Source organism: Anolis sagrei, chromosome 6 (genome assembly GCF_037176765.1).
Source record: "Anolis sagrei isolate rAnoSag1 chromosome 6, rAnoSag1.mat, whole genome shotgun sequence".
Taxonomy (NCBI): domain Eukaryota; kingdom Metazoa; phylum Chordata; class Lepidosauria; order Squamata; family Dactyloidae; genus Anolis; species Anolis sagrei.
The window spans coordinates 18,779,319-18,923,497 of record NC_090026.1 but is presented as its reverse complement, the minus strand read 5'-3'; the positions used below and the strand labels follow the sequence as shown (position 1 = coordinate 18,923,497).

Sequence of the window (144,179 nt, the reverse complement as noted above, 5' to 3'; positions counted from 1 at the left end):
AGACTGACTGCTACTAAGTTATAGGCACACCTGCATATTATATAGAACTGCAGCTTTTGCTGAGTTATTGCATTCATTTAACCCTTTCAGTGCTTAACTCACATTTTTGTAATTAAATATACCTAGTTAATTTTTAATATTTCTGACATAATGGTGCGGTAAAACAGTATCCCTTATATAAAATGGCAAACAGCCCAAATAAATGTTGGCGAGAGCCCTGAAAAACTGTGAAATGAGGCAAGGCAACAGCAGCGCAAGCCTACAAATTAGCATAGTGCTCAGCGCATGGCAAAACCAAAACCAGTGTAACATAGGTCTCAAAGCTCAAATACTGTTTAACATATTTGTGATAATGTGGACTATAATCTTTTCTTTGGAAAGAAAAAAAAACAACACAATATGGACATTTGTGAACTACTCCTAAGCTGCGATTTTTTAGATTTGTTCCTCAACAGTTCTGCTCTTGTCTTTTCCAGATGCAGGCAAAGTCCCCAACTACCTGGAAGTATTGGTGGATTCTGCAGGAAGATATCGAGTGAACTGCTCGGTGCCCTCCAGTCTTGGTGGCTGGTTCTATCTTTACCAGGGCAAGCAGTTCATTGCTGAAACTAAGGTTCGGCAAGATAGGACACTGACAAGCTTCAATCTCACAGAAGAGGCACTCAATACCACCCAAGGAGAGCTAACATGCCAATATGGACCATACCCACTCAACCACACCGAAGTGTGGACAGAAGGTGAGCCCAAAGAGAACGTGAGAAATGTAAAATGGAAATAGTAAAATTATATTATGCCATCTATGTACAATACTGGCAAGGGGAGGTTGTCTTCCCAAGTAGTTTAACCCTGTTTTATTACTGTTGCATAATGTGATTTATTGGCTTTCATTATGATTTATTTTTTATGTTTGATTGCTTATATTGTTTATTTGTTTGGCTTAATTTATTGTTTATTATTTCATGTTGTATGCCCCCCTGAGTCCCCATGGGGTGATGAGGAGGGATAAAAATAAAGTTTGATTTATTGATTGAACATGGAAAACCAGAGGAGTAAAACAAGGATGGAATATGGAAGGTGCATTTCGCTGGAGTAATAGGTTAATGGTCAGAATCATAGGGTCTTCTATGTTGGTTTTTGTCAGCATCGTGCCCTTCATCCCTATTTATTTTGGCCAAAGAAGGAGAATTGTGCCTGTAGAATCCTCAAGGAGGCATACTTCTCCTGCAAAACACATTCCCCAAAACGTTGCTAGAGGGAACGCCTGCATTTGAGGAACAAAATATATTCAGTAGCAGCTGTGTTGGATTTACAACAAAATACAAAACACACAAATAGCAATACTTGTTTTGGGCCAACTCCAAACATAATATAGATTTTGTAAGCTTTTGAAGCAAATGATTGGTAGTGTCAGGAACTTTGTGTCTGAAAGCACCTTTAGTGATGAATAAAACATTAAAAATATTTTTTGCATAGTATTTAGAATTGTTGATAAGAGCAGTCTTCTCATGCTGATATTTATGTTCTCATTTCTCCAAAGCTTCACATACGGAAAGCACTGATTTCACTGCAACTAATTCAGTGAGACTTGGGCTTGGAGTCAGCGTCCTTTTATTGGCTTTGTTCTTCATAGCTGATGCATGTTGGACTGAGGTGCATGAGGAGAACTAAACCATAGTCCTTGAACAGCAAGATCCCACAAAGCCAACAGAGACTATGGCCTAATGGGCCTTCCTGTTCTGGAAGCTGTCTTTGAGGAGAAAAGACATATTGGTGGATCAGAAGCCAGCCTCTCACAGTTGCTTGACTGCAGCCTTTGGTCCATTAACTACAAAGTAGTGATCTAAAAATGAACAGAAATAGCAGTTTTGTGTTACAGTCACTCACGGATACACATGCTTTCTGTTATCAACCTATGTGTACTTGCCTTATTTTATACAGAACTAGCTGTCCTCTGCCACACGTTGCTGTGGCCCACTCTGGTGGTCCACATGGGGGTTCTGTGTTGGAATTTTGGCCCAATTCGATCATTGGTGGGGTTCAGAATGCTCTCTGATTGTAGGTGAACTATAAATTCCCAGCAACTACAACTCCCAAATGTCAAGATGCTATTTTCTCCAAACTCCACCAATGTTCACATTTGGGCATATTGAGTATTCATGTACAGTTTGGTCCAGATCCATCATTTTTTGAGTCCACAGTGCTCTCTAGGATGTAGGTGAACTACAACTCTAAAACCAAAGGACACTGCCCACCAAACCCTTCCAGCATTTTCTGTTGGTCATGGGAGAACTGTGTGCCAAGTTTGGTTCAATTCCATCACTGGTGGGGTTCAGAATGCTCTTTGATTGTAGGTGAACTATAAATCCCAGCAACTACAACTCCCAAATGACAAAATCAGGGTTTTTTGAGTGGACATACATTGGGTTGTTAGGTGTTTTGTGTCCGAATTTGGTGTCAATTCGTCCAGTGGTTTTTGAGTTCTGTTAATCCCACAAACGAACATTACATTTTTATTACATTTTATGAGATATCTGTCTCAGGAAAGAGCCATGCCTCAGTGGTAAAGCATTTGCTTTGTCTGCTAAAAGTCCTAGGTTGAATCTTGAACATCTTTCTGTTGGGCTCAGAAAGATGCCTTTCTGAAATGCTTCTGCCAGTCAATGTCAACTGATATGTGTACTAAGGAACTGTACTAAGCCACTAATTGGGGGCAAAGTATACTGTTTATGCCTCACTCTGCACAGCAGTGTCTGGTTTGAGTACATGGCACACTCCTCCATCCATTGTTCAGACATATGTTCTTAAATATTCTGCATTTTCTTCCAATCCTCATCAATTATTCTATGTTGTAATTGCAGTTTCTGAGCATTAACAATATGTATTACATTAGCAATGTATACTGGTGGCAATAAGTTCAAAGTTACAGAAGTTGTTTTGCAGGTTTCCCACTCATCACTTAATTCAGGCAGGAAATTTGCTTGCTTTTCTCCATTTTTGCTCACTTGAAGACCACAAGTCCACCATGATGGTGTTTTTCCCTTATTAAAAACATTAATTCCTATACAAAAATGTATGCATTTCTCAGATTTGAACTTGAATTGGCATCTGGAGCTCTCTCCAAATTGCTTCTTGGATACCCGAGTAGACCTACCAGCCAAGGCTCTGAAGAATTTCCAACTGGAGTCCTTAGGATTTTTCCCACGAAAGTTGTAGGTCTGTTTCTCCAACCCCAACAAGGGTTGTGCTGTAAAGCTGTTTCTCTTAAAAGCCTTTCTTTAGAGACTGTTCTTAAAGCTGTGAGGCTGTAAATTCCCCAGCCAGAGCTTTTGGGACTGTTTCCCCCCCGGACTTTGTAAGAAACGAAGCTTCTCTACAGGTAGAAAACTTTCATGTCCTGTAGTTGAGCTTCCAACTGTAAGACTGAACTAAAATGGTTCCCTTTCCCTCCTGAACCTGGAAAAAAGGGCAGAACTAAAACTTAATGATGATAGACAGGTGGCTAGCCCCATGACTGCAGCCTAGCAGGAACCATCCAACTGTAAAATGCATGGCCAGAACAAGTACATGCAAATGCTCAAAGAACGAAAGGGAGTTTGGAGCTCCTGGTACAACCGTACCAGCACAGGCTCCTTCCACAATGCTCTATATCCCAAGATTTGATCCCAGATTATCTGGCAGTGTAGATTTATATAATCCAAAGCAGATAATATGGGATCAGATCTTGGGACACAGAGCAGTGTAGATCAGCCTCTGAAACAAGCAGCAGTTTAGGCCCTGCTAAACTTAACTACTTTCCAAACTTTGAAATGAAGTAAGCAAGTGCCCCAGATGACTTTATTTCTCCTCCCTCACTGTCCCTTTTTTTTGTATTTTGTCATTTAAAAAGCATAAGTCTACGGGCACCTTCTGTCTCATTGATGGTATTTGTAAGCTGGTATTTTGGGTGAAGAACAGAATAAAAATGTTGTGTACAGAAAATAAATGTGATTGTACTATAAACGCAAATGATAATCTGAGTATGATCTTTCAGACTCCAACTGTTTTTCCTGCAATTATGTTGTTAATTTGTTCAGTCGTTTCCGATTCTTCATGACTTCATAGACCAGTCCACACCAGAGCTCCCTGTCGGTTGTCACCACCCCCAGCTCCTTCAATCTCCTGCAATTATAAGGCTGTACATTGTGTATGACGTCTGATAACTGAACTTGTAATCACCTGCATATGAGTCAAAGCATTTTGTCACTGAGCTCCATTGTCTTTCTTACACAACTATCACTATGCCTGACACACAAAGCAGGGGATATATTTCCAGGCACTGAGTTAAATGGTGATGACTTTTTCCTCCTTCTTCACCTTCTCTTTTGTCTTTTATTCCATAAAGTGCCCTTTATGCCAAACTACAACTACCATGGTTCTATAACACTGAACCATGATAGCTAAAATGGTATCAAACTGCATTAATTCTACAGTGTAGATTAGAATTGTGCATGGGACCGTTTTTCTTCATTTCATCCATTCTTTTGTTACTTTAGTTACCTCTGGGAGCATGTAACAGGAAGGCTCCTCCCAGTACGAAAATCAGCTCAAAACAAAAGCAAGCGGGAGCTGATCCTGGCTCCTCACCTGCTTTTCGTGAGCAGCCTCCTTGCCTTGGAAAGAGTGCAAGTATGGAGTGCAGGCCCAGAAATCGCACATGCCTGCCTACAGCCAAGCTTTCCTCTAGATTAAGAAACAGAACTTGCCTCCTTGCTTTGGAAAGAGTGTGTGTGTGGTGTACAGGCCCAGAAAGTGCATGCACCTGCTTACAGCGGAGCGCCTCCTCTGAAACAAAACTTTCCTCCTTGCTTTGGAAAGAGAGTGTGTGTGGCGTGTAAGCCCAGAAAGTGCATGTACCTGTCTGCAGCCAAGCGCCTCCTCTGAAAAAAAACTTTCCTCTTTGCTTTGGAAAAAGTATATATGTAGCGTGCAGGCCCAGAAAGCATGTGCGCCTGCTTTCAGCCAAGGATCTCTTCTGGAGTAAGAAACATAACTTGCCTCCTTACCTTGGAAAGAGAGTGTGTGTGGTGTGCAGGTCCAGAAGCGTTCACGTCTGCCTGCAGCTGAGTGTTTCCTCTAGAGTAAAAAACAGAACTTGCCTCCTTGCCTTGGAGAGAGTGTGTGAATGTGTGCCATGCAGGCCGAGAAAGTGCGCACAGCTGTCTACAGCCAAGCACTTCTAGAGTAGAAACAGGTAAGAAGCCTATTTAAAGTGCGTGCCTGCCTGCAGCTGAGCACCTCTCCTCTAGAGTACAAACAGCTTAAATGGCAATGCCTAAAATGACAGGAAGGGGGGCCTGGGAAGCCCCCCCCCCCCCGGCCCCATAATGGGTTGATAGAAAATAGATCTTTCATACCCCAGAGCAAAAACAGGTATCTGCCCTTCCAATTTTGGGAGGCTCCCAAAAATGGATTGGGCCACCCACCAAAAACCGGGACATGAAACAGGTCAAGGTTTACCTGGATTGCACAAGGCTAGGGTAGATACACCCTCAGAAACTGAGTTTGGCCTTCTGGTTGAAAGATGTTTTCCGGAAGTCAGGATGTGTCGATCTGTGCAGGAGGAAATCTTTAGTGGTGCCTGTTATGGGCTTCTGGAACCACTTTGGATTGTAAATGGGATGTGAGATTTCCAAGCTCTTAGACATGGTCTAATGTGGCGGAAACAGTGGATGTGCCAGAAAAAGAAATTAGTCTCTAAAAGGGCTTCCTGTTCCTCAATGTGTTTAGCTAGAGCCCTCTCTAGAAGTTACTATATGCACTCACAATGATTAAAAAGAAATTGCACGGTTGTCTTTGAATACTAATGGAAAATCTATATTTTATACACTTCAACTCTACCTAAAAATAAGCCTTTTTGTTCTTGAGCTCCTCTGTATGGTTTCTTTTATTCTTCTGTTGTGTTCTTAAACCTTTATCCTAATACTCTATTTATCTCTGCAGAAACCATAGTTGCCATGGTGTGCACTCCAAGACTTTCTGGGAACGAGTCATGACTTAATGGTGTTTGGCTGCACCTGTACAGAAGAAAGGGGTTGTAAGGGAAGAAAAGCCAGCAGCCTGCTCGGGGGCGAGAAAAAGCGTCCATGCGGCAGAGTTTCAGCTCACAAGCAATTTTACCCCAGGGATCCCTTCTCTGCCTCTCGTTTTCCCCCAGAATGTACCTGTCCATTGTCACAGAGGATTTGTTTTGTCAGCGGAGTTGACTCAAGACACTCTGGCTGCTGGAGGCAGAGCTGCAAATGCTACTCTCCTAAACACATTTTGCCACCTATGAACAAGACATTCAGTGCTTATCCAGTGCTGATCCAAAATATTTTGCTGCCTGAGATGAAGCACAAGAGAACACAAGATGTTTTAGATGCAAAAAGAATCTTAGGCCCCTTCCACACAGCTGAATAAAATCCCACATTATCTGCTTTGAACTAGATTATAATGCAGTGTGGACTCAGATAACCCAGTTCAAAGCAGATATTGTGGGATTTTCAGCTGTCATATTCTGGGCCCTTACTTCTATGTGCTGTTTTGAAGGATTGAGGCTAGGTTCCCCAGTTCATACACAGCTGTCTTCCAAAATTTATTCGTTTCTTTCCACTTTCCCTCCTGCCTAACACAACTTTCTCATTCTGCCCAATGCTAGGACTGGCTGTAGAACTCTCTTGCACCCACACCTTCAGATGCATAGGTATTTAACACTACTGGATTAATTTTGACACCAGAGGCAGAAATTCCCAATTTCTCTTGGAGTATGAATACAACAATAATACTAATAATAAAGGCAATAACTAGAGATGCTTTCACAGTACCCAAAATTGCCTGTCTGAGGCAGCCACCTTATTTCTATGAAAAAGGGATGTGCAAAAATAATTCCGGTTCTTATTCTCCTTCTAGTTTCTTTAGCCTCTATTAGGATGGAATCACAATTATATAACAAGTAAGTAACTGTACTCAAGAAATAGTTAGATACTAACTCCTATTAAACTTATTCTTCAGCAGTCCCAGGCCTCTTCTATACTGCCATAAAAATCCAGATTATCTGCTTTGACCTGGATTATATGGCAGTTTAGACTCATATAATCCAGTTCAAAGCAGATAATCTGGGATCAGATCCTGGGGTATAGGGCAGTGTCGAAGGGGCCCCAGGACCCTTCCACACAGCTGAATAAAATCCCACATTTTCTGCTTTGAACTGGAATATATGGCAGTGGACTCAAATAACTCAGTGCCCTTCCACACACAGCCATATAACCCAAAATATCTAGGCAGAAAATCCCACAATATCTGCTTTGAACTGGGTTATCTGAGTCCACATTGCCATACATTCCAGTTTAAAGCAGAAAATGTGGGATTTTATTCAGCTGTGTGGAAGGGGCCCCAGTTCAAAGGAGATATTATGGGTTATTCTGCCTTGATATTTTGGGTTATATGGCTGTGTGGAAGGGCCCCCAGTTTGGCTGGTAAAGATCAAATTAATCCTCTGTTGTCCCACTTTTTCAATTGCTTTTAACATGTTCCAGTTTCTCCCTTCTCTTCCTGTTTATAGTCTCGCATTGTCCACAGGTTATTTCAGTTGCTGAAAACTGAGTTCAAAGTGCAAAAGTAATTTGCACTCAGCAGGGATATGAAGAGGGGTGGGATCTTACTTTCTCAGCAGATTTAAGCAAAAGCAAACTGTGGCAGCATCTCCTGGCTTGTGTGTTCTTTCACAATAATTCCCCTCTCTGCCTTTCTGAGTAAATTCAGTGCAAACGACTGCATTTGGAATTCACTTTGCAGCAAATGAAGTAGTGTGAGGACAGAAGGGGAATGCGGGAAGAAGAAAGAGAAATTTGGAAATTCAAAAAGCTGGTAAGAAAGTGGGACAGCGGAGGTTTAATTGTGAACAAATTGGAAATGTTGGAGGGTGAGTACTCCTTGGTAAGTATGTATAGGATTGTGGCCTCAAAAGCATAATGCTGAGTGGGTTCTGGCTATCAAAATGGTATTGGACTTCCCAATACAGCCAGAGATTGTATGAGTTATAGTTCAACATAATTATGAAAGAGTAAAATTTGCCTCTTCCTTTTACTTAACAGAATATGTCACTGAGTTCACTGAGACTTCTGAATAGCTTTTATTGTTTTATGAAAGCAAAATAAATAAATATAGCATAATTACTTCTAATGCCCTGTTCTGCAAAGTGGAGAACCTATGGCTAAGGGCTTCAACTCCTATCAGTATTAGCCAGCATGTTGTTGGCGCTCTTTAGCTGAAGCCTAACAACTTCTATAAGCTATCTTACATACTAGAATATTTTTAAACATTTCATTCAATTCAGAATTAAAACATTTCATACATATTTTTCTATTACCCCCACCCCATCTCCAGCCTATTAATAGAAAACTTATGGAGGAGAAAGCCCTAAAATGGGTAATGGTGAAACCAGCCCCACCTGGATCCCTCATTTTCTAAACCACACCGAGTATAATGAAATTTACTCCCAGGTGTGGGAGAAGGATTACAACTTCCATTATAGTCTTATGATGGAGAGTGGGAGTTAGCTAGTTTTGGTGTATGTAGCTGTCAGGCGATGTCTAGGACAAAGTGACATGTAATAGTCAATTTCATGTTTTTTTACAATGTATAAAATCCAGCAGTTTCTTGTTTCTGCAGCTTCAAATAACATTTGAAAATTTGTATGAGAACAATATCTTTTGTTAGACCTATCAAAATGTGAGATTTTGTTTTGAGATAACCATATTCATTTCTGGGTTGCTGTGAGTTTTCCGGGCTGTATGGCCATGTTTCAGAAGCATTCTCTCCTGACATTTCACCCACATCTATGGCAAGCAGCCTCAGAGGTTGTGAGGCTTGATGGATACAAGGCAAGTGAGGTTTATATCTACGGAACAATGTCCAGGGTGGGAGAAAGAACTCTTGTCTGTTCGAGGCAAATGTGAATGTTGCAGTTAGCCACTTTGATTAGTACTGAATGGCCTTTCCACTTCAATGCCTGGCTGAATTATTTCTCCCGCCCTGGACATTCCACAGATATACCGTATAAACTTCACTTGCCTAGTTTCCAACAGACCTCACAACCCCATAGATGTGGATGAAAAGCCAGGAGAAAATTCTTCTGGAACACGGCTATACAGCCCCGAAAACTCACAGTGACCCAATTATTCCGGCCATGAAAGCCTTCAACAACACATATTTGTTTCCTTAATCGCTTTGAGTCTCCTTGTGGAGAGAAAAAGTCAGGTATAAATAATAATAATGATTTATTTATTTATTGTGTCAGGAGCGAACCAAAACAGTTGTATTGCATTAAAAACAAACAAACACAAAGTTTGCAGACTTGGTATTCTATTAAATGTCCTTTGACCAGTAGCCGGGCACTTGGAGTGCCTCTGGTGTTGCTGCAAGAAGGTCCTCCATTGTGCATGTGGCAGGGCTCAGGTTGCATTGAAGCAGGTGGTCTGTGATTTGCTCTTTTCCACACTCACATGTCGTGGATTCCACTTTGTAGCCCCATTTCTTAAGATTGGCTCTGCATCTCGTGGTGCCAGAGCGCAGTCTGTTCAGCGCCTTCCAAGTCACCCAGTTTTCTGTGTGCCCAGGGGGGAGTCTCTCATTTGGTATCAGCCATTGATTGAGGTTCTGGGTTTGAGCCTGCCACTTTTGGACTCTTGCTTGCTGAGGCTTTCCAGTGAGTATCTCTGTAGATCTTAGAAAACTTTTTTGATTTAAGGCGTTAGCATGCTGGCTAATACCCAAATAGGTATCAAACTCCAGAAGCGACCAGAATAATGATGATGATGATGATAATAATAATAATAATAATAATAAGCAAAAGAGAGCAGAGAAAGTAGAAATTGAAGTAATGGTATCTCTGCCTATGTTTTGAATTGAAATGTGGAAGGACTGGTGTATATGTATGTCCTTAAGTCACCTGCTGACCTATAGCAAACCCATTAATTTCACAGGTGTTCTTATGCAAGGAATACTCAAGATGTGGTTTTGCCTCTGAAATACAATCTGCAAGACCTGATATTAATTGCCAGTCGCCCATTTATGAGATAGAAAAGTGAAATTGTGAGATTAAAGCTATAATCTCTACCTTAGTCTTGAATTGAAATATGGGAAGTCCATATTGTGAGTACTTCCTTCACCTTATATCAGTGGTTCCCAACCTATGGTCTGCAAGAACTAAAATATTGTCCGCGGCCTCATTGTAACTACACAGTCGCAACAAGAAAGACTGGTTTCACGAAACCCACTTATAGTGCTGAGACTTTTTAAATACGGTTTTCTGTGGGTGAGTAGATGGCAAATACTGGATGGCATATGTTCTGTATCAGAAACTAGAGCCGATGTGGTCTATCCAGTGCAATTTTCTGGATCAGCACCCCGAATAACCAAACTGAATCTAAAGTTGACCAAAAACCCTTTTGGTACTAATGTTGGAGAGTGGTCCCTGGTCAAAAAAAGGGTGGTAACCACAGTATTATATGGTGATCCAATGGATTTCTCATAGTTTTCTTAGTTAAGGAATACTCAGAAAGTGGCTTTGTCAGTTAATTTATCTAAAACAGGGGTGTCCTTTTCATGGAGGACCACATAAGGGCCTTCTCCGTGGTGGCCCCCCGACTCTGGAACTCTCCCCAAGGACATCAGACAAGCCCCAACATTGGCAGTCTTTAGGAAGAACTTGAAGACGTGGTTGTTCCAGTGTGCCTTCTCAGAATAGGAAACTCCAAGCATCATGTCCCAAATGCACTTTACTAGAGATTTAAGATTGTCTGCACACTGCACCTATCTCCAAAAACCTATCCATTTCACCTGTCGTGTCCAGCATTTAATTTTTTTTTAATAATTACATTTGGCCCAGCCTTAGTTTTAAATGCACTGTGGTGTTATTGTCTAATGTTTATTGCTATTGTTTTAATGTTTATTGCTTGTTTTTTGAGTTTATTTATTGTTGTATTTGTTATGCTGTTGTTTTATTGATGTGTTGGGCCTCGGCCTCTTGTAAGCTGCACCGAGTCCTTCGGGAGATGTTAGCGGGATATAAATAAAGGTTTATTACTATTATTATTATTATTATTAGCCTTATAGTTGCCTTCAAGGGGCTGTTGAATCTATGGATGGAGAATCTGTGGACACAGAGGGCAAACTCTTAATTATTCTCTATATAGTGGTTGGTGTTCTATAGTTTTTATCCAGTTTGATTCCCAAGATATTATACTCCCATCACATTTTATTATTCTGCCCTGTGAAATGGGGATAATGGGAATTGCAACCCAACAGTGCTTGTGGCTCTGAGTTGGGGAAATGTTAACCGATATTTTAAAGTCAGGCATCATATCCACAACCCTGGTCTCTGTGCTATGGATGAGCAAAACAAAAGGGAATTGGATGAAACATTCTAGACAAATGTTTTAACAACATGGAAATAATGTCATGTTGAAGTATGCACATCCAGAAGCAGTAGGAAGTCTGTCCCTTTTTCCTGCTTTAATTAATAATCTAAACATTGTTTTGGGAGGCCTACAAAACACCATCCAAGGTCCCTCTAACATATTCTCACAGGTTCCAGATGGCCTGAACACTGTCAGTTCAGTGTATGAGATATAAGACAATTACTGCAGGTTTATGTTTTTGTTGTGCTGGTTCAGGCACCTGGAACACTAAATGGAATGATTGCTCAAAGAGACATGGGTTTCTTCCTCAACTACAAAATTATACTGACTCTACTGATTGGTTTTACCTTTATGGTACCTATAATTCCACTTTCGCAGCCCAGAGAGGCCTTAATGAAACCACTTAGACAGACATGTACCCCGATTACCCCATATTTCATGCCAACTATAATAAATTGTCTGGAGGCAGTATTTACTCCGGATGGCAAATCAGAGACCCAGACATGTGGTTCTTTTTTGATAAATGGGCAACCAATTTTCATCCATGGTCACAACAATAGGTTCGTCTTGAATTTCTGATGTTCCCTGTGAGAGTATATGAGTCAAACAGTTCCTTGTATTCAAATCCTGCTATCCCGACGGAACAGAACAGCTTCCGAAATGTTTGGGAAACCACACAAAGATGGAAAGGTTGCACGCATTTGCTTTTGCCTGAGTCTAAGAAATGTGAAATTTTCCATCTCCCCACCCTTCTACTAGTTGAGTGTAAACTATTTCCAGCAATTGGAGTATGTGAAGGCAAAGGGGGAGGAATGAGAAACTGGAACATTTTAAAAGCAGCTTATAAAGAGGGACGGCAGGGTATTAACTGGGAATTTCCCCACCAAATTGGGACAGCTGGAGGGTATATAGTCAGCAGATATGAAATTCCAGCTGAAACGTAAAAAAATCAAAAAAAAATATCAGACCATCTGCTAGACTGAGCCTCCTTGAAGTTGTAAAGCTTTGTGCCTTTTCAGTTTGCTTACTAGACGTATTCATTCAAATATGAACGATCAGCATTTTCTTTCTGTGCAACATGGATGGCTACCCTTCGGTGTTTTTTCTTTTTGTAAGCTTCCTTAGTGACGCCCTTACAATTCTTGCTATAATATGAGGAAATGAGAGTCAGATGTGAGAAAAAGAGGCTGAAATGTCTTTTTTTCTGCTATAATAATTAACTGCCTGTCTTACTGATAGTATTAAAAAATAAACATCTTATAGCAGGCACGGGCAAACTTTGCCCCTCCAGGTGTTTTGGACTCCAACTCCCACCATTCTTTTAGGATTGTGTTTTAAATTTTTTACACTATGTATTCCAGCTTGAAAAGAATGTCTTCTTTTTGCTTGGAACGAAGTGTAGGCCTCACATAACTATGAGGAGACTTCGGTGAGGCCTTCAGCTTGAAAAGAATGTCTTCTCTTTACTTGGAACAAAGTGTAGGCCTCACATAACTATGAGGAAACTCTGGTGAGGCCTTCAGCTTGAAAAGAATATATTTTCTTTGCTAGGAATGAAGTGTAGGCCTCACATAACTATGAGGAAACTCTGGTGAGGCCTCCAGCTTGAAAAGAATGTCTTTTCTTTGCTTGGAACGAAGTGTAGGCCTCACATAACTATGAGGAGACTCTGATGAGCCCTTCAGGTTGAAAATAATGTCTTCTTTTTGCTTGGAACGAAGTGTAGGCCTCACATAACTATGAGGAAATTCTGATGAGGCCTACAGCTTGAAAAGAATGTCTTCTTTTTGCTTGGAACGAAGTGTAGGCCTCACATAACTATGAGGAGACTCTGGTGAGGCCTTCAGGTTGAAAATAATGTCTTTTGTTGTTGTTGCTCGGAACGAAGTGTAGGCTTCACGTAACTAGGAGGAAACTCTAAGTGGCCTTTTTTCCTCAGTTGTGTAGGCCGGCGTGCTAAAAGTACTTATATTTTCCATAGTGAAGAAGAGGCCCAACTTAAAGATCATCATGGAGAAACAACCCCTGGAAGTTGTCGTGGTTTCCAGTCAATCAGGGTTTCCTCAGAAAAGCTCAGCACCATCCCAAGACAAAGGCTTACATCTTTACAAGAGACCACGGAGCGATTCACCATTTTCCTCTAAGGAGTGGGAAGAATATCCATCGCCAAACAGGAGTAGGTGCTCCTAACTCATGTCTCGAGTGTGGAAACATTATTGAGAGATTATGGATGCAATCCAAAATTGCATTATTTTTGAGGAAGCTTTGAAGCATGGGATTTGGGGCACAGCCCTGTTTGGCCTCCAACATTTTGCAGATGAGAATCCAAGCATGGCAAAAACACTAAGGCAGTAGTCAAGATGGTAAAGGAGAAGGACGACATCTTGAAAAAGGGCAAGATTTCGGATCCTAATGCTTTGAAACCAGTTTATAGTACAGTAGAGTCTTGCTTATCCAACATAAATGGGTTGGCAGAATGTTGGATAAGCAAAAATGTTGGATAATAAGGAGGGATTAAAGAAAAGCCTATTTAATGTCAAATGACGTTATGATTTCACAAATTAAGCACCAAAATGTTATGTTTTACAACAAATAGACAGAAAAAAGTAGTTCAATACACGGTAATGTTATGTAGTAATGACTGTACGAGTTTAGCACCAAAACATCGCAATGTATTGTGGATCTGGGCGGGAGGCAGACTGCGTTGGATAATACAGAACGTTGGATGAGCGAAGGTTGGATAAGCGAGACTCTACTGTAATTTCAGTAAACTGAGGACAAAGGGGGGAAGTCGAACGACGAGAGAGAAACTCAGAAATTTTAAAAGCACCTAAAAAAGTAGGAGAATTAATCTGAACTCTCATTGTGAAATCAGGGCAGTTGGGTTGCATCTAGACTGCAGAATCAATGCCGTTTGACACCACATTCATGCTATGGAATCACGGGAGTTGTGGTTCTACAAGGTCTACTACTTTCTCTGCTGAAGAGTGTGGGTGCCTCAGCAAATTACAAATCCCACAATTGCATAGCACTGAGCCACAGGAATTAAAGTTGCAGTCAAACTGCATTAAGTCTACAGTCTAGATCAGCCTAGATCAATTCCTAGGCTGTTAGGAATTGTGGGAGTTGAAGTCCAAAACACCTGGAGAGCCCAAGTTTGCCCATGCCTGGTCCAAATGCATCCTTAGAGTATTGTAGAATATATTGTCGAAGGCTTTCATGGCTGGAATCACTAGGTTCTTGTGGGTTTTTTCGGGCTATAGAGCCATGTTAATGGGTTTAAACCCATTGTCCTAATTCCAACAGACCTCACACCTCTGAGGATGCTTGCCATAGATGCAGGCGAAACGTCAGGAGAAATGCCTCTAGAACATGGCTCTATAGCCCGAAAAAACCCACAAGAACCTATTGTAGAATAGCATGGCTGAAGGTAAAGTGGGAATGTAAGGAAGCATTTGCAGCACAGAATTTGGCGATTGTGCAAAGTTCAGGTCCAATTTGCTTTGTAGTTCATCATACAGTTACTACCTTTCAGGCCATTTTCTGGTGGTGTTTATATTTGGGGACTACTGACAAATCTCCTGGCTTTTGACCCCATTGCCTTGCCTTTTATTTACTAGTAACGCTGACAGTAGCGTTTACCAAAACCAAATAAATTTGGGAAGGATTTTCAAGTCTTGCAGCCCTTTATACGTTATTTCTTTCCTTGGACCTTTCCTTCATTAACCCTTTCTGTTTGCCTCAGTTCTACTGAGGATAGAAATAAGGCTTTCTATTTGGTCCAGTGGTTCTCAACCTGTGGGTCCCCAGATGTTTTGGCCTACAACTCCCAGAAATCCCAGCCAGTTTACCAGCTGTTAGGATTTCTGGGAGTTGAAGGCCGAAACATCTGGGGACCCACAGGTTGAGAATCACTGATTTAGTCTTTAGTGCAGTGGTTCTCAACCTGTGGGTCCCCAGATGTTTTGGCTTCAACTCCCAGAAATCCTAACAGCTGGCAAACTGGCTGGGGACCCTTCCACATAGCCCCCAGAATATCAAAGCATAAAATCCCACAATTTGAACTGAGTTATCTGAGTCCACACTCAGATAATTTGGGGGATTCTACCTTGATATTCTGGGATATAGGGCTTTGTGGAAAGGCCCGCAGCCAGTTTACTAGCTGTTAGGATATTCTGGGATATAGGGCTGGGATTTCTGGGAGTTGTAGGCCAAAACTCCAGGGGATCCACAGGTTGGGAACCATTGCTTTAGTGCCTAATCTTGACCCATTTCTTGGCAGTGCTATCTAAAAAAAAAGTTAGGAAAGACGAATGTGAAAAAGAGAGTTTAAGGTTCTTAGCTGTGTGTCCTTCTTCCTCAGTATCACCTTCAACTGAGCAGAAAGGAACCAAATCTTTGCACATAATTTTTGATTTTGGTGTGTCTTGGTTACTCTTGAGAAGGTCTCAAAAAGACAGCCCTCCAGATGAGCCCCAGAGGAGTAAGGAGTTAAGTTAATCAAACTTGGTTTGATTGTTTACAGCTCGTTTGGTTGTATCGGTGACTTCTGTCGAGGAGTTGGCTCATCATTCGTTGGAAACAAAACCGATACAACCAGAGACAGAAACCTTCAAGTTAAGACCTCAGGAAGATCCATCTCCACAACTTAATCCATCTTTGAGTGAGTTTTATCTGCGTTACCTATCTAAGGTTCACTTTGGCGGGGTCAATTTACACTCGGGGGCTGGTTTTTTTCCTGCTGTAGAAAGCCAGAGTTCACCAACAGTACAATATTCCTATATATGAATAATGCCATATATGATTATGAGGCAAGATTATTCTGTACAGTAGCCATTCTCCCTCTCCGGGTGGGAAGCATTTATTTTACAAAAGGAGGTCATTATTTGTTTTTCTTAAGGAAAGGAAAAAGAGCAAAGTCACATAAATCCAAGGCAAAACCATTGTAGTTGTGTTGTAATTGCAAATTGCATGCTTTGTGTAATAAATAAGGGTGGGTTTTTTTTACACATTTCTGGAAGAATTAATATCATTTTCTAAAAAGTATTATTTTCTGTTGATTATTTTAAATTTTTGACCTGTTGTAAAAGTACTTTAACAATATGTTTGCTGTGGTCCAAGATGGGCCCAAAGGGATCTTTTATGGCGTTTTGGTTGTCTCTCAGAGGGATGTGGCCTGAGACTCATTCTTTTTTCAAGTTATGCAATGCCATCAGGCTGGCTGGCGGGAAGATATGTATTATAGAGGGATCCCTCATGCCCAAAGACTTTGTATTTGTGGGTCTGGGGAAAGAGAGGATTTAATACACTATCTGTTACATTGGCCTTTGTATAATGACCTCTGAAACAATCTTGTGGGAGCCCTTTTGGAAGACAGGGCAACGTGGCAATAGCTAGCAGTTATCTGTGACTTGTTAGCAGATTATTCCAAAAATATAGCATTAAAGGTTGCCACATTTGCAGTCGCAGGGGCTAGAAATGGAAATGGAGATAGTTTGGGATTATACAAATCAGATATTTGTTATTGTTATCATGTCACTGCTACTATAATTTTAAAGACACATTATATGGAATAAGTTTAAATATTTATATTGTAAAGTGCTTACTGTAATTTTAAAGGTTGTATATTATGTGATGTCATGGCTTATGGCTGGTACAATAAACTTTTCATTCATTTCAAGTTATGGGCAGGGTTTGGTTTTTAAAATTGTCTTCTAGGTGGTTTGCATAATTGCAAGAAACAGAGAACTTTGTCTTTCACATTTCAGCATCCCATTGTTTTGAGTTGGAAAATTTTCTATCACACGAAACATTAGTCTTATGTGGGTCATTATCCAATCCTTCAGGTCCTGTGTTTTAGAAGTTACATTAAACATCTAGGGGGGCAATTGTAGTTGTAAATTTTCTTACTGTTAAACCTTTTATTTGGCAGATTAATGGAGGGGATCTGAGCGTGTGACAATGTTAATCTGTGGCCACAGTTTTATGATTTAGGCCAGCCAGGGTTACCAAAAGCAGATTGCAGAACCCAGTGGGAGCTGAATCAATTTGCTGGGTTTCAGTGCCTGGTCAAGCATGGGACACTGTGGCAGCATTGACTTTTGTTCTAAATCCATTTAGTGCCTTTCCCTCTATGAGTTTTTGCTGCTTGATTTGGACTGTAGTTATTTAGATTGCTTAAAGGCCAAGGCACTGATCTGTCAAGCTTTTTAATGGACCTCCACCATTCTGAGGTGTCACAAGCAGTTAGTGTTCAATTTGTGATCCAATATGTTGCCAGGGCACATAAAGTTGGTGAAAGGAGTATGATCCCAAGAGACAAAATGGGGCACGGAAAAAGGCCCGTTGTGCATTTGTTTGGCTTTACAGCAGGGATGGACAATGGTGAAAGGCTAGATGGCTACATTAACCCCCACCTTGAGGATCCTGGAGGGCTGCATCAACCGGGGGGGGGGGGGGAATTCCATACCAAATGCTCTCTAGGGAACATAGGATTATTTTGGGCATGTTTACAGTCTTCCCCTCCTCCCCCAGTTAAGCCTAGGATGGACATTTTTATCAAATGTAAGATACTCCACGTAGGCAGAAAAAATGAAATGCAAAGATACAGAATGGGGGATGCATGGCTCAACAGCAATACGTGTGAAAAAGATCTTGAGTCCTCATGGACAACAAGTTAAACATGAGCCAACAATGTTATGTGGCAGCTAAAAAAGCCAGTGGAATTTTGGCCTGCATAAATAGTATAGTGTCTAGATCCAGGGAAGTCATGCTACCCCTCTACTCTACCTCTCTGGTAGTCACTTTGAGGGAACTCTTTGGAAACTCTTCATCTTAAGCCTGTGGGTAAGATAAGGCCGACTTTGAGAGACAATCTGTTTCACCTGAGAAGGGGTGAGTCTGCAAAAATCCTTTCATGCAGATTTAAGGCTGGGATGAGGAAAATGTGTCTGTTTTGCCTCTTATGGCTGTTTTAATAGTAGTTTTTCCAGATTCCCCCAGGCACCTTTTTTGTTCTGAAAAAGTGAACAGTGAGCTGCTGTACTGAATACCTGCACAGTACTGGTAGTACTAGAAGCTATCTGAAAGTACTCAGCATGGTAGGGCCAATTTAGAAAAGAACTTGGTAAAATAAGTTCTAGACTTGTTCTCAGAACTTCTCAACTAACACAGTCATTGGCTAAACTGTGTGTGGGATTCTTTGGATTCTCGTCTCAAAAGCACCTCTCCAAGCCATAATGTAGAACAAGTGAATACCTTTTGCATCTTCTGGGAAGTGGAGGATGTTCCAGTTGTTTACAGCTTTTTCAGGGATATAAATTATCGTTTATTTCTGGGTTGCTTTAACCAATAGCAGAACGAGTTTCTTCATAAAACACATGGACTCGATTGCTAATTCCCATTGCTGTTGATTCTGCAGCCCAGTCGCAGTTCAAGTCCACAGTCCTGTGCAAGAAGAAAGCTGGCCAGAGTCAATGCAAAGCTGCATATAATCCTGAAGACTTTACCTCTGATGAGCTGGATCCATTGTATGAGTGGCCAAGGGAATCTTCTTCAGTCAATAAACGTAAGAAAAATCTGTTTGTCTATCTGTCTATCTATCGTACTTATATCTTGTTTCTCCCTCAATATGGGCCCAAAGGGATCTATCTCAAGCACTAAGCTGTACTCATTATCTCCTCTTTGGGAAATAGTTTGGATTTGGTTCCTGAGATCATGAAAAGGCTGAGGTGCAGAATGTTGTACTTTTATTGCCAGGATGACTGTTGTTGCAGCAGAGAAGTAATCGCTCAGAAGAAGAGAAAAAACTGAGACATCTTGAGACTTGCTTCAGTGAGAGTGATGGAATTAAACCAGAAATGACTGGATGGTCCCTTTTGTTGCCTAAGAAGAAAAGACTTGAGTTCTGAAACAATACTCCCACATTACAATCCTCTGAAGTTTCAGTTGCACCTTTTAGTTTGAGGACTGAGCCCCTGAGGGACCAATGTGTAGCCTGTGGGCCACACTTTGCATGGTTACAGCTCTTCCTTTTTGTGGTGCTTTCTCAATCTTTTACCTGCTATATTACTGTCTTTCTCTTTGCTAAGGGATCCTAGTGTATGGGAAAATGGCGGGGAACCTTTATTGTAGGAAGTGGGGACCTGTGGGCTTCAAAGCCTGTTGGGTGTGCTGAGCCATGAGGTCTCAATGGTTGACCTTGGACCAGTATCTCTTTTCCTCTCTTTCAGCCTCACATCCTACAGGGATGTTCTGAAAATAAAGTGGATAGGAGGAGATCCATGTATGACATTTGAAGCTCAGTGAAGGAAAGATGGGAAACAAGTGCAACTCAGTAGTTGAAATATTAGCTATGAAGCCTGGCATGAACACAGAATAAGGGTTAGCCAGGTCATTTCCAATCAACCTATTTTTTGGGTTGCTGTGAGTTTTCTGGGCTGTATGGCCATTTTTCAGAAGCATTCTCTCCTGACGTTTTGTCCACATCTATGGCAGGCATCCTCAGAGGTTGTGAGGTGTGTTGGAAACCAGGCAAGTGGGGTTCATATATCTTGCCTCAAGCAGAATTCTTGTCTGCTTGAGGCAAGTGTGAATGTTGCAATTTGCCACCTTGATTAACATTTAAAGGCCTTGCAGCTTCAAAACCTGGCTGATTGCTACCTGGGGGGATCCTTTGTTTGGAGATGTTAGCTAGCTCTGATTGATTCTTGTCTGGAATTCCTTTGCTTTTTAAGCGTTGCTCTTTATTTACTGTTCTGATTTTAGAGGTTTTTTATTTTTTAAAAAACTGGTAGCCAGATTTTGTTCATTTTCATGGTTTCCTCCTTTCTGCTGAAATTGCCCCATGCTTGTGGATTTCAATGCCTTCTCTGTTTAGTCTGACATGGTAGTTGTTAAGTGGTCCAGCATTTCTGTGTATTCAGATAATATGCTGTGTCCAGGTTGGTTTATCAAGTGCTCTGCTATAGCTAACTTCTCAGGTTGAATTAGTCTGCAGTGCCTTTCATGTTCCTTGACTTGTGTTTGGGCACTGTTGTGTTTGGTGATCTCTATGTAGACTTGTCCACGGCTGCATGGTATATGGTAGACTCCTGCAGAAGTGAGCGGATCCCTCTTGTCCTTTGCTCAACGTAACATTTGTTGGATTTTCTTAGTGGGTCTGTAGATAGTTTGTAGGTTGTGTTTCTTCATCAGCTTCTGTATGCGCTCAGTGGTTCCCTTAATGTAAGGTAAGAACACTTTTGCTCTAGGTGCCTCTAATTCAACCTGAGAAGTCAGCCATAGCAGAGCACCTGATGAACCAACCTGGAAAATTCACAGCAACCCATTGATTCTGGCCATGGAAGCCTTCAACAACCTGCTTTTTGTTGCTGATGACCCTTTATTGCTTTCCAGGTGATTTGGATGTGATTTCTCTCTTAAGAAGCACTTTGGGACTGTTTCCTTGGGGTTTGCGGTTGGAAAAGCTGGAGACGATGTTGTGGAAGGAGCATAAGGTCAGGCTGTGCAAGATCAGCATGGAATATGGCTACAGAGACAGCCTCGGGTTCTTACAGGCCATGCCTGGGATCAGCACTAAGCACTCGAGTAAGGGAACTCGGTGGCTTGTGCAGTTGGACCCAGGTGAGTGTGGCTTTCCCATCTTGTCTTTGTCTCCTCTTGAGATTGGTCCATGATCTCTTCTAGCTAGACATCCCACCTTGTGCCTCCGAGAGAGCTAAACATTATCTTCCTTCCACTTTTACAGCTACTTCCTGTTTACTGTGACAGACCTAGGAAGGAAGGAACAAAGGCACTGATGGACCACAGGTTTTGTTTCACTATTGTAAGATTCCTGAAGGTTGTGAAAAAGGTCAGTTCCAGCCTTGCAGGGGTCAGTCAGCTTTGCACTTAGTTGGCTTAGTCCAGACAAGCCCTTCCAAAACAAGATCACTTTGGGTAGGTGCTGGGTAGGTTGTTCTGATTCATTCAAACTTGGAGGTGATGCTGCAGAAAATGGGTGCCTTTAGGAATCCAGCCTCTAGAGGGCACAATATCCATATTTTTGTATGTTTGAACCCCCCCCCCCCCTTTTTTCCAATGCACAAAGGATTTATTTGGCATGTTAATAATCTAGCACGCCTGGTGTTAATAGCAAATGCAAGAGAGTATTTAAAAAGAGATTTACATATGGATTCTCAGCACTGGAGCATGCTAACCATTTCTTTGATGAGAGTGAAGGAATTGTAGAAGCCGACACAATTCTAGCATTTCCTTTTAAAAATATTAACCACTGCTTTGCAAATGTGACTTGGGACCAGGCCTGTGGATTTTCTTCAGGGCTCTTTGGACATCGCTAGAAGGATAATGGCACCTCACCATTGACATTGTCATTGCCACTAGACAATTCAGAGGTACCTGTGTGAGAACTGTATAATTCTGGTCTGAATTGTGCACACTCCTTACAATATATACAGTAACTGGGGGTGTCTCATTTCCCTCAGTTACTGGTATCCTGTTGTGAATGCTGAGGGAATGATTTCCTTGTAATGGATGCATTCATTTCAGAGAAAACGTCTGGAATCCTAATCATCATCTTCTGTTGCTGTTCAGATGCCTTTTCCTCCTTGAAGATACAATTAGAGTTGCCCACTTAGTTACAAAAAAAATGTTATTGGAGTCTAGGTGGTAATCAGCTCCTTACAACTTTGGTAGATATACTACGGCATCTAACAGGATGCGAGAACCTGGTCCTGAAAGGATTGCAGTGCCTTTAAATGCTGGGGAAAGGCTGAGGAGCAGATATTAGATCAGAACCTTATAAGATTTGCAGTAGTTCTGCAAGAAGGTTCTAATTCCCTATTGTTTATTTACAACACAAAGATTACTATCCACCCACATATGTTAGAACTCTGAAATGGAACAAGCTTAGGACTCAGTTAGGGATCCTGCAGTCTTCCAGATGTTGTTAGTTAGTGCACCTCCCATCAGGTCCAGCTAGCATGATGAGCAATCACAAATGATGGGAGCTGCCATCCAACAACTTTTAGAGGGCCCTAATTCACCCACTGCTTCCTTGCATAAAGAATAAGCCATAGTTTGAATGAGTAAAACCTTGTTGTCAAAAGCATTACATTCACATCAGAGGCAATTTTTAAAAAATGGTGTTTCACGGACCTGTAGTCCAGCCCTATCTGGAGAAGCACTAATTGCCTAACCCTCCAGTAAGGGAAAAGCCAGGAATGGCTTTGGAAAAAAAGAATAGAAGAGGTAGCTTGGTACTAAAAAAAAATCTGCAGTTAATACTGTGCTCAACAGTATTCAGTTCTGAATGAATTCTCATTATATGCTGACCTACCTTGAGCCAGTTCTGCACTTGGTGGGCCTCAGGTTCTAGTTTTTTTTTTAAAAAAAGAGAATATGTAGCCTAAAATTAGCCCACCCCAATTTAGAAATGATAGGAGATGCCGCATCTTGCTGGAATGTTCCCTTTGCAACAATCCAAGACAGAGGAGACCTCTTGAGTCTAGCTCCTAGCAACCGTAATGCTACCTCTTCTTATCCATGCTGAAAAATTGCTCTGTGATGCATAAGTGTTTGGCGTTTTATTTGTCAAGGTGTCTGGTCAGTGATTTTCCAATTCCCTTGAGGATGCTAGAGCCTTTGACCAGACTCTAAGGGTCATTCACTGGGCATTTCTTCTACTTAATTATCTGGGCCTTCTCACTTTTACTTTTTTAATGTATTCTGGACTCAAATACACATGAAGTTCTTTGTGGATTCAGGCAGGGCCTATATTATAGTTTCACAGTCTTGTTACATACACTTCTTGCTTCCTTTGTTGATTTCACATGATGCATGTCCTTTAATGATTAAAACAGCATTACTTCCTGGCATTATCATTACTATTCTGTGTTCATTATAAATCTGATAACTTAACTTGTGCCAATTACAACCTCTTCCTCTTGATTCAGTGAACACAGAGAGGAAAGGAAAACGTGGTGATTCATAGGGGGGGAAACAAAACTCCTCCAAAATTCAGGGTTGAGCAATAACATTTTACTAGGACAACCCCAAATAGTAAGTGGACTTTTGAGATCTCTGGAGAACCTTGGGCGGATAATGTCAGGGGAAGACAGTGCAAGAAAAAATAGGTTGAGTCGATATTGCTGCAATACAATCTGTATGCCAACTATCAGTTTCAAGATTGAGACCGCAGAATAATTGAATGAGTCTCAATTGAATACTGCATTGATTCCTATTCTGGGCAAAGAAGCAATGGCTTGATGTGTTCTTGAAAACTGTTTTGGAACATCTGGGTCCTTTAGATTTTGGAGGTAATTCCACAAGGAGCTGATACTCCCCTCCCATTTTGTAAGAGACACATTGTGTTAGTGTTCTTTATCAATTTTTCTGGATTAGGTGTGTGCGCATGTGGAGACCCCGGTGGTGCAACGGGTTAAATTGCTGAGCTGCTGAACTCGCTGACTGAAAGGCAGATGAGCTCCTGCTGTTAGCCCCAGCTTCTGCCAACCTAGCAGTTCAAAAACATGCAGATGCGAGTAGATCAATAGGTACCGCTCCAGTTGGAAGGTAACGGTGCTCCATCCAGTCATGATCTTGGAGGCGTCTATGGACAACACTGGCTCTTCGGCTTAGAAATGGGGATAAGCACCACCCCCCAGAGTTGGACCCAACTAGACTTAATCATAGAATCATAGAATCAAAGAGTTGGAAGAGACCTCATGGGCCATCCAGTCCAACCCCCTGCCAAGAAGCAGGAATATTGCATTCAAATCACCCCTGACAAATGGCCATCCAGCCTCTGCTTAAAAGCTTCCAAAGAAGGAGCCTCTACCACACTCCGGGGCAGAGAGTTCCACTGCTGAACGGCTCTCACAGTCAGGAAGTTCTTCCTAATGTTCAGATGGAATCTCCTCTCTTGTAGTTTGAAGCCATTGTTCCGCGTCCTAGTCTCCAAGGAAGCAGAAAACAAGCTTGCTCCCTCCTCCCTGTGGCTTCCTCTCACATATTTATACATGGCTATCATATCTCCTCTCAGCCTTCTCTTCTTCAGGCTAAACATGCCCAGTTCCCTAAGCCGCTCCTCATAGGGTTTGTTCTCCAGACCCTTGATCATTTTAGTCGCCCTCCTCTGGACACATTCCAGCTTGTCAATATCTCTCTTGAATTGTGGTGCCCAGAATTGGACACAATATTCCAGATGTGGTCTAACCAAAGCAGAATAGAGGGGTAGCATTACTTCCTTAGATGTAGACACTATGCTCCTAATGTCAAGGGGAAACCTTTACTTTACATGTGTACTCACTCAGATTCACAAATCTCTAACTCCCTTTAAACAGTTTTCCCTTCTAAATCCTGCCCCTTAGAAACCAATAGTGCTCAGTGTACTGTAATTTTTCTGGCCTCTTAAATGTCAAAGCATTTCCTGCAGCTGCCTTATTCCAGTGTCTCTTCAATACAGTATTTTGATAATGGATGTAATGATGAGCTATAACCTAGGAAAGATATTGTATTTGTATTCACGTCATAGATCCTGCGGTAATGACTTCTCTTTTACCATTGTTGAGATAGAATTAAACTAGCATACCATTTTTCTTTTGCTGTAATGCTTTATATTGCCTCTCAGTGCCTTATTAGCTGTACCCTGGTCTCCTTGAGCCAGCTCATCAGTATAGCTTTCCCAACTTGCTGCTTGTTTCCAGTTCAGTCTATGCAAACCAAGGCAAGCCTAATGTAGCTGCATTAGGAGAAATTTGTTCCTTAGTTTGCTGCTGCAACTAATCTCATGAACACAGGTTGGTCACAGTATATAACGGTTTCAACTCATAACGGCATTTTGAAGTTCATTGGTGTGGGGGTGGGGGGGAGTCACTTGGCAGTAACATCTCCCAATTTATAGCATAATATACTAAAACCACTCTTGTTATCATTTCCTATATACATTTTCAGCTCTAAGAGGAATGTCAGTTCCAGTTGCAGAATAATCTGTTGCAGAATAATTTCCAGACTTTTCAAGGTTACGTTCCTGTTATCTCTCCCTGCCCCCCCAAATCACTTCACAGCTTCAAAGTGATTTCAGAACCGTATCTGATGCCCATATTGAGGTTTCCCTGAATGCACCCAAGCCCGAGGTAGGCCTGTACCAGCCGTGTGATGGTACAGCTGTCCTTGTAGTCTTCCTAATGCTTGGTAGCCAGGGGAAGGGGTCATGCGTCCATGTGCTAGGTAGATGGGTGTCCTCGACTCATCTGGAGTATGGCCAGTCCCCCGTTGTTTCATCAGCTCCTTTGCTGGTGTGTCCTGGTAGCCCCACTTCTGCAGAAGATTTAAAAACAAAACAAACAAATTATATGGTTTAGGTATATAATTAAGTTGTGTCACAAAGCAATTTACTTTCCCAACCCAGTCTTCAGGAGAAATGGGGCCTAAAATATTTTATTTCCAGGATTTCAGTGGTATATAAACATGAGCCAACAATGTGAAGTGGCAGCTAAAAGAGCCAATGTAATTTTGGCCTGCATAAATAGGAGCATTGTGTCTAGATCCAGTGAAGTTATGCTACCCTTCTATTCTGCCTTGGTCAGACCACACCTGGAATACTGTGTCCAATTCTGGGCACTGCAATTTAAGGGAGATGTTGACTCTAAGTTGGAAAGTGTCCAGAGGAGGGTGACTAAAATGATCACGATTCTGGAGAAGAAGCCCTGTGAGGAACGGCTTAAAAGAGCTGGGCAGGTTTAGCCTGCAGAAGACAAAGCTGAGAGGAGACATTCTAGCCATGTATAAATGTGTGAGGGGAAGTCATAGGAAGGAGGAGCAAGCTTGTTTTCTGTGGCCCTGGAGACTAGGACACGGAGTAATGGCTTCAAACTACAGGAAAGGAGATTCCACCTGAATATTAGAAAGAACTTCCTAACTGTGAGAGCTGTTCTGCCCCGGAGTGTGGTGGAGGCTCCTTCTTTGGAGGCTTTTAAGCAGAGGCTGGATGGCCATCTGTTGGGGGTGCTTTGAATGTAATTTTCCTGCTTCAGGGCAGGGGGTTCGACTGGATGGCCTATAAGGTCTCTTCCAACTCTAGGATTCTATGACTATGGGTGGGACTGTACACAGTGAGGTCAGAGGGAAATTAAATGCAGACAATATTTACAGTAACCATTATAATACTGATGTTTTTAATACTGATCATTTAGTAATAGTGTAATTGTTATGGCCGGCCCTTTCTTCCTTTAGCTCCCCTCTGATCTTACTCTTACCCAGTCTTACATACCCCCTGTGTGTGTTTCTGTTGAGATACAAGCACATATTGTAATTCTGGATTATACTTCATGTCTAAGTAATAAATGGGACCCATAGTCTATAAAGCCTGAAGCTACATTACATTTGTTAGTCTTTGAGGTTCCACGAGTTTCTTTGGATTCCTCTACTTCCCTCCCCTGAAAGCAGATTAAAATGGTTTGCTTTAGAAACTGCAGCAAATGAAAATTGTGAAAGAACGGTAATAAGGGAGGATAAGAAAGAAAAGCCAAAGAGTGTGAAATTTAACTGGAGAAGCTGCTTCCAAGTAGGATTGCCTCCAGCTTGCTCATTTCCCTTGTACGCGTTAACAGCTGTGCTCCTGGCACTGAGAGACAGGAAGGGTGACACTTATCAGGTGGCGGCCTGCCACATAGGTGGCAATTCTATCTGATAAGTAGAAGGGATTGTCCTAGCCCAAGGCTTGTTGCTCTGGAGTTCTTCCTGCCCAGCATGGGTGTTGCCTTTATCAATATTGTCCTAAGGTGATGTCTTTTGCTGTTGGTCCAAGGTGGGAAGCTAAGAAAGGAAGCCTTCCCTACCTCTTCTGTTTGTCAGAAATCTCCAGGGTTATTGGTGAGGAAAATCTAACTATTCTGTGTCTCTTAGGCCTGTTGCCTCTGCTCTAACCTGTTTTGTAGCCAGGGACAACTGGTTGCCCTGTGACAACACAGGTGTACAGGAGCCAAGGATTAGCAACTACCAACCTGAGGTAGAAAATTAATGACACTCCACCCCATCCCATTTATTTTAGTAAATTTCATATGAGAAAAATTCTCAGGGGATTGAGCCCTTTGCATTTGGTCCGTTTTCCTGCTATCAATGTTAATGGTTCAGGCCCCGCCTATCTCCAAGATAGCATTTCCTCTAAGATCTTCCGGGGAGGCCCCCTTTCGCTCCCACCACTGTCACAAGTATGTTTGGTGGGGACGAGAGAGAGGGCCTTCTCAGTGGTGGCTCCTCGCCTCTGGGACGCCCTCCACAGGGAAATTAGACAGACCCCATCCCTCCCCTCCCTTTATAAGAGCTTGCAGACCTGGTGGTTTCAACAAGCCTTTGAGAATGACTAGTTCTAGCTCAGCCCTAGACATTGTTGAATATGGCCTTCTTCTTCGTACCAATTACTCAGGTCACTTCCTCTAATAGGCCCCGGAAATAAACAGCCATAGACCCTGCTATAGCACTGCACTTAATTCCTGGGCCCCTTAGGATTTTTGAGCTTGCACTAATCTCAGTCTAAGGTCTTTTAAATTGCCTTGAACAGGCAGGATTACTTTTAATATATATGTGTTATGGCAACAATTTTATGCTTATATTGTTTTGTTAATCTTATTGTTATGTTGTTTATTCTGTATGTATTGATAATGTTCCTTGGAAACTGGTCTGAGTCCCCCCGGGGAGATAGAGCGGTATATAAATAAAGTTTTATTATTATTATATCAAACCTGCCCTCTGACATAGCTGCATTCTGCCTTCTCTGGCCTACAGAAGATGTGACCAGCAGAGAGAAACAGAGGTAGCAGCCTTTATGCCAAAGAAAATGAGGCCAGTGCAAAATGAGTAACTAGTGGCTTTCTAAAGGGATCTTGAGACTAATGTAGAGAAAGAAGTTGTAGCATAACCATTTGCAGACTTCATCACATTTACTAAATTCCACTGAGTGCTACATTTAAAATCCGGGCGGCCACTCTTGTCATCACATTAGTTTGGCTTCAATTGTAGAATAGAGCATTCTTTGCGTATTGTAAGTGTGGGGGCCAGCATTCTTTTAAAACGTTTTATAAGGTGGTGGGGAACTGTATTTTTTGAAATCATCCGGTTTGTTTGGCTATTTCTGTAATGTAATGGCATTAGTTGTTCCCAGGTTACAATGAAATGTTTCCCCAATTTGTGGTAGGGGAAATTGAGGGAGGAGCCAAAAGTACCCTTGTTAGGAAAAGCATTACCGTTTGCTCACCGAGTTTTCACTTTGCCAGAACAAATTCATTTTTAAAAATAGCTTTTCCAGGTCCTTTTTCTTCCCTTCCCTTCCTTCTGTGATATGTCTGTGCCTTGTTTTGCTTGGGAAAATCGGGAGAGAAGGATTACTATTATTATGCCACACCTCCATGCTGCGCAGTCCTGGGAGTCATAGTTTCCCATGGTCCACACCCTTCACTATGGGGCAGCCAAGAGAATGCAGGATGGGGGGGGGGGGGGAGGGGGAGAGAGCATAGCTGCCTTCCTTCCCTCCCTCCCTGCTTCCTTGCTTCTGGAATTGAAGACACATAACAGCTGACATTTCAAAGAGAAGAGGTTTCTCTCTCTCAAAGAAGTGAGGGAGGGATGGTGGGCGGTGTCTAGTGATTAAAGTGTGATAGCAGATTTACTGAAAGAATGCTGAGTACCACGGAGTACCACAGATACATTTAACAGTGTGATAAAGGTAGGGAAATCATCCATTTCATTTAAAAACTGAAAAAAAAAGATTGAGCTCTACTCTTCCCTGCTTCAATGTGATAAAGTGGTTATTAGTCTACCTTCTGAGATACATGGAGTGAACTAGTCCCTAGGAACTGACCTTTATGAGCAGACTATGAATGGCCAACTGGAAACTGTCAGGATTATCATAGAATCATAGAATCAAAGAGTTGGAAGAGACCTCATGGGCCATCCAGTCCAACCCCCTGCCAAGAAGCAGGAATATTGCATTCAAATCACCCCTGACAAATGGCCATCCAGTCTCTGCTTAAAAGCTTCCAAAGAAGGAGCCTCCACCACACTCTTATCATTCCAGGTGGAGTCATAACACCAAGGTCTGCCACTTCATTCTCACATACAACACTTCTTTATTTTTTGGTAATAATACATATCCTTGTAATGATACTGTCATGGGTACACACGTGATACCACAATATGCCAGCATCTTCATGCCTGGCCTAGGACACTTCCTTACCTCCTATACCTAGAAATATCTCCTCTCCCAAGATACATTGATGATCTCTTCACATATTAACATATCTTTGAATTCTAGTGGCCTTCTAGATTTTGGCAGAATGAAACACCTGTCTACCCCACATAGAGTAGTCAGTGGCCTCAAATTATGGGATTTGTCATCTAGAAACATCTGAGAGGCCACAGGTTCCTCATTCTTAGGGTAGGGAGAAACATATGCGACATAAGGTTGCAGTCTTTTTTCAGTGGACTACCTTTTCTTCGGAACTGTAAACCCATTGACAAGTGGTCTGTCAGTGCAGCACAACAGACCAAAATAGGTTGGTACTATTGAAACTGGCAGAAAAGAAGCTGGACTTTGAGAAGACCCTATTCAAATGTTGTCTCACTAGGAAGCCTTGACCTTAGGAAATGAAAATGTATGTCTTTCTAACCCTGAGAGTTTTTATTTGGGGCTGAAATGAAGAGAATTTGGTTCTCACAGTTACCAAAATCCATAAGAAATCAATGTCAGTATTTCGGTTTCTGTATGAATTTAAATATAGAGTACAATATTAGAAGTATATGGCAAAATGTGTGTTTTTCCTGTTCTGAAAACATCCAGAACTCTTAGGAAAAGCCTTGGCTGTAGTCTGTCAGTAGTGTCCAACTAAAATTGCTGCTCCTTTCAGGGTGTGAATGCATTGGAATGTTAAATGTGACCTCCTGTACCAAACAGGATTAGAAAATATTGAAATTTGTGTTCCTATGGAAACCTAAATTACTACAGAAAATTCAATTCCCAAAGGAGTCAGAGTTTAAGGCACAACTCAAAGGGGAACGCATTGAAAACCAAATGTGTTTGTCTTACGGAAAGGAGCATGGGGGAGGAAATCAAATACCTCGGAGGAAAGTGTCTTGTGCACCTTTCTTTTCATGGTGACTATAAATTGAGCAGTGTGTATGAGAGAGAAAGAGGAAAGCAGGGGTGTGGGATGTTGGAGAAGAGTGCTTTCTGCAGGAAAGAAATGAGAATGGAACAGTAGCATGCCTCACAACAATCACATGCTTTCCAAGTAAGTCAAACCTGGGATGGGAGAGAATGGAGTAGGGGGACTGCTGAAGAAGGAGCTGAACCCTTCCCCCCAGAAGCCGTTTCTTCCCTCAGCAATTCCTCCCTCTCCTCCCAGTTGAATTTATTTTTGGTTTTTGAACACAGCTGGCAAAATAACAGAAAGAAAAGACTAGCAGGGGGGTTGCGTAGGAGAGGGTTAGCTTTCCCTCCCACCAACTGCTTCTCTTTACCACATGCCCCTCTCTTTTTGTTAGCTTTGCACAGTAGAAGCTGATTTAGAGAAGGAACTAGAACTGGGCATGGCAGCTGTGGCAGGAACAACCTCACATCCTTCTGCTAATGGAAGGGTATCACTTGACCAAGGGCTGGGTTTGGAAATGAGTCCAAAGGTGTCATAAAAACTGCCTATGGGAAAGGAGCAGTTTGACGTCCTAAGGATAAGGAAGCTGGGGAAATGAGGCCCACATTCCCTTGAAGCAAAGAAGCCCACAAGTTTTAGTGGACTTGGGCTGTGGCTAACTTCATTGCTGCCTTGCGTTGCATTGGCTTTTGTCCCAGTTTTGAAAGGCTGTGGGCTGACCAGCATAGGATTGGTGTATAAGCTAAGCTAAAGTTTAGTGACCCAGATTTTGAAGGGCCTGTAAGTACTATGTTTTAAAACAAAACCTCAAGTTTTCCTGTTAGAATAATAAATATTTAAAGATCAGTACTATGGGACTTTTAAAACATGTCATGGTTCATATCCCCCAACATTTTACAGATGAAAATCAGGAGATACATGGCCAAGCAATATGAGGGTATGGAAATGATGGCAAAAGTCAATAATGAGAAACTCACAGGCTAGGAAAGGCTGCAGCAGTTTGGTTTTGGCTTAGTCTAAGGCAGCATTTCTCAACCTGGGGGTCAGGACCCCTGGGAGGTGTCGCGAGGGGGGTGTCAGATAATCAGAAAACACAGTATTTTCTGTTGGTCATAGGGGTTCTGTGTGGGAAGTTTGGCCCAATTCTATTATGGGTATGGTTCAGAATGCTCTTTGATTGTAGGTTAACTATAAAACCCAGCAACTCCAACTCCAAAATGTCAAGGTCTATTTTCCCCAAAATCCCCCAGTGTTCACATTTGGGCAGATTGAGTATTGATGCCAAGTTTGTTCCAGATCCATCACAAATCCACCTACATCTAGTCCACAGTGCTGTCTAGATGTAGGTGAACTACAACTCCAAAACTCAAGGTCAATGCCCACCAAACCTTCCAGTATATTTTGTTGTTCATGGGAGTTCTGTGTGTCAAGTTTGGTTCAATTCAATCATTGGTGGAGTTCAGAATGCTCTTTGATTGTAGATGAACTATAATTCCCAGCAACTACAACTCCCCTACCCCACCAGTATTCAAATGTGGGTGTATCGGGTATTTGTGCCAAATTTGGTCCAGTGGATGAAAATACATCCTGCATATCAGATATTTACAATTCATAACAGTAGCATAATTACAGTCATGAAGTAGCAATGAAAATAATTTTATGGTTGGGGGTTACCACAACATGAGGAACTGTATTAAGGGGTCGCAGCATTAGGAAGGTTGAGAAACACTGGTCTAAGGGTAGAAATCTGTCTGTTCCTGTCCTTTTACCTTTTCTAAATCGCCAACTACTACTTTTGCATGTGGAACTCAGGCTTCTTCCACACTGCCCCTATATCCCAGGATCTGATCCCAGATTATCTGCTTTAAACTAGATTATATGAATCTCCACTGCCAGATTATCTGGGATAAGCAGATAATCTACAAGCGGATCCTGGAATATAGGGGCAGTGTGGAAGGGGTCTTAATCTCTAGCATAGTGGTTCTCAACCTGGGGTTCCCAGATGTTTTTGGCCTTCAACTCCCAGAAATCCTAACAGCTGGTAAACTGGCTGGAATTTCTGGGAGTTGTAGGCCAAAAACATCTGGGGACCCCAGGTTGAGAACCACTGCTCTAGCAACTGAAGTAAGCAAAGGATGAAACAGAAAAGTGGGAGGAAAGAGAAATTCTGAGGCATTTTAGAAGCAGTTGAAAATATGTGACAACAAGGATTAATTGAGACTTGTTTGAAACTACCCCTGGGTTCACGGCTTGCACATCAGATTCAGCGACTGTCTTGAGACCTGTTCGGTTTACAAGCGAATAAAAACTTTAGTCTAATGTGAGACACAGGCATTTCCTCAAGTCAGTCTGCTTTTGAGTAGGCATGCCAGCTTGCCTTTTCATACTGCAGACTGGAGTCCTTACTTATGAGTAAGCAAACCAGCTGTCAGATTCAAGTGCCAAACTTGCAGAGACACAAGGTTTTCCTGTGGCATTTTTTTCTGTCTGTCATTTCCCCCACTTCATAAATGACCAACAATAAAAAATATCATAGAGATGCAAGGAAATACTGTCCCACTAGAGCCCCCAACCAAAGCATTAATCTGCTGTCAGGTGCAAAGTGTGCTTCCTTCAGACATAGACTGGGATATTTCTAGGAAAAACTACAGCAGATATGCTCTTTCTGAGTTAGAGGCTAAATTCTAAGCAATCTGCATTATTTTGTTTTTTTTTAAAAAGTGTATGAGGTAGTAAACAAGCTTGCTACTTTTATCAAGGTTTTTAGAAAATTAGGGTTTGAATTCCTGCTCGCCCCTGGCAACACACTAGGTGATTCTTGGCAAGTCATATTCTCTTAATCTCTGATGAAGACAATGACAAATCTCAATTCCTGGTAAAAACCCAATGATAGGGTTGCTCTAAGTTGGAGTCCGCTTGAAGGCACATAACAAAAATATTGTTTTACAGGAAGTGAAACTGTATGGTTAATTATAATAATAATGATAGCATTTGCAATCTAATAACATCTGGAGAACCATCACTGGGCCAACTCTGCCTTCAACAGAGAAGAACTGGCTCCTGCTAAAAATATATATTTAAAAACTGCAGTTGCTTGGTGATGTCTCTAGCTTTCTCATCACTTTTAGGATACCCAATTTTCTAATTATTTCATTTTTTTCTTATTTCAAAGACTGAATCTGGAAGAACACTGGTGTTTTATCACACCAATTTTTATCATAACCTAAATTATGGCTAGGACTGAAGGCCCGGGAGATCCTTTGCACAGTTAAAGCTTGTGTGCCAGCTGCGACTATACTTTGAGAAGCCAGACTTAGCCACAGTGGTCTATGCCTTAGTTACATCAAGGTTGGATTACTGTAATGCACTCTACGTGGGGCTGCCTTTGAAGACTGCTCAGAAACTGTAATTGGTGTAAAGATTGGCAACAAGGCTACTAACTGCAGCCAGCCATAGAGAGCACACAATGTCCTTACTAAAGCAGCTCCATTGGTTGCCGATAAGTTTCCAGTCCCAATTCAAAGTGCAAGTTATCACCTATAAATCCCTAAACAGCTCAGGTTCTGCCTATCTTCATGACCGCATTCTCCTGTATGAAGTAGTACGGGCTCTAAGATCTGCCAGGAAGACCCTCCTCCTAGTCCCACCATTGTCACAAGAGCAGTTGGTGGGGATGAGGGAGAGGGCTTTATCGGTGGTGGCCCCATGGCTTTGGAATTCCCTCCCCAAGGAGATTAGACAGGTCCCCACACTGTCCTCCTTTCATAGGGACTTGAAGACGTGGTTCTTCAATCAAGCCTTTAAGAATGTTTAGTCCCTATTTGTCCTACACAGTAGTTGCACATCTTACATTTTGTCCCATACTGTCTCTCCATTACTGCAACTGGCACTTATTTTATTTCTAATATTTAGAGCTTGGCCATTATTACAGAAATGTACTGCCATGGTTAGAGGACCGCAGTCTGATTGAGTCTGAGTTGATGTTTTTATATGTGCATGCATGTGTTTTATTGTATTTTATTTTATATTGTGCTCACTCTTCTTTTTAGGCACTTTGTGCCATCTGTAAGCCGCCCCAAGTCCCTTTGGGGAGATGGTGGCAGGAAATAAGAATAAAATTATTATTATTATTATTATTATTATTATTATTTCACTTAGTTTCACTATAGAGATTTGAACATAGGTCTCTATTCTAATATCTTCTGTCCAGTTCACTATACTATCTCTCCCTTGTTCGCAGGGAGAGACAAAAAGCAATAATATTACTCTTCCCCCCTGACATCACTGACCAACATGCTGGCTGGGTGATTCAAGAGCTATAGTGGGAAAAAATGAAAGAACATTAGTAGAGAATGAGCTGATATTGTCTGCCTTTACCAAACTTTTTTTATTTATGAGCCAATGGCCATAAATTGCCATGGACCGATCACCACCTGATCAGATTTAGACTAACTGTGCCTTCTAACCTCCGCAGGGGTGGTGGACCCATTAGAATGGTCCGCCCCAGGAGACTTATGGATCCAAATGGTTTTCTGACGGCTCTTGGGGATTTTTCCACCTCCTTGGCAGGTGACTCTGTCGATGCCCTGGTCTCCTGCTGGAATAGTGAGTTGACCAGGGCAATTGACACAATCGCTCCGGAACGCCCCCTCTCGAGTAACCGAGCTAAACCAGCCCCTTGGTTTACTGAGGAGCTGGCAGCGATGAAGCGAAAGAAGAGGAGGCTAGAGTGTGTGTGGCGCCAGAACCCCACCAATCCAGCCCAAACACACCTGAATGCCTTTTTAAGGTCCTACGGTGTGGCAATAGCGGCAGCTCAAAAAACATCTATCACAGCCAATATTGCATCCGCGAAGAATCGTCCAGCGGAGCTCTTCCGAGTTGTCAGGGGCCTGTTAAACCCGCCAAAATGCGAGACCCCAGACAACTCGGTGGCTCGCTGTGAAGCATTTGCTCGATTCTTCACGGATAAAATTGAGCGGATTCGGTCAGGCTTTGACGTCATGTTAACGGCAGTCTCTGGGGATGTAACGAGAACATCTGCTTGTCCAGTTTTGTTGGATTCGTTTCAATTGGTTCAGCTTGGGGATGTGGACAGGATCCTTGGAGAGGTGCGACCCACCACATGCATCCTAGACCCCTGCCCATCCTGGCTAATAAAAGAAGCCAGAGGGGGTTTGGCAGAGTGGGTGAAGGTGATGGTTAACACCTCCTTACAGGAAGGAAAATTTCCAGCGAGCCTAAAACAGGCTGTTATAAAACCGCTGTTGAAGAAACCATCACTGGATCCCACTCAATTTGACAACTATCGGCCAGTTTCCAATCTCCCCTACTTGGGCAAAGTCATGGAACGTGTGGTGGCAGCACAACTCCAGGGGTTTCTGGTAGACACTGATTATCTAGATCCGGCACAGTCTGGCTTTAGGCCGGGACATGGAACTGAGACAGCCTTGGTCGCCTTGGTAGATGATCTGCGCAGGGAGCTAGACAGGGGGAGTGTGTCCCTGTTAGTTCTGCTGGACCTCTCAGCGGCCTTCGATACCGTCGATCACGGTATCCTTCTGGGGCGCCTCATGGACATGGGGCTCGGAGGCACTGCTCTGCAGTGGCTCCGATCCTTCCTTGAGGGTCGATCCCAGAAGGTGTTACTGGGTGACACCTGTTCGGCCCCACAACCGTTGTTGTGTGGAGTCCCACAGGGTTCTATTCTGTCCCCGATGTTATTTAACATCTACATGAAGCCGCTGGGGGAGATCATTCGGAGTTTCGGACTAAGATGTTATCTCTATGCAGATGATGTCCAAATCTGTCACTCCTTCCCACCTGTCACCAAGGAGGCTGTCCAGACCTTGAACCGGTGCTTGGCTGCTGTGTCGGACTGGATGAGAGCTAACAAATTGAAATTGAATCCAGACAAGACAGAGGTCCTACTGGTCAGTCGTAAGGCCGAACAGGGTATAGGGTTACAGCCTGTGTTAGATGGGGTTACACTCCCCCTGAGGACGCAGGTTCGCAGCTTGGGAGTGATCCTGGACTCACCGCTGAGCCTGGAACCCCAGGTCTCAGCGGTGGCCGGGAGAGCTTTTGCACAATTAAAACTTGTGCGCCAGCTGCGCCCGTACCTTGGGAAGTCGGACTTGGCCACGGTGGTCCACGCTCTACGTCCCACCTCGGAATCTAAGATCCTCTGGGGAGGCCCTGCTCGCGACCCCGCCTCTTTCACAAGTGAGATTGGCGGGGACGGGGAGCAGGGCCTTCTCGGTGGTGGCCCCCCGCCTGTGGAACTCGCTCCCCGGGGAGATTAGATCGGCAACGTCCCTTCTCTCATTTAGGAAGAGGCTGAAGACCTGGATGTGGGACCAGGCGTTTGGACACTCAGTTAAAGAAAGACTTGATGATGAGCTGGAACTGGACAAGAGGATTTACGGAACCCCGAACTCTGAGCTCAGGATTAGCCTACTATTGTGTTTATGGTGTTACTATGTATTGATGATTTAATTTAATTTGTAATTGCTTAATTGTTTTTATATATGTATGTATATGTGATAAGGCATCGAATTGTGCCTTTCTCTGTAAGCCGCCCTGAGTCCCCCCTAGGGGGTGAGAAGGGCGGGGTAAAAGTGACGGAAATAAATAAATAAATAAAATTTTGATTGTGGGATTCTGGGAACTGTAGTTGAGAAAGAAAAATTGCTAAGCTCTGCAGAGATCAGGAGCTGAAGATTCACTGGGAAGAAAAGGAATTGGCAGCTGGAGCAGCTGATACTGGGGACAAGAAGGCTGGGGTCTGTAAAAGGAATCATTGTGAATAAGGTGAGCAATGCTTACCTTGGCATCCTCGGGTGAGTCTGTCCCATTCCATCCCCATCCTGTTGCGCTGGATCCGGAGAGTCGGCTGAGGTCCCACAGTGACTTACTTGGACGGGCCCCTGTGGTTTTGGCTACCGAGAGCCGATTCCGTTGTACATTCCTAAGAATATCACTTAGAGCGTTGTGTCCTTCAGGAGTGCCCTGCTGGCCTCCTCCAGATATATCCTTGCCACGCCATGCTGCAAGTCGGTTTCGGATAGATACCTCAGGAGATGCAACAGGTAGCATAGGATCTTCGGCTGTAGCTGGTGAGGCTAATACAAGATCCCACTCACCAGCACGACTTTTGGCCACAGGTTGAGGGGCCACGGAGCGCCGTTCTGCAATACGATTGGATATCTGCACCCCATCCAAGACACTGATGAATGGAGCTGCATCTGGACCATTGGGGGTTGGCAATGGAGTTGTGGATGCGGGCTGAGTCCGAGGTGACACCTCCAGAGTTGGCAAGGGACAGGAGGCAGCATACAAGGTTCGAAATTCCCGATCAAAGGCTTCTGTCACTTCTCCTGTAAGCCGTGTGACAAGTTGGCGGTTCAAGCGGGAATCAGTCCATGTGAAGCTGTTGAGGAGAACAAAATGATCAGAGCTTCAGAAAGTCCCTTATTTGGAGTACAGCTCCCCAAATTCTCCAGTGTGGCCATTAGCTATCAAATAAGAAGCTTGATAATGGCAGATAAAGGCAGATCATCCATTAATATCTTCTCCAGGATAAACTCCAGGATATTTCAGCTTTAATCATGCCTGTGGGATTCTGGGACCTGTAGTCCATATAAGGAACTTTTCCTTAGTCTGGCACAGAATTTTATCTGTGTGTTCCATACAGTTTAGTCACTAACCCTTTAATGGAAACTGCTTCCTTTTGTATGTACCCTGAATCTTGTAATTTTTCATCCTCTTCTGAAAATAAGGGTAAAAGGCAGATCATCCATTAATATCTTCTCCAGGATAAACTCCAGGATATTTCAGCTTTAATCATGCCTGTGGGATTCTGGGACCTGTAGTCCATATAAGGAACTTTTCCTTAGTCTGGCACAGAATTTTATCTGTGTGTTCCATACAGTTTAGTCACTAACCCTTTAATGGAAACTGCATCCTTTTGTATGTACCCTGAATCTTGTAATTTTTCATCCTCTTCTGAAAATAAGGGTAAAAGGACCACCATATTCCAAAAATATAACAGCTAAACCATAATTGCCATAAATACTCAATGGCTGCTTACTTGAATATAGAGCTCAAGCTGGAAGTGGCCAAATGGTATATCTGGAATACAAACCTCTCTTTCCATCGCAGTTTTCAAATTAAGTATTTCAAGACGTTCTGGAACTTGAAGTTTGAAATTTCTGAGATCCTACGAACTGCAGTTTTTGAGAAGAACTAAAGACTGTTCAATGAGCTGAGTTATACTGAGTAATAGGGTAGTTGGTCACACTTATATCTGGTGTGCAAGAAAATAGTTCAGTGCTAATAGGCAAGATATGGTTACTTGAGAGTGTAGCCTCCTTTTTGTGTGTGTTAGGAGCAACTTGAGAAAATGCAAGTTTCTGTTGTGAGAGAATTGGCCGTCTGCAAGGACGTTGCCCAGGGGACACCCGGATGTTTGATGTTTAACCATCCTTGTGGGAGGATTCTCTCATGTCCCCACATGGGAGCTGGAGCTGACAAAGGGAGCTCAGCCTGCTCTCCCCAGATTCGAACCGCAGACCTGTCAGTCAGCAGTCCTGCCGGCACAAGGATTTAACCCACTGCAGCACTGGGGGCTCCTAAAAGTCCCTTAGAGAAAGACGCATAATGTAAATAATACTACAGTGCTCCATGCAGTTGGAAGTGGCACGATCACTTTTAAAAGTTGCTTCACCACTCAAGCTAGACAATAAGCACATATTAACTATTCTCCCTTAAGTGGTGAAAGATATTTATTTGCCCTATAATGTGCTGTCACCTCTCGATGTCGTACATTCCAGTGTGTTTTGTGATGATTAGTCATCAGAAGGTAAACACGGGCTTCATCTGGAAGTCTGACTATTGAGGTATGCATTTATAAGGAAAACCCATTGTTCATCCGGGTGAGGGAAAATGCTAATTGTTAGGAATACACAGTCTTCTTAACATTACCATAACCTTAAGTTTACCATAGTTTTCTGCATGCTGGAAATTTTTCTGTATAGTCGAGGGGTTTAAATTCTGAAATTTCTATTCCAGGGTAGGAATCAGTTTATAGAGCGCCAAATTATTTGAATGGGGAATAGGATGCATAACAGATTTGGGCCAAGTCACTATGTTTAAACATTTGAAAGGATGTCATAAGGAAGAGGAAGCAGGCTTGTTTTCTGCTGCCCTGGAGACTAGCATTCAGAGTAATGGGTTCAAATTACAGGAAAGAAGATTCCACCTGAACATTAAGAAGAACTGCCTCAGAGTAAAAGCCGCCTCCTTTGGAGGCTTTTAAATAGAGGCAGGATGGCCATCTGTCGGAGGTGCTTTGAGTGTGCTTTTCCTGCATGGCAGGGGGCTGGACTGGATGGCCTATGTGGTCTTTTCCAATTCTATGATTCTACTAGCCATCCTCTGCCACCCATTGCTGTGGCCCAGTCTGTGTATATGTGTTTGCGTGTCTATATATGTGGTTTTGTGCATGCGTTGTAATGTAATTTCTATTTGTTGGCTTTTGAAGTCCCTTCTGCTGTCTTTTTCAGTGTTTTTATGAGTGATGGTCACTCGTTGGCCTGATAGGTGCATTGTGTCCAAATTTGGTGTCAATTCACCCAGTAGTTTTTGCGTTATGTTAATCCCACAAACAAACATTACATTTTTATTTATATAGATGATTCATCATTTTCTCATTCCATCTCAGATGTGTTGTAGTGCATGAAGACAACCATTTTCCTCATAAACTAACTGTAAGAGAAGTATCAGATTCCATCATGATGGTCTCTGATATGTTAGGAGTTGTAGTAAAATACATCTACAAGGCACTAAGTTGGAAGGGACTGATTCATATGACTTGTGTCCTGTCTGACTTTTAAGGATGGCCATATAGCTAGAATTTCATACTTGATCTCTACAACAACCCTGTAAGATTGAGAGGCAAACCCTTGAGCTGAGTAAGGAAAATTTCAAAACAGATGCTTCTTATATTTATACCAAACAACCAGTCATTATTACTCGCTTCTGCAGAAAGAACTACAACAAGGAATACAGAAAATAAAAGAGAGAGGAGACAAAGAAGGATATAAGGATCCTCCAGGTGGAACAAATGTTATAATATTTATCACTGTAGTTACTGGTTTTGTTTATTTCAAAATCCAAACAACATTTCTGTTGTCCTGGATTATTTTGTAGCAATCCCTCATACTAGCTTCACAGGTGGTCCTGTCTCTCTCCAGATGGCCAAAGTATTGGGAAATGCCAGGCTTTGTTTCTGTACAAACTGATTTTAATTTCTGATATCCCAATGACATTTAATTGGTTTTCATGTATTTCCAGTAAACACTTGATACTACTAAAAAAAATTCCCCATTTTCCAGTTAGCTTGATTTTTTTTAACCTAGTTCATTCCATAATGAAAATACGGTAGTTGGTGCTTGTCGGTGTGTTTTACTGTTGCAGAGGAGCTCCTGGTGGCACAATGGGTTAAACCCTTGTGCAACCAGGACTGTTGACCAAAAAGTTGGTGGTTTGAATCCAGGGAGCGGAATGAACTCCCGTCCATCAGCTCCAGCTTCTCATAGGACATGAGAGAAGCCTCCCACACAGGATGGTAAAACACATGTGTGTCTCTTGGGCAATGTCTTCTGTGTTTTTCAGTGTTTTTATTATGAGTGATGGTCACTCATTGGCCTGATAGGTGCATTGTGTCCAAATTTGGTGTCAATTCGTCCAGTGGTTTTTGAGTTATGTTAGTCCCTCAAACAAACATTACATTTTTATTTATATAGATAAGACTCTACCACGCTCCAAGGCAGTGTATTCCACTGCTGAACGGCTCTTACTGACAGGATGTTCTTCCTAATGTTTTGATGGAATCTTCTTTCCTGCCATTGGAATCCATTGCTCCATTGTGTCCTACTTTCCAGAGCATCATTACACAAACTCGCCCCCTTCCTCAATGTGATATATGTCGTGTGCCAAACTCCATGTTTGTGTTCTTCAACTCATTATGTGGAGCCCCGGTGGTGCAATGGGTTAAACTGTTGTGCCGGCAGGACTGAAGACCGGCAGGTCTGGGGAGAGCGTGGATGAGCTCCCTCTGTCAGCTCCAGCTCCCCATGCGGGGACATGAGAGAAGCCTCCCATAAGGATGCTAAAACATCTGGGTGTCCCCGGGGCAACGTCCTTGCAAACAGCCAATTCTCTGACAACAGAAGCACCAGAAGTGACTTGCAGTTTCTCAAGTTGCTCCTGACACACACACAAAACTGTCTCAGAACTAGTAAAGAATAAAGACAAGTAAACACAGTTAGGATATAGATTCAACAGAGGTCAAACAAGTAAAAGAGGAAAGTTAGCATTTAAAAACAAATGATCCTCATACTGAACTAGTGTGTTTGCTAAAGCACTTTTAGTCTTAAATAATATTTTGAAAACTTGAGAAGAAATAGGAGCAAATCAGTTTCTGGAATGTTATATTATACATGAAATAAAGATGTCAGAACAACAAAACCTGTGAATGCGCAGGTACAATAAAATAATTGACATTTTCAGGAAGTCTGGTTGAGCCCACTTATCCTTGATTTTTTTTTAAATTCTGAGACATATCAAAACAAAAAGGTATTCCTTTTTTCTTTCTCTCTGTTAATTTTCTATGTTCTATTGCTATAGTGAAGTGACATTTATGCACTATAATGCCTTTTAAAAATTCAGAGAGGAAAACAAACCATAAGACACCATAGCAAAGCACCTACAGCCTGCTTTTAAAAAGACCTGAAAGCATCTGTACAGTTTCAAGAAACAAAGACAAACAGAAACCAATGAAATGAGTTGATGTGGAGACAACAACAACAAAGAATGCTCAAGAACGCACACTTCTTGAAGACCAATCTGGGAGGACTTTAAAAGCCATGCAAAACAGATTTTATGTATAGTGTGGAAACAATGGCTGTTTTTCTCTCTCTTGCCTAACACCTGAACTCTATATTTACTTTCTGAGTGGTAATATGCTCAAGATAAATAATAATAATGCACAGTTAATTTGCCATCTCTTTTTAAAACACAAGAAGGGAACCTTGACCAACATTACAAACTCTTCCAATGTAGAAGTCAGAAAAGTGCTTCCTTATGGGTTGTTGAATTCTTCACTGTTAGCTGTGCTAACCTAGACTGCTATAAGATCTCATCAAACAATATATGGAAACCTACACAATTCCTTCACATTGAGTCTGGAATCAATGCTTTTTGGCAGTGACTCCCAGAAATCATTTGCTAGTGTGGCCAGTAGCTAAATGGAATCTTTAAGTTCAGAAAGAGCATTTCTCCCAGTCCCAGTTGATGTCATGCTGGTGGGCTTCCCAGGAAAATCTGGCCTTCCACTGTGGGAAACAGGATGTGGAGTTACCTGGAATGTTAATGTGATCTGTCAAGACCTATCTTCTGACAGAGGATTAATTAAGCCAACCATCTGGTTTAATGGTTAATCCATCCATTGTTAACTTGTCGCACCTTTTATGAGTCATTGGACCTCTTTCCCACCTAACTTCCAACATCTTCAGTATTTCTCCAGAAGGCAGATTTAGTGGTCATCCGTGCAATTCCAAACTGCAGTCCATTCTGTAGCAGAGTCACAAAATGGCTTGAAAAATTACTTATTTAGACAACTCTCAGAATCTCTGAGCCACCATGACCGCTGGCTATGTTGACTGGGGACTTTGAGAGCTGGAGTCCAAAGAAGTAATTTTTCTAAGCTCTGGTTAAGAGAGGAAGCATCAGTAGATAACCCATAAAACAATAGGGCAGACACTGGATTTTCTCCTCTTTTTAATGTTGTGGTCCAAATCATAAAATATTTAGAGATGAAATGGCTTGGAGGTCATCCAGTCCAATGTACTGATCAGGACAGGATCCATGCACCATGCAACCACTTTATTCCTGACAGTGGCCAGATAGCCTGTGCTTAAATGTTTCCAGGAGGAGATCCTGCTTCCCCTCAAGGTAATATATATGCCATTGATCATTAGGAAGTTTTTCCTAATGCTTAACTAACATTTGTTTCCCTGCATTTCCACTCACAATTCTAGCCCTACCCTAAGCAACAGAGAACTAGCCCTATTTCATCTTGTGTACAATAGATATTCAGAGACAAAGAATAGTTCTCCTGCCTGAGGCTGAACAGATCCATCACTTTTAACTGTTCTTCACAGGACTTACTTTGTTTCTGTAGAATCACATAACTTTCCTTGGCACAATTAAATTTTCTAAGAAGAAAAAGAGGTGTACTTTTAAAAGAATGGGACAACCAGAGGCTGTTTTGCCAGTTATAAGATAGCTGTTCAGTATACCTGCATACTAGTTCCACAACACACTCTGAATACTCTCACTTTCCAATTGCAATACTTTATGCTCTCTCCTTTACTGAAATTTGACAAAGATCTCCAAGTCATTATTAACAAAGCCTGATTATGGTTTGTCATGCTTGTCAGAGTTGGCAAACTTTGGTTTGCTACTGTTCCTCAAAGGACAGCAAACCCAAATAAAACAAAATCAGTGGAATTTCTGCCCATAGTTACAGCCAATTATATTTATCCAGAAAGTGATACATCACTCAAATAACATGCTAAACAAGAAGAAAACAACAGGGAAGGAGTGCTAATGCAATTTAAAGATATTTGGCTGTTCAAATTACAGTTTGTGTTTTGATCTTGGTTAGGACAAACTACAATTTAATATAAAGTGTGAAATGGACTGCTTTCCTAGAGCCAAAGTACATGTCACACAAATAGATGGGACTGTATCCTAGCAGCCATTCTGAAAGAAAGAAGCAAGGAATGCATTTTTCCTGCTTCTTGGCAGGGGGTTGGACTGGATGGCCCATGAGGTCTCTTCCAACTCTATGATTCTAGGAAGAGCAAGTAATGGGGAGTGGGCACTGAACAGTTCCTTGCTCATTTTCCTACTTTCAAATTCACATGCATTGGGATGGATATTCCCTACACTGTACCCGCTATCTGCAACATGTGTCAATAATTGTTTCATATACCTCTAGAGAGAACTCTTGTTTCAGAAATAAAATTGTGTCACAAGAGGAAAATACAATAATTAAAATCTATGATTATGTAATCAATGCAAACTGGAACAGTTATGCAGGCTGGCTTGGATACTTTTATTCAGCCACATTTTCCTTTTTCTAAGCCAGTGGTTCCCAACCTTTTTTTGACCAGAGTCCACTTTGACCAGGGACCACTCTCCAACATTAGTACCAAAAGAGTTATGAATCAGCTTTTGGTCAACTTTAGATTTGGTTTGGTTATTTGTGGTGCTGATTCAGAAAATTGCATTAGATAGACCACATCAGCTCTAGTTTCTGATACAGGACATATGCTATCCAGTAGCTGCCATCTGTTCACCCACAGAAACCATATTTAATAAGCCTTGGCACTATAAGAGGGTTTTGCAAGACCAGTCGTTCTCATTGCAATGGTGTAGTAACGATGAGGCCGTGGACCATATTTTAGTTTTTGCGGACCACTGGTGGTCCACGGACCACAGGTTGAGAACCACTGTTCTAAACAGTTATTGTTAATTTAGGTTTGGGTAAACATGGAACTGTACAGTTAAAGGAACTCCAAAGATCATTGTCAGAACCATGGCACACAAAAGTTAATAGCTACTGGGTAATGTGGACAAGTCACACTTTTAGCCTCAGAGGAAAGCAAAAGTACCTCCTCTGCCCCAAACAAATATCACCAATAAAACCCCATGATAGGCTCAGCTTTGAGTCACCTAAGTTGAAACTCCTTGAAAGCAAACAACAATAAGTATGTGTGAATACACACACACACACACACAAATAATTTGCTTAAGTCAAAAGGCCTCTTAAAGGGCCATAACCATGATCTAACATGTCCATGTGTTTGAAAAAACAGTTACTCAAACTTCCACCACCATCACAAACAACACTCATGAGTATATTGGAGAAAAATCTGATCTCAGTGTTAAAGCACCTGCTTGGCTTAAGAAAGTTGTAGTTTCCCCCCTGGCATACTCAGTGTAAAGAATCAGAGATAGTAGGAATGGAATTCTTGGTTAGTGTCATTCTAGTGAGAAGCAATGAGTAACTTTGGCAATTTTCTTCCAAATGTGAGATCACCAACGTCAGAGTTTGGATTAAAACACCGAGACAACAATATGCATTCAAAGTAGTAAATGACCAGCTGGCAGGAAAAGTGAAGAAACTTACAGGCAAAACACTAAGAAGTCTTTCTAGGATTATTGTGGGGCTGTATGATTCATTGCTATCCGAAAGCGACAAGGAGAAATTGTGCCTGAACTTGGGAGACAGTAGAGGTGGCATCATTCCACACAGCAATCTGCTGCAGCCTTCACAAGGGAACAAACTGTAATGTCTTAATGGATGCAGAAGACCTAGCCATAAACACGGGATCTGCATGTTCAGGATGAACTGTGCTGTTAGCTGGAGTATCCTAGGTTGTTTTTATCCTTAAGAGTGTTAATGGAAATATTATTTAACTATCATCTTCTTCAACCTCCTCAATAATGAATTAATATATGGAAGCAACAAAATACACGCAGTTACCGTTTATGTGAAGAGTGCAGAAAAAAAAGCTTAGCCTAAAAGTCCAAGTCAATTTTGGGGATGCTCTCAGGGGTAGAGTCTATAGATAGGCAGAACCAAAGGAAAATGGTGGGACTAAATATTTTAATATAGCAGTATATTCTTATTGCCAGCAGCTAAGCGCTGGAAGAAAGAAAATAAATCTTTTGCAGTTGGAATAGATATATTAGGCAGCCCCCAAGTTACGATCAAAATAGGTTCTGTAAGTTTAATTTGTTTGTACGTCAGGTTTAATTTGTTTGTACATTTTTCAAGTGTCACTCCAGCTATCTATATCTAATCTAAGCCTTGGATAGAAAGGGATAACACCCCTGTGGTGCTTGTTCTACTGTCTGTGCCCCTGTTCAGAAGATTTCACCTCACTTTCCATCCCTGTGAGAATTGGATTTTGAAACATTTCGCTTGTTGTGGAAACAAGGATTGATGAGAAAGCTTCAGTTGAGACACCCTTTTTCATGATCACCCTTCCAGGAGTGAATTTCCCTTCCTAGGGCCAAATTTCTCTCACTTTTCTGTTGTCTCACCCCTGTTCTTAATTATGAGTTGTTTGTAAGTTGGATGTTTGTAACTCAGGGACAGTCTGTATAGGGAGGCATGGGAGCCACTAAACAATGGGAAAGAGGAATGATCATCTGGCGATTGCTGGAGGACCAGACTATGACTTGAGTTTGCCTGTTCCCACGTTACTTGATAGTAAAAGCTGTGATTTGTGGGGTGGAACACAACATCACACCACAGTCCCAAGGATTCAGCATTTAAGGAAAAATGCCACAGACTTTATTCTTTTTTTTTTTTTAAATTATTACTCTTGTTAAATCAAATGAAGCCCAGCAGAAGAACGAAGATGAAGGCAAGCAGCAGAAAGTGAGAAGGTTTTGTTATGGGCTCCGCTGTGTTGCACAATGGTCCATTACAGCAGATGGTAACCAAGCTGTAGGTGATCCCCATGTAGGCCACAGGCTGCTCTTTCCCACAGTTGATGGCACGGGTACAGCCCTTGTTGTGAACCATTGGAACCCCCAAGGCAACTCCTTCACCCACAAAGCAGTCTTGATCTTCTTCACAAATCATCCTTGTAGCGGGGCATTTGGCTGAGGGAGCGATATCACAGTAGTAGCAGTCCTTGGAAAAAACAGAGGGCAACACACAGACTAGAAGACATACAAGACCTAAGCACAAAGGATGCGTCATTACACGGTGGAGGAAAACTGCCTGTTCTTTCTTCTTCTGAAATCACAGAGGAATGGTATGAGCATGTAGGTGTTTGCAACCACTTAGAATCCTCTCCACTAGATGATATATTATTGCTGTTATTTGAAAAGGAGATACTTGTTTTCCAATTTCCACAGTCTTTTCACTTGAATTATAGAGTCCAGGGCTTCAGAACTAGATCAGCTTCCCCTTTTTCAAGTCCGGTTTTCAATTAAAATAAATGGTTTCAGTTTCCTGATGCAGAAAAAAATCTTAATATTAGAACTTTACTTTCCAAAATATTAGATTTATATTTCCTCTTTCCTCACAGAAAAAATTTAATTGCTGAACTAGGGTTTCTTATAACTCTTTGTTACTGTAGCTGGGTCCAGCTTAAATAATGCAAAAGTAGCTTTCTTACATTTGGTAGGTGTCTCTTCTCCTACAGCTATAAGTACTTCGGAGATCAGAGGGCAGTTGGCTATAGAAGTGAGAAAGGCCTTCAGCTCAATCAGTGGTCTCAAGAAGACAGCTTCGCAGACAACATTTAAAAAACTTGGATTTTTCTGTTGTATAAATGTAAGTCCTCTTAAAAATGAATTCAGAACTCAAAAGCCTTTGAATGTGGCAAGCCTCCAGGGGGAGATACTGCCACAAAGCTTCAGAACATATCTTTTGGCAGATCTACATAGACTTCCCAGGAAGTCAATGAGAACCAAGTTTTCTTGGGCTCCAGTAGGACAGGCCTAGTTGATTTGGTATACCAGATTCCCGAAGTTCTTGTTTCTGGGTTTTTGTGTCTTCGTAGCGCGTGTTACAGACAGGCAATCTCCAACCTTGTAAGTCCACCCAGGAGATAAAATGAGCTCCAACCTCTGGCTCCATAGAACCTCTGCACAATGTCTGCTTTTGCAGTGAGATCACAATGGATGCTAAAAGCTCATTGGCAGAGTCCACTGAGGACTTCTAATTTAAGCTGCCAGACAAAGAAGGGACCGATACCATTTCAGTGATGTCACAGAAGGAAGGAAGAACAATAAAAGTGTGAGGCCATCACCAAGCATGAAAAAGGGAAAAAATACCGAGCTTCAGGGAAACTGAGAAGAATACAGAGTAGTAGAGTATGCTATGGATGAAAACAAAAAGAACTAATATCTGCAGAAACTCAACTGGTCTTTGTGTTCCCTCCCTATGTTATCAAACATAGGGCCCTCCAACCCAAAAGATTTATAGTTTTCCAAGGGCAAGAAGCCAAAATAAGATAAAGTTTCTGCACACATGAAGTCTTCCCAACTCTGCAGTGGACCAGTAACAGCTCATTCTCCCCAGAAGGTCCATTTTTCTATTTTTATACTTTTTGATGCAGCTCTTTAATTTACGCTGGTCTGGATCAGCACATATTTGGAGGGAGCCTGGTCTTCCTAAATGTGTGTTGGCTAAATTTGAGCACCTATCTCATGGAGCTGAGTCCACCTAGAGACTCCCTCGTTGGATCCGGGGATCTTTTATTTCCTCCAGGTTCCTACTCTGTACTTCTCTTATGGCATCCAGGCTTTTTAATTTGTGCTACTCTGAATCAGCTGGAAGTCTTGCTAGGGCCAACAAAACATCCAGTTTACCGTAAGGAAACATTTATTTTTGATACCACAATGTATCTTCTTTCATGGGCTTCTTAACACCTTCTATCCCCAGCTCTGCTTTATTCTATATCCCTATTTTATTCCAATCATAAGCACATTTGCTGATCCTAATATGCACATGAGCTAAATAACTAAAAGGAAGAGAAACCACTTTCCCAACCCCTGTATGCATGCCCACTGAGCTATCACTTTGGCATCTCTAGAACCTTGCTTCACTCCTCTTTCTACCTAACTATGAACTATATTTTTATTCTACTTTATCCTTATAAATCTATTAAATATAGATTTATGAACGTATTAAACAACAATGAACTATCTTGACCTCTGCTTGATCCCAGACAGTGCCAGCAACTCAGGAATGTCCTCCAACACCTCAGGCCAGAGGTGCAACAAGAATAATTATCACTTTGACATTATTTTCCAACAACTGAACTGATTGTTGTCATCTGGGATCCCCCTCTAGTGGGATCCTCACCATCAGCCAGACAAGACCCTGCACAAAGGAAATATGATTGGCTCTGACATCCCAATAGACATCTTGGGACCCATTCTTTATTTGCTCTGTCTGGGAATGGACTTGAAAAGATCACTACCCACTGTCCCTGACACCTTGGACTTGGCATTTGTCTAATTCTTTCATTTCCACACCCTGACGTCCACTGTCCTTAAGATTCTAGCTATACATTGCATTCCTTCTGCAGGCTGTATATTAAAACCTTCAACTGGTGAGTCCTATCTTCTTCCTGGAAATTTGGTGGTATCCACAGTACCTAGGAATCTAAATTTTGACTTCATCCATGCATTATCTTAATATTTTAATCTGACTTGATTTTGCCATGTGTTACCTTCTTAATATTTTAGTCCAACTTCTAAAGAGTTGCTTTTTAAGACTACAACTCCCAAGATCTTCTAGACAGAATGGAGTTCTAGTCCATCCCCCCCCCCCACCAAATTTAGTAATGGATGTAGGATCCAATTTAACAGAAGATAGGACAAATCAAGTTCCTAAACCCATTGCCAAGTTACATATCAACATCATCCTGTTTTTATTATTATTATTATTATTATTATTATTATTATTAATCTTTATTTATATCTCACCTTTCTCCCAATGGGTACTCAAGCGGCTAACATCTATCCATACTAAATAGTTTTAAAAGACAATTAAATAAAAAGAATGTGGTAAAACAGAATTAAAATACAGCAAATACATTAAAATGGTCTTTAAAATGCATATCTCCCCAATCCCACCAATCCTCCCCAGAGCCTCCCCTTACCCTTCCTCAAAAGCCTGTTGACAGAGGAAAGTATTGGCTTTCATAAGCTCTTCCTGCTGACAGCAGAGAATTAAACCATACAAGTACTTTCTAGTTACATGAATAGTTAAACTAAGTCTGCACCAAAGCAAATAGTAAATAGTAGAGCATGTTTAAAAGTAATGAGGAGACTTCACGCTTTGTTAGTGATAGTCATTTCTTTTCCCAAAATCATAACTCCTCGGAAGAATGCATGATTAATAGCACATAATCCGGTCTCATGGATAGGTTGACATCTCTTTCTTACATTTTTTTTTGTTTTTCGTCACGCACAGAAGCTCTTTAACACATCTAGCACGCGTATAACAGGCTGAAATGACAGAGAGACAGACTTTCCCAGCATTGTGCTGTCAAAAGCATTGCTTCCTGTATTTTTGCCTGTCGTGCAGCTCATTAAAGACATAGAGATTTTGCTTCAACAAAAGATGGTGACTACTCTTCCATCGAACCTGGCAGCCATAACTACCAGTAATTATAGAGGGCGGGCAAGCAGGCAGATCGGGAGCAGAGTGTATAGGAAAGAAGTAGAATGAAGTGCAATCACTCCCAAAGAAAATAAGGGAAATGCTCCAACACAGCATGCCTGATCCAGGATTTTGAAGTCTGGTCTCTTTTGGACAAGACACAGTGGACAAGACTAACAGACTAAAGAAACCAGAGCATGCTAATGCTGTCATTGGCAGGTAGTCTGTGCAAACTGGAAATATTGGGAAAGTAGAGCTAGAATTGGAGATAGCTTTAATCTTTATATGGCATATACAAGATATGATGGAAGTAAATACCGCCTTAGAATATTAGGTTCCTATCTCAAAGCAAATGCATATAAGACGAGAGCAGAGAGAAGAAAGGAATATGGACTACTGTAGGAGGATTTTGAACTTTAATGAAGAAGTAACATGTTTCTTTACTTTTTTCAATTATCCCAGTATCTGTTGAATGGCAAGGCCATTAAACATTGTCGGTAAGCCAAAGTAGAACCAGACAGCTGAACTAAATAGGAGTTTGGTCTGATGCAATAGGCTTCATGTTAGGTTGTCCTTACCTGTAGCTGCCAGTGATCACAACTTCTCCATCAACCAGTACAAATTTCTCCTTCATGATCCCTGTGACCTCTTTATTCTCATGTCTGCTTCGGAACGTACAGCCATTGATGAATCGAACTCGCAGGTTCTACAAAGATGGATTAAGGGTTAAAGTAGAAAAGACTGTAGAAGTTTTCCTGCCCTGTTTCTCTGCTAAAGATCAAATATATAAACTCATGTTTATCAAGGCAAAAGATTTGTGCAATAGTTCATTATTAAACTTTTTTTGTATTATACTGTGTGTTCATTTTATGTGTCATTTTAGGCACTTTGTGTCATATGTAAGTTGCCTGAGTCCCTTCGGGGAGATGGAGGCAAGATACAAAAATAAAGTTGTTGTTGTTGTTGTTATTTGATACATAACAATATTGGTACACATCAAACAAGATCACTATGCTGGCTTTTGTATTTGATCACACATTGGGCACTTCTTACGTGTCAAGGACTGTGTGATGTATCTAAGTAGAGTGGCTTTTTGCAGCTGACGGATGGTAATTTTGTCAGCGCCAATTGTTTTTAAGTGCAGGCCAAGGTCTTTAGGCACTACATTCAGTGTGCCGATCACCACTGGGGCCATCTTTACTGGCTTGTGCCAGAGTCTTTGCAGTTCTATCTTTAAATCCTTATATCATGTAAGCTTTTCCAGTTGCTTCTCGTCAATCCTGCTGTCACCTGGGATTGCAACATCGACGATCCTTACTTGTTTTTTTCCCCATGATCATGAGGTTAGGAGTATTGTGCTCCAAAACTTTATCCATCTGAATTTGGAAGTCCCAGAGTAGTTTGACGTGTTGTTGTTGTTGTTGTTGTTGTTGTTATTATTATTATTGGAAACATAACAATATTAGTACACAGCTAACAAGATCACTATGTATTGGATCACACGTTGGGCAGTTTCCAAGTGTCTAGGACTGTGTGATGTATTGGCAAATAATACATGCAGATCCCAGTAGGATACATTATTATTATTGTTGTTATTATTATTATTATTTTGATGTGCATAAAAATGTTTTTGATGTATATGTTACTGTCCCAAACCAAATTCCAATATATCCTAAGAGAGCGAAATGACCAAAAACAAATTTTTAACATGTGGTATAAAAAAGTAGAGTGCTAAAAGCAGTTTTAGTGTGGAAAACATTTTTATCTTAATCTTTTCTATTAGCTGGTATCAGGATTTGTTTAAAGCACCACCATAGCAAATATAAAAAATAAAACCCCAGATAGCCTTTATTTATGCATTCCATTTTTATCCAATTTTTCCTCCATTTTGGTAATTGCCATCAAGTTGGCTTCGGCTTATGGAGTCCTTATAAATGAGAGAGCGCCAAGACACGCTGTCATGCCCAGCCTGACTCAGGGAGGTCGTGACTTCCTTGATTGAGTCTATCCACCTGTAATGTGGTCGTTCACTTTTCTTACTGCCTCCTGCTTATCCAAGCAGGATAATCTTTTCTAATGAGTCATGCTGTCTCATGATATAGCTAACATGCTCTATTTTATTCTCGTGACCACTCTAGAAGGTGGGTTAGATCTAATAAGCCATGACTAGTCCAAGGTTATATCAGTGAGCTCTTCAGCTTAATGGAGATGTGAACCTGGTTCTCCTCTGTCCTATTCTCACACTTTTTGTTTTTGTGTGTCTTCAAGCCATTTCTAACTTGCAATCTTCCTTGGCAAGATCTGTTCAGAGAGAATCTGCCTTTGTCTTCCTCTTAGAATAGAAGACTGGGACATGCTCAAGATCACCCCATGGGTTTCATAGCTGAGCAGGGATTCAAATCCTGGTCTCCTAGTGCTGAAGTCAACATTTAAACCTATCTGTGCACAAACACTCACAAATTTTCAAAATTTTGTTTTTGTTCCAAGCACACTTCCCTTGTGTAGGGACAAATTTGTTAAGAAAAGTATAAGGCCCTTCAAATCACCTCTGTGTGACGGACATTAAGGCAGGTTTTTTCAGCCATGATGAGGAACGAGAGAAGATGCTTTCTGCTGAGAATAATGTAGACAGGGACTCGGCGCCTGACTGCCGCATCATATAGGTCCAAGAGGATGTCAGGATCCGAAAAGATATCCATGACTACAGCAATAACCTGGAAAACAGTACACAGTTAGATTTATTGCCTATGTACCTAGGCAAAAGTCTGAGAATAATATTATTCACAACATTACATTTTCCTAAATCAACAATGAAGCATGTCAAATTCAGCCTGGGAAAATATGCAAATCAGATTTATGCAAACATCTTTACTGAAGTTGTATCCATCATGTTGTTGAGCCAAAAAAAAGGTTTTAAATTCAAATTAAGGCTGAAATCCTGTTGGTGGAATGGAATAAATTAAAACTAAATTATATGAGGGTCTGAGAGGGTGAGAGCTACCATTAAGACAATGGTGTGACTGGTTGGTAGTTGTGCCAGTTGAAGACAATCAGTGGCTGTTTTCTCAGCACTATCTGGCTGCCATTAATATAGGTATATTAATTATATATGTTAATGAAATTAACCATTATATATGCAGTGTTATACACCTCCTTGTTCAATGTTCATAAAAGCATGGAATAACACAGGCATGGGCAGACTTCGGTCCTCCAGGTTTTTTGGACTTCAACTCCCACAATTCCTAACAGCCAGTGAAGTTACTTATCAAATGTGAATATTCTTCAAAAGATAATCTTAAGATTCTTCAAACCTTATCTTAAGAAAGGTATTTCCCCTTTATTTTTGCAGAGAAGAGAATACTTCTTCTAAAACAGTGTCTGCTGTGCCATAGATACACTAAGAAACCTTTGGTATTCTAAATTACAGATTTAAAGCAATATAGATTTAATCAACAGAATCATAGAATATAGAGTTGGAAGAGACCACACGGGCCATCCAGCCCAACGCCCTGCAATGCAGGAAAAACACAATCAAAGTACCCCTGACAGATGGCCATCCAGCCAAAGAAAGAGCCTCCATCACATTCCAAGGTGTTTAGTTATGCTGTTGAATAGTTCTTAAAGTCAGGAAGTTGTTCCTAATTTTTAGGACAGTGGTTCTCAACCTTCCTAATGTCATGACCCTCATGTTGTGGTGATCCCCAACCATAACATTATTTTTGTTGCTATTTCATAACTGTAATTTTTCTGCTGTTATTAATCATAATGTAAATATCTGACTGGACCAAATTTGGCAAAAATACCCAATACATCCAAATTTGAATACTGGTGGGGTTGGGGGTGGGGGGTGGGGTTGATTTTGTCATTTGGGAGTTGTAGTTGCTGGGATTTATAGTTCACCTACAACCAAAGAGCATTCTGAACTCCACTAACGATGGAATTAAACAAAACTTGGCACAGAGATCTCTCGTGACCAACAGAAAATACTGGAAGGGTTTGGTGGGCATTGACCTTGAGTTTTAGAGTTGTAGTCCACCTACATCTAGACAGCACTGTGGCCTCAAGCAATGGTGGGTCTGGACCAAACTTGGCACCGATACTCAGTATGGCCAAATGTGAACATTGGAGGAGTTTGGGGAAAATAGACCTTGACATTGGGAGTTGCTGGGATTTACCTACACACAAAGAGCACTTTGAACCCAGCCCACAATGGATCTACATCAAACTTGGCATACTACTGACATGGCCAACATTGAATACTGTGGAGCTGGGGGCTGTTTTTGAATTCTGGGAGTTGTAGTTCACCAACAGCAAAAAGGAAGAGAAAGACAAGTGGAGAGATCTTCAGCCTTATCTGAAAAAGGGATTCCTATGTTTTTTCTTATGGTTTTTGGCGACCCCTCTGAAACCCCCTCGTGACCTCCCCAGGGGTTCTGACCCCCAGGTTGAGAAACACTGGTTTAGGAGGAATCTCTTTCCCTATAATTTGAACCCATTGATATTTAAAAGTGCAGTTTGATTGACAGCCAAATTTGTACGAGGAATGGCACTGAAATTGGGATGTAGGAAGACGGACATAGAAATGATGTGGGTGTGGTAGTGAAGGAAGAAATTTGTCCGCTTCCAGTCTCAAGTCAGTTTCCTATCTGTATATCCCTAGATGTGCTCTATTCCATTTCTTTATTAATCTTTTAAAACATATTTTAAAAATAGCAAGAAAATTCATATTAAGATAAGTATTTTTGAAATATTTTTGCACAAAATATTATCTTTGAAATTAGGCACCTGTAAATGTATTTGATTAGAAATCTGTATTTTAATATTCCTTTTGATACTTTTTTGAGCTGAGAACTGTACTGCAACATTTGAAGAGGTGCTATATCTGAAGGATCACAGTTTTTGATCTGCACATTAATTTGGGAGGAGAAAATCAGGGCGGTTTGCTTTGAAATGCCATCAGAACTAAATCCTTGAGCATCCCTCCCTCTGGGCAGAGGGCGGGTGAGTTGCCTGCAAAGCAGCAGTATGAAATCTGGATTTGAGAAAGTACTGATAATGCTGCACGTTTATGACATCCTGTATGCTTGCTACGGTGCCCTGTCCTAAATGCTAAATTTCATTATGTTACTTCAGGAAGTACAATACTTAGGGAAGTATCATAAATCTCCAGTCCACTGCCTTCTTAGGTAATTGATCTAGACAGAAATGTTCTCAGTTTTTCTCCATTTGACAAATGAGAAACACCCCCCCCCCCCCCAAAAAAGGCAGTTACTGTAGTTGAACAGGTCCTCAATATGTCTTGGTCAAATGAAACTACCAGAGACAGCATTTCTCCTCCAGCTCAAGGCTGTTTGCATGACTTGGAAGAGAAAGGTTTTAAGTTTTGACAAGACGTATTCTATTTCCCTTGAAAAAGGAGAGTTTTCTTATAACGTAGTCGGAATCATTTCTATACAGGCAGTCCCCAAGTTATAAACATCCGACTTACAAATGACTCATAGTTAAGAGCGAGGTGAAACAACAAGAAGTGAGAGAAATCTAGCCCTAGAAAGGGAAATTCACTCCTGAAAGAATTATCATGGGGAAAAGGTGTCTCCACTGAAGCTTTCTTGCCAACCCATGTTTCCACAACAAGACAATTTTCTCAAAATCTAATGATCACAGTTACACTTTAAAAATTATCTATCTGAACTTACATATTCAGCTTCAGAACAATCCCACAGAGCCTATCTTGTTCGTAACTTGGGGACTGTCTGTATGTGCAGCTATCTTTTTATGCCCAAACAACTGTTGTTATCCTCTCTATTGTGCAACACAAGATAGTCACAATTCAAGGGAATGAGCTTTCTCCAGAATGACTCCCTCTAACTGTGTTGGACTACAGTGACCATAAATCCCAGACAGGGTGGGTATGCAAAGATGGAAGGAGTTGGGTGTTGCACTGTTGACATTCAGCATATCTGGCCTGCACCATGTTGAAGAAGGTAATTTCCTAAATGAAGTCTACATTAGTGGTATCCAACCTTTGGTCCTCCAGATGTTTTGGACTTTAGTTCCCAGAATTCCTGACCATTGGAGAAGCAGGCCAAGGTTTCTGGAGTTAGGAGTCCCAAACATCTGGTGGGCCACAGGTTGGACACCACTAGTCCAAATGGTTTAACACTTTTCTCCAAATTCATCATGAGGGCTAGAAAGATGGCTCAGATAATTCCTTCAATAGTACCTTGTCAGCCTGTTGGATACTCCTGCGGACCAGCTCCTTGATGTATGGTGCTCCTTCTCCCGGTGGATGTGTGTAGACCTCTGCTCGTGTTATCCCTTTCCAAACATTGTTGCTTGGCCACCCCAGTTCCAGCTCTGGGGTTGGCTCATCTGATCGTCCTGGCCAGTAAGTGAAACTGGACTCATCACCACCATGGTTCAATTTCCCCAGTTCTACTAGTCCAGATGTTTCCCAGTCTTCTACTTTCACATCTGCTTTGAACTCCTGGAGTTCTGCATCTGACAGAAAAGGGCGTAACTTTTCCTGGATGAGGCTCTTCTTAAAGGCCTCCTCCCCTTCAGAAAGCAAGGCTTCAAGAGCCAGCCGTTGACCCTCGCAGTAATAAAATTCAGGGTTTGATTCTGTTATTTTCAGATATGGTTCCTCGCTTTCCAGACAACGGACCTGTGAACCAGCCATGGCCTTTGGTGGAAAGGCATGAAATCTTATATTGTCCCTGTAAACAAAACTCTTTCTATCCTCCTCCAGGAAATGGAAAGCCAAAAGAAACTGTTGCCGGCACCCTACTGAGATTTTACATCTCAAAAGTAAAGATTTTCATTAATGTAGATTTCTTTAATCCCAAGAGTCTTCCTAAGAAGGAAAATATCGCTGGCATCTGTTTGCATAAATTAGCCTATATCCTTTTCCCAGCCTACCACCTTAATTCCAAGAAGCAATTGGAAATGCCAACTGGCCAGAGGGAAAAGGGCAAGTGGATGAATGATCAGAAAATGCAAAATTATCACCCTAAAACTTACTCAGTGCATGGAGTTACGCTGGTAGTCACTTCATTTGCTGCAGATCAAAATGCTTGCCTGGGAACAGCCACAGGGGTTCAGTTCAAAGATACCATGAAGGATGTGCTACAGTTTAGCCTTCTCCTTATTGACACAAGCACCTTTTACATCCTTTCCCCAAGTGTCTTATGTCACATTGGAGCAACCTTATGGAGCACTGTAATGCTGAGCACAGGGATGGCACACAGTACACAGCCTTCCCACTCTTTTTGAATTGCCTAATGTTGACAAGACCTCTCAATATATGGCACTCGTCTTAACACTTCAGAAGTCTCTCCTCACAGGAATGCAGGAATCATTACAGGCAGCCTTGTATTCTCTAGCCCCCTTAAGATCCTAAATTTTAGCTTTTTAAATAGGTCATTCCGTATTTCACACTCCGGTGTCACCCTTAATCCATCACATTTAATCCTATGTGTGAAGTCTATGCCCAAAGGGATCTGACTATGTTACCCTTGTCTCTTAACACTTGCTGCTAGCATACAGACTCCTAAAATATGGAGGGAGCAAGAGCCCCCAAGTTATGAAACAAATACCTCAAATAAATACAGGGTTTTTTTAGAAATATAAAAGTTCTGGAGCTGGTGGACTAATTGCCTGTCACTCTAATATCCTCTCAACCCCTAATTTAAACCAAACCATTAACTTTGTTGGAGCACCTTGAAACTTAGGTTTGAAAGCCAACTCCTCTACCTGTAGCTTGTCTGTGTCTACACCACTGGGGATAATAATGGAATAATTCATTTGAAATCCAAAGTCTGAGTGAGAGGATCACACAGATCTCTTACTTGGGTTTTCTTACTTCTTTTAGACCCAACTTGTCTCTAGTTTCACATGAAATGTATGAACGGGAGAGCTCCTAACTTTTCTTTCATTGAGCAATTATTGGGCAGAGACTAAAGGAAATCAAAAGGATGGAAAATAGCACTCTTTCAATATTTCCATGGACAAAAAGATCTATGGCTGTGGAAATAAGATAATCCAGTTTTCTGGAGTGATTAGGAGAGAGCACCCTGAAGCAGACATCCTCCCATTTCTCGTGTTGGCTCCATAAAATAGTGCAGGAAGCAGCATAATATTATCTTGATTTTTCCATATAAAGACATATCATGAGGAGTTCCTTCTTTGATGTATTTTGCCAGTCCATCTACACCTCTTTATTTCCAGTCTCCAATAATTGTTTTTATATATAAAGAAATATCAAATAGATCCAGAAATCCAAAATGGTCTTCCCAGTAGTACATCTAGATGCTCAGTCTCTGTTCTTTGAATGCCAGGCATATTCCAAGATATGAACATCACAAGTACAAAAATATCAAAAAGAAGCAAAGGTTTTCTGGTCCCAGTTGTTAATTTTGAGAAAGAGTATTCTTTGGCTGTATCGATCAAGAGATCTAAATTATCAGCATTCCTGACCAGCTAAGACATGAAATATTTCAAATGTTCAGTGAAGAAACAATTGGGAAGTTCTCTGAGTTTATTTTAGTTTCTTTCACTGAATGAACAATGTGAAGCTCTCCACTAATGTGAATGGTATGCCAGCTTTTTGGCTGTAGAGAAAACAGGTCATTGCACAGTTGTAAATTCCCAGAATTCTCAGCCAATGACAGCAGAGCCTTTTTGTTTTTAGTATATGAAAATCTGCAGAGCTTTCCTTCTGATAAGAGATTTGCCTTCTAGAATCTTTCCCACTTTTATCCAAGTAGCATTTTGAGATTGTCCACTCTTCTTAATGAGCTTTAAACACCTGGTAGAAATCTCTCTCTTTTTCCATGTCAATCAGCCTTGCAGTTCAAATATGAGGTAACTTCAGAAATGAACACATCCACACTTGGATTATTGCTCCCTCCAACACCTTCCAGATCAATTGGAGGAGAAGCTTCTTTGAGGAATGATCATTTCAGCAAGGAGGCATCTGGATAAAGAGGACCGGCTTTCACAACTAGAAATGCACCCTTTGGTTGCAGAAACATTTACTTTTGTTTCTTGTCACAGCTCCTAAAGTGCACAGGAAAAAGAGAAACGGTTGAAAATTATTATTTCCTCCCTTTCTTGGGTTTATTTTAAGTGGATTTTTTTCTCTACGCCTCATCACACTTCAGGAAAAATCCACTTAAAATCTGGTTTCTGCCTCCTGCAGAATTCTGGGGTTTGTAGTTTAGGGATGAGCCTTTAACAGCCTCACTAAACTATAAAACCCAGAATTCTGCAGGAGGCAGAAACCAGATTTTAAGTGGACTTTTTTCTAGTGTGATGAAGTGAATGAGACTTAAGAAAATAGGGCTTTACAAGATTGTGATATGGACTGCTTAACTTTGTTACTTCCTTGAGAAACTGCCACTCCTGTTCAGTTCTCCAACCCCAGCATGCCAGGTAAGCTAGCTGCCTCCCTAGGAAATTGCTGATAAGATGACACACCCAGCTTCTTTGTTTACTACTCTACCTTTATGGTTGCCAGCTAGAAAACTGAACAAAAACCAGGAAGGAGAAGGGCTTTGAGATGCAGGGACTCACTTGGGTTAGCAGGGCAGGATGATGAAAAAGCAAAGGACTGGGGGAAAGGGGGGGGGGGAGTCCTGTAGGAAGATAATGAGTTTTATTAGTTAATTATTATTATACTATTACTCTGATAAAGAGTCTCAGAGCCCTTCCACATAGTCATATAAACCAGAATATCAAGGCAGAAAATCCCACCATATCTGCTTTGAACTGGGTTGTCTGAGTCCACACTGCCAGGTATTCCAGTTCAAAACAGATAATGTGGGATTTTATTCAGATGTGTGGAAGGGACATCAGATTAGGATAAGTGAGAGCTTCCAAAGTGCTGTGCTGCCTTTTGAGTTCAGAGCTCTCCATTGCAGCAAAAGCTTAAAGCAAAACTAGAATGAGTCTCTGATGTGTGAAATGTATATAATCTATCACCAGTGGGCACTGACTAGTGGGATTATTATTATTATTATTATTATTATTATTATTATTATCTGACACAAAAGCATAGTATGTCACAGCAAACGAGATCTATATGCTGGATTTCGCATCAAAAAATCACAAGTCGAACACTTCCCAAGTGTCTAGGACTGTGTGATGTATTTTCCGAATGATGCGTGCAGATTCAAGTAAGGTGGCCTTTTGCAGTTGACATATTGTGATTTTGTCGATGTTTATTGTTTCCAAATGCCGGCTGAGATCCTTTGGTACGGCATCCAGTGCGCCAATGACCACTGGGACCACCTGTACTGGTTTATGTCAGAGCCTTTGCAGTTCGATTTTGAGGTCTTGATAGCGGCTGAGTTTTTCCTGTTGTTTTTCCTCAATGCGGCATTATTATTATTATTATTATTATTATTAACTAATAAAGCTCATTATCCTCCTATAGGAGTTCCTCCCTTTTTGACCAGACCTTTCTTTGTTCATCCTTCACTTTCCACCTCAGTCTTGATTTAACAGTATGTCTTATGGAAGGGTTGTGGAAAGCCTAAATGTGCAAAAGAACCACGTGACATTCAGTTATCACAACTCTTACATTTCACTATTAATCAGGGATTTGGAATTAGGATAGGTTTTCTTTCTAAACCAACATTGGAGCAATCAAGGGATGGCCTGACCTGTGGGTTTTCAAAAAAGTAGATGTTTACATAATGCTGTGTCGGGACAGATGTACACGTATTATTAAAGAAAGGTAAAGGGCATTTTTAGCACATGCTCACTGGGAGATATTTTTAAGCTCTTGGCCTGAGCTTTTCCATTTAACCACCCACTCCTAGGGCCCATTCATACTACACAATAATAATTATAGTGCTGCATTCCATTCTAACTGCCATGGCAACATCCCGTGGAACCCTGGAATTTGCAGAGTAGGGAGGGATGTTTAGAATTCTGTTTCATAGAACCACAGTACCTCACCAAACTACATATCCCAGGACTCTGTAGGATGGAACTTTGGCACTTATAAGCACCTTAATTGTGTAGTGTGAAGAGGTTCCCTTACCTCCATTTTCCTTGTTTCCTTGTTAAAGAAAGAGAGTGAAATATAGTTGCAAGGTTTTCAGAAATGTATCAACAAATCCCTATCTAATTTTTACCTACCCTTATTTTACAAGTAATCCCATTTTCCTTCTAACCACACTTTTTCAGGACCAAGGCTAGATTGAGGTTCTGGAGTCATTCCAAAAACTACGCCCTTTCTTTACACATTTTGACATTAAATAAATGAATAAATGAGATATAGAAAGCATATAAAATGTTTTCCCCAAACCTTGACACAAGTGACATCAGAGTGTAGTCAAGATGGCAAAAGTTATCAATGAGGAAGAACACATAGGCTTGGAAAGGCTTCAGAAATTTGCTTTCCTGAGCCTACTGGGAAGAGCAAAATTCTTCCCCTCCTCCTCTCCCCACTTCTTTAGTAGTTGACTGCAATTACTTTTACACTTTGAACTCAGTTTACAGCAATTGAAGTAAGCTGGGAACAGAGGGGGAAAAGAAGAAAGAAGTTATTTTTTTTTAAGGGTGCGTCTCTGCCAAATTAGGAAAGTTGGAGGGCATGAGGCAGTGGCATCCTAATCTTCATGTGTAAACCCACTTCTATCTCTGAAGCTTCAGTAAGGGCCCTTCCACACAGTCATATAACCCAGAATATCAAGACAGAGAATCAACAATATCTGCTTTGAACTGGGTTATCTGAGTCCACACTGCCATATAATCCAGTTCAGTTTGGATTTTATACAACTGTGTGGAAGGGGCCTAAGATGCATCACTTGCTACCTAACAATTTCTGCTCATTGATAGAATCCATCTTCTCCAGCCGCCCTCTTTCAGCTCCATTCAGGCAAGACTGTGGATGAGGTTCATCTAGGGCCCTTCCACACAACCCTATATCCCAGAATATCAAGGCAGAAAACCCCACAATATCTGCTTTGAACTGGGTTATCTGAGTCCACACTCAGATAATGTGGGATTTCCTGCCTTGATATCCTGGGATATAGGGCTGTGTGGAAGGGCCCATAGAGCTCCTAAACTGAAAACTGGAGAGAGCTTCTGTATCTTTAATGGTTATCTAAAAGATGACATTTCGGCAGGTGTTGCTGGCTACCTTGGATGATGAGCAGCATCTGCTGAAATTATTTTTTCTGAACAACCATTGCAAGTATAGGACACCTTTCCGGTTTTCACTCTGGCAACCTTACATATCACCCTGGGGGAATCTGCCTGCTTCTTCCTTGAATTTCTGTCTGTCTATTAGAGGCACAGAAGTTCTTTCCAATTTATTTCTTCTTTTAGAAAAAGCGTGAATTCTACTGATCCCTTTGAGTGCTCATATAGAAATAGCAGTCATCACAGTGCCTTTCATGGTTACCTAGGTCACTGCCACAGGTTTTCTCCTTTACACATATATTAACAAGTCTTCTCTTTCTTTTACATACCACTTCTACTTCCTTGGTGTACACCAGTGGTTCCCAACCTTTTTTTTTTGACCAGGGACCACTTTAACCAAGGACCACTTGACCAGGGACTACTTGACTAGAGGCCACTTTGACCAGGGACCACTCAACCAGGACCACTTTGACCAAGGACTACATTGAACAGGGACTACTTGACTAGTGACCACTTTGACCAGGGACCACTCAACCAGGACCACTTTGACCAAGGACTACGTTGAACAGGGACTACTTGACTAGAGACCACTTTGACCAGGGACTATTTGACTGGAGACTACGTTGACCAGGGACTACTTGACTGGAGACCATGTTGACCAGGGATCACTTGACCAGGGACTACTTGACTGGAGACCCCCTTGACCAGGAACCACTTTGACCAAGGATCACTTGACCAGGAACTACTTGCCCAGAGACAATTTTGACCAGGGATCACTCTCCAATATTAATACCAGAAGCATTACGAATCAGTTTTTGGTTAACTTTAGATTTGGTTTGGGGTGCTGATTCAGAAAATTGCATTGGATAGGTCACATCGCCTGTAGTTTCTGATACAGAACATATGCCATGGTCAGCGACAGGGAAGGAGTGGCAGGCGGTGCGAAAGGTGCAGAAATAAATAAAATAAAATAAATAAATAAAATAAAGAGGAAGGCCCACTGGTGGTCCGCAGCCGGCAGGTTAAGAACCACTGACATAAAGGGAGCTTCTACTTATTATGATAGGTCAGGGATTAATGATGTCAGAAAGTGGAATTGGTTGAAAAGTGAAACTCAAGTTATTTCAGCATACAAATACATGTTGGCCACTGCAAAGCATAAATAATACACTATGTATCATTTTTAAATATGTGATAAAGCTAAGAGAGTGTTTGCATGCACTCAAAAAATAAAATAAATAAAGAGGAAGGAGGTTCGTGGACCAAATTTTCGACCTTGCGGCCTACTGGTTGTCTGCAGCCCACAGGTTAAGAACCACTGGTGTATACTCATCTTCATTCTACTCTTTGGGTCTGTAGCTAACTAATCTCTCATTTCAAAGAACCCAGGCTATCTACTCCACCCATTTGGATCATACTGATCACTCCATTCTTTGAAGTTTTTTCCCATCATGAAAACAGCAGATCCCAGCTGTTTTAATGGGGTCTGTTACCCTCCCACTGTAACCATGAGCTACCAAAGTTTTTAGTGCAGACTCTAGACCCCTTGCTGCTTCTGTTCACTCCAGTGTGCATTCCCCATTCTTACTTTGTTTGTTTCCACATACCTTGCTTAGAAGTTCCGGCTATGTATCCTCTTTCACTTCTCCAGTTCTGCTGTTTTCCCTGATGGAAAGAAGGCAAACGATCCAATGCTGGCTTCAGGAGCAAGCCAAGGGATGTCAGGGTCCTCTTTTCTTAGCTCTTATTTTCTTTCCCAGTAGACTTGTAGGATTTTCCCCCTAGCAGCTCTCCTTTCTGTGCCTGTTGCCAGGCGGAGAGGCAATGTGCAACTGGCTAATCCAGGAAGCCCAGGGGTTATTTGCAAAAGCACCTGTTAGAAGCTTGGCTGCCAAGGGACACCCTCCCCTGTAAGCAAATACTATAGTCTGCGGAGAGTAGTAATTAATCAGACAATTGCATACTGGGCAAAGGTAGGATAGGAGAGAGCAAGCAACCTGTTGGACCTCTTCATTGGGACCAGTAGACTATACCACTTTTTCTTTCTCTGTTTTCACAACCAAATAAATCTCTTAGATGCACACAGAACTCTGTCTGCATATTGTTTGACAGATTTCCTTTGGTGAAGGGATTGCTGACAGTTTTTACCCCCATATCTGCTGCTGCACCAAGTATGCTTGTTTCTCTCAAGGCTGCCCTATTGTTTGAAAGAACCTGTATCGTACCAGTACTGAAACCATAATGTTGCGTATCTGGAGAAAATGCACTTTGGCCCTGTTGAAAGTGTTTCTAGAATCAGGCCTACCATTTGATAGAGTGAGGCAGGGGAGGGGGCAGAAATAAACTGGAGAATAGAGTTGTGAGTGCCATGTGGCCTCCAGCATGATGTTGTACGTCAGAAGTGGTGTCAGATGCTTTCCCACTATCAATGTTGAAGTAAAATTCAGATGCAAGGCCAGTAGACATCTATATGCATCACAGGATGCATACCCTCCGATACTTTTGAAAAGATGTCACTTTGAGGAGAGGGGAAGTTTGCTTTCTGTTGCTCTGGAGATTAGGATACAGAGCAATGGATTCAAATTGCAGGAAAAGAGACTCCACCTAAACATTAGGAAGAACTTCCTGATGCTAAGAGCTGTTCAGCAGTGGATATTCTGCCTTGAAGTGTTAGGGAATCTCCTTCTTTGGAGGTTTTAAAGCTGAGATTGGATGAGCATCTGTTAAGAATGCTTTGATTATGCATGGGAGGGAGAAGTGGATAGTCCCTGTGGTCTCTCCCAACTCTATGATTCTACTTCACAGGTGAAAACTGGGAGACATGTATCCAATCTATTTTTTTAAATTTATCTCATAAATTTATATCCTGTCCTTCTCACCCGGGGGGGGGGGGGGGGGGGGAGAACGACGACTCAGGGCGGCTCACAACCGGCAGTCGTTAGATGCCAAACAAACAATAGTAATAAAATCACAATTAAAACATTAGTTCAAAACATCAAATTATAAACATCCATTTAAAATTAAACAAATCCAAATCCAATGTAATAATCCGAGGTCTGTCCCCTGTCAGTCACATAAGTCATGCACATTATTATCACTGTGTCTGCTGCTCCAATGCTTGGTCCCACAATCATGATTTAAGTGTTTTCCTAAAGGATAGGAGAGAGGAGGCTGTCCTGATTTCATTAGGGAGTGAGTTCCATAGATGGGAGGTCACCACCGAGAAGGCCCTGTCTCTCATCCCTGCCAATCGCACTTGCGAGGGCCTCCCCCCGAGGTGGATCATCGAGGGAGATTTGTTCGAACAAGTAAGCTGGGCCAAAATCGTCTAGGGCTTTATAGGCTAAAGTTAGCACTTTGAATCTACACAAGAGTGTGGTCGAGATGGCACAAGTTAATGATGAGGAAGAACACAGAAGCTAGAAGAGGCTGTAGCACAGTGGTTCTCAACCTGGGGGTCGGGACCCCTGGGGGGGTCGCGAGGGGGTGTCAGAGGGGTCACCAAACACCATCAGAAAACACAGTGTTTTTTGTTGGTCATGGGGGTTCTGTGTGGAATGTTTGGGCCAATTCTATTGTTGGTGAGGTTCAGAATGCTCTTTGATTGTAGATAAACTATAAATCCCAGAAAATACAACACCCAAATGTCAAGGTCTATTTCCCCCAAACTTCAACAGTGTTCATATTTGGGCATATTGAGTATCCGTGTCAAGTTTGGTCCAGATCCATCATTATTTGGGTGCACAGTGCTCTCTGGATGTAGGTGAACTACAACTACAAAATTCAAGGTCAATGTCCACCAGACCCTTCCAGTATTTTCTGCTGGTCATGGGAGTCCTGTGTGCCAAGGTCGGTTCAACTCCATCCTTGGTGGAGTTCAGAATCCTCTTTGCTTGTAGGTGAACTTTAAATCCCAGGAATTGCAACTCCAAAATGACAAAATGCACCCCCACCCCGAACCCACCAGTATTCAAATTTGGGCGTATCGGGTATTTGTGCTGTTTGGTCCACTGAATGAAAATACACCCTGCATATCAGATATTTACATTACGATTCATAACAGCAGCAAAATTACAGATATGAAGTAGCAACCCAAGTAATGTTATGGTTGGGGGTCACCACAACATGAGGAACTGTATTAAGGGGTTGCGGCATTAGTAAGGTTGAGAAACACTGCTGTAGCAGTTTACCTGAGCTGACCAGGAAGGACAAGATTTCACTCCTCTCCTGAGACAACTCAGTGCAAACTATCTGCACTTTGACCTCGGTTTGCAGCAGTTGAAAATCAAGGGGAGAAAGTTAATAAAAAGGAGGCAATTTTAAAAGCAGCTGAAAATGTGGGATGGGAAAGTATTAATTGGGACTGTTCCTGCCAAACTGGGACAACTGAAGGGCATGAGAATGTGGGCACCATTGTGTCTTTTCACTCAGGCAGCAAATTGCTTTGGGGTATCCTGATGTATCCATTATGACTGTATAGTTACTTCTCAAAAGTACCTGTTGACTACTTCCTGGGGTGCAATTTGTTATTAGTGACATAGCTCTCCTTCCTCCAAAAAAGTCTTTTGTGTACCCATAGAGACTTTACAGACTGAATGGAGAGAGATTGAGATTGTGTTCTCTCCTGGTTAATGCTCAACCAGCATTTTTTTAGGACAGCAAATCTATCTCCATCCTACCCAAGAGCTGCACTCCTATTCTGCCCCATTGTGCATTTTCAAAGATATGCGCTGAGAAAGACCTAGTCAGAATTTGAGGTAGGTAAAGGAAAAGGAAAAGTGTGGAGAAAAGAGATTATGACAGTAACAATTTATTCACGTATACTCTGTCTTTTGCCCCAAGATGGACTCTAGGCAGCTCAGAACAATTAAAACAAATTGAGAAAAAAAACATTTGCAAAGATATAATGAAAGCATTCAAGAGGTTGTTGTCAAAATGAAAATAAGCTATCCATGGAATTAAAGCAAATCCATAAAAGACAGTAGTAATAATCACATTGTCTTTCCAATGCTACTACATGCCTGTGAAACATAGACCATCTACAAACACCACTCTCAACCTCTGGAAAGATTCCATCAGTGTTACCATTAGTGTCTCTTGGAAAGACAAGCAAACAAATATCAGCTTTCTGGAAGAAGCAAAGACCACCAGCATAGAAGCATTTTTTTCATATAAGGAGTGACTTGAGAAATTGCAAGTCACTTCTGGTGTGAGAGAATTGGCTGTCTGCAAGGCTGTTGCCCAGGGGACACCCATATGTTTTACCTTGTGGGAGGCTTCTCTCATGTCCCTGCCTAAGAAGCTAGAGCTTACAGATGGGAACTCACCCCACTCTCCAGATTCAAACTGCTGATATTTTAGTCAGCAATCCTGCTGGCACAAGGGTTTAACTGGGAGCTCCTCAAAGCAACGATCATTTGCCATCAACTTCACTCAAATGGCGACGCTGTCCAAATGCCTGATCACCATCTCCCAAAACAGATAATTTACTCTCAGCTCAAGAACAGAAAACAGAATTTTGATAGACAACCAAAAAGATTTTAAGATGGGCTTAAAGCTAACCTTTAAAAATGGTATAAACACCAAGAAGTGGGAAGCCTGACATTTGAATGTTGTAACTGGAGGTCATCTGTTACCAACAGTACGATGGGTTTTTGAAAAGGCATGAATACAGGGTGAAAGGAAGAAACGTGCCAAGAGGAAGGCACATCGAGCAAACACTTGTGACTGCTTTCCACCTGGAAATCTATGTCCTCAGTGTGGAAGATCATGTGGATCCAGAATAGGTCTTCACAGTTACTTACAGACCCATCGCCAAACCTCTGCCTCTGGAAGACAATTGTATTTGGCCATGAGTGATTGCCGTTGATGGTGATGAGGATGATTAAAAACCCCTGCAGACAGTTCCTAAAAGCCTGTCAGAATAACATTCCTAACCTTCTAAGGATGTTTGAAAGCCTGGGAGAAACGATCAACACTGCAGAAATTAGCTCAATGCTATGGAATCATAGTTTGGTGAGGCATCAGTACTCAGATAGCGCAGGGTAAAGACTGTAAGACTACAACTCTCAGGATTCTATAGTACTGATCCAGGGCAATTAACGTGGTGTCAATTATTCCATAGTGCAGATACACCCCAAGAAACTCCTTTCCCAGGCTGACCCTGGACTCTGGAACTCCCTTTCCAAGGAGGCTTGAATGGCCCCTTTTCTGTTTTTCATAGCTTGAAAGACTGGGAACATAGATACTGAGTTAAGTACATGGAGGGAAGTATAGGCTTCATTTATCAATTTACTTATATCCTGACTAGGATCAGGAAATTCATGTGAGAATGGGATTATGTTTAGGCCACTGTTCCAAGGCAACACAGGCTTTCTGCTGACCATGGCTCCCTCATTACATTTCTGACCTATTCTTTTTTCCCTTTGACAGTTATAGCCGTTTAGCACTTTGGCATTATGACCATAACATTTTTTTTTAAAAAAATGTGTGAGACTGGGAACATGGATACAGTGGGAGGACACCGTAAGGATTAGAGGTTGAATTCTTTGGCAGAAAGATGGAGGGGAACCATGCCCACATCACAGCTTAGCTTCACCCTAAGTGGGAGAGAAAAAAACAATTGAAAGATTGGGGTAGTGCTATACTCTGTTACAACCGGCAACAAACGAGGGTCAGAATCACAATATATTTCGAGCATGATTGAATGTAGAAGCAGAAAGAAGCATTAAAAAATCCTGAAATCCTGAAATGGAAATTTATTCATTTACCAAAATTATTGGATATCTAAAGGAGCCCTCACTGGACCTGTATCTGACATAGTCTCCAAGCCAGAACAAATCTGAACTGAGTTACTGTGAGTTTTCCAGGCGGTATGGCCATGTTCCAGAAGCATTCTTTCCTGGCGTTTTGCCCACATCTATGGTACGCATCCCCAGAGATTGTGAGGTCTGTTGGAAACTAGGCAAGTGAGGATAATATATCTGTGGAATGTCTAGGGTGGGAGAAAAAACTCTTATCTGTTTGAGGCAAGTGTGAATGTTGCAATTGGCCACCTGATTATCATTGAATAGCCTTGTAGCTTCAAAGCCTAGCTACTTTCTGTCTGGGGATCCTTTGTCAGAAGGTGTTAGCTGACCCTGATTGTTTCCTGTCTGGAATTCCATAGTGTAATCTAATTATGTGCAGTCCCATTCAGAGTGCCTTTTAAAACATTGAAAAGATCTTTTAGCCAAACTGTTTGCAATTATAATGCGTGTTTTGGATACTACTCCGATAACTGTGAATATAACATACTCTACTTGTTCCATTCTCATCTACCATTGATTACGCTCAAGAACCACACAACTGAATTACCAAAAAAATCTCATAATATTTTAAGTAAATTTACAATTTTGTATTGGGCTGCAACCCTTGTCCAGCCCATGGACCAAGGGTTGGACAAGCCTGATTTCAAAATTGTTCTCAACAGAGTTACAGGGATCTCTGTCTTATGGAGGAAAAGACTGATACAAAAAAATTAGTGAAATTGTGGTATTAAAACTCTGCTAGAGTGTACATCTAAAACAGAAGTGGGGAATTTATGGAATGCCAAATATTATTGGGCTCCAAGCCCCATGAACCCCAGTGTTGATGAGGGTTGTTGGCATTGTAGTCCAAGATTGTAGTCCACAGGCTTCTACGTCTTTTTTACAGTGACAGTTCAACTTTTCTCTCCCAGTATTATGCCACCATTATAGACAGATAGAGCGTTCCCAAATTTGTCTTCGGGCCACGGAAGACAGATGTCCTATCTTTGACAATCAAATGTATCATTCAAAAAATCATTAACTGTGAATAGCTGTGTTTTGACTGTTCTTGTGTCTCATGTCTCTCCCACTTCCCACCAGTCCTTTCTATACCATATCATCCCTTGCCAAGCGGAAACAGTGTTTGCCTGCTGTGAGACTACATTTGTCCATTCTGTGGGACTTCCGACAAGGGAAACCATTCTGAAGGTAGGTGTCAAACATTGCAGTAGTCTAGACTAGACGGTTTGCAAGGAACCATAGGAGCCCAGGTTATGAATCAGCCAAACGTGGAGGAAAGTGCCTTGCTTCCAATATTCCCTAATCCAAGAGCAAATTCCTCACATTTAGGTTTCTATTTCTTCAGTGACAAGAGGGAACAGTGCCCTGGCCCCAATAGACAAAATGAGACAGTCTGTTTTTATGCTTTCAAGGATCATTAGCCACAGTATGTCCTAGTTTTTCTCTCTCTCTCTGTGGAAATAATTGATCTTAGATGAATTCCTCAAATAAATAATAGCCCTCAGCTTTTATTAAAGCAAACGGAACTTGATAACGTTCAAAGTGGCTCTGCCTTGGCAGCTGCGAAAAATCAGATGCAGTTTTGTTAAATCCAATCGAGCTTGTTGAGAAAATCATTGAAAATGATAAGCTGCCTCTATCGTTGATTTTTTGTTTGTTTTTCTGACGAAGGTTATTTGCAACATTATGCCACCTGTCAAAACTAGATTCTGTCTTCTTCATTTCCCAGTCCCAGTTAATTTGTTATTATAGTTTTGACATTTAAATCAAAGTATATAAAAAAATCTGTTTACTTCCTGATTATTACTCTGATTTAAGTTCTATTTATAAATATATTTTAGCTTTATTTTTATCCAAGCTTCCCACATTGACTCTCTCCTTGCCACATATCTTTTATCCCAGGAACAACCCAAGAAATAGGATTGAATGTATAAAAAACCAGTGAAAGGCTGTGAACTTCAGGGCCCATCCAGGCAGTACCTTGATCCCAGGAGCTTCCGCAGCAAACAGGAGGGTGGCCAGACACCATTCCCGGTAAACCCGGAAGCAATTGCTACAAAAGGCAAAAAATGTGAGATGTTCAGGTGCAGGAATATTGTGGTTTTGAGTATTCAAATATTCAAATCTTTGCATGTTTGTATGTCCCTGCAATCAGAAATCACAGGATTTTTTATCTGGGTTTGTTCCGGGGTTTTAGATACTTGTTCCTGATTGGTTGGCTCCTAAAAAGAAGGTATCACTTGAGTAAAAGGCAAAATCTTTGGTGCCAGAAACATCATAAAACATGTGCAGGACATAGTTTCTCTGGCTTGTACATAGAACAGAACTTTTGCAGTGACCTGGTGGAAGTCCTGCAGTGGTCATCTTGAGAGCCTCTAAATCTTGGAACAAAGCATCAAGTCTGGACAACAGAGGCAGAAATCCCGGGACCAACAAGTCTGTATGTGAACCTCTCTTGAAGTCCTGGGATTTTCCCCCCTTGCTAAAACCCGTGATTTAGTGCTGTCTGGAAGCGCCCTCAGATCTACGTGAATTTAAATCCAGATTTCCTTGTCCTACAAACTCTGATGGTCAAATTCTGCATTGCCAAAATGCCCTAATGGCATTTTGTATGTTTTAAAGATTTTGGCTAGTTTACTGTTTCTGTTTTAAAAAGTAAAACGTTATGTTTAAAAGTAATGACTAATTATGGTGATATTTCTAACCCCCCTCCCCCCATCAAATAGCAGTACATTATTCTTCCACTTACAATTGTAAATATTTCTCTTTTTTCATTTTTCAAAAGAAAGCAATCTTTAAGCCACTGTTCAATATAGCAGGGAACTCACGCTTATGTAACTAAAACAAGTCACAGTGATCTTCTGTTACATGGCAACTTAGATGTGATGTAATGATTTCAAAAAGAAGGAATTATAAGTAACTTGTTTCCTCCAAGATCAGCTTTCCATGCTCTTCTCACTTCCTGTTGCATCCATCACAATAGTTCACTTTTTGTAGATAATATAACAAAAACACTTTTTTTTACATTTTTAATTAGGAAAAGCAAGGCAGCTGCTATAATACAATCAGTGGCCAAAAAAACCAGTTGGAGATTGTGAACCTTATCATACGGTCATATACAGGCAGCCCCCAAGTTATGAACAAGATCATAGAACCATTGAATTGGAAGAGACCTCATGGACCATCCAGTCCAACCCTCTGTCAAGAAACAGGAAAATTGCAAAGCACCCCTGGCAGATGGCCATCCAGCCTCTGTTTAAAAGTCTCCAAAGAAGGAGCCTCTACCACATTCCGGAGTTCCACTGTTGAACAGCCCTCACCGATAGGAAGTTCTTCCTAATGTTCAGGTGGAGTCTCCTTTCCTGTAGTTTGAAGCCATTGCTCCGCATCTTAGTCTCCAGGGCAACAGAAAACAAGCCTGCTCCCTTCTTCTCATGACTTCCCCTCACAAATTTATGCATGACCATCATGTCTCCTCTCAGCCTTCTCTTCCACAGGCTAAATAAACTCGTTAAGATATGTTCTGTAGATTTTTTTTTCTGAAGTTGAATTTGTTTGTAGGTCGGAACAGATCTGGGTGATGAGGGGCGTAGGATGCTGGATTCTCCATGCCCCTCTCTGAACTAGAGCACCACTGCCACTGTCTGTCTCATGAGGTGGTCAAAAAGCATATTCTGTAGTGTGTGTGTGTGTGTGTGTGTGTGTGTGTATGTGTGTATGGTGAGGTCCTATGTATTACTTGACCCTGGAACACCACGGTTATCAGGAGATTGAATAAATGGTACAGTACTTCTTTTACTTACTTACTTACTTACTTACTTAGGCAATCTCTCATAGCCTGAGGATGATGGTTCTCCAAGTGTAGTGCCCTGGTGGTGGGTCTGTAGGTGGCTGTGGAGCCCTATTCTTGATCCGCATGTTCTCCCATAGTGAGGACATCGGTTTCCAGGTGGAAGGTGGTCCCGGTCAGAGTTGGCTTGACATGCCTTTCTTTTGGCACATTTCTCCCTTTCGCCCTCCAGCCATGTATCTTCAAATTTTGCAGCACTGCTGGTCACAGCTGACCTCCAGCTGAAGCACTCAAGGGCCAGGGCTTACCAGTTCTCACTTCTTGTAGACTGCAAATGGAAAGTACCTCTTTGTTTCTAAAGAAGTGGGTTACACCTTCCCAAAAAGTGTGCTGAAATAAATCAATATATCTTAAATACACCACAAGGTTCTTTCTCCAGTTTTGACAGCATGTTTGTATATATGTTTAACCATTGTTATCAGCAGAGCCAATCTGGCTAAATAAACATACTGCTTTAGGTGCTGGTTTCCACTTGCAGGCTATTATGCAAGAAATAACACAGAGAGGAGAGTCTTTTTAAAAGGCATTCTTTCTCTCTTCACCTTGTAGTAGTAGCTTCATCTACTCAGGCCCCATCCACACTGCCATATAATCCAGTTCAATGTAGTTAAACTGCAGTGTAGACACATATAATTCAATTTCAAACAGAAGTTTCAAACTGCATTATATGGCAGTGTATATGGGGCCTCAGCCAGCTCAGATTCTCCCATCACATTCTGCTACATATGTCAGCCTGACCTCACTTTCTTTGGGATAGTAATAGGACTCACTTGGGCCCCCAAAAAAATTCAAGGCAGAGGCATACAATGTAGGCAGCTGTGCCATTTTCGCATTAGGCTTTGTTCTGTCTGACCCTCGTAAAACAGTAACAGCTTGGGCTCCTCCAAGTCAGGTTGTACTGTATTCAGAAATTGGATGTGGATGATAATTTTCAGGGACTGGCAACCACGATGTGAAATGTCTGCTGCGTTCAATAGAATGTGTCCCACCGTTCTTGATAATTCAGAGTAGCTCTGCAATATACAGTATGTGCAAAGGCATATTGGCAGAGAATGGTACTTTGGAGAGCTGCAACCATGGTGACTGCTGGTAGTTTGTTGGAGTTATTGTCCGGGGAAAAAGTAATGTTTCCAAGCTCTGTTTTCCTGTGGATCCCTTTAGACTCCATAATTATAGTATTACCACCTCACTTAAATTGCCCTGGCTCCATCTTGTGGAATCCTAGGATTTGCAGTTTAAGGAAGGGCAGTTAGACTCACAGTTAGGAAGCCCCAGTGCCTCATGAAACTAGAAATTCCAGAATTCCTTAGGGCATTGGTTCTCAACTTGTGAGTCCCCAGATGTTTTGGCCTTCAAGTCACAGAAATCCTAACAGCTGGTAAACTGGCTGGGATTTCTGGGAGTTGTAGGCCAAAACATCTGGAGACCCACAGGTTGAGAACCATTGTCTTAGGGCAGGGTCCTCAAATTAAGGCTCGGGGGCCAAATACGGCCCTCCAAGGTCAATTACCCAGCCCTCGCTCAGGGTCAACCTAAGTCTGAAAATGACTTGAAAGCACACAACAACAACAATCCTATCTCATCAGCCAAAAGCAGGCCCACACTTCCCATTGAAATACTATATTTGTTAAAATTGTTTGTTGAAATTTGTTCATTTTAATTATTTTAAAAATTATTGTATTGTTTTTAAGTGGGGTTTTTTTGCACTACAAATAAAATATGTACAGTTTGCATAGGAATTCATTCAAGGTTTTGTTTTTTTTCAAATTATAATCTGGCCCTCCAACAGTTTGAGGGACTGTAACCTGGCCCTCTGTTTAAAAAGTTTGAGGACCCCTGCCTTAGGGTGTAGCACTGGCAGATAAAGTGGGCTCACTTTGGTTGCACCTATACTGTTGACGTTTGACATTAGTTTAACAGCTGTAGCTCAACAGGAATGGGTAAACTTTGGCCCGCCAGGTATTCTGAACTTCAACTCCCAGCTGATAGGCTGTTAGGAATTTTGGGGATTGAAATCCAAAACACCTGGAGGGCTGAAGTTTGCCCAGGTTTGCTATGGAATCACAGGAATTTTGCAATGTCTTTTCCTTTCTCAGCCAAAAAGCATGTTGATTCCTCTCCAAACTACAACTCCCAGGATTCTACAGTATTGAGCCACTGCATCAAACTGCATTAATTCGACATTGTATATGCACTATATAACTGTATAGTGTGAAAGAGACTTGAAACAATCTCTGATTGACATACCAACTCATCACAAATATTCTGCAATGTTTTTCTTTCTAGTGCTAGGAGTTTTTGGGGACTTTCTGACACATTTCCGTAATTATGCAAAGAAGCCAGTGCCAAATGGGGGAGCTACATGATCTGGTGCCAATTGGGAAACAGAGGAAGCCAAGAATTATTTGTGAGCTGTTCTGGATTTTGTAGGACATTGCATCCACACTGCATAATTATAGCAGTTTGAGATCACCTTGGCTGCCATGGCTTCATTCTATAGAATCCTGGGCTTTGTAACTGAGAAGAGGCTAGTATATACTTTTGTTTTAAATGGAAATTCACCTTCTGTAGATTGACAGAAAGGTGTTATGACATTCTGCTTTGCACTTGAAAGTGTACTATAATGTTCTTGCTGACCTGTGTAATAAAATGAACCAGAGTGGGCAAAGTATAGCTCTCTGCTTGTTGCTGGAGTGCAAACCCAAGCATCCTTGTCCACCATCAATAGTGGTGAGGAATGCTCTGAACTGTAGTACAACATCTAAGCGGAATCTAGAATTGTGATTGTGAAGTTCTGTGAATGTTACTGAAATCTGAAAACCATGTCTTGCTCTTAGACATGTTCTATTCAGTAAAGCAATGTTCAGAAGAAATGCACAGACCAAGTCAGGCACAGGCAAATTCTATAACTTGAGGGCTACATAGTGGGCTGGAGTGGGGTGGGTGTGCTGGGAGGGAAGGGGGTTCTTTCCATGTCCCCTCCCTGCCCTTTCTTCCCATTTCTGGGGAGGCAGAAAGTGAAGGAAAGACAGGAAACACTGGCATCCCAAAAGGGTTAGCCTTGGTCAGGATGAGATGGTGGATGGGAGAGAAAAAGTGTATCCATGAGACCCCATATTGCCTACTCCTGATATATAATCCTAGAATTCTAGAATGGGAGAGACCCCCTAGGGCCATCCAGTCCAACCATGCAGGAAGGCACAATCAAAGCACTCCTGATAGACAACCTCTATGGAAAAGCCTCCTGAGAAGGAGACGCCGCCACACTCTGAGGCAGCCTATGCAACTCTCCAACAGTTCTTACTCTCAGGAAGTTCTTCCTAACCTTTTCAGTCAAACGTCTTTCCCTTCCATTGGAAACCATCAATCCCCTGTGCCCTGGTCTCTAGAGCAGCAGAAAGTCAGTTTCCTCCCTCCTTCTCATCAATGGGACACCCTTTTAAATCTTGAAACATGGTTATGTCTCCCTCTCTACTTTCTCTTTTCCCAGCTAAACATCCCCCAGGAGGAAAGGAGGAAGGAAAAAGAGAAAGGAGGGAGGGAGGAAGAGAAGGAGGGAAGGAAGGAAGAGTGGAAGGGAATGGAGGGAGGGAAGGGAGGGAGTGAAGACAAAAGGGAAGGCAGGAAAGAAGGAAGGAAGGAAGGAAGGAAGGAAGGAAGGAAGGAAGGAAGGAAGGAAGGAGAAAGAGAGTGAGGAGAAGGAGGGAAGGGAAGAAAGAAAAAGGGAAGGATGAAAGAGTGGAAGGGAATGGAGGGAGGGAAGGGAGGGAGTGAAGACAAAAGGGAAGGAAGGAAAGAAGGAAGGAAGGAAGGAAGGAAGGAAGGAAGGAAGGAAGGAAGGAGAGAGTGAGGGGAAGGAGGGGGAGGGAGGAAAGAAAAAGGGAAGGATGAAAGAGTGGAAGGGAAGGAGGGAGGGAGAAAGAGGGAGATAAAGAAGGAAGGGAAAGAGGAAGTAAAGAGAGAAGGACAAGATGGTGAGAGAGAGGAGGGCCTGAGAAAAGAGCCTCATCCACCCCTGGGCCTGGGTTTACCCATACCTGGCCTAAGTACTGATCATCTGATCCGAGAGCTGATAAAAGTAAAATGCACAATTATTTGAGACTCCACAAGTAGTTTTATATTTCCTTTTATGTACCTTTTGTAAGCAAACAAACAATCAATCATCATTAAGAATAGGAGATAACTACCTCAAGGCAGGTAAAACCTGTTATGTGAAATTGGAGTCTCCTATGCCCTCCTTCTTTATCTTATTTTCTTAGGAAATTCTCCCTTTCTTCTTTAGAAGATCTCGATCCTTTATCTCGACTCACAAATTGAGACATGGTGTCTCAAGTAGAATAGACCAAATACTTGTAGGACTTTATAGGTTAAAACCAGCACCTTGAATTGGGCCTGAAAACAAATCGGCAGCCAGTAGAGCTGTTTCAGCAGAGGAGTAACATGCTCCCGGGAGTCGGCTCCGGTGAGTAACCTGGCTGTCCTGGCTGTCGTTCTTTGTTCTTTGAACAAATTGAAGTTTCTGGACACTTTTAATGGGCAGTCCCACATAGAATGCATTACAGTAGTCCAAACGAGATGTAACTAATGCATGTACCACAGTAGCCAAGTCAAATTTCTGCAGGAAAAGACACAGGTGGCGCACCAATTTTAATTGTGCAAAGGCAGTCCTGGTCACCACTGTTAACTAAACTTCCAGGTTTAAGGCAGAGTCCAGAATCATACCCAAATTGCATATCTGAGATTTCAGGGGGAGGTTGTTTCATGTCAGGAGTGACTTCAGAAACTGCAAGTTGCTTCTGGTGTGATAGAATTGTCCACCTGCAAGGACGTTGCCCAGGGGATGCCCAGATGTTTGATGTCTTACCTTCCTTGTGGGAGGATTCTCTAATGTCCCCACATAGGGAGCTGGAGCTGACAGAGGGAGCTCAACCCACTTTCCTCGAATTGGTCAGCAGTCCTGCCGGCACAAGGGTTTAACCCATTGTGTCACCGGGGGGCTCCTCAGGGGGAAAGTAACCCCATCTAGCTCAAGTTGTGAACCTATTCCTGGATCGATCTTACATGAGACCAGCAATACATCTGTCTTATCTAGATTACCTGTTAGGTGCGGAACTGCTTCCTTGGCATCCGATGGAAAAGAGTAATAGAGCTGGGCATCATCCGCATAGAGATAGTACTGTACCAAACTCCAAAACTCCGGATGATCTTTCCCAGCAGTTTCATGTAGATGTTAAATAGCATTAGGGATAAAGATGAGCCCTGCGGGACCCCACAGTTTACAGGCCATGGGGCCGAGCAGGACTTTCCCAACATCACTTTCTGGAGACAGTCCATAAGGAAGGACTAGAACCACTGCAACGCAGTGCCTCCTACTCCCATTCTCGTAAGTCGCTCCAGAAGGATACCATGGTCAATAGTATCAAACAGTGCTAAGAGGTCTAGGAAGATATCAGGGTCACTCTCCCTCTATATAGTTCCCCCTGAAGATCATCCATCAAGGCGAGCAAAGCCATTTCTGTTATATGTCCCAACTTGAAGCTGGATCTAGAACATCAGCATCATCCAAAAATCCTTGGAGTTGTTTGGCCACCACCCATTCCAAGATCTTACTAAGAAATGGTAAATTTAACACTGGCCTATAGTTGTCTAGATTGGTAGGGTTAAGGGATTATTAGTACTGCCCACAATTTCTTTAGACCTCAGGGCCTAATGGGTTTTGTATTTTTCAGTGGGAGACAAGGGTGGAAATTCTCCAGTTTTGGAAGAGTGTTCCAATTTTCATCTCAACTATCAGAACACCACCATGTTAGATTGTGAGGCTTCATTGATTTCTTGCTGTAATTTACACCGACTTTTCTTATATATCGGCATTTTACTGAATTAGCTTCATTTATCCTTCTCTGTTGTTGTAATGCCAGGACTCACCCTCTGCTCTGCATCCACTTTCTGTATACTATGTAGTAGGCCAGAGGATGTGTTCCGTTTCCTCTCTTCCCAGGTAAGTGACAAAGCATAATGCCCTCATTTCACCTTGATATGGGAACACCCCCTTGAGCTAAGACTACTGTCATAATTTCCAAGCAGAAAATATGTTCTGTGGGTGTATGTTTGAATGAAAATCTGTGAGCAACTGTGGTTGGTACTTAATGCAACGCTTAATGATACCACCAGGGTCTCTCCAGCTCTCTGATTTTCGACCAGAAACCTCAGGGACCATTACTATCCTAAACTGACAACAATATATACAATATCCTACGGCTGAAGCATAGATCTCCATTCATGAAAAGCAAGGGCTATTGAAGCCAAAGCTTCTGAATACTCAGCTTAAAACTAGTTTGCACACAACTATTATCAATCTAAGAATGAAAACTATAACAATGGTAGCAAGATTAGACTAGAAATAGGAATTACGGTAACCAACATGGTGCAGTGATTTTAGGACTAGCAATCTAAGACGACAAGGTTCAAATATAGCAAACCTTCACGGAATAAATCTTGCTAAGGAAATCCTAGAAGAAGGTTGTCTTAAGTTGGAATGGAGTTTAGGATGTAAGGAACTGACAAACCCGTAGGTAGAAGATATCCTCCTGTTTGTAGGGCTTTCAGAGGACAATCCACTTTTAGAAGACACTCTTTGTTAAGGGCCCTCCGGTCCAAGTTCAGTATTTTAAAACATAAATATAAGATAAGGAAAATTATCAATCTTTTGCACCTTTACTTCAGACTGAGCAGTCACACAGGTGGCTGCCTTCCCTGCCGCGGTATGATGTCATGCATTTCTATTTAAATGATGGTAATTATTTCTAAATTGGCATCTATGCATATAAATTAGCCCATGCAAATTTGATGCAGTTCTGTGCCCTGGTACTGCTCCTTTTTCCTGGTGAGGGAGGCAATATGCAAGTGGCCAATTTACCTCGTTGAAAGGCCATACCATCCAACTGCTGCAGTTTGAACGAGATAGACCTGATTAATTCTAAACTAGCTTACTTCTTCAGCTGTTTTTAAAATGTTTTAATTTCTCTTTTCTACTCCCAATGTTCCTATTTATTCAATTGCTATAAACCAGGGATCTTCAAACCTTTTAAACAGAGGGTTGGTTTGTGGTCCCTCCGACTGTTGGGCCAGACTATAGTTTGGAAAAAAAAAATTAATGAATTGCTGTGCACACTGCATATATCTTTTTTTGTAATGCAAACAATCATGAAAGAACAATACAATATTGAAAATGAAGAACAATTTTAACCGACATAAACGTACTAGTATTTCAGTGGGAAATATGGTCCTGTTTTTGGCTCATGGGATAGTCAAATGAATTAGGATTGTTGTTGTGTGAAAGCAAGTTGTTTCTGACTTAGGACGACACTAAGTCTAAAGTTTAGGGTGGGGGCAAGGTAAATGACCTTGGAGGGCTGCATCTGGCCTGTGAACCTTTGTTTGGGGACCCCCACTATAAACTGAGTGCAAAGAGCAAAAATAGTCTGTACTCAGGACCCTTGCCCTTCCCTATAGATCAGTATTTTTCAACCTGGGGGGTGGGACCCCATGGGGGTCGCAAGGGGGTTCCAGAGGAGTCACCAAAGACCAACAAAAAACATATATTTCTCATGGTCTTACGACCCCCTTTGGCTGAAAAGGCTGAGACTCTGCCTGTCCTTCTCTTCTTTTTTGGAAACAGGCAGCGAATCCTCCCATCAAAAGCCCTCCTCCAGCCAAGGGAAGGGCTGTTTCTGAGACTCCAAGTAGGGAGGGGAGAGCAGGCGTGCTCGGCTCATGGCAGCATGGTGCGTATGTGCGGGCGACAGAAAGCGTGCGAGGCTGGAGGGAGGCTCACGTCAAATTCCACCAGTGTTCACACTTGTATGTGTATGTGTATGTTTTGTATGTTTTGCATGTTTTGATATGGTCAAAATTAACTAATCAATAAAGAATTGTATTATTGTACTTGGGCATATTGAACATGCGTGCCAAGTTTGGTCCAATCCATCATTATTTTAGTCCACGGTGCTCCCTGGATGTAGGTGAACTACAACTCCAAAAACTCAAGGTCAATGCCCACCAAACCTTCCAGCATTTTTTGTTGTTCATGGGAGATCTGTGTGCCAAGTTTGGTTCAATTCAATCATTGGTGGAGTTCAGAATGCTTTTGATTGTAGGTGAACTATAAATCCAGCAGCTACAACTCCCAAATGACAAAATCAGTCCTCCCCAACTCCACCAGTCTTCAAATGTGGGTGTACTTTTCTTTTACTTTTTCACATTTCCCACTTTTTCACTCTCACTCTCTCTATATATTCTCTCTTCTTTTCTCTTCTCTTCTCTGCTTCAAACTCTTCTCTTTTCTCTTATCTCTATCCTTTTTCTTGCTCCGTTAGATTTTAAAAATTTCTTTCTTTTTAACTATATGTATTATGAAAATATCTAATAAAGATTATATATATATAATGTGGGTGTATCAGGTATTTGTGCCAAATTTGGTCCAGTGAATGAAATACATCCTGCATATCAGATATTTACATTACAATTAATAACACTAGCAAAATTACAGTTATGAAGTAGCAATGAAAATAATTTTATGGTTGGAGGTCATCACAACCTGAGGAACTGTAATAAGGGGTCATGGCATTAGGAAGGTTGAGAACCACTTCTGTAGATGCAGGCAAAAACAAACTGCTAGCTTATGTGGTCTTCCTCATTAAGACCTGGAGTACACTCTGATCTCGTTTGGCCTGGTTTTCATTTATGAAATTTCAGATGATATGTCTGAATTGTTCAAGAATTCACTGGATTTGAGTTGCCCATCTCCACAAGTCCTTTAACCTACCTGTATTCTCTTTGATCAGGGCACCGAAAAGGCTTTGTGGGGGCAAAAATATAGCATGAATATAACTGCCTTGGTGTCCTGGGTGTCCAGAAAGTTGCTAATATGAGGAGGAAGTGGAACCGGAGAAAGAACTGGCACGAAATCCAGGGCAGGCGTTACCTAGGTGTCAAACGCCCACGTGCCCATGATGGCAAGAAAATTGCCCTGTCAATGGAACTTCCTGCTAAGAGCCTGCCTCATTTACTTCTCGCTATAGGATCCAAGGAGGACGTGTGCCGAAATTTCTCAAGATGAAAAGAAAAGTTGGGGAGGGGGGAGAAGAGAAATTGGTTTCCCCTGTAGAGGCAAAAAAAAGAGCTGGGCCCAACCCCGTTCCTGGGGTTCCTTCCCACTCCTATCCCTGTATAACTCCTCGTGCCAGCGTGGCATGGGGAGAAGTAGGTAGCGAACAAGAAAAGGGAGCCTGTTGGGTTACTGTGGTACTCCCATTGTCATGGCAACTGGATGATATTCCACACACTGGGAAACATCAGCTAATTGAGCAAAATTGCTGATTCCCAGCCCCCCTCCTCCAAACAGGCCAGAGAAACTCAGGGTAGGAGTGAGGAATGAAATAAGGGAAGAAGAAGCAAGGATCCTTCGCCTGGCATCACCATGTAGTCTCCTGTGGGATGGAGGCTGTTGTTTATATGCAGGGAGAGTGTCCTGAAATGTGATCTGGGTTCTTTTTTGTCTAGGAGAAATGGCTGTAGTCCAGGACCAGTACTGAGAGAAAGGGAGCTTGTTGGATGAAGCAAGAAGGAGGGAAATAGAGCCTTGGGGTCTGAGGAGACTCAGAGGGGAAAGTTGCAGGCATGGCTCGTATTGGAGGGACCAAAGAGGCAGGCCAGGCGCTGCTAAGATGTTGCCCTCCTGCCCCAGCACCCCAGATGCAGGAACCATTCTTGATGCCGCAAACGTTGCAGCTGCCCTGCAGGCTTGAAGCAGCCAGGGAGAGATCATCGCAGCATGTTTGCAAAGGTTACCCAGCCCCCTTGGGGCTCTCGACGGAGCCTCTGTGCAGGCAGCCAACAATCGGAGCTGATATTCAAGAGGCAGATTTGGCAGTGCGAGGAAGTGGGAGGGAGGTTAGGCAAAGACAACTGTCTAGACAACAGTTTGTGGAGGTATAGATGCTTCCCCACTTACCCACTCTGGCGACAGAAGCTGTCCATTAGAAGCTCAAGGCAAAGAGCCAACAACTGTGAAATTCAGGTGCCATATTGCTCTCCTAGACTGACATCTTCCCTTGGCCAAAGGATGTCAAATGATCTGTTACCAGTCAAAAAGGAAGCACAATCAACACTCTGGCAGACCATGCAAAAAGAATCTGCGAACCCCACCTTCTCCAAGGTGAACTGAAGCACCTAAACTGGTCTACAGGCCAATGGACATCAAAAGATCTGCAAGATCAAGAACAAGCCAGGAGAGGAAAAGTGTTCTTACTATACATTAAGGGAACCACTGACCGCACAAGGAAACTGATGAAAAAACACAAATGACAAACTATCTACAGACCCACTAAGAAAATCCAACAAATGCTACATTCAGCAAAGGACATGAGGGATCCCCTCACCTCTGCAGGAGTCTAACATATACCATGCAGCTGAGGACAAGTCTACATAGGAACCACCAAATGCAGCAATGCCCAGACACGAATCAAGGAACATGAAAGGCACTGCAGACTAATTCAACCAGAGAAATCAGCCATAGCAGAACACCTGATGAACCAACCTGGACACAGCATATTATCTGGGAATACAGTAATGCTGGACCACTCTAACAACTACCATGTCAGACTACACAGAGAAGCTATTAAAACCCACAAGCATGTGGACAGTTTCACCAGAATGGAGGAAACCATGAAAATGAACAAAACCTGGCTACCAGTGTTAAAAAATTGTAAAATCAAAACACTAAAGAAAGAACAACACTCAAAAACAGGGGAATTCCAGACAAAAATCAATCGGGAGGTAGCTAATCACTTCCCAACAAAGGATTCTCCCAGGCAGGAAGCAGTCAAGCTTTGAAGCTGCAAGGCTTTTCAATGCTAACCAAGATTATCAATTGCAGCATTCATGCTTGCCTCAAGCTGACATTAATTTTTTCTCTCACCCTGGACATTCAACAGTTATATAAACCCCACTTACCTAGTCTCCAATAAACCTCACAACCTCTGAATATGTCTGCCATAGATGTGGGCAAAAATGAGATAATGCTTCTGGAACATGGCCATACAGCCCAGAAAACTCACAGCAACCCAGATCTGTCTTTGTTGGCTATGTCTCAACTTCTTACCAGAATAGCATTCATCCAAAGTAAGGATGGGCAAAATGTGGCAGTCCAGGTTTTTTAACTACAACTGTCATCAAACCTAGCTAGAGTAGTCAGTGTTGAGGAATGCTGGAATTTGGTGGCCAGATTTTGCCCATTCCAGGCATAAACCCCTGGAACAAGAGTGCAGTATTTACATCTCTTAACAGTTACATTTACATCCTGCCAGTGAGCTCAAGGCAGTGTGTATGTACCACTTCCATGGGCTGATTGGACCATTTATACATGGTGATGGAGCCCTCGATGGCACAGCAGGTTAAACTGCTGAACTTGCTGACCAAAAGGTCGGCCGTTCAAATCCGGGGAGTGGAATGAGCTCCCACTGTTAGCCCCAGCTTCTGCCAACCTAGCTGTTCAAAAACATGCAAATGTGAGTCGGTCAATAGGTACAGCTCAGGCGGGAAGATAACAGCACTGCATGCAGTCGTGCTGGCCACATGACCTAGGAAGTGTCTGCAGACAATGCTGGCTCTTCGGCTTAGAAATTGAGATGAGCACTAACCCCCAGAATCGGACACGACTAGACTTAATGTCAGGGGAAAACCTTTACCTTTACTTTTGCAAATATATTTACAGAAGTTGAAATGATTTTAAGATTTATATAAAGTGTTTTTAAATCAGAAAAAAAATTCTGCATTTTTGTAGTGAATCCAGAACACATACAGTCTATACACACTCCACAAAGCAAGCTTCGCTTGCAGGAATCTTGCAGTTCAGTTATTTTAGACAACTTGAAAGTCACAGTTCAAAGTGAGAAGGGCCTCATTCCAGTCCCTGGCAGACACAGCTCCTCTTCTTCCCAGATTTCTCCCCCTCACTTTTTCTTTCTGGACTGACCTAGCAAGTACACTCTTTTTTAGGGTTTCCTCACCCACTAGGCCATACCTATCATTCATAAGTGTTACATACATGCCTCTCCTCTGAAGAACTTGCATGCCCTCCATTTCACTGCTAAAAACTGGGACATTTGAGGCTAAGCTACATCAGAGTGTGGCAAAAATGGTTAACAAACTAGGATGGGCTACATCTGTCTGTTTTTGCCTCAGTCTACAGGGAAGGATAATATTCTACCCCTTCCTCTCTCTCCCTTCTGAGTTAACTGAGTGTAAACTATTTATGGTGGTATAACGGTTTGAGCATTGGTCTATGGTTGTGGAGACCACATTTGAATCCAATAATAATAATAATCATAAGGCTGAAAAAGTTACAGAAAATGAACACGTAAAGCTCCTCTGGGACTTCCAAATTCAGACAGACAGTTTTGGAGCACAATACTCCTGACTTCATGATTGTTTTAAAAAACAAAGTATGGGTTGTCGATGTTGCAATCCCACGTGACAGCAGGATTGCAGAGAAACAACTGGAAAAGCTGACACGATAGGAGGATTTAACGATCAAACTGCAAAGACTCTGGCACAAGCCAGTCAAGGTGGTCTCAGTGGTGATCAGCACACTGGGTGCAGTGCCTAAAGACCTTGGCCTGCACTTAAACACAATCGGTGCTGACAAAATTACCATCTGCCAGCTGCAGAAGGCTACCTTATTGGGATCTGCACGCATTATTTGCCGATACATCACACAGTCCTAGACACTTGGGAAGTGTCCGACATGTGATCCAATACAACAGCCAGCAGCGTGTCTGCTGTGGACTCATCTTGTTGTGTTTCTAATAATAATAATAATAATAATAATAATAATAATAACAATAATACACTTTATTTATATTTCGCCCTTCTCCCCTAGGATTACAGCATTTACATACATAGGCAAACATTCAATACCTTTACAATCACATGAGACACACAAACAAAGGCAAGGCTTTGCCTTTCATTTCCAGCATCTGGAGGCAGGGCTCATCTCTGGCTCTGGGAGGTGCTTTTTCTCCATTTTCAAGCCAAGGAGCCTGCATTGTCACCTCCTGATCACGTGGCCGCCAAGATTGCTTGGAATGTCTCTTTGCCTTTTCCTGCCGGAGCAGTACCTATTTATCTACTTACATTTGCGTGTTTTCGAACTGCTAGGTTGGCAGGAGTTAGGGCTGACAGACGTCAATCTTCAGATCAGCAGTTTAGCAGCACAAGGGTGAACTCTTGGCCTTGGAACCCACTGAGCAACAAGTCATAATTCGGTGGAAGGCAAAAGCAACCCTTCTCTGAAGAACTCTTGCCAAGAAAACCTCATGATGGGTTTGCCTTTTCGAATCACCACAAGTCAGAATCAACTTGAAACTCCCCAACAACAGCAAGAAATGACTTCTGCACTTTGAAATCTCTTTGAAGCAACTGAAGACGGACAAAAGGGGAAAGCAGGAGGTGGAGAGACAAACCAATACATTGTACTTCCTGAGTCCCAGTTCAACACTCTGATCCTCTCACACGGACACTACATTTTTCCACACAATGCAGTGGCTACCCATTGCCATAAATGCTGGAAGAAACACATGGGCTGCTATTCCCTGCTGTAGAAGAAATTACTCAGGATGTTTCTCTTAAGCAACTTAGAGCCCTTCCAGACAGGCCCAATATCCCAGGATCTGATCTCAGGTTTTCTGCTCTAAACTGGATTATATGAGCCCACACTGCCAGATGATCTGGGATAAACAGAAAAGCTGGGATCAGATCCTGGGATATTGGGCCTGTCTGGAAGAGCCCTTCAACAATCTATCCCAATCACACTCTATCCCAATCTATACATATTGCCAATGAAAATCTCCAAAGGGGATGTAACGAATTAGGAGAGAGGAGGGACGATTTATTATTTATTACTCTTAATGGTGCCACCAATGTGTGATGTGAGGTATTATTGGGAGATATGGCACACTGGACGCAGAATTAATGGAGATGAGGCAGTCTTCAAACAAAAGAGAACAAGTTTATTGAGCACAAAGCGTGTGGTTGCAAGTTGTAACTTTTCTTATAGAACTCAGAATAATGCTTGGTTAGTTGAATGTTACACTTTTTCAGGTTATACAGTATCTTCCTGAGGTGAAGCACTTATTACAGAACAAAGTTCCAATACAGGGATGTCTCCCTTATCTGATCCTCCCTTGATCAGATACTTAATAAGCTTATTCTTTAGCCTTTCTTTAGACTAACGGAATACTGGTTATGTTTCCCTTATCAGACTCTCTGGCTAAGAAACTTCCAGTAGCTTAATCTGGCTTTCCAAAGCCTTGAAACTTTGCTTCACAATTCACTCTTTTACAGCTATAACCTCCTAATCTTTCCTCTACCAATTCCTCACCCTCCAATCTTAACTCCTGACTGCTCACTCCTCTAACCCTAAACCCTAAGTCTGACTGAACATAAACTGTCATTTTTCAAACTCTCCCCTCTAAGCTCCTCCCACTTCTCTACAGCATCGTCTCCATGGTAACGCACTCCTCTCAGCTAGGCCGCTCCAGCATTAGTGCAACTAATCCAAACACAAATACAGTTAAAGTCATACAATTTATAATCAACTTCTTTACAGGGGACTTGACCTCTTTGAAGTTATTCTACCTTTTAAGTTCATTTGCAGGTTAGAATTGAGTGATAATTTAGCTCTTAAACCTAATGATGAGTACAATAATGACCATAAAGTCAAGCTCTAGCTTCCGAAATAGAAATCCAGTGGCATTTGGCTTAAAATGCTATCAGTGGAGTGTTCCTGCAGTTGCAGTATTCCATTGAGAACAGAAACCTTGGTAAGGGATGGTTTATTGTCTCCTGAACACACGTACCACTCCTTTGGAGACGACCTCCAGCAATATGGATAGCTCAGGATGGCAAATGTTAAGATTTAGTGAGTGTTCTGTTAGAGTCATAGAATTGTTAAGGACTATAAAGGCATCTAGTCTACCACCTGCCACCTAGAAATATACATCTAAAGCACTGCTAGAAAAAAGCCACCACTCTCTAAGGGAGTTGTTGTTGTTTATTCGTTCAGTCACTTCTGACTCTTTGTGGCTTTATGGATCAGCCCACGCCAGAGCTCCCTGTCGGCCATGGCCACCCCCGGTTCCTTCAAGGTCAAGCCAGTCACTTCAAGGATGCCATCCATCCATCTTGTCCTTGGTCAGCCCCTCTTCCTTTTTCCTTCCATTTTCACAGCATCATTGTCTTCTCCATGCTTTCCTGTCTCCTCATGATGTGGCCAAAGTACTTCATCTTTGCCTCTAATATCCTTCCCTCCAGTGAGCGGTCGGGTGTTATTTCCTGGAGTATGGACTGGTTGGATCTTCTTGTGGTCCAAGGCACTCTCAGAATTTTTCTCCAACACCACAGTTCAAAAGCGTCTATCTTCCTTCACTCAGCCTTCCTTATGATCCAGCTCTCACATCCACAGGTTACTACGGGGAATATCATTGCTTTGACTATGAGGATCTTCGTTGCCAGTATGATTTCTATACTCTTCACTATTTTATTGAGCTTGGTCATTGCTCTCCTCCCAAGAAGTAAACATCTTCTGATTTCCTGGCTGCAGTCTGCACCTGCAGTAATCTTTGCACCTAGAAATACAAAGTCCGTCACTACTTTCACATTTCTCCCTCTATTTGGTAGTTATCAATCAGTCTGGTTGCCATAATATTGTTTATTAAAAATTTTATTCCATAATTAAACAGCTCCAACTATAACTTTCTTATTCACAGTTGCTTATTTTGTTATACCTTCAAGACATTTTTGATTTATTGCAACACTAAAGTGATCCTAACATGTTTTTTTTTGTTTTTGCGTGCGACTTATCCAAGGTGACATGCAAGCAATTATTCGACCTTGGTCGAGTTGTAATTCAATGCTCAAACCATTACACCATACCGTCTTGATAGTTAATCATGATTTTGATACAATTGCCATGATCTCCCAACCTACTGTATAGGGCATCAGCTGCATGGGGAGAAGGAAGGCGATTCTGCCAACGATCAGAGCATGGTTGAATGATGTTTCCATCTGGTTTGGGAGGGTTGAGCCAGGAGATATTCTTTAGTTTAGTATGAAGCTAAGTATAATCTGATACAGGATTTCAGTCAAGGTTTTCAAGCTTCAACTGATGTAGTATGCCAGTACTGTAATCCCCATCATCAAAAATAAAATATTTTAAAAATACAGAATCTGATTTCTAACCCTGTCCAGCCAGGCAGACAACACATCAAAACCACACTGCAATCCAGACAATATAAATGTACACAAAATTGAATTGGGGCCTGATGAGGGAACAGGCATGTTGGCAGTTCAGCCGAGGGAGTACAAAAAAATATATATGTAGGCATCTCTCTTGACTCACATTAGAAAATGAAATCTGGCTCTCTGTATATTCACAGAAAACAGGTCTTTTGTAAAGCTAATGAGTCTTAATTGCCCATTTCCAAAATATCTTGGGCTATAACAGCGGATGGCACACAGCAAATATTGTTGCTGGGGAAATGCATTTCAACAACCCACACTCACTTGCTGTGTGCATTGTGGCTAAACTCAGAGGGAACAGAGAAGCCATGGGGGAAACAGTAGATGACATAATTGTAAGGATTTTTTAAAAAGACTCCTGGTACTTTGAGCCTCTGAACTTGGCAGCACTGCCCAGGACAATAATTTCTAGCCAGTTGAGCTCCTGGCAGATTCATACACTCTGTTTTCACAAACATGGGCTACAGATTTACAGGTTTTTTTTTCATGTCAGGAGTGACTTGAGAAACATCAAGTTGCTTCTGGTGTGAGAGGATTGGCCGTCTGCAAGGACGTTGCCCAGAGGACTCCTGGATGCTTTACCATCCTGTGGGAAGCTTCTCTCATGCCCCTGCATGAGAAATTGGAGCTGACAGACGGGAGCTCACCCTGCTCCCCGGATAAGAACAAACGACCTTTCGTTCAGTAGTTCTGCCGGCACAAGGGTTTAACCCATGCATCACCAGGGGCTCCACAGATTTACAGTGAAGTGATATTTCTCTATTGCTGTATTCCTGGTGCTTCTCTTTGGCCTGGTACTCAGGGCTTCTCCCAGTGCTTAGTCTGTAAACTTGTTTGTGCCATAATCATGAAAATGATGATATCATTGAGCATGTACAGAGTGCATCTCTCTCAGCAGCAAGTAAAAAATGAAACCTCTTTACATAAGCTGGCAGGCAAGCTGGTTGCAGCAAAGTAAAAAAGCAAACAACATCTAAGGAAAAATCCAGAAAAGATAAAGTAGCATAACAGCAATCTGTGATGGCAGTCATGCAGATTAGATTAACAACCTCCTTTTATTGTGTGTATGTGTTTTTTTAAGGCTGTAACCTAGTGCCAAATTGAAATTAAAGTAAGTGTCTGTTGGTTTCATCTTTGGACTGCACAAGTCCCCAGTCCTCATTGAGTAGCTAGACTTAGATATACATTTAATGTGAGGGATTCCTTTTCCCACATTCCTATGCATGCTTTTCCCAGAAGGGGCTTTGCCTTACTTTTCTTGCTTGCCACTATCTCCTCCTCCCTTTGAAGATGTACCAATGTAATCTCTGTAAGGGATGAGGTAACGTCCTCTTTAAAGATATTTTTGCTGCCCTGGGTTTTTGGCCATGTGGTCATTCTCCATTGCTCTCTCACTGCCTTTGTCTCCCTTCCAAAAGGACGCATGTTTCCATTCTCCAGGCAAAATGTAGCTGCATGGATATTTTGACTTATTATCCTTTTTACCTTACTTAGAAAATGAGCTTAGAAAGCTAGTTAGCTCCAAGACCCTTTTCTATCTAGAATGGATTTATTTTCTTGAATAAATATTTTGAACCTAAAGTTCTGTCTCTGCAATCCTGTTCTATCCTGTTGAATGGAAGGTATCCTGGCTCACCACATGTAAGTTTCCACTGGTTATGAAATCTACTTCTAGCATTTTGCTATATTTTAGATGGAATCACCACAAGTGAGGGTTATTTTTTGAGCCTAACAGCTCTGATTCCCAACAGTGCCAACCAATTAATACAAATCAATTAATACAAACCAATGTAAAATTAACTGGTGGGAAGGATATTAGAGGCAAAGAGGAACTGTGGTGCTGGAGGAAAATTCTGAGAGTGCCTTGGATTGTAAGAAGATCAAACCAGTACATACTCTGAGAAATTAAGCCTGGCTGCTCACTGGAGGGAAGAATGCAACAAAATGCAAAGATACAGAATGGGGGACGCCTGGCTTGAGAGCAATACGTGTGAAAAAGATCTTTGAGTCCTTGTGGACAACAAGTTAAACATGAGCCAACAATGTGATGTGGCAGCAAAAAAAGCCCTATGAGGAGTGGCTTAAGGAGCTGGGCATATTTAGCCTGAAGAAGAGAAGGCTGAGAGGAGATATGATAGCCATGTATAAATATGTGAGAGGAAGCCACAGGGAGGAGGGACCAAGCTTGTTTTCTGCTTCCTTGGAGACTAGGACGCGGAACAATGGCTTCAAACTACAAGAGAGGAGATTTCATCTGAACATGAAGAACTTCCTGTATGTGAGAACCGTTCAGCAGTGGAACCCTCTGCCCCAGAGTGTGGTGGTAGCTCCTTCTTTGGAAGTTTTTAAACAGAGGCTGGATGGCCATCTGTCAGGGGTGATTAGAATGCAATATTCCTGCTTCTTGGCAGGGGGGTGGACTGGATGGCCCATGAGGTCTCTTCCAACTCTTTGATTCTATGTTCTGTGAATCTTAGTGGCAAATATGAAGTACTTCGGCCACATCATGAGAAGACAGGAAAGCTTGGAGAAGATAATGATGCTGGGGAAAATGGAAGGAAAAAGGAAGAGGGGCCAAACAAGGGCAAGATGGATGGATGGTATCCTTGAAGTGACTTGACTTTGAAGGAGCTGGGGATGGCCACAGCCGACAGGGAGCTCTGGCATGGGTTGGTCCACGAGGTCTTGAAGAGTCGGAAGTGACTGAATGAATAAACAACAACAACAATACAAATTCTTCTTACATTGCTCAGATTTTGGAAACTGAGAAGCAGGTGGGAGGACCTTTATCGCCAAAATCTACTTTTTTTCCTTCGCTTTCCCCACAATTTTGCCATGTTGTACCTTTTCTTGCTGCTTTTTAAAACAGTAGCTTAAGCAGCCACCAAAAAAGATGAAATTATCACACAGATAATTCCATTATTGTCTCTCTGCGTTTACAAGAATACAATGTACTGGAGCAGCTGATCCAGTTTGCAGTATTGGAACAATGTACATAGTCCCAGGGAATCAATATTACTAGGATTCCTAGAATGCATATTATAGGATGAAGTCAAATGGGACAGCAAGACAAACTTTCGTCTACTCTTTCCCTCAAAGAAGAAAGTAAAGAGAGAGGGAGATGGAGAAGGATGGCCAGAAAGGTAGATGAATTCTCCTTCCTGATTGACAGCCTTCCCTGTCCAATCCCATGCTCCTGCATCCCACTCTTTTGGCCCCATCCTTTGCTGGAGAGGCATTCTTTTTGTTAATGAAAGCTCTTCCCACTCACCCTTTTCACTCCTTTGGGACTTGGAAGCGGTTTGAAGGAAGGGGGGCACAGGTTTGGGTGAGGGGCTGTAGTTATCCATCCATCCATCGCCTTCCCTGCACCAATCGGAACAGCCCTCTGCTTGCCTAGCAGCCAATGGAATACTTCAAGCATCATGTCTAATTCATGTGTTGCCTTGCCTTTCCCAGAGTGGAATTCTATTTTTTAATAGGAAGTACCCACTTTTGAGGTGGGATTTTTTTCTATCAGAAAAAATTAAATATTTCCTTACTGAAGGTGTGGGGGAGTTTCAAGCACTCCCCCTTTAAACAATAGCTTTTGTCGCTGACCGGCTGTAGCAGGAAAGGATCAACAGCAACCGAGGAAATATTTTGTTTGGGATTTTAAAAAAAATTGATCAAGGTAAGTGTGAGATTTGTGTACGGGACTATAGGACAGACTGTGTGCCTATAGGAGCCAGAGCTGAGTGTGTCAAATGAGGCTAAGGTGGTTCAAGAAAGTAGATAATGGCAAATACTGCTGGGAGAGGGGGGTTGTTGTTGGTTGTTGGGTAAGGAAACTATATTTTAAAGGATACGGTTATGTGTATATGTAATGTACCCAAATCATGAGAACATGCTTTCTTCAAAGACTCGGGAGTGCACTCTATATGTCTGTTTCAAAGTGTACATTTTTGCCTCTGAGGTTATACATGTCATGTCTATACCCCACTGTGATAACCAAATCAAACCCCTTGGCCATCATTACTTTGGGGGTGTGGGAGAAGGGTTAACCACTCTCTGCTGCAAAAGGGGTTGGCTAGGGTTGTGCAACACAGATGGATCTTATTCTGGTGCAAGCGCACCCCAGTGTGAGTCTCAGATGGAAGGGTTGTGTTGGAATTCAGATCAGATGTGGCTTTGCTCTTTGGGATGGTTTGGGAGGAAAGTGGCCCCCTGATGCGTGTGTGAGATGAGTTGATCACTGTACAGCTGATTTTTAGTTGCGCCTAGAATATATTTAATTATATATGACAATGCTTTCAGTCCCTTTGCAAATTCTTCTGGATTTTCTCGAATGTGTTTGTGAATGCTTGAGCTTGCATTGACGATTGCATTGATATAGATGCCTTTTTTTAATCCTGGTGGATTGTTTGCTATGTGTTGGAGACTGTTGTGTGTTGCACCTCTGTGTGCTTTTCTTGGTGTGTGTGTGTGTGTGTGTGACTGCTGCTGCAGTTCTCGGCATGTGACAGACCCTTTGTGGGTGCATATCGAATCACAGGTTGTGCATTATGTCTCTTTCAGCTTTGGGTCTGTGGTCGTTTCAGTTGCAGGGTTTGGGCAGGTTGGGAATATGTTACTTGGCTGTGTCTGTGTTCCTTTGGGACACATCTCTTTGGTTGAGATTAACAGCTTTTAAAAGATTGCTTCCTGTCACATTTACACATGAGGATTACTTGCGTCTTCCTCTCTCCCGGTCCTAATCTCTTTTACACACACGCACACACACTGAATGAAGATGATATAAGCTGACTCTTCTGATATTTCACCGGCTGGCAAAGCCGGCATAAATTAACCACAGCACTTCACCACTCCCTCCCCCTTTCCCCGACTCCCTGAGGGCTGCCGCACTGCACTAGTGCTTGAATTTTAGCAGAGGAGCTGATCCAACAAGAAGAAACAGGTGCATTGGGCTCTTATTTCTTAGTGTCAGTACATGTGCGTGTGTATGTGTGTGTGTGTATATATATATACACACACACATATATATATATACACACACATACATACACATGGAGCCCCCAGTGGCGCAATGGGTTAAACCCTTGTGCTGGCAGGACTGAAGACCGACAGGTCAAAGGTTCGAATCCAGAGAGAGCATGGATGAGCTCCCCCTGTCAGCTCCAGCTCCCCATGTGACATGAGAGAAGCCTCCCACAAGGATGGTAAAACATCAAAACGTCCCCTGGGCATCCTTGCAAATGACCAATTCTCTCACACCAGAAGCGACTTGCAGTTTCTCAAGTTGCTCCTGACACACACACATATATATATGTGTGTATGTGTGTGTGTGTGTGTGTGGATTTGAAAAGAGAGGGGTTTGTGCATGCATGTGTACTAACAAGTCTGTGTTTGCGTGTGACCAAAGATAACGATGAACCCACACAAACACACACACAGATTGTGAGCATGACCTAGACTGCACTAACACATACATCAGGAAAAGAGATTGTCATGTGTGCTTGTCATCTAATGCACAGGAAAAGAGAGCCATATGTGTATGAAGTCCTTGCGTACACATGGAGTTATGCTGGGAGTGAGCACATGCTTCTTAAGTGTATAGCGGCAGAGACCAAGTTACAAACAGCCGATTTACAAATGACTCATGGTTAAGAACGGGGGTGAGACAATAGAAAGGGAGAGAAATCTACCCCTCAGAAGGGAAATTCACTCTGGAAAGAGTGATCATAGGGAAAAGATGTGACGAAATGAAAATGATGTGCAGTTCACGTTTGATCAGCCCACACATTGCCTTACCAGAGAAAGAAAATATGCGACACAGATGAACAATAAAAAACAAGCAGTTTACTTTTCGTAGTTTCAGAACAACTTATTCACAATCATGTGATCAGTTCCATGGACTCACATAATGTCCTTTTATGAGAGATTTAAAATGGTCTTTCTTTGTCCATGTGGAAAAACTTCTTCAACAGCTCATGAAGTAAGAGCACACTCCAAACTCTGTCTCTCTCTGCTTCACTCTGCTTCTCTCTGAGCACCTGCATAGTTCAAGCCTGAAAAATGCAACAGTATCCAAAAGTCCCAGGCTCAGCCATCACCCTAGGCACAGGCTTCATGCATCTTATTTTACAGTTCTCACACACTAACTGATTTCTTTACATGCTCTATCAAAAGATGTCTCCACTGAAGCTTTACCACCAATCCTTGTTTCCACAAGAAGCCAATTTTTTCAAAATCCAGGGACAGAAAGTGAGGTGAAATCTTCTGAACAGCGGCACAAACACCAAAGCAAAGGTCACAAGGGTGTTAACCTTTCCCTATGCTATCCAAACCTAAAATTATATATGTTTTCAGCTGCAATGATACTTAAAAAATGTATGAATTGAGATACAAATTCAACTTGCTTGTAACTTGGGGACTACCTGTACCCTGAGTTATGCCTAGGTGAACAGCAACTCACGTCCATGAAAATGGGGGTTGTGTGAGGGACAACACTGGAGTTGAGACTCTTCTTATTTTGATTCATAAAGTCCAACGTGTAGTGATGTCTCCAGGTGTTTTGGACTCCAACTCCCACCATTCCCAAGTTGGGTCCTCCAGGTGTTTTGGACTTAAGCGGCTGAGCGGGAAAAGGAAGGGGCCTGAGGTGTTAGGAATGGTGGGAGTTGAAGTCCAAAACACCTGGAGGACCCAACTTCGGCCATACCTGCTCTATATCATCATAACTCATGGAAACATCAGCCTTTTCTCTATCCATTTCCAACGAAGTGGCCGCCACAGACAAAATCTGAGGCAGAGGCTGATCCCACTCACAAGTGTCTGGAAGGGGAATCATACACAGTAAGAGGAGGGAGCTGTCACCGGAGGAGGTTATCTGGGGGCACTCCAGGTAATCTGTGATGGACAGGTGTGACAGAAGGGGGAGGCGGGTGGACAGAAGGAAGGAATTGGGGCAGAGTCTAATAGGACATACGAGGCGTGATAAAAACTCTGAAAGGGACGATGGATCTGGTTTGCTCCTAGCGACAGAGAACAAAGGGATTGGGATTAGCTTTGATACGTTATGAAGCCAAATAGCGTGCCCTGTAATACGTGGAAGATATGTAAAGCTTCTGCCCTCCACCCCTCGTCCAGTTTCTTGAGTCTCCCCCGAATGGTTTTTGTTGCCCTGAGGAAAGTCTTTGGTTGTGAAGGAAGGAGGGTGATGATGGGGAGGAGGAGAGAATGGACTCTGCAGTTTCCATGGCAACGTTGCCATGGAAACAGCAAGGCTGCCTGGATCCTGTCAGATGAATGAGGACCAGTTTATTGGGGGAAGATGGGGAGAGGGGAGAAAAGGGATGGCGGTGGGGAGACAACTCCCATTCGACTCCCATTCGCCTCAAGAGCCACATGTTTTGTATACAATATAAATGGGATTGCTTGTGGGATTTTTGGAGAGAGAGAAGAGGATGCTGAGGTTTCTTGTAGGTTTCGATGACTTTTGGTTTATGAAGTAATAGTAGTAGTAGTACGTAGTTTTTTTTTATTTCTGTGTCAGCGACTTGAGAAGCTGCAAGTCCCTTCTGGTGTGAGAGAATTGGCTGTCTGCAAAGACGTTGCTCTGGGGATGCCTGGATGTTTTGATGTTTTTGCCATCCTTATGGGAGGCATCTCTCATGTCCTCACATGGGGAGCTGGAGCTGACAGAGGGAGCTCATCCTCGCTCTCCCCAGACCTGTTGGTCTTCAGTTCTGCCGGCACAAGGGTTTAAACCACATAGTGAGTTGAAGAACATAAACATGGAGTTTGGCTCCCAACGTATGTCACATAGAGGAAGGGGACAAGTTTATGTAATGATGCTCTGGAACAGGGGTCCACAACAGGGGGCCAGGTCACAGTTCCTCAAACTGTTGGAGGGCCGGATTATAATTTGAAAAAAACATGAATGAATTCCTATGCATGCCACATATCTTATTTGTAGTGCAAAAATCACTTAAAAACAATACAATAATTAAAATGAAGAACAATTTAACAAATATAAACTTATTAGTATCTCATTGGGAAGTGTGGGCCTGCTTTTGGCTCATGAGATAGGACTGTTGTCGTTGTTGTTGTGTACTTTCAAGTCATTTCATACTTAGGTTGACCCTGAGCGAGGCCGGATAAATGACCTTGGAGGGCCGCATCCGGCCCCCGGGCCTTAGTTTGAGGACCCCTGCTCTGGAAAGTAGGACACAATGGAGCAATGGATTCCAATGGCAGGAAAGAAGATTCCATCAAAACATTAGGAAGAATGTCCTGTCAGTAAGAGCCGTTCAGCAGTGGAATACACTGCCTTGGAGCGTGGTAGAGTCTTACCTATATAAATAAAAATGTAATGTTCATTTGTGGGATTAACATAACTCAAAAACCACTGGATGAATTGACACCAAATTTGGACACAATACACTTATCAGGCCAATGTGAGACCATCACTCATAAAAACACTGAAAAACACAGCAAAAGAGACTTAAAAAATTAAAAAAAAAATACAATGCATGCACAAAACCACGTATATACAAATACACAAAAAACACATATACACAGACCAAGCCACAGCAACGCATGGCAGGGGGCAGCTAGTGTATATAAATAAAAATGTAATGTTCATTTGTGGGTTTAACAGAATCCCAAAACCACTAGATGAATTGACACCAAATTTGGACACAATGCACCTATCAGGCCAATGAGTGACCATCACTCATAAAAACACTGAAAAACACAGCAGAAGAGAGTTAAAAAGCCAAAAAACAAAAATACATTACAACGCATGCGCAAAACCACACATATATACGCAAAGACACATATATAAACAAACAAAACACATATACACAGACTGGGCCACAGCAACGCGTGGCAAGGGATGGCTAGTAGAATCATAGAATCAGAGAGTTAGAAGAGACCTCGTAAGCCATCCAGTCCAAACTCCTGCCAAGAAGTAGGAAAATCGCATTCAAAGCACCCTGACAGATGGCCATCCATCCTTCTTAAAAGCCTCCAAAGAAGGAGCTTCCACCACACTCTCAGGCAGAGAGTTCCATTGATGAGCAGCTCTCACAGTTAGGAAGTTCTTCCTCATGTTCAAGTGGAATCTCATTTCCTGTAGTTGAAGCCATTGTTCCATGTCTTAGTCTCCAGGGCAGCAGAAAACAAGCTTGCTCCCTCTTCCTTATGACTTCCCCTCACATATTTATACATGACTCTCATCATGTCTCCTCTCAGCCTACTTTTCTTCAGGCTAAACATGCCCAGCTCTTTAAGCCACTCCTCATAGGGCTTGTTCTCCAGACCCTTGATCATTTTGGTCGCCCTCCCCTGGACACATTCCAGCTTGTCAACCTCTCCCTTCATCTTCTTTCTGGAGGTTTTCAAACAGATGCTGGATGCCCATCAGTAGGGAATGCTTTGATTGTGTTTTCTTGCATGGCAGAATGGGGTTGGACTGGGTGGCCCTTGTGGTCTCTTCCAACTCCAGGGTTCTATGATTCCATGAGTAACTACTCTGTCTTTTGAGATCATGCCTTCCAACATTAACACTGAGTGCACACGATCCATACAAGGCAGCCAATACTGCTGGTTCACATGGACAGCATTCTGGACAGTCTGCTGATAACAAGTACAGTATAAATCAAGTTCAGAGGTAAAGCTCATCCTGGAGCAAATCCTCTTTCTCCCCTCCCTGTAGTAATATGATGAACATGACGGATATGATTGGAAGTCGGTTCTTGTCAGATCGCTTCCATCAGATCCCCATATATCATATTAGTCCTCTCGTGGGCACAAGCGTGCAGACAACCCTCTGCTGCCTTGCAGTGACGATGCTCAGGATGGAAATTTGTGAGTAACCCTATCCTCTTTCTGGCTGCATGTGTCAGCGGGCAAAGATTTCTGGGTAACCGATGGTTCTGATAATAAATGGCATCACTTTCAGGGCCATGTCGGGAGTGATTTCTTGGAATCCTTTCCCCGTCTTCTTTTGTACTTACTGTTTAATTGAATTGGTTTAATCAGTAAATCGATCAAATTGAACCAGTAAATTAATAAAACAGAAGCCCACTTTAATCATTCTGGCTGCAAGTTAGAAGCACATTCATTTATTTCACGTTCGTTCTGGTTTTCCACACTAAGAGAGAATTTAGAAGATGTTAAAAATATCCATTCTAATAAGGAATAGCGTGCGTGTGCCCTCAAATTGACTTATGGCAGCATTTCTCAATCTGGGGTTCGAGACCCCTGTGGAGGTCGCGAGGGGTGTGACAGAGGGGTTGCCAAAGACCATCAGAAAACACAGTATTTTCTGTTGGTCATGGGGGTTCTAATGGGTGGGAAGTTTAGCCCAATTCTATCATTGGCGGGGTTCAGAATGCTCATTGATATTAGGCGAACTATAAATCCCAGCCACTACAACTCCCAAGTGTCAAGGTCTATTTCCCCCACACTCCACCAGTGTTCACATTTGGGCATATTGAATATTTGTGCCAAGTTTGGACCAGATATATCACTGTTTGAGTCCACAGTGCTCTTTGGATGTAGGTGAACTATAACTCCAAATCTCAAGGTCAATGCCCACCAAACCCTCCCAGTATTTTCTGTTGGTTATGGGAGTTCTGTGTGCCAAGTTGGGTTCAATTCCATCACTGGTGGAGTTCAGAATGCTCTTTGATTGTCGGTGAACTATAAATCCCAGCAACCACAACTCCCAAATGACCAAATCAATCCCCCCCCCCCAACCCCACCAGTATTCAAATTTGGGCATGTCGGGTATTTGTGCCAAATTTGGTCCAGTGAATGAAAATACATTCTGCATATCAGATGTTACATGACGATTCACAACAGTAGCAAAACTACAGTTATGAAGTAGCAACGAAAATAATTTTATGGTTGGAGGTCACCACAACATGAGGAACTGTATTAAGGGGGTGCAGCATTAGGAAGGCTGAGAACCACTGACTTATGGCAACCTCATGAATTTAATGGGGTTTTATTAGGCAAAGAACACTCAGGGTTGGTTTTGCCACGTTCTTCCTTCCTTTCGTTGCCTTTGTTTATTATTCATAAATCAATGTTCCATCAACTTAAGTCTTTTGGAGTATTGTACAATAAAATCCAAATATGAAAACAAAACATTATTTAGTAACAGGCTGAAAACATTTTAGAAGCCAAAAAGAAGGGTAAAACGATACAGTCTGATTGCTGGCAGAAGCTCTGGAGGGATAGCGCCAGCTTTACTCAAACTTCTCTTCTGCTTCCTTTAGTATTATATTTTAAAAAGCAATGTACAATCATATTTTAGTAATATACAAAGGAATTTGGATGAATGGATAACAGTTATGAATTGCTTAAAAGGCAGATGATTCATGAACAAAAAAAATCTTGAAAATGGAGAGTAATTACTCATTTTGGTCTTATATACCAAAGGTATAGTTAGGGCACTACTTTATTCATAATAGAAGTGTCAGTACCAGATGATAGTGAGGAATTACAAACTGGACAATGATGTGGGCATTGGTCAGAGGCTATTAAGTGGATGAGGTGGATCCCAAAAGCACTGGATCTGGCAAATCATTTTCTTCATGTTTAACAGGACAACCTCTTGTTTGTTTGTTGAGGGGTTAGTCCAACCATGAGCAAACTTGGGCCCTCCAGGTGTTTTGGACTCCAACTCCCACCATTCCTAACAGCCTCAGACTCTTTCTAGAGTGCCCAAGTTTGCCCATGGCCATTAGTTACATTTAATTCAGTGATTTATTGCCAAAGAAATGGATGTAAAACAGACCATTTCATAGAAGGTAATACTTGTACATTTCTTGTACATCAAGTGCAAGAGTATAACTCCCTATTCCTTTCCTTTAGTACAGCATTTCTCAACCTCGGGATCAAGACCCATGGAAAGGTTGCAAGGGGGCTGTCAGAGGGGTTGCCAAAGACCATTGTAAAACACAGTATTTTCTATTGGTCATGGGAGTTCTAACATGTAGGACGTTTGGCCCAATTCTCTCATCGGTGGGGTTCAGAATGCTCATTGATAGTAGGTGAACTATAAATCCCAGCAACTACAACTCCCAAATGTCAAGATCTATTTTCCCCAAACTCAACCAGTGTTCACATTTGGGCATATTGGGTATTTGTGCCAATTTTGGTCCAGAGCCATCATTGTCTGAGTCCACAGTGTTCTCTGTGAACTACAACTCCATAATTCAAGGTCAATGTCCACCAAACCCTTTCAGTATTTTCTGTGGTCATGGGAGTTCTGTGTACCAAGTTTGGTGCAATTCCATTGTTGGTAGAGTTAAGAATGCTCTTTGATTGTCAGTGAACTAGAAATCCCACCAACTACAACCCCCAAATGACAAAATCAATCTCCCCACCCCCACCAGTAATCGAATGTGGGCATATTGGGTATTTATGCCACTTTGGTCCAGTGAATGAAAATACATCCTGCCTATCACATATTTACATTACGATTCATAACAGTAGCAAAATTACAGTTATGAAGTAGCAATGACAATAATGTTATGATTGGGGGCCACCACAACATGAGGAATTGTATTAAGGGGTCATGGCATTAGGAAGGTTGAAAACCATGACTTTAGTATGTTTTGCATCCCCCCCCCCCCCCCACACACACACAACACACACTTTCAACTATATTTTGGAAAGCATCATGATGTGAACATAGTTTGGATGTGTAAACTCTGGTTCAGGTGTGTTTGTATTTGTGTGAACAGAGACTGGTCATTACTGAAAGCTTTCAGTTTGTCAAAAGCAGATGGATGAAGACTGCATGTTTTCTGTGTTGCCAAATCTGAGAACTTTACACTACTGTCACTATTGCATACACTAAACACATATTCATCTTACTTAAAATCCCTTAAAACCTTTTAGTCATTTTTTGCGCTCATTTACGGGTGCAGTTTACAGGGTGCATGAGAAATCACAGATGTGAAAACAGTGGTTAGTACTTACTCCAGGATCTTTTCACACAAGAAGGGATGATTGTGTGCTCTTCTCTCCATCTAATCTAGGCCAGTGAATCTGCCTTATTTCTCCCTGAATCAACTCTGCTCATTCCTGTTTGTGCACAACTTGATTCCGTGAATCCAGTAATGAGAATGTATTATTATTCATTCGCAGTATTTATTTATTGCCTGTCAACTACGAAGGACTTTGAGGTAATGTACAATTGGTTTAAAAAAACACTTTAGGGAAATTACATGCAAAGCAATTAGCAACCATCCAAACGTGTTGTATAGCGAGGCAAACAGTTTTGAAAAACAGCCAAAGGCCACATTAAACAGCACAGTCTTCATTGCCTATCTGAAACTCAGAAGCAATAGAGTCAGTCCATAGGGTTGCCAGATTTAAAATGGTTGTGTAAACTCATTTTCACCAAGTGTCACATGCATCAGCCTTATAGTTGCCTTCAAAGGATCATTTATAATTGTAACATGGTAGACATGTAATTGCTGTATGTTGCCCTGGCACTGAAAGCCTTGCAGGCCACATAAAATGACGTGGCAGGGCAAAGTCAGCCCGCGGAAGTAATTTCAGCCCATGTTCCCTATTGCTTGGTTCAGTGACAAGCAATATCTATCAAAATTCCCTTTGCTATACATTCATTAAAGTTACAAGAAGCATTCCGAGTATTCACTGTGGCAAGCCAACTTGGGAGGGATGTTGTAATGCTGCTAAGAGAAACCCATGCCCTGTGTACCCACAACATGGTGGGATACATAACGTGGTCTCCACTGATGATCTTAGATTATCATATGGGAGGGAGTAGTCTTCTAGATATTCTGTTTAACAAGGATTAATAAGCTTTCCAGGAGTAATTAGTATGATCACCTACATATACTTGTGCTACGCACACACACACACACACACACATATACAGGAGCCCCCGTGGTTCAGTGGGTTAAGCCACTGAGCTGCTGAACTTGCTGATCAAAAGGTCAGCAGCTCAAATCCGGGGAGCATGGGAGCCTCGGCTTCTGCCAACCTTAGTAGTTCAAAAACATGCAAATGTAGGTAGATCAATAGGTACTGCTCCGGTGGGAAGGGAACGGCATTCCATGCAGTCATGCCGGCCACATGACCTAGGAGGTATCCACAGACAACACTGGCTCTTCGGCTTAGAAATGGAGATGAGCACCACCTCCTAGAGTCCAACATGACTAGACTTAATATTAAGGGGAAATCTTTACCTTTACCACATATATATTGTCAGAAATATTAAAAATTAACTAGGTATTTTTAATAACAAAATGTGAGTCAAGCACTGAAAGGGTTAAATTGATACAATGACTCAGCAAAAGCAGCAGTTCAATATAAGCAGGTGTGCCTGTAGCTTAGTAGTTTCAGTCTGTGAGAGGTCTCTGTGGGAGAAGGGCCTGAGTATGAGAAGGCCTCAGTGTTAGTTTGCACTCAGTCTGTGAGAAGGCCTCAGTGTGAAGAAGACCTCAGTGTTAGTGGACCTCAGTATGGTAATGCCTCACTGTAAGAGGCCATCTATGTATAAAAAGGCTGCTATGTGTAAAAAGCTACTTTGGGATGCTCCTGTGTAATTCTGGTGTGAGAGGAGGCTCTGTGAGAGCTAAGCTGTTTGTCTGTATGAGAAAGAAGTCCAGCGTGGAAGCAAAGAAGGAAGTGTAAATAATTTTATTTGTGCTATGGAAATCTTGTTTTTGTAAATAGTGCAACCATATTATTTTGCTATAAAGAAAAGCCTCCTATGGAAGAGATAACATTGGTCTATGTGTTTTTGTTCTTTTTATCATTTTGGGCTACTGGTGCTGGGTGACGCTGCTGCTGTTAAGTTACAAATGCTCTGTTGTGCATTTATGAGGAGGATCTTTTGTTAATAAGCCCACTCGCCCAACACACACTCACACACTGTATGTGTGTGTATATATGTGTGTGTGTGTGTGTGTGTGTGTATAATATATGGGAGGAGAGCGAGAGTGAGATTGATTCATATTCCTAAAATGCCCTGGTTCTGCTAGCCTGGAGACACTTCTGTCTTGCCATAGATGACCAGCTGAGTAACTTTTTACAAACCTGAGTTGAACAATTTTTGCCTGTATAACGCCTCCCCCATAATTCCCTTATATATAAAAAAGAAAAGAAAAGAAGGGGATGTTCCTTCTATCTTCCTTTCTCTATTTCTCATTTGAATAACTCGGATTTTCAACCAGATGGAGAGGAAAAGATAGGCACCTGCTCCATGGAGGCAAAGGCACACAGTGATCTGCAGAAAGGCAGACACATGTTTCCACGCAGAGAAAGAGAGAGGGCGGAGAAGGAAGAAAGGAAGTTACGCAAAGAGTATATATTAGAATGGAAAGAAAGTTAGCATAAAACCACGAGAAGAAATCCTTGTAATTGGAAATAACTCAGCACATCTATAGCTGCATACTGCAAGAGAGAGAAAGCGAGAGAATTGGTGATATACTCCTAAAAATACCTGCAGAACTGTAGAGCATGGTGATGCAATACACATTTCTCCCTCTTCACACACACATATGCATAAAATGGCTAGGATCATTCACAGATATGCAAAATTATACCCATCTCTTCCTCACATATGCACAGACTCTTATCCTAACAGGCACTAAACAGACTGTTATAAACATGAGTTGCAATCTCTCCGCTTCTTCACAGTCTAGCTCAGAGGGCTTAGAAATCTGCATAGCTTTCATCGCATTGCAAAGAACAAAATGTAAATGTGTATGTCTGTGTGAGGTTTGGTTTGTTAATTTATCCAGTATCCCAAAGATTGTGTTTTATGGCCTGATGATGTGAGCAAATCTATCAAAATAAGGAGACATTTTTATGTAATAGGAATTGGCTTGTGTTCCCATACTCTCAAGAGGAACAAATGCTGGCCAAGATGTACAATCTAAAATAATCCCTGAGTTGCTTCTTTCTTTAGATACCATCTCTTTTTATATATTTTATTTCCCATCTTTGTAGTCTCTCCTAGTCCTTTGCATGTCATACTGACTTCCAGGACCCTGTGATCACTTCTTTCACACAGCATACCCCAAAAAAGAAGACACACGGAGACAACAGTTCATTGCCTGTAAATCTGTTCCAGTTACAAAATCCAGTCTTCCTTGAGATAACAATTTATGCTCAGAGGCTCCACAGATTTGGCGATATAGCATCCACCTGTATTGATGCGCCTTCAGTCTCACATACAATGTATGATAAGTCTTAGTTGGATAACAGTTTTCTAAGCACCATCTCAAAAGAAGCATTCTCTTTGAACGTAGTAACGAGAGTACCCCCACTAAAATTAATCTTGTTGCAACGTTAGGTATGCTACCTTTCAGTGTTGAAAAGTACTGTCATAAACAGATTGGTTTTTATTTATGGTGTTTTATCACACCAGTAACCCTGCTGTAAGAGAGTTGTGTGGAGTATTATAGCTGAGTGCTTGCGTTGCATGAAGAAAGTCCCGGATTCAAAGCCCAGCACTGTCACCGAGGCTGGATCTACACTGCCATATGATCCAGGTCAAAGCAAATAATCTGGATTCATAAACTGGATGATATGGCAGTATAGATAGGGCCATACGCAATACTGTGACTTAGCATAATGTTCTGAGTTAGCATAAGGCAGTTATATTCCCAAACTAGTGTATATACCTGGCATTACATGCATTCTCTTTGTGGTTCTTTCCTTTTTCCATTTATCTCATACATCTTCTCCCTCTCTCTTTCCTCCCTCCCTCCCTCCTTTTCTTTTGTTCCTTTCTCTTCTTCCCTTGCTTTCCCTCATACACCTTTAGACACTCAAACAGCTACATGTTAACCAGTGAACAACATATACACAATTTTTAAAATTTTGATAATAAGAAATGACCAGGCATTTACTTCTGAGTGTTAAGAGGGATTGAGAAAGGCCCATATGCTGAATCAAAGCCCTCCACCTTGCTTCAGAGGAGAATTATCTCCCCTTGAGATTTCTAGGAAAGGTGGTCACCTTCCTTTCTGGAGAAAATCTAGGTGAAAAACAAAAAGTAGGAGGAATCAAGGTCTGCAAAAATAGGCAGGACACAAACCTTCTAAATTTGTACATAGATAGATAGATAGATAGATAGACAGACAGACAGACAGACAGACAGACAGTCAGTCCAAGTATGTTTATTGGTTGGTAAGTTGGTTGGTTTGCTTCTACGGTTTGATGGATCTACATCAGACTTGGCACACATACCCTTCTTATCCAGATTAAGATAATTCAGGGGGTTGAACTAAAACAATGCACCCCTTTGGGTCCCAGAAATGAGAGAAAGAAGGGGAATGAAATGGATTGGATGCTGTTAGTTGACATGTCCATGAGGGGAAGGGGAGGAGAGAGAGGGAGGGAGAACAAAGAGAAAGAAAGGAAGCGAGAAGGGAGAGAGAGAGGAAGGAAAGAAGGAAAAGAAAGACTGAGAAAGAAAAAGAAAGGAGAGGAAGGTGTAGAAAGAAATGGGGGAAAGGTATGAGGGGATGAAAGAAAGAAAAGAGAAAGAAGGGAAGAGAACAGGGAGGAAAGGGAGGGAGGGAGGGAGGGAGGGAGGGACGGAGGGAAAGAAGAGGTGGAACTATCCATTGGATTATGAGAACAGAGTGTTTCAGACACTGTGCTAGATGTAGCAATAAAACAAAAACAACAAAAAAGATATTTTTGTTTTTGTTATTTAGCAATTTAATTGTTCTGATATTCAGGTTTTGGTTGGAATTTACATATCCACTGATATGTAAGCTTCACTGAATATAATGGGATGTTATTGTTGTGTGCCTTCAGGTGCATATTATGCTAAATAAATACGTATTCCTGCTGTTAACTGATAAATTACTTGATTAGCAGAAATGTGACTTATTGAGGAAATCATGAGGCATTTTTTGAATTCTGAAGTAAATTAAAAAATAAGGCTAGTTCTGAAGAGCGTGCTTATGGCTTGCTTGCTGGACTACAACTCTGCAGCTGACCTGACCGGGGATTCTGGGGGCTTTCGTTCAGCAGCCCCTCCACAACTTTTCAAAGCTTTGACTGTCTCAGAGTTGGAATGAAAAGAGAAACATAGGCCCCATCTGCACAGACCATTTAATGCAATTCAAAGCAAGCTTCAAGCTGCAGCGGTTAGACAACAAACTGTTATGGAAGTGTGTGAAAGAAAGCTCTTCATGTGTATCAGTGCTCTGTAGTTCGTGCAATCACCTTCTGAGCCTCAAAATGGTTCAAGGATTTCCCATGTAATAATTTGCATAGCAAATTACTTTCTTCAATATCAGTTTGAAACTGCATTACATTGTCAGTGTAGATAGGGCCTGTGAGACTCCACATAAACATTAGAAAGAACTTTCTGGCTTTTTGTGTGTGTCTCAGGAGTGACTTGAGAAACTGCAAGTCGCTTCTGGTGTGAGAGAATTGGCTGTCTGCAAGAACGTTGCCTAGGGGAGGCCCGGATGCATTACCATCCTGTGGGAGACTTCTCTCATGTCCCCACATGAGAAGCTGGAGCTGACAGATGGGAGCTCACCCTGCTCTTCGGATTTGAACCGTCAACCTTTAGGTCAGCAGTCCTGCTGGCAAAAGAGTTTAACACATTATGCCACTGGGCGCTCCATAACTTCCTGGCCTTAAGAGTGGAAGATGCTGCCTCAGAACATGGTGTTTCCTTCTCTGTTGGGAGTGCTTTGATTGTGTTTTTCTTGTATGGCAGAAGGGGGTTGGACTGGATGGCCATTGAGGTCTCTTCTAACACTTATGGTTCTGTGATGGGGCCATAGTTAGCTTTAATTGAGAATGTAGCTTTGGTAATTTTTTTAAAACCTAGGATGACGATTATATTAAATTTCTTGGTGTGCTTTGTAATGCGACCCTGGGACAGATTAATAAAAATATATATAGAAGGAGTGGCATTCCCTTGTAGGTACTAAGATGCTCTACCAATGGATGGACAAAATAGTTGCAGAATCACACAGTTGATGGTTTTCAGGAGGAAACATACAGTTTCATTTCAACCTGCTTTCCTGCTCATCCTTATCCGTGCTGGTAGGTAGCTAGCAAGGCAGACAAATCCCCTTGAACCATGTCAGATCAGGTTGGTGTCTGATCATAAGAGACTGAGCTGAATTCCCCCATCACACACATGCACAAGCGCAGACTCACACACGCATAGGGACTAAACAGCCTTGTTACCTTGATAGAGTCAGTGTGCGGCCACATGCTCCAACCACACTGCAGTGTGTCACTGCCCTGGGGTGCGCTCCCTCCCCTCTGCCAGGGATGTGGACAGGGAGGCAAGCATCAGCTACGTAAAGGAGGCTCTAGGGCTCAACAGAGATGGAAAGACGTTCATTGCACAGAGCAAGGTTGTGAACGATAGAGAAGGAAAGCATGCGTCACTGGGTCCCTGACTGGGAGGTCTCTGTCTAGGGGCTATCATACAGTAGGGGAGCCAGGCCTTGCTCTGGGCAAGGGTCTAGAATTGATTTTTATTTTATTTTTTAACTTCGCATAGTATTATTTATAGCAAAGCTTGTGTACAACTTGGCAAGTTGAGATTGGCATAGTAAGAGAGGAAATCAAAGTCCTTTTCATCTCTACCTTCCTCAAAGGCCACTTTTCCAAGAATTCCTATGGCACAAGCTGGCTTTTAATGCTTTTAGATCTACAGACTCATGTTGCAGGCAGCTTTATCATCATCATCATCATCATCATCATCGATATACATAAAAATGTAATGTTCGTTTGTGGGATTAACTGAACTCAAAAACCAGTGGGCGAATTGATACCAAATTTGGATAGCATACACCTAACACCCCAATGTATGTCCTTCACTCAAATTTTTTTGATTTTGTCATTTGGGAATTGTAGTTCTTGGGATTTATAGTTCACTCACAATCAAAGAGCATTCTGAACTCCAATGATGAAATTGAACCAAAAGTAACACACAGGACTCCCATGACCAACAGAAAACACTAGAAGGATTTGGTGGGCATTGACCTTGAGTTTGGGAGTTGTAGTTCACCTACATCCAGAGACCACTGTGGACTCAAACAATGATGGATCTGGATCAAATTTGGCATGAATATTCCATATGCCCAAATATAAACACAGATGGAGTTTGGCGGAAATAGACCTTGACATTTGGGAGTTGTAGTTAATGGGATTTATAGTTCCCCTACAATCAAAGAGCACTCTGAACCCCACAAACGACAGAATTGGGGCAATTTTCCCACACAGAACCCACATGACCAACAGAAAATACTTAAGGCCATTCAGTCCAACTCTCTTCACCAGGGCAAGAAAATCTAATCAAAGCCCTCCTCATAAAGAGACATCCAGCCATAGATATAGATAGATGATAGATATGATTCACACACACACAGACATAATATCATAGATTTGAAAGGGACCCCTAAAGAAGGACAATTATATGTTGCATGTTCCAGAGTGGGCAAACCAGACACTCTCCACATCAACACTGACAAAGAAACAACAAGAAGTACTGTTTACCCACAAGCATAAAGAAATTACATAGATTAGAAACCATTACTTTATTTTCCAGATCACCAGACTGGGCCACAGCAACGCGTGGCAGGGGATGGCTAGTAATAATAATTATTTGCCTCCCCTTACGGCTCAAGGCAGGATACCAACATGATTAAAACAGAGCACTATTAAAATACAACACAACGCTGTTAACATATATATGACAAAACACACACAAGACCAACGCTAGATTAAAAAGCACAGTTTAAGATTGTTTGGTAATTCCACCAGGACAAACAAAAGGAACAGATATAATGATTGAGGGATTGGAACTGCTTCCCTATGAAGAGAGGCATACCTGGGTTACTGTGATTTTTCCAGGCTGTATGGCCATGTTCCAGAAGCATTCTCTCCTGATGTTTTGCTTATATCTGTGGAAGGCATCTTCAGAGGTTGTGAGGTCTGTTGGAAACTAGGAATATGGAGTTTATATACTAGTAGAATGTCCAGGGTGGGAGAAAGAACTCCTGCGTGTTTGAGATAGATGTGAATGTAGCAGTTGGCCATCTTGATTATCATTTAATGGCCTAGCCGTTTCAATGTCTGGCTGCTTGTTGCCTGGGAGAATCCTTTGTTGGGAGGTGATTAGCTGGCCCTGATTACTTCTTGTCTGAAATTTGCCTTTTTTTTAGTGTTGTTCTTTATTTACTGTTATGATTTTAGACTTTTTAAAATACTAGTAGCCAGATTTTATTCATTTTCATGGTTTATTCCTTTCTTTTCAAATTGTCCACATGTTTGTGGATATCATTGGCTTCTCTGTGTAGTCTTCCATGGTAGTTATTAGAGTGCCCCAGCATTACTGTGTTCTCAAATAATATGCTGTATCCAGGTTGGTTCATCAAATGCTCTGCTATGACTGACTTCTCTGGTTGAATTAGTCTGCAGTGCCTTTCATGTTCCTTGATTCGTCTTTGGGTAATGCTACGTTTGGTGGTCCCTATGTAGATTTGTCCACAGGTGCATGGTATATGGTAGACTCCTGCAGAGGTGAGACGATCCCTCTTGCCCTTTGCTGAATGAAGCATTTATTGGATTTTCTTAGTGGGTCTGTAGATCGTCTGTGTTTCTTCATCAGCTTCCCTATGCAGCCAGTGGTTCCCTTGATGTATGGTAAGAACACTTTTCCTCTGGGAGGATCTTTGCCTTGACTCTCCTGGCTTGTTCTTGGTCTTGCATACCTTCTAACATTTTGCTGACAAAAATCAGGACCCATCTAGTTAAGCATCATTAGTGTGTAGTCCTGATGACACAAATTATTGAGAAGACAAAAGGTAGGAAAAGCTGCAGCAGTTTGCTTTGTTTGCCTGTGTAAAAGGATGGATTTCTCCTTAGGGTGCATCTGCACTGTAGAATTAATTCGGTTTGGCACCACTTAAACCGCCATGGCTCAAGGCTTTGGAGTCCTGAGGGTTGTGGTTTTACAAGGTTGTGAGCTTTCTCTGACAAAGAGTGCTAGGCTTCACCAAACTACACATCCATAGCATTGAGGCATGGCAACTGAAATGTTATCAAATTCCATTAATTTGATAGTGTAGCTGCACCCCTTTAACATTTTAACCTCAGTTTAGAGCAACTGAAATAAGCTGAGGAGAAAGAAGGTAAAGTAGAAAGAAGCTAGGACATTTTAGAAGGATCTTAAAAAGTTGGACAACAGAGCATTCATCAGGACTGTCCCTGCCAAACTGCAATAGTTGGAGAACATGCAAAATCTGAAACATTTATGGTTTTATAGGAAAAAGATAATAATAATAATAATAATAATAATATTACTTTATTTGTACCCCGCTACCATCTCCCCAAGGGACTTGGTGAGGCTTACATGAGGCCAAGCCTACAGCACATCAATAACAAAAGCAATAACAATAATCAATACAAAACAATAAAAATAAATCAAGAACAGAAAATACACAATAAGCAATAATAATAATAATAATAATAATAATAATAATAATAGATTCCTAGATGCAGAGGGAAAAGCATGATAACTTTTCGTAAAATTATTTTTGGGCGTTGAGAATGTGAAGAGGGAGAGAGAGGTCTTTGCATCTCTTGTAATAGTGAAAGGCGTGATTATGAAATCAGCTGGCAGATTGGACAAAAGAAAGGAGCTCTGCACTCTGTGCAATTAATATAGACTTGCATTTAAGAACTTGCCAGGTCTCCATAGGTGATGAGAATTTGTCAGAAATGGAACAACACTTTGCATTAAAGAGTCCAGAATGCCGGAGGGGAAAACAGTTTGTGTGAGAGATCTGCAATGTAAACTGATACTCTTAGGAATGTTTTCTCACCTCTTCTCTTCTCACCATTTCCTCTCAGCTCTTCTGCAAAATGAAGCTGGGATTAGCGTAGGGCCCTGAGTAATGTCCCTATCCATCCAGAATTTCATCAAGGCAAGTGAGTGGGCTGACAAGAGGATTGATGGTTGCCTGTCTCTCCTCTACCAGTTTGCATGACTCCCGCATTGGTTAAGGAGAAAAGGGGCTTCCCCTTTCTTTGTGGCAAATAAGGAAATCCAGACCACTAGCTTTTAATAGACTACTAAAAAGGCCAATTTTTACTGACTTACTTTTAGGAATATATGGAATTCACTGTTATAAGATGTAAGTAGTTTTGATGGTTGTCCTAAACCAACGTTTCTCAACCTGGGGGTTGGGACTCCTGGGGGGCGTGTGTATTCTCACACACAGTATTCTCTGTTGGTCATGGGTATTCTGTGTGGAAAGTTTGGCCCAATTCTATCATTGGTGGGATTCAGAATGCTCTTTGATTGTAGGTGAACTATAAATCCCAGCAACTACAACACAATGGTATTCCCTCTAGTAACCTATGGATGTGAGGGCTGGACCATAGGGAGGGCTGAGCGAAGGAAGATAGATGCTTTTGAACTGTGGTGTTGGAGGAAAGTTCTGAGAGTACCTTGGACCACGAGAACATCCAACCAGTCCATACGTCAGGAAATAAAGCCCGACTGCTCATTGGAGGGAAGGATATTAGAGGCAAAGATGAAGTATTTTGGCCACATAATGAGAAGACAAAAAAAACTTAAAGAAGACACTTATGCTGGGGAAAATGGAAAGAAAAAGGAAGAGGGGCCGACCAAGGGCAAGATGGATGGATGGTATCCTTGAAGTGACTGTCTTGACTCTAAACGAGCTAGGGGTGGTGACAGCCAACAGGGAGCTCTGGCGTGGGCTGGTCCATGAGGTCACAAAGAGTCGGAAGCGACAGAACGAGTGAACAACAACAAACAACTCTCAAATGTCAAGGTCTATTTTCCCCAAACTCCACCAGTGTTCACATTTGGGCATATTGAGTATCAGGGTCAAGTTTGGTTCATCATTGTTTGAGTCCACAGTGTTCTCTGGATGTACGTGAGCTACAACTGCAAAACTCAAGGTCAATGCCCACCAAACCCTTTCAGTATTTATTGTTGGTCATGGGAGTTCTGTGTGCCAAGTTTGGTTCAATTCCATCATTGGTGGAGTTCAGAATACTGCAACTCCCAAATGACAAAATCAATCCCCCTCTCAATCCCACCAGTCTTTGGGCATATCGAGTATTTGTGCCAAGTTTGGTCCAGTGAATTGAAAATACATCCTGCATATCAGATATTTACATTACAATTCATGACAATAGCAAAATTACAGTTATGAAGTAGCAACAAAAATAATGTTATGGTTGGGGATCACCACAACATGAGGAACTGTGTTATGGGTCGCGGCATTAGGAAGATTGAAAAACACTGTCGTAAACAATTTCTTAGAGGATGCATATTAACAACCCATAATGGTTGTATTCAATGGGTTTTCGCTCCACATGATGCCACAGCAGATTAAAATCTGGGGGCAACCAAACCTGGCAACTTTCTTAAGCATTAAGGCAGAGTTACCACTCATCATCATCATCATCATCATCAGTCTTTTTTTATATACCAGGCAACTTTCTTAAGCATTAAGGCAAAGATACCATTCACCATCTTTATCCTCCTCCTCCTCAGTTTTTATTTATATACCACTTTTTCTTTAAAAGAGACTAATCTGTAGGCTTCGGTATCCATTCATTAGATTGTTTTTACATGTCTTCACTTCACTCTATCTTTGCTTATAAATATGGCAACACTGCCCTGCGATATGTTTTCTCAACAAAAGTTGTATTCAGGGGATTTATGCCCATTTAATGAACAGTATGCAACTTGTTGTTGAAGGCTTTCATGGCCGGAATCACTGGGTTGCTGTGAGTTTTTCGGGCTGTGGACAAGTCTACATAGGGACCATTAAACACAGCATTGTCCAAACACGAATCTAGGAACACGAAAGGCACTGCAGACTAACTCAACCTGAGAAGTAATCCATAGCAGAGTACCTGATGAACCAACCTAGACACAGCATATTATTTGGGAACACAGAAATGTTGAACCACTTTAACAACCACCATGTCAGACTGGACAGAGAAGCCACTAAAATCCACAAGCATGGGGACAATTCCAACAGAAAGAAGGAAACCATGAAAATGAACAAAATGTGGCTGCCAGTATTAAAAAAAACTCTAAAATCAAAACAGTAAATAAAGAGCAACACTCAGAAAAATTCCAGTCAGGAAATAATCAGGGATTGCTAACACCTCCCAACAAAGGATTACCCCAAGCAGGAAGCAGCCAGTCTTTGAAGCTACAAGGCCATTCAGTGCTAATCAAGGTGGCTACTTGCAACATTTGCACTTGCCTCAAACAAATAAGAGTTCTTTCTCCCACCCTGGACATTATTCCACAAATATATAAACAGATATATATAAACCTGTTGCCTAGTTTCCAATAGACCTCACAACCTCTGAGGATGCCTGCCATAGATGTGAGCGAAACATCAGGAGATAATGCTTCTGTAACATGGACATACAGCCCGGAAAACTCACAGCAACCCAGTGTGCAACTTAATTAATTGCTTCTCAGTTAGGTTTTGTGAACCAACGCTGGTCTATGAGCCGTCTGCTGTTAGTCCCTAAAGAGCATCCATGAAAGAAAGAAATACTTATAGCCGACGGGCACAAATATGGTACCAGTGCCTGACAATTAAGAAAAATAAACTGCCAGTCTCCCACATCAGGATGCTTAGGAAGCACTGATTTAGTGCTTTTGACTGGATTTATGTGTATGATCATCTTTTATGATGATGCCATTAAATTACATTTCAGCCTTGTGAAATGGCCCACAAATGCAATTAAAAGGACAAGGTATTTAAATCTGAACTCATGGAGGAGGGTGGTGCAAAAACATTACTCTCCAAGGACACCGTTTCATCTAAGACTGACTCTATACTGAATCAGAAAAGAGCTATTGCCTTCAGACTCTGCATTTGGGCTTCCTAAAGACATTCCACTCGATGCTGTCAAAAGTAGGATGTTAGTGGACTAAATGACTAGTTAAAGATTGTCTTATATTATGACAGTATGTCCATCAAGTAGAGAGGTGCCATTTGTATCAAAACCATTTATGATAATTTTGTAAAGACTTTCACAAATTAAGTATATACAGAATTTGGGTATTTGTGTGTGTGTAAATAACATATTTCACACACACATACTAAAGGTAAAGGTTTCCCCTGACATTAAGTCTAGCCGTGTCCGACTGGGGGGTGGTGCTCATCTCAATTTCTGAGCTGAAGAGCTGGCATTGTCTGTAGACACTTCCAATTCATATGACCAGCATGTGGCGTGAAGTTACCTTACAGAAATGGTACCTATTGATCTACTCACATTTGAATATTTTCAAACTGCTAGGTTGGCAGAAGCTGGGGATAACAGCAGAAGCTCACACTACTCCCTGGATTCAAACTGCTGACCTTTTGGCCAGCAAGTTCAGCAGCTCAGCGATTTAACTCGCTGTGCCACCGGGGCCCATACCTACATACCTACATACAATGCAATGCAGGTTTAAGTACAGACAGAGCAATAACTTAATGTTGCATAGCTGGTGTTCCTCATTATGACATGAACTATAAGTATTCTCACACCTCTGAGGGCTTGCAAAATCCGCTTAAGCTGTCCATCTGTTAGTCTCCATGTCATCGGAACATAATTTAAAAGTGTGTGAAAATCTGCAAAGGATTTTTTAAAAAGCAGAGTAATAAATAATGCATAATAATGTTCACAGGATACTGAAATTATCTGAAATTATTGTGAGGCTGCTTTTAAATAGGCTGACTAATCGTGGACACCTCTTCATCAGTGGATCAAAATGTTTTTTTTGTAATCTAGTCATCTAGCCTATTAAAACTATTTCAAAGCAGTAGTTTTAAATGTTGAAGGGAGGCTTAAGTCAAGCTGAAATCAAAGGAACATTAAAAACCTGGCTTATATCAAGCAAACCTATTGGTTCATTTCGTTCAATACTGTCAACACTGATTAGATGTAGGTCTCCAACATTCAGGCAGGAATATTTCTAACTGGAGATATTAGCTGGAATTGAACCTGGAATGCTTTCATTCACATCCCAAATATGTGGTGGTTGAGCTCTGGTCCTTTGCCAATCAATATTTCATCTCCAAACCAGATTTGATTAGAGATTATTTGATTATGGTTATCCTTTGAGTATTTGTAATAGATTGAGATACGACCAGTAATATGTTGGAAATAGCAACCTTCCAAGCCTCCATTAACTGTTTGTAAATGTGTATAATTGTTAACCTATATTGTATGTACATTTTGGTTTCCCAGTTTGACTGTACCTCTTTGGTGTGGGAGGGGCTTCAGACACAGGACTCCATTTTGTATTTGGTTTGCATCAGACCTCAGTGGAGGTGGATGCATGTTGCTGTTTGGACTTTAGTAGAGGAACTACTAGTTAAGAAAAGCATGACCTTGTTAGAAGTCAACTCATTGAACAAGGGATATTCATAAACATTCATGTAATGGCACATGGGTAGCTCAGCTGTTAAACTGAAGAACCATGTCTTTAAACTGCCAAGGAGAAAGACATGCCACTACAAAAATATATTTGGTTAGCAGCCTACTCTCCCTTAAAACCTCTTTTAAAAATATGCACTCAAGAGACAAAACAAAATAGTCTTCTTTAAAATAACATCTTAGGTTTACAAACAAATTTCTTGTATATATTCAGCATACTAGTCCATAGTCTCTAAGTATAGCTGTACTCACAGAAATGCATAAGTCATACTTTCAAAAGGTGGTTTCCACATGTTCATGGAGATTCACATTTACCAAATGGATGTGACATCATTTTTAGGTAAAGGTAAAGGTTTTCCCCTGACATTAAGTTCCGTTGTGTCCGACTCTGGGGGTTGGTGCTCATCTCCATTTCTAAGCTGAAGAGCCAGCGTTGTCTGTAGACACCTCCAAGGTCATGTGGCCGGCATGACTGCATGGAACACCGTTACCTTCCCGCTGGAGCGGTACCTATTGAACTACTCACATTTGCATGTTTTCGAACTGCTAGGTTGGCAGAAGCTGGGGCTAACAGCGGGAGCTCACGGCGCTCTCTGGATTCAAACCTGCGACCTTTCAGTCAGCAAGTTCAGCAGCTCAGCGGTTCAACCCACTGACATCATTTTTACCTTTTCAATAAGGTTGTGGTGCAGTTAATCCCAATAGGTTATGGAATTTCCAATATAAAATACCCTCAACTGTCCCAATTAATCTTTCGTTGTCCTACTTTTCAGCTGCTTTTAAAATCAAACTCTATAGTAATAATGATTACTCCTGCCTCTGTACTAATGCTATGTCCATTAAGAAAAAACAGCTCATTTAACACAGAGACTTACGTAACTTCATATCTAGTCTGGCCCATAATGCATAATTTCTTTCACCTTTCTCACACTCGTCTATCACTTGGGCAGAACCTCCAGCTATTGGGCTAAACCCAATACCACCTTTTCTGATGGCTGGATGAATTGTTGTTATGGACTACAGTATTTGTGGCAAAATGAATGGCTTGAAATAGCATGTAATGGAATTCAGCCTTGAAAGGTTCCCCTCCCTGCACTCTGAGGTCCCAAGAGATGTTTATCCATCTTATTACTTGAACAGAGCTGTGGGACTCCTTGTTCTTTGCTCAAATATGAAAACAGATTCTTGTGTAGGAGAACAGAAGCTTGAACTTAAGTCAAGTATTGATGGGGTGAAAGAAGAAATTAAAAATTAAAAGGGAAAAATGGAGTAGCTAAAATGGAGCCTATTAACTTGAAAAAGGCTGTGGCTATTTGCTGTAAAGGTAAAGGTTTCCCCTTGACATTAAGTCCAGTCGAGTCTGACTCTGGAGGGTGGTGCTCGTCTCCATTTCTAAGTCGAAGAACCCGCGTTCTCCGCTATCGCTTCCAAGGTCATGTGGCCAGCATGACTGCATGGCACACCGTTACCTTCCCACCTGAGTGGTACCTATTGATCTATTCACATTTGCATGCTTTCAAACTGCTATGTTTTGGTTCCACTCCCACCCCCACCCCCCACCCCCAGCTATGGTGACCCCAAGGTATAAATATGTTTTTTCCTGACGGTCTCATCCATGCAGTGAGATTAATAATATTATTGCCCTTTTATGTGAAACCGGTCATATTTTCCAAAGGACTGTCATACAAGGCTCTGGAGTTTAATGTCTTTGACTTCTATGACTATATTTCACAGTGTGGTTGGTGCTGAAATATACCAAAGTGTCAATTCTTCACTTGCCCACCTAGCTGCTTAGATATATGACACAGCCATCTATCAGTGTCTACTACAGATCAGACAGCCTGATCTAAATAGGAAGAAAAATAGTTGGAGCAGGCTCAGAACAGGGCAACAAGGATGATAAAAGAGGCATGGAGAAGAAAACCTATGAGGAAAGGTGCTGGGCACGTTGACATTGGTGAAGACGTGACTGAGAGGTGACTTGATTTCACTCATTATTATTATTATTATTATTATTATTATTATTATTATTATTATTTGATGCATAACAAGATTAGTACACAACAAACAAGATCACTACACTGGGTTTTGTATTTGATCACACATCGGACACTTCTCAAGTGTTTAGGACTGTGTGATGTATTGGCGAATAATGCGTGCAGATCCGAGTAGGGTGGCCTTTTGCAGCTGACACATGGTAATTTTGTCAGTGCCGATTGTTTTTAAGTGCAGTTCAAGGTCTTTAGGCACTACACCCCATGTGCTGATCACCACTGGGACCACCTTTACTGGTTTATGCCAGTCTTTGCAGTTCTATCGTTTAATCCTCATACCGTCTAAGTTTTCCCAGTTGCTTCTTGTCAATCTTGCTGTCTCCTGGGATTGCAACATCAATAATCCATGCTTGTTTTCTCTCCACAATCGTGAGGTCAGGAGTATTGTGCTGCAAACCTCTGTCAGTCTGAATTCAGAAGTCCCAGAGTAGTTTGACATTTCATTTTCCATAACTTTTTCAGGCTTGTGCTCCCACCAGTTCTTTGGCACAGGCAGATGGTATTTGTGGCGCAAGTTCCAATGGATCATCTGAGCAACGGTGTTGTGCCTCTGCTTGTAGTCCATCTGTGCAATCTTCTTGCAGCAGCTAAGTATGTGATCCATTGTTTCGTCTGCTTCCTTGCAGAGTCTACACTTGGAATGTGTCATCAACTTTTCAATTCTGGCTTTGATGGCATTGGTTCGAATGGCTTGTTCTTGGGCAGCAAGTATCAGGGCCTCCGTCTCCTTTTTCAGAGTTCCATTTGTGAGCCACATCTATGTTTTTTCCTTGTAAAATTTGTTCTCAATTATTCCCAGGAACTGTCCATGGAGAGTATTCTTTTGCCAGTTTTGTCTTCAGCACTGCACTGTATTTTTACAGGATTCCCTCTGTCTTTTGCACTTTGAGTGGTTTTCAACTATTGACTTCCATCAATGTTGGTTCTTGACTGCTAGTGCATCTTTCTCTTCTTTTACTGTTTGTTTCACTTGCAGAAGCCCTCTGCCTCCTCTGATTTTCTAGGCAGGTAAAGTCCATTGACATCACTTTTTTGGTGTAATGGATAGTAGATTGTCATCAGTTTTCTTGCTTTTCTGTCCAGATCATCCAGCTCTGCTTGCATCTAATAATAATAATAATAATAATAATAATAATAATAATAATAAATAAACAATAAAATTATTATTATTATTATTATTATTATTATACCCCAATTTTTCTCCCCACAAAAGAAAGCTTTCTGCTGCCCCAGCAGATACAACTGGTGTAATTCAACTGAATATTAGAAGAAACTTTTTTGACACAAGACTGGTTCAATAGTAGAAGCACTGGCCTAGAGAGATGGTGGGATCTCTTCCTCTTAGATATCTTTTAAAATAAGAGCTAGACAGCTACCTGCTGGGGATGCTTTAACTAGAGATCCTGCATTGAACAGAGGATTGGACTTGATGGCCCACGAGGCCCCTTCCAAATCTGTGACTTTGTGATTCTAATCAGGGATGCTGCATGAGCCCTCTATTTTCTCTTTTTCTGTGTGGCAAACTACAGCAAGTTAAAATTTCCTGCATGGAATTATCCCTGTGATAAGTTAAGCAATGTCAGCTCAAGTTAGTACTTGGATGGGAGATCGCCAATGAATACCAGGTGCTGTAGGCTATATTTCAGAGGAAGGGACTGGCAAAATCACCTCTGAGTATTCCTTGCCTAAGAAAACCCTATGAGATTAATGGGGTTGGCATAAGTTGACAGGCGACTTGAAGGCATATACACACAAACATCATTCTCATCTGACTTTGGCACACTTTTTTTTCAGAGGGTTGGAGAAATTTCCTTGTGAGTAAATGCTAAAGTAGTTTTCTCCCAGAGCCCTCCAGATATATATGCAACTCCATTCATCCTCAGCCTACTTGGATAGGAGCTATAGTACGATGCATTTAGAGGGCAGGGGCTGCGGAAGCTGGGATAGAAAATTGGAAACTTTCCTATTTTAAATTAAGTCACAGGGGCAGGGACCATGATAAAGATTTGAACCATTATGTATGGTATTCTTCTCTTTAGTCTTATACTGTGGTTTCTCTCAGTAAAATAAACCATTAGCTAGTACAGTATAAAGGGAAACAAGTTTTCCACACTCTGTAACTACTGTAATAAGCACTGATACACTTCTCAATTGTCAATTTACTTTAGCTCCTAGCCACCGCCACATCTTTTGGAAGCAAACTCCTTTCTTTTCTCTGCCTTGAATCCAGCAAATTCCAAAAAGTTAATTGCATGCTATGCAAAGAAATACCTTATTCCACTATAACTGCCAGAATCTCCAATTAGTATTTCTAGGTTCTGATCAATCATGATGGTGATACAGAACCTCCATTATAGGCAGATTACCTTTCAGTGTTGGATGCTGGTGACATGTGATGGGATGAGTTATTCACCTTCAATCTCTATTTGTGGTTTTCTGGGGAGAATCTACTGAATCTCTAGGCAGAGTTGGCCCATGATATTTTGCCACCTAAGTCAAAGGGTAATGCAATCTTCCCAAAATAGATTGTCACTGGAATCTCGCCTCAAGACTGATGATCGACTAAGATCCTCCATTCTTCCTGAGGACACTGGGGCAGTCTAGGGATTTCTCCTGCCTTTGATGCCTTGCTTTCTGACATTTTGCTCTTTCGATGTTTGCAAATTACAACTAAGTTCCATTACTTTGAAAACGGGTCCTTTCTTCCATCAGTTCTTTTTGGCCATAAAGTTCACTTGGGATTTACTTGCACACATGCTCTCAGTCCCAAGGTTTGCTTATGAAAAGAAAGGACTACATCTTGAATAATATTTGAGTGCATGCAAATGCTCTCTTAGCTTTATCACATATTTAAAAATGATACATAGTGTATGATTTATGCTTTTTCAGTGGCCAAAATGTATTTGCATGCTGAAATAACTTGGGTTCCACTTTTCAACCAATTCCGTTTTCTGAGATCATTTATCCCTGATCCATCATATAAGTAGAAGCTCCCTATATATCAGTGGTTTTTAACCGTAGGCCGCAGACCACTAGTGGGCCGCAAGGACAAAAATCTGGTCCGCGAGCCTCCTTCCTCTTTATTTTGTTTTGTTTTGTTTCCACTCCTTTTGTGCCACCTGCCACTTCTTCCCTGTCATTGACCATGGCCTATGTACTGTAACAGAAACTAGAGCTGATGTGGTCTATTAAATGCAATTTTCTGAATTAGCACCCCAAACCAAATCTAAAATTGACCAAAAACTGTTTCATAACTTTTTTGGTACTAATGTTGGAGAGTGGTCCTTGGTCAAGTGGTCTCTGGTCAAAGTGGTCCCTGGTCAAGTGGTCCCTGGTCAAAGTGGTCCCTGGTCAAGTGGTCCCTGGTCAAAGTGGTTCCTGGTCAAAAAAAAGGTTGGGAACCACTGCTATATATCATAGCCCTTACATTTCTGTCTTTCAGCAGAGGGCAACAATTGGGAAAGAATCTTGATCCCAGGATCTGCTATTTTGCCTCCACTGTGAGAAGTAATATTATGAGCCAGAATAACTTTTTGTTCTAATCCAGCAGACGCTCTTCATAATATTCTTACATTATGTTTTTATCTTCGCAGTGTTTCTTCTTGGATTTCTTTTGTACACTTTTTAATTACCTGAAGCAATCCACGTTGGCAAACCCTGCTTGAACATCTTGGCTCTATTCCTCCCACTGATCATGTACCAGTTGCTGACAGTAATACTGTATGCTACCCTGGAAGCCCTTGCTGGGCGCACGGCTTTAGCTGTCATTCAGATGCCACATCACACAAACCAGAGTTGGGGGCTACCCAGCTTGCTGGCCCACCTGAAGCGCTTGACGTCATCGAATAGCAACACAACAACAAGTGTGAGCAGAGCCCGGCCCTCTGAAACATGCCAAGGCTACTATGACGTGATGGGGCAGTACGATGCTGCCTTCAACTGTACTACGGGGGGATACCGCTTCTGCTGTGGCACGTGCCAATACCGCTTCTGCTGTGATGACCGATCCAGGAGGCTGGAGCAAGGGAAGTGCCGCGATAGCCCTCAGTGGTTTGCTACGACTGTTGCTGGCGCGGCCACAAGCGGACCTGATATAGCAAATGGGAACAAGCAACAGGGCAACAGCACTGTCTATGTCATCTGTGGTGTCATTAGCTTCACGTTAGCTGTGGGAGTTGGACTCAAGTTTTTCTTTAGCAAAGCTTCAAGGAGACCTCATGGAAGAGAACTCAATGTACCCAGGTAAAAAAATATATGTGTGTGTGTAATATTGCAATATTCTACACCAGTTCTGATCTCTTTTTCTTTTGGTTTGCCAAATACATGTACAAATGGAAGAAATGTTGACAAGGGTGGGATAATGCAGCCCTCCAAATGTTGAAGTACATATCTCAGCGTTTCTCACCACTGGATATACTGACCAGGGCTGCTGGAACACAATTCTCATCCCTGAATTATGGGATCACAGAGAGCCTTATTCCAAGTCCTACTATTTATTCATTTAAGAAAGGTAATATTTTTTCCATAGATCAGTGGCAGCTTTTAGGGTCTTAGATACCTATCTAACATTTTTTTTACTCAGTCTTTTTTAGCAGACCAAGATGATTTTGAAATAGGATGATGTTGCTTCATTTGTTCAATTGCAGTCTAGTCAGTGGCTAGGTAGGCTGCAAAATTTTGTGAGTTTTAATCCAGTCTTTTCTCCCAAATGTGCTAGAATCCAATTCTGACCAATGTAATTAGACAGCATAATGGTGGAAGTTAGTGAATTTTATCAGTAGAGTGGTGAATCCACACAATGTTTTATTTTGCCTTTAATGGAGCTAAATAAGGAACTGAACCTATTCAAGGTTCAGCACCTCAGATAGCTTTTTATAAAAAAAACAAACCCATAAAAACCTGAGCAAATTCACCACCTTGTTGATGTGGAAACCACCAGTCACCACTGGAGAAGGTCAAAACAGACTTTTATAGAATCATAGAGTTGGAAGAGATCTCTTGGGCTATCCACTCCAATCCACTCCCAAGGAGCAGGAAAATTGTATTCAAAGCATCCCCAACAGATGGCCATCCAACCTCTATTTAAAAGCCTCCAAAGAAGGAGCCTCCACCACACTCTGAGGCAGAGAGTTCCACTGATGAGCAGCTTTCACAGTTAGGAAGTTCTTCCTAATGTTCAGGCGGAATCTCCTTTCCTGTAGTCTGAAGCCATTGTTCCACGTCCAAGTCTCCAGGGCAGCAGAAGACTAGGATGTGGAACAACGGCTTCAAACTTTGCCATGAATGGGCAGGGAGTGAGGTTCCACATCATGCTTATGAGGATCAAAGCAAAGAAGGCAAATGGGAATGTTCAAGATATTGCTTTGAATATAGCATGTTATGGCAGGCCCCTGAAAGCTTAAGCTAGTTTTTAAAAGGCCCCTTCATACTGAGCTGGGTGTGCAAACATGCCTGTGCCCATCCGCTGACATATGGCTGGAGGAACAAAAAGAGGTGGGAGTTGGAACTTCTTGTGTCATTTTGAGCTATTGGAAGCTTCTCTGAGAGACAACTTGTCCATCTTGTTCCATAGCACAAGAGAAGTAGCAATATTGGATGCATCGTAGGCTATTTTTTCACTTCATGATAGGTGAGAGTGAGGTCTAACAAGCTGGACAAGTTCCCTCCTTGCCAGGGACATGCACTATCAAAAATCCCACAAAATCTTCCAAAATATGTAAGAGGAAAAGAGTACACTGTCTTCTTGGAAGAAATATAGTGCGAAAAATGTTCTTCCTAAAATCCTCCATGCAAGAAGGTCTGAAGCAGGTTCTGAGACTGGTAATTTATATAGAATCACAGAATTGGGAGAGTTCTTGTAGGTCATCTATTCCAAGCCCTTGTTCAGTGCAAGGAAATCAGAGTCATGGCATCCTTAACAGATGGCTGACAAGCCTCTGCTTCAAGATCCGACCATCCCTCTAAGCAATTTCTTCGATTGGGAAACTGTGCTTACTATCAATATGTTACTTCTAAAGTTCATCCAAAAATTACATAATGTTTACTAGTTGACACATGAAACATAAATGTGTTGCTCTTTTGTAAAGTCAAAATCATATAATGAAAACAGGGCAAACATTGGTTGTTTGGGTTTTTTTTTTTTTTTGAGCATGAGCCTGTGTGAAATAGTGGTTAAAGCATTGGACTATGACTCTGGAGGCCAAGCATTTGTAGCAATGTTATCAATACTCATGTGTGAAATGTGTTGACCAATGACTCTCTTGTAAGAATTGACAAGTGACATGATAGTCTTGCTTTTTTGGAGAAACATTTCCAAGTTCTGAATCTATCCTCCTGTAAACTATTCAAAATAGATAGGGAAAGAGTAGGTAGTTGGGGGGTGGAGAACCAGTCTTTGCCCTCTTCTGTGTGAGCCATTTAAAGTATTGTCATTTTAACCCTCTTCAGGTTAAGTAGGCCCAGTTCTTTCGAGCCATCTTTATAGTCCTGTTTTTTGTATCTGTGACTTTGTCACCACCTCCTATAACAGGCATGGGCAAACTTCAGCCCTCCAGGTATTTTGGACTGCAGCTCCCACAATTCCTAACAACCGGCTGTTAGGAATTGTGGGATTTGCAGTCCATAACACCTGGAGGGCCGAAGTTTGCCCATGCCTGTCCTATAACCTTGTTTCCTTTTGCCTACATTTTTCTGTGTCCCTTCACCAAGGCTCAGACACTAGAGTGTTCTGCCAAACATACATATTAACCTTGCACTAGTACGCTACACCACTCCCTGGAAGAGAGATTTCTGTAGTTAAATAAATGACACCTCAATCTACCCTGCCTAACTACTGTATGCAAAACTCCGACTGCCATTTTTCTGACTGTTGGTTTCCTTTCATGGATAGGGCTCTGGTTGACATTCTGAGGCATCAAGCAGGCACCACTTCATGTTCTGAACGCAACAACAGCCTTGTAATTAACTCTAACTTCCAAGACAATGGTTCGGCTCGTCCTCCGAAGAACATGTACAACACAGTGAAACCTTCCAAAACCAGCCATGGTAAGAGGCACCCAGGAGGGGCGGGGGCTGTCACAAAGGCAGAAAAGGCTTGTGATTCCTCACTTCTGAGGGCAGCAACCATAGCAATATGTTTAACGGCAGTGCCTGGAGATAAAGCTGCTATTCAACTGTTAATCTTCTCTTGATTCCTAATTGCTCAGGGGCACAACAGTCTACAACATATGCCTTTTCCAGGTCTGTGGGTAACCTAAGTGGTGTATTGGACTCCGCAGTAGGCGTGGTTGGGGAATGTGCTAAAGCAAGTATTATTCTATTATGCAGCTGGGCACATCTAGTGTGGTAGGAACATAAAATGTGGAGTAGGGAATAGGATACTGCGCAGTTGGCAATGTAGGCTTTAATCAGGGACAAGGTCATTTCTGGAGATCTATCTACATGTTGACTCACCATCCAACAATTGATTCAATGAGCCCAGTCTAATTAGAACTAACCAACAGGAGTCTATATGATTATGGCGTGTGTCATACATGCTGTCAACATTTCCTGTGCTTGATCTGGCATAATTTCCTCTGCTTCAAGATGGTTGTTCAATAGAACAAAAGATTGTGCAGTAAAACAAAAATCTTGTACTAAAGTGAGTGAGGCCTCGATGGGGTGCCTTTACTGAAAACAGTAGTGGAGGGTGAACATTTTGGCTTTTGTTATGTGCATGTCAACTCCAATCCTTTACTGATGAACTCCAGGCTGAAGGAAGGATCCAACAGCCATGTTTAAAAGAATAGTGTGGTGATCTGAAGGATGGAGAATTCCAGGGAGCCAACAATCTCTACTGTTACTCTTACTTTTCCCCCACTGCCTTTCACATTAATGAATTGTGTGGAAACCATGTTTTGCACCATACCCCCTGCCATTGCAACACCCTTGTTCCTTCACTAGTCCAGATTCCATGAATTCCCTGCCTTGAAAAGTCAGCTTAAGCCCAGGCTAAAGCACAGAAAAAAAGCTTGGGAATAACCAGGCTTACACATGGCTCACTTTTTGTGATATGGCACAATTTTAACTAGCCTAAAATACAAGATAGAAGGTTTACAACAAGCTTCGTGGTAAAATATAAATATCTATCTATAGCTACATGAGCTTTCCCTTAGATCTCAAATCTAAATCAAGACAAGGATACAAAATGAGACAGATAGCTCCTCTGTACACCATGCCCACAGAGATAAGAATGAGCTTCTCTAATAGACCCAATCCATTAAGATGAACCGATCCTCCCAAGACCATCAAAGGTCTATTACATGCACCCAATTTCTCTTAACAACTAAGAAATGAGGACAGTTTCAGACTGGTACAGTCTTTTCCTGTATTTCTTAACATTTGGCTGTATTGTTTAGTTGAGCTCTGCCTCTTGAATAAGGGGACTCTGTTGCTAAAGGTTAATAGGAATGGGCCTGGTTAACGCATCAGTGACATGTGTTGGAATTCATGCCATGGTTTTGTCATGATTTCTGAACCATCACTATTCTACAAATCATAGAAGGACACCAAAGCATGACCTTAATCCACAAGTCTTCAAAATCATAGTTTGGGCAATTGCTCATTTGTTTCATCATCCGAAGCAGGCTCTATGATTTGAGCTATTTTTAAAAGCTGTTGCTTGGGATGCATCTGTTAAGAACAAAGATGAAAGTTGAAGCACATGTGGATGCAGGCTGTGCTATAGAATGCAAATGCTGATTAGCACAAACCATGGTTTGATGTTAAGATTTGAGTGAGGTATCACCTTAGCCATCCCAATCAACTCTGTGGTATAATGTGAAATAAACCATGTGTAATTCACGTTTGATCAACCCACACACTGCCTTGCCAAAGAAAGAAAATATGCCATGCAGATAAACAATAAAGAACAAGTTGTTTCCTCTTCGTAGTTCATAACAACAAATGTACAATGTGATCAGTTGCATCAACTCACATAATGCCCTTTTATGAGAGATTTAAAATCGTCTTTCTTTGTCCATGTAGATAAACTCAGCAGCTCACGAAGCAAGAGCACATTCCAAACACTGTCTCTCTCTCTGCTTCTCTTTTCTAAACTGTTTCTCTGCACCTACATAGCTCAAGCTTGAACAAAAATGTAACAGTATCCAAAAGTCCTAGGCTCCACCATCTCCGCGAGCATTGCCTGACCAAGCTTCATGCATCTTAATAAGCTTCATGCATCTTATTTTACAGCTGACACACACATTAACTGAATTCTTACATGCTCTAACAAACTCTTCTTGAAATAAAGAGTGTCATACTGATACAGTAAAACCAACCATAAGATGTTCATCTAAACTAGAAAAACTAGAAAAAGCTTAAAAGAGATGAAGGGCCCACCACCCTTTTCCTGACAGTAATCCAAACCAGCCATTACATGGCCTGGATAATGCTTTTCATGCAGATTTCCTCGTTCCCTTCCAACTTGCAGCTCCTTCCCCCATCACAGCAATATTCTCGTATAAGCTATCTTGTATGTACTCCTGTTCTTTCAAGACTTCATCTTTTAAATTATATATGTATAAGCAGTAGGAATTAAGCTGCAAAAGCTTGTGGGGAAACAGCCTGCTTGCCATGACAACCGATTCAAGCTGTCTGGCTGTCTTTGTGTCGATGTGAACATTAATATTAGGGTTGTGGGGTGAGGGGAAGGAGGTCCTTATTCGGGCATGAACTGTTTCCTTTCCAGATGGAACCGAAAAAGGCAACTCGGTTATGCAGCTTTTTCTACTCCAACAACAACAACAAAAATCTTCCCTGACAGAAATACCAGGAGACTAAGCTTGGTTTTAATCACTCGTTCAAGTCTCAGTCTTTGGCAATGGATGCCAACAAGACCATAACCCAAATGAGGAGCACTGATCAGTAAGAGAGAGGTGTTACCAGAATCCAAATATTCTTTAAAATGAATGGAGGTCTTCAATGACAGCCAAGTGTTCTAATGTAACTCACAAGACTCAGAAACTTAATTGCTCTCTGTCAATGGGAATGTTCTTTGTGTCTCTGTCTTTCCGTCTGTCTAAGCTGTTTCAAGAAATGTTGAAGGCGGAGGGAGGAGAGAGAGAGAGAATAGGAGAGATTAAACCTCTGGACCACAAGGGCTTATCTGTTTCTCAACTCATCCGTGTTTCATTGATATGAAGACGTTATTTGGCAGTTTTATCTTCTTGCCTCGAAAAGCTTTATCTCTCTGGACTAAGCTGTTAAAACAGTGGTTCTCAACCTGTGGGTCCCCAGGTGTTTTGGCCCACAACTCCCAGAAATCCCAGCCAGTTTACTACCTGTTAGGATATCTAGGAGTTGAAGGCCAAAACATCTGGGGACCCACAGGTTGAGAACAACCGTGTTAAAGGCTGAAAAATGGCCCAGACTTGTTCTCTTTTCCCTGGCCAATTGGTCAGTGGCTACAATATTCAGTGAGCAGGACCTATAACTGGAAATTTAGTGTCCAAGCAAAACCTGCAAAATCAAGCAAAACCTGCAAAAATCCCAACATGTACCTTTGCTCCGAAGTATTCTTTCAGGACCCTGATTGGGGCATGATGTTATAAGTGGAAACCCTCTTAGCTTTGTATAAGAAGGGACTAATTTTTCAAGGTGTAAGACACAAGGTACTGAGCTTCAGATAGAGTGAGTTTCATTGTCAGCCCTTAAGAGGCCATTAAATACCAGATGAATCAGAGAGCCTGTCCCTCCTAGCAATGTATTCATCAGCACACACAGTCCCTGGCCTGGCAAAAAGGAGGGACACCGAATTCACACCATCCTCCTCTGGGGCTATGAAGCAGGCAGCCAGGCATTTAGTTACATGCATCCTGGAGATGACATTTGTAAGATCTGAAACGGGTGACCCCTCGTGGCCACTTCAAGCAGATCTCCATTTCGCAAGTGGATAAAAGTTAGCACCCTGCCCCACACGAGTACTTCTCTTCTCTTTTGCCTTGCAGATAACATGCATCACAATTACATCCATTTGAATGTCAACAGCCCTAAGCACCATACGGCCACTCTGGGTAAGTGCCAGGACCAGGGCCATCCCTGGTAGCGCATGGAGCAAGGAGCCAAAAAAGGTGCAGGGAAGTAGCATGGGACTATCTGGCATCTTAGCCAGGGTTTCCATGAAGATGACATCCAGGCTGTCTTTGCTTCGATTTTAACAACGTCTGCTTTAATCGATCCTCTGTTATTTGTGTCTGTTTTTTTACTGTTTATTGTTTTGATCTGTGTTTAAGTGAATACTCTTGGTTTCAATGTACTTCTAAGTAACTGACTGAAGAAAAGCATTAACAGAGCAATACAGCAAAAGTATAACTAGGAAGTGTCCTTTCCAGCTTCAGGTGGAGATGACAGAGAGATCGAACATGTGACTTCCACGCATGAGGAACATGTGCTCTCTGTCATCATTTCCCCACTCGTAAATTTTATACGTATTTATTCTGAAGGAAATCCTGCTATGTTCAGTATGACTTATACCTAGATAGGTCTGCATACGATTGCCTAAGATGGATGGCATCATCCATCAGATCTAAGAAATTCCTTCTGAATTGGATTCTTCATTCTATCCACCATGGTTTTCAAGCCAGACCAGTTTCTTAAACTTTTTCAATTGGGACCCCTTTCGGCTCGAGAAATGTTTACATGACCCTGGCTAAATAGATAAATAAAATAGGCATAAAACTCAAACATTAGCTGATAACAAACCACAATTTGCAAGGCTTGCTAAATAGTGTTGTCAAAGGCTTTTATGTTGCAACTGATCACCTTGATTAGCATTGAAGCTGCAAAGCTATTCAGTGCTAATCAAGGTGATCAATTGCAACATTCACACTTGCCTCAAGCAGACACGAGTTCTTTCTCCCACCCTGGACATTCCGCAGATATATAAATCTCACTTGCCTAATTTCCAACAAACCTCACAACCTGTGAGGATGCATGCCATATAGGTGAAAAGTCAGGAGAAAATGCATCTAGAACATAACCATACAGCCTGGAAAACTCACAGCAACCCTTGCTAAATAGGCTGATTTTCTTTTTTTAAAGACGTGCAGCTGAAGCATTTTCTGCAGAGTCCACTGTAAACACTGCCCAATAGATTCGCGTAAATGTCTAAGTCACTAGGTGGATGTTCAGAATTTTTTTTACTGTTAGCAACATTAAACTAAGGGGACCCCAGTTGGGATCAGAACCCACAGTGTAAGAAGCAATGGCCTAGACCAGTGTTTTTCAAACTCTGCTCATTCAGGTGTTTTTGACTTCAGCTCCCACAATTCCTAACAGCTGGTAAACTGGTTGGGATTTCTGGGAGCGGAAGTCCAAAACACCTGGAGGAGCAGAGTTTGAGAACCATTGGCCTAGACTATAAGGGAGTTATCCAAGGTGCTGAACCATATGCTCAGTTTGGATAGTTCCTTTAAGGTTTATATTAGTAGTTCTGTGATCCGCAAACACCTTGGGGGAGGGGGTGGGATGTTATGTTCTCACAAGGGATCCACAAAGGCTTCAAAAATATTGTGAGTTAATTATTTTAAATGGATACGGAATATTCCAATAAAAATATTATAATAGTACTGTGTTCATTTACATTTTTCACTGCTCTCTTTGAATTTGGGGACTCTTGATGAGCAACTTTAAATATATATTTAATAAACTGTGAGTTTTTAAAATATTGAGTTATGTCTCAGTAGCCCATGGCAACAAATAGTATTTAAAGGAGATGATACAGAAATGGTTAAGAACTGCTGATATACACTAAACCCTGGAATGGCTTCAGTGTCCCCTTACTTTGAAGACCTCCAGATCCCATAGCATTCCAAACACACATGAAATGCAATGCAAAGAGACAAATTTCTTTTGCTCTTCCCTTACGGCCTTCTTCCTATGCATCTTTTCCCTGGATCATATGATTTCTTTATTTGTTCACAGTTGGGTGAAGTCTTCCAGCATAGAGCAATAAAGTCAGAGTTAAAACATTTGTGATGTTATTCATGCAGTTAGTAATAACTTTAATGTGTTTTAATATGAATCGCAACCTTGGGAGTGTGTCTCCAGGTTCATGTTAAGGGAGGCATTAGCTGTTTTCCCTGTAACGCTGATGATCTAGACTGGGGGCACCACAATTACTTGAACCACTTCTTAATCACAAAATTACTAATTGCATGAATAATATTATGTCTGTCTTGGATCTAAGAGCCAGGGATATTGTTCCACTCCAGGAAAATAACTTCTGTTTTTTCCCCCTTCTCTGCCTCATCCCTGTGCCATTATTGCTTCTGTGTTCTTAATGTGTGGGGGCTCTAATTGCACCCTTTTGTTGGCTTCTTGCTTGCTGGCAAACAAAAATGCAAGGAGATCAGAGCGGAGATAGAGAGGGAAGAGAGTGGGAATCAAAAGCAAATCTTATAGCAGCTCTAAACTCCTCACTACCAGTTCCAAGAAAACTCTTTGTGCTACAATCTAAGGGTGCACTTGCACTGTAGAATTGATGCAGTTTGACACCACTTTCACTGCCATGTCTCAATGCTATGAAATCCTTGGAGTTGGAGTTGTAATTTGGTGAGGCATCAGCCTCCTCTGATAGAGAAGGCTAAATCTATATAAATAAAAATGTAATGTTTGTGGGATTAACAGAACTCAAAAATCACTGGACGAATTGACACCAAATTTGGACATAAGACACCTAATAACCCAATGTATGTCCTTCACTCAAAAAAAAATGATTTTGTCATTTGGGAGTTGTGGTTACTGGGATTTATAGTTCACCTACAATCAAAGACCATTCTGAACCCCACCGACAATAGAATTGAACCAAACTTGGCACACAGTTCTCCCATGACCAACAGAAAATACTGGAAGGGTTTGGTGGGCAGTGTCCTTTGGTTATGGAGTTGTAGTTCACCTACATCCAGAGATCACTGTGGACTCAAACAATGATGGATCTGGACCAAACTCTATATGAATACTTAGTCTGCCCAAATGTGAACACTGGTGGAGTTTGCGGAAAATAGAGTCTTGACATTTGGGAGTTGTAGTTGCTGGGATTTATAGTTCACCTACAATCACAGAGCATTCCGAACTCCAGCAACGATAGAATTGTGTCAACCCCCCCCCCCCAGAACCCCCATATGGGCCACAGCAACGCATGGCAGGGGACGGCTAGTACATTATAAAATTACAGCTCTAAGGATTCCATAGCATTGAGCTGTGGTAGAGAAAGCGTGGCAGTGCAGTTTTAACACCCAGGGAGGCATAGATGTGACCTGAAGGCATGGTTTGTGGCATAATGTAAAATAAACCATGTTTAGTTCACGTTTAATCAGCTCACATACTGCCTTGTCAGAGAAAGAAAATATGCCACGCAGGTGAACTGAAAAGAACAAGTAGTTTACTCTTCTTAATTAGAACAACATATGTACAATGTGATCAGTTGCATCAAATCACACAAGATCCTTTTATGAGAGATTTAAAATGGTCTTTCCTTGTCCATGTGGATAAACTCCTTCAGCAACTCATGAAGTAAGACAAGAGTACACTCCAAAATCTGTCTCTCTCTGCTTCACTCATCTTCTCTCTAAATACACCTGCATAGCTCAAGCCTGAACAAAAATGTAACCGCTCCCTGGGCATTGCCCGACGAATCAGGTTCATGCATCTTATTTTGCAGTTGACATACACACACTCACTGATTCTTTGCATGCTCCAACATGCAAGGTTGGGAGGGGGTTCTTATTTCACATTTTATGGGTTATACAATTAGAATATAATAATCAAGACAGCAAGGTGTTCCTCATGCTACAGAGAGGGTATGAGCGAGTAGATGAGGTTCTTATGATGATGCAGTTCAACCATTTGCACTCAATCAACACTTTTACCTTCACTTTTAAAAAGATAATAGCATAACTAGTGCCATTTGGAAGAGGGTGGGTGTCCACTTACAACATTGGCTGCCTTGAGGTATTCCAGGTATACCTCAATTAACCAAATAAGTGTCTTCCTCATCATTACTTCCCTTTAAAAAAATGTTGGCAGCAGTGGCAGAAATAACATGGGAAGAATAAAGATAGGTTGCTAGAATACAAAGGAGAGTTCAACCTGGTTTAGCAAACCTTATTGGGCAAGTGGGCTTAATAACAAAAGATCCTCCCCATAAACATATAGCAGAGTAGCTCATCAGCAGCAACGTGACCCAGCACCAGTAGCCAAAGTGACAAAAAGAACAAAAACACACAGACCAGTGTTATATCTTCCATAGGAGGCTTTTCTTTGTGGTAAAAATAATATAGTTGCACTATTTACAATAACAAGGTTTTCACAACACAAATAGACAAATATATAGTAGCTTTACACACAGCAGTCTTTATACTGGAGCTCCCTCACAAGGCTTCTCCTACACAGAAGTTTACCTCACACTGACAAGCCACCTCACACAGACTAAGAAGTTCCCTCATTGAGGCCAACTAACACTAACTGCTTCGGTTTACTCACTCTCCTGAGGGCGAAGCTAGCTTTGGCCCACTAACTCTAACAGGCTTCAGCCTACTAACTCTTTCAGTGATTGACTCACACTTTTGTAATCGAAAATACCCAGTTAATATTTAATATTTCTGACAAACCTTTTATTTCAAAACTGACAATATGCACATGTGAAATGAAACAACCAGGTAAGGTAAACCTTGGATAAGTCACCAAAAACATTTTGAACCTTCAGAGATTGCCTGAAGACTGGTTGCAAAATGAATCAAAGGAGGGTTTTTTTTTCTTTCACCAGATTCCACGTGTTCTACGATTCCCATTTCGTAGCCAAAACTATTGATCTCTGCTTTTAAAGCATAGTGAACAGGACCTCATGAGGAAGGCCTACCTGGGTTGTTGTAGGTTTGTGCAAATCAATCACCTCCTTTTTAGGTGATGCTTTTTCTTCTTCTTTTGCAAATGTGTCAACTGGCCAATCTATCTGTTAAAACAGAAGAAACATGAACTGATTGAATGGCAAGTGTGGAAGTAACTGCCCCCAATGTATTATTGAAAGCTTTCGTGGCCGGAATCACTGGATGGTTGTGAGTTTTCCGGGCTGTGTGGCCATGTTCCAGAAGCATTCTCTCCTGATGTTTCACCTGCATCTATGGCAGGTATCCTCAGAGGTTGTGAGGTCTGTTGAAAACTAGGGAAATTGGGTTTATATATCTATGGAAAGTCCAGGGCATGGGTCCTCAAACTTTTTAAACAGAGGTCCAGGTCACAGTCCCTCAAACTGTTGGAGGGCTGAATTATAATTTGTAAAAAAATAGGAATGAATTCCTATGCACACTGCACATATCTTATTTGTAGTGCAAAATACACTTAAAAACAATACAATAATTAAAATGAATGATAATTTTAACAAATATAAACTTATTAGTATTTCAATGGGAAGTGTGGGCCTGCTTTGGGCTGATGAGATAGGATGTTGTTGATGTTGTTGTTGTTGTTGTTGTTGTTGTTGTGTGCTTTCAAGTCATTTCACACTTAGGTTGACCTTCAGTAAGGGCCGGGTAAATGACCTTGGAGGGCCATATCTGGCCCCCGGGCCTTAGTTTGAGGATCCCTGGTCCAGGGTGAGAGAAAGAACTCTTGTCTGTTTGAGGTAGGTGTGAATGTTTCAATTGGCCACCTTGATTAGTAAATAAAAAACAAAACTCAAACACAGGGGAACTCCAGAGAAGAAACAACCAGGAACAGCTGATCACCTCTCAACAAAGAATTTCTCCAGGCAGGAACAAGACACACCTAAAAGACTGTCAGGCCATCAAATGCTAATCAAGGTGGCCAATTGAAACATTCACACCCAGCTCCAAAAGACAAGAGTTCTTTCTCTCACCCTGGACTTTCCACAGATATATAAACCCAGTTTCCTTAGTTTCCATCAGACCTCACAACCTCTGAAGATGCCTGCCATAGAGGCAGGTGAAACGTTAGGAGAGAATGCTTCTGGAACATGGCCATACAGCCCGAAAAACCTACAACAGCCCAGTGATTCTGGCCATGAAAACCTTCAATAATACAAGGCCTATCTGTCTCCCTTTTTCTTTTTCTTTAGCTTAGTGTAGTGGGTGTAAAAAGCCTTTATGAAGCGGAGCTTTGTTAACTGAGGTGTGCATGCCTTCCCCCTTTGGTTGTGGGCTCACCTGCTGGCAGCAATAGAGTCTAGAAAGCCACCCGCTGTTATAATCATCCTGCTGTGCCTCAGAGTGACATCTCATTGCAGGCTCTGGGGCAACTGTGGGAATTTAAACGGCGGGCAGCTCTCCAGGCACTGTCTTTCTAATCTCACAGCCATGGGATTTGGGCAGGAAGCCCAAATGGCAATACCTGTAGGCCCTGCTGGGACAGTCAGGCCACACCAGCCACTCAGCGATGCTGGGGGCTGCTGCCAGAACGGATCCCAGTAAGCATCAGTTGCATTTCTTTAATCCACACTGGACCAACTAGAGCTATAGTTATATCCTGGGGTTGGAGGAGGGATGTTTATTGCAAACCAGAAACTGGAAAAAAAAAAAAAACCAAAACAAAACATAGGAGAACAACCCAGAAAATGTGATGATATGGAGAACTATTTACTAAATCATCTCTGTGTACTTAATAAATAGAGTAATCCTGTGTACAGAGAATAGTCTGTTCATGAAGGTGTCCTTGATCTGAGAAGTGGTTTTTTGAAAAAAAAATCATAAGGTGGTGACGAGCTTGGATGTTTCCCAGCAACAGTTAATATAAGAGTACAGCCTGACCAGGTAAACAGGTTACCTGAGCACAGTCAATACCGGAGTGAGGTTATGCTTCTGTTTAAATGATAGCAATCATTTCTAAATCTGCATTTAGCAGAGCGAGCTTTGTGCAAATCAATCACCCTTTTTTTTAAGGTGATGCATTTTCTTCTTCTTTTTTGGAAATGTGTCAACTGGCCGACCTATCTGTAAAAGCAGAGGGAGTATGACCTGCTTTAATGGCAAGCGTGGAAGTAACTACTCCCAATGTGTTACTGAAAGCTTTCATGGCTGGAATCACTGGGTTGTTGTGAGTTTTCCGGGCTGTAAGGGCATGTTCCAGAAGCATTCCCTTCAGATGTTTCGCCTGCATCAGTGGCAGGTGTCCTCAGAGGTTGTGAGGTCTGTTGGAAACTAGGAAAATGGAGTTTATATGGGGGAAATGGGGAAACTAGGAAAATTGAGTGGAAAGTCCAGGGTGGGAGAAAGAACTCTTGTCTGTTGGAGCTGGGTGTGAATATTTCAGTTGGCTACCTTGATTAGAATTTAATGACCCAGCAATTTCTGACTTCTTAGTGCCTAGGGGCAGTAAATAAAGAACAACACTCAAAATCGGCAATTCCAGACAAGAAACAATCAGGGCCAGCTAATCACCTCCTAACAAAGCATTCCCCCAAGAAGTAAGAAGCCAGAAACTGCTGGGCCATTAAATGCTAAACAAGGTGGCCAATTGAAACATTCACACCTACCTCGAGCAAACAAGAGTTCTTTCTCCCACCTCGGACATGCCACAGATATATAAATCCCATTTTCCTAGTTTCCAACAGACCTCACAACATCTGAGGATGCCTGCCATAGATGCAGGCAAAACATCAGGAGAGAATGCTTCTGCAGCATGGCCATACATCTTGGAAAACTCACAAACCCAGTAACTGATCCCAATTACAATACCTAAGGCACTGGAAGCCAGTCTGAGTTGAACTAATGGGGTTTCTTTCCTTTTTGCCTTCTTTCCTTCCTTTCTTCAAAGACTGGCACATGAACCACACGCCCAGCCACTCCAGCACCAAGTACAACACCCTCAGCTGCTCTCGCTCCTTCCACAACCTCTCCCATCTGCCCCCATCCTACGAGACGGCTGTCAAGTCAGAGCTCAACCGCTATTCCTCTCTCAAACGCTTGGGTAAGATACATAATTTAGAATGAAGCACCGGGACATTTGTTTCTAGAATCTTTTTCTCCCAATATTATTAACTGGGGTTCCTTTCATACCGCTAATTAAAATCCCACATTATCTGTTTTGAACTGGGATATATAATAGTGTGGACTCAGATAACCCAATCCAAAGCAGATATTGTGGGTTATTCTGCCTTGATATTCTGGGTTATATGACTGTGGATGGGCCCTGAGTCTGACAGCTCCCTGTCTTGGATTCCATGAAAGGTATTTCAGTATCTCACTTTCCTTGATTTTATATGTTTGTATCTGCTTGTGTTTTGACCCTGAACACTACAAGGTTCAGGGTCAAAACACAATCAATTTGCCTTGTTTGCAGGATTTTAGAAGGGATCCAGTTGGTATCCTCCATTTATTATCCTTCTGTGTTTTCTAGAGAGCAACTATAGTATAGTGTTTTGAGTGCCAGACCCTTTGGGGCACAAAGTTTGATTCCCAACTCAGCCATGGAAGCCCACTGGGTAATGCTTGGGCAAGTCACACTCTCTTAACCTTAGATTAAGGAAATGGTGCCCCCTTCTGAAGGTCCCCATGGTGGTACAGTGGGTTAAATCGCTGAGCTGCTGAACTTGCTGACCGAAAGATTGGCGATTCGAATCCTGGGAGTAGGGTGAGCTCCCGCTGTTAGTCAACTTCTGCCAACCTAGCAGTTTGAAAACATGCAAATGTGACTAGATCAACGGGTACTGCTTCAAAGGGAAGGTAACAGTGTTCCTTTATTCATGTCGGCCACATGACCTTGGAGGTGTCTACAGACATTGCTGGCTCTTCGGCTTAGAAATGGAGATGAGCACCACCTCCCAGAGTCAGACACAACTAGACTTAATGTCAAAGGGAAACCTTTACTTTTACCTAACCCCCTTCTGAACATATGTTACTAAGGAAACTCTACAATAAATTTGTGTTGGGGTTACCATATCTTCAGAACTACTTGAAGGTACACAACGGCATGTTATCCCGCCGCTTATTCCATAAAGTTTCATTTAAATTTAAATATATATATAAATGAAGGATTCTGGGTGTTGTAGTTCAAAGATAATTGTTCCAAGATATGCTAAACCTGTTATAGTGGGCACTATTTTATGATTATTCTGTCTTTTGTGCATAAAAATGCTTTCCCTCCTTTAAAAAAAAATGAAATGAAAGATTGATGTAATACTGGATGCTATGAAGTTTCAATTATTTATGTATTATTTATTTCGTGCATTTCTACCCCGCCCTTCTCAACCCCCGAAGGGGGACTCAGGGTGGCTTACAAAAGGCACAATTCGATGCCAACACAAACAATAGGATAAAACATATATAAACAGCAATTATAAAAACAATTAAAATGCTACCCCTCTATTCTGTTTTGGTTAGACCACATCTGGAATATTGTGTCCAATTCTGGGCACCACAATTCAAGAGAGATATTGACAAGTTGGAATGTGTCCAGAGGAGAGCGACTAAAATGATAAAAGGTCTGGAGAACAAGCCCTATGAGGAGCAGCTTAAGGAGCTGGGCATGTTTAGCCTGAAGAAGAGAAGGCTGAGAGGGGATATGATAGCCATGTATAAATATGTGAGAGGAAGCCACAAGGAGGAGGGAGCAAGCTTGTTTTCTGCTTCCCTGGAGACTAGGACGCGGAACAATGGCTTCAAACTACAAGAGAGGAGATTCCATCTGAACATGAGGAAGAACTTCCTGACTGTGAGAGCCGTTCAGCAGTGGAACTCTCTGCCCCGGAGTGTGGTGGAGGCTCCTTCTTTGGAAGCTTTTAAACAGAGGCTGGATGGCCATCTGTCAGGGGTGATTTAAATGCAATATTCCTGCTTCTTGGCAGGGGGTTGGACTGGATGGCCCATGAGGTCTCTTCCAACTCTTTGATTCTATGATTCTATGATTCTAAAACAATCAATTATACATCACAATCAATAAAACCAATCTAATGCTCAACGTTCGCCAAATTTTGAATATTTGAAAAGGATTATTTAAGAAAACCTTTGCAGTCATTACCATTTAGCAACATGGTTAAAGAATAGAATGGGTATTTTAAAAATCCTTAAAAAGCATAACATTAACTGTGAATTGATGTGATTTTGTGTATGATTGTTTTGTGATGCAGGCATCAAATTGTGCCTTTGCTTTTGTAAGCCGCCCTGAGTCCCCTTCGGAGTGAGAATGGCGGGGTATTCAGAACCCTGAAATAAATAAATAAATAAATAAATAATGTAATCTGTACCTCTCCTTCAACTGAAAAAAATATCTGGGAAAGAGTTCAAGATCAAATAAAAATATTTATTTATTTATTTATTTATTTAATGTAATTATATACCACCTTTCTCACCCCTAGGGGGACTCAAAGCATTTTCAAACATAAGTATAGCAAAATTCAATGCCCAATATACATGTGAAATATTGATCAAAAATAAATAAATCGCGTTATTGGACAGCACCCACCGAAAGCACCCACTCCCTATAAAATATAGTATAGCTATCTGTACATTTTTTTTGTCAAAACAATTGAATTTCCCATTGTATGAAAAAGATTTTTAAAAATAGTTGACGATGATGAAGGCAATACCATATGAAGATATGTGAATGAGTCATGGGAATTCCATTCCATACACATGCATCTTTCCACGCCCATACATTTTGTATTTTTGTCTTCTTTTTCTGATAATTATTAGTCCATCATGCAATGATGCTGTACACATTTCCTCTGTCTCCCAGCAGCTGAGAAGGACTTGGATGAATTCTATGCCAAGCGACGGCATCTTGCTGAACTGACGCGCGGGACCCTGCCGTTACATGCAATGAAGATGAACTACGACAGGGATGACTACTCCGAGAAGTCACACAACCCACGGCGTGTCATGTCACAGGAACACATCCTTTCAGATGGTGGCAGCGGAGGGGGAACCTATCGTCCCTCCCACTATGACTACACCATTCCACGAGAGCGTGTCATATCTCATGAGCGCCTCCTCTCCCGTGAAAACTTGCATTCGCAGGAGCGCTTGCTGTCACCTGAACGTCTCCATCAGCGCACGGGGCCCTTCCAAGAGATGCATTTAGGCCACCAGAAGGCTCTCTCTCAAACCAACGTGTGTGCCAGCAGTACCCCCATGCTTGACCACCATCACATGGTAATTAAGAACTCACATGCCACCTCCAATAATTCTCCCAAGACAACTGCTCCTTGGGAAGCTAGTAGTGGTACTACTAGCCAGGCTGCTGCCCGGCGTCAAGGCTTTGCAGCCAAGAGGCAAAGCACCATTGATCAAGTCCAGTTCATCCCTGGGCATCACCCAACCCACCTCCCTACTGGCAGTAAGAATGAAGTCACCGTGTGAGATATCCCTATTTCCCAACTCAGGTTGATTTCACTTTCCAAGGCCATATTTCTCACTCTTTTCTGCGCCCCACACTCGTTCTTTGGTGCTCACCATTTTTATTAGGGGTACCCTCCATTTATTTTTTTTAGTCCTAAGGCCATCAGCTTGGTTGATGTCAAGTCCTAGCCTGGTATTTGCTAATGGTGCCATCATGGCCTTCACTGGCTTTTGATGATGTCCATCTGACCTGCCAGGTCTTGACAATCGATGATGATGATGATGGCTGTAGGGATTTGGTGATATCAGTGCTATGTCAAGGCACGGCAATGTCAAGGCCTGCTTGGTTTCTCAGAGGGCATTGACTGTGCTGTCTTGTTCAGCTTCTGAAATGTCAAAATGAATCGATCTCATGGGCTTGAGGTTGCCGCCATCCATTCCTATGTCTGCTGATATCACTGCTGTCCAGATCTGATGATCCCAAGGCTGAATTGATCGTCATTGACTGGGTGTGCGGACTTTCATGACATCAGTAATGTAGTCTTGGTAATATCTCTGGATGTTACAATTGCCAGGTCCCACCTATCTTTGATAAAAATAATACTAGTCTCGCTCATCAACATTTGATGGCATCGTTGATGTGAGCCTTGTCTCAGACTTTTGAAGACTGGAGACAACACCTGTGGATTTATCATGAGGTTGGCATCTTCTGCGTCTTAAGTACCATGAGCTTTGCCAACCCTTATGGATGCTCCATCAACCATCTGATACCATCAACACCAGCAGAGGTGTCAACACTGTGGACTCAGCTGCAGATGATACACGCGCTGTGGGTCTTGTTGACCTCTGATGTCTTCACCATCAACATTTGATGGTTTCAGCACTGTGGACCTTTGATGACATCAACGTTGTGTCACTTGTCAGTTACAGATGATGTCAATGGAGAAAAAGGTTTGTCAGTATATGTGATATAACCTTACAGTGCATCACATGGACTGGTAAAGTCAGTTGTGTGTAGGTATTGTTAGTATTATAGAATGTTGGGGCAAATCAATCATGTTGATATTTGAAGAGGCCTTGCCAACATTTGATGAAAGTACTGCCAATCTTGATCATTAAGAATGATGTCACAGTTCCTGTGCCTGTCACCAATTGATGATTTTAGCACAATGGACTCAGCCAGAAGCTACACATATTAAAGTAGCCAGGCTTGGCAGTGATGCTGACATTTGGTGACTTCATCACTGTGGGCCTCATCCAGCATGTTGACATCACTCTGAGGTCCTCTACCTTGGATGAAATCACCTCTCTGAGGCTTCATCTGTTTTACAGTATGGGTCACCATCTTGAACCTGGTTCAAACCTGACCTTTGTACGATGTAAGGGGTTCCTGACCCTGATAATGCACACAGTGAGAGCAGGATGTTATCCTAATGATGTGATGATATACTTTGCTCACTCTGTGGCCAAGTGGACAGATGAAAGCCCCTTCCTCACTTCTTCGTTCCATGTGCTTCAAAACAGGAAAAGTGGAGAATGGTGGCCATCTTGTCTTGTTGCATCTAGTATCAAGTTTGGTCAGTGCCAAAGGTGCAGGAAATGGGTTATCACACAATACACTGCCCTTTGCCACATTCATCCCACCCTTGTTTTATAACTCTAACGTGTCTCTGCCCATAAAAAGATCTAGGGCAGGATCAGGTTCATCCCCTTTTGCTGTACATATCTTTATATATTGCTAACACTCTCTTGTCAAATTTTATAGTGCTTTTCATTTACTTTCCCATCACTAGGGGTATGCATCAGTGCCTCCTCTTCCGTTCATGTGATTGTGGTTTGTAAAATGTCTCAGCTCTTTCAAACACTGTCACAACAAACAAACTTCCCCATAATCCCCCCCCCCCCCCCCAAGTTCCCCAATGAGGCTCAGGACTCTTTAAAAGTTTACTCCATATTGAATCTTTTCTAACAAAACGATGAGACATAGAAAGTATGGCAAACATTCAACTCGTCAGGGTATTTATTTACAAAAAAAATATCAAAATAATATAAAATATTTTAATAACATTTACTTTTTAAAATATTATCTTCCCTTCCCAATCGTAAATTAGCTTTTTGGGATATATATGGGCAATGTGATCTGAAAGGTGTGTCTGGAGTACAGTGCTATTTTCAGCTGGTACTCTTATTAACTTTGACTTTCAAATTTAATCTGCATGGTCCATAAGATATTGAGAACTAGATTCTAATATCTGTTTTAAGTAACAGTTTAAACTATTGCAGTTTTTAGATGCTGAATATTTTCA

The 144,179-nt window shown here is 41.8% G+C and overlaps 3 protein-coding genes across 7 annotated transcripts; 1 reads left to right on the top strand and 2 right to left on the bottom strand.

The window, feature by feature from the left end:
• Nucleotides 1-24,590: 24,590 nt before the first annotated feature.
• Nucleotides 24,591-64,807, bottom strand: FAM83E (family with sequence similarity 83 member E). Its single transcript, XM_060780385.2, has 6 exons — nucleotides 64,616-64,807; nucleotides 57,076-59,912; nucleotides 53,399-53,566; nucleotides 51,431-51,558; nucleotides 37,412-38,015; nucleotides 24,591-25,757 (listed from the first exon to the last, which is right to left on the bottom strand). The coding sequence occupies exons 2-6, from the start codon at nucleotides 57,532-57,534 to the stop codon at nucleotides 25,518-25,520; spliced, it is 1,599 nt and encodes a 532-aa protein (XP_060636368.2). The 5' UTR covers nucleotides 57,535-59,912; nucleotides 64,616-64,807; the 3' UTR covers nucleotides 24,591-25,517.
• SPACA4 (sperm acrosome associated 4) lies at nucleotides 47,058-47,432 on the bottom strand. Its single transcript, XM_060783064.2, has one exon. The coding sequence runs from the start codon at nucleotides 47,430-47,432 to the stop codon at nucleotides 47,058-47,060; it is 375 nt and encodes a 124-aa protein (XP_060639047.2).
• Nucleotides 64,808-93,280: 28,473 nt separating the features above from the next.
• SHISA7 (shisa family member 7) lies at nucleotides 93,281-143,770 on the top strand. 5 transcript variants are annotated; one of them, XM_060780383.2, is made up of 6 exons: nucleotides 93,282-93,699; nucleotides 123,139-123,787; nucleotides 126,435-126,589; nucleotides 130,534-130,599; nucleotides 138,353-138,505; nucleotides 141,275-143,770. In XM_060780383.2, exons 2-6 carry the CDS (start codon nucleotides 123,240-123,242, stop codon nucleotides 141,892-141,894), a joined length of 1,542 nt encoding a protein of 513 aa, XP_060636366.2. In that variant the 5' UTR covers nucleotides 93,282-93,699; nucleotides 123,139-123,239; the 3' UTR covers nucleotides 141,895-143,770. The 5 variants fall into 5 exon arrangements, with proteins under 5 accessions (XP_060636367.2, XP_060636366.2, XP_060636363.2 ...); XM_060780380.2 differs by having other exon boundaries at nucleotides 141,272-143,770; XM_060780382.2 differs by lacking the exon at nucleotides 93,282-93,699 and adding an exon at nucleotides 99,818-99,878 and having other exon boundaries at nucleotides 141,272-143,770.
• Nucleotides 143,771-144,179: the final 409 nt, after the last annotated feature.

Coding starts and splice junctions, on each gene's coding strand:
- FAM83E (XM_060780385.2), bottom strand. CDS start 57,534: ATGGCTGGTTCACAGGTCCGTTGTCTGGAAAGCGAGGAACCATATCTG. Junction 51,559..53,398: donor TTAATGTCCGTCACACAGAG/GTGATTTGAAGG, acceptor CCATCTTTGTAG/AACCTGCGAGTTCGATTCAT. Junction 38,016..51,430: donor GTGATCACTGGCAGCTACAG/GTAAGGACAACC, acceptor TCTCCTCAACAG/CTTCACATGGACTGATTCCC.
- SPACA4 (XM_060783064.2), bottom strand. CDS start 47,432: ATGACGCATCCTTTGTGCTTAGGTCTTGTATGTCTTCTAGTCTGTGTG.
- SHISA7 (XM_060780380.2), top strand. CDS start 123,240: ATGTACCAGTTGCTGACAGTAATACTGTATGCTACCCTGGAAGCCCTT. Junction 123,788..126,434: donor AGAGAACTCAATGTACCCAG/GTAAAAAAATAT, acceptor TTTCATGGATAG/GGCTCTGGTTGACATTCTGA. Junction 130,600..138,352: donor GCACCATACGGCCACTCTGG/GTAAGTGCCAGG, acceptor CTTTCTTCAAAG/ACTGGCACATGAACCACACG.